The 144,179-nt window shown below is 35.0% G+C and overlaps 1 protein-coding gene across 2 annotated transcripts; it reads right to left on the bottom strand.

The window, feature by feature from the left end:
- Window positions 1–53,151: 53,151 nt before the first annotated feature.
- Window positions 53,152–133,201, bottom strand: LOC100868445 (uncharacterized). Of its 2 annotated transcripts, XM_003691484.4 has the most exons (4): window positions 131,065–133,201; window positions 60,322–60,585; window positions 57,373–57,602; window positions 53,152–55,085 (listed from the first exon to the last, which is right to left on the bottom strand). In XM_003691484.4, exons 1-4 carry the CDS (start codon window positions 131,195–131,197, stop codon window positions 54,747–54,749), a joined length of 966 nt encoding a protein of 321 aa, XP_003691532.1. In that variant the 5' UTR covers window positions 131,198–133,201; the 3' UTR covers window positions 53,152–54,746. The 2 variants fall into 2 exon arrangements, with proteins under 2 accessions (XP_003691532.1, XP_086773581.1); XM_086917455.1 differs by lacking the exon at window positions 57,373–57,602.
- Window positions 133,202–144,179: the final 10,978 nt, after the last annotated feature.

The raw sequence follows: 144,179 nt of genomic DNA, 5'->3' as shown, positions 1-144,179 counted from the left end.
TGAATCATTTCTGGATTATAACTTAAGTTTGAACGTATAGTATGGATGAGTTATTGATCGAAAATTTATTAGTATATGCGAGTTCTTTTAATCGAGAATAATCTTTCTACTTCTTACAATTTTCCCTTGCAAATTTTTTTGTTTTACAAGACAATTATTAATCTTGCATTAGCCTTGAATACTTATATCCTTACATCTTTGATCCTTAACAAAAATTTATCTGCTGTATTATTTTTCGATCGAACGAATATTAAATTATATTTTTTACATATATTGAATTTCTCGATTTATCGATACATCGATATAAATTTATCAAATTTATCCCAAATAAACTTCGTCCTCCCGTGTCTCGTATATAAATTCAAAGGGAGGAAGGAAAATCGTTTTAATCTTAAAAAAAAATACAAGAGACAATCTCGATAATAAAACGCGAAACGAACGTCAAATTTCTCGCGAGACGATATTCGTTCGTTCTACCATGTCTCGTTTCTGTATATCATCGATCCTCGATCGTTCAGAATCTCATCCGAGATTATGAAATTTTGCCGTTGGAAATCGAATGCACCGGTTGCCTATTTTCCTGCGCGACGCCTCTCTCTGAATTTTTCTCCACCCCCAACCCTCCTCCTCCTCCCCCATTTCGCGCTTCCGCTCGCAATTTTCCGCTGACCTGTTTGCGCGACACGCGTATTCCAGCCTTAAGCTGTTCGCGTTAAGCACTTTTTCTCCTTGCACTCTTATTCACCGTTTTACCTTTCGAAATGGATTTGCCAGAGAAACTTCCTCCCGAAGTGAATGCGCGTACCTCCCCGGTTGCGTTAACCGACTCCTTTATCCTTGTTTACTTGTGCTGGGGATTTTTTTTTTCACGAGATTTAAGTTACGAGACGATTATTTTTTCTTTCAATTTCTAATACTTTTTTTAATCGTTTCGTTTGTTTGTTTATTTATTTATTTTTGAAGATGGAGCGAATCGAGTAATTTTCCGTTTTTAAAAAATCTTAATTTGAAGAATATTAGAGTGAAATAGGTTTTATTTATTTATTAGAAGAAAATAGGAGTGAAGATTTTTGCGTTCGGTTTAAAATTAAATTCATAAATCCTGTAAGGATTTGTTTGAACATTGTCAGAAGATGTAAGATAATTTAGTTTAATAGAGTGAGACTTTTTTAAAGTTTTATGATGATGGTTATTGTAATTAAATAAAGATTTAGCGATACAATAATACGACATTGTGTTGTGGTGGTTTAATCAAACTTTAACTTCTGACTCGAACGATTAATCGCTCCTCCAAACTCTTATTCAGAAGGCTTTTAATCTCGATTTACAAGATCTGTTGTTAAATTTCTCTAATCCCAACTTTTAATTGTCCACATTTTCTGCGACAATTTGTTCTCATAAAGTCTTTACTTTTTACTTTCATACTTTCACGAACATTCGTCAAAAACGGCCATGCAATCTTTGATCCTTTTATATTAAACTTTCACCCGAATATACTCACTTTCTCCATTTTCCAATAAATACCTAAATCGATTAAGATTTAATACAGTCTTTCGAACATTGGCCCAGTTCTTTCGTCGATCGATTTTTCTCCAAAGTTTCAAAGATTTCTTCTTTCTTCGACAATTTGATTCTTCATTATTTAAGATTTTAATTCAACTTTTCCAATTTTTCCCCCTTAATCTTCCTTATTAATTAAAAATACGGCTGAAAAAAGATACGAAAGACAGAGTTAGAACGAACATTTATTATTTATGATTCGATATCAATCGATATGCTATATATATATATATATATATATTGATCGAAACGTGATTTCTATCCATACAAACACCAGTTACCTGTATCTATTTCGATGAAAAGGCGAAACCATCCGAATATCCGGCTCGATGCGTAAATGTTTGGATAATCTCGCCTTCTGTTACACGTGACTGATATTTGCCCAGGGTTTCAATTATCGTTCGGCGTTCCATCGCGTAAGTTCGAGATTTCGCATGGGAGAGGGGAGGAGCGTCGTTGGAAACGGCACGTCGTAGCTTGATTGCGATATCGAGAAACAATACGTGGATTAACATCGTGGAGAGGGAAGACTTCGAGTAACGTGATCGACTTTCGTCCTTCGTGGAAACGAACGAACGAACGAAGCTGCTTTAGGACGCTTTGAATTCAGTCGGGCGCCATGCTTGTGAGAATGAGTTTCTCCTCGTGCGATTGGCTTGGTTGGAACGAAACGAGGTTTCCACGTACATCGCGAGGAGTAAATTCGATTCGAGGAGTGGTATATATCTTCAATTAGCGAGTTCAATTGTGAAGATCGATCTGCAATATCATCCACGAATAATCATCCGTTCGATCGTCCATTAATCATCGTCGAGAATCAAGTCTGCTCCAAAGTTAAACGAGATAGATACGTCAACACGAGCAAAGAAAGAATCCAATCGACGCGGTATAAATTTTCGAAACAAATAATTTTCGCAATTAATAGCGGAATTAAGTGGAAAGTTGGGATAAATAGGTTGAACGTGGCTGGCCCTTTTTCTTTAATTAGAAAAATCTCTTGGACGTCACGTATAAGCCCCGTGACACAGGCAACGGCACACCGTGCTGAGAATATTACGTCTATATCACCGTGTATACGAAGCTCACGGTTATTGCGCGACTGGCAATAACTTTGGAACGGCGTCGATGTGGCGTAATAATTTATCCTTAATAATTTTTCCTTTCCATGGACTGTTGCTATTCTTCGCCATTCCTCGCCATTCCGGCGCACTTTCCTTTTCCTCGTGGACGTGATTCATGATCGGTGTTGCTTAGATACGAAACTGGAGAACATCTGGTGATCGAGATGGTGCGAGAAGAAGTGGAGGATAAGAGGAAGAAACTTTTCTCGCGCGCCATTGTTCGATGTATGTATAGAGGATATTCTTTTTACAATAATAATAATTTTATAGGGATATTTTTCGAATCAGAGAAATACCGCTGTTTGGAAAAAAATCTCTTTAAATCGTTGCAAGCAATATCTTTATAGAGATAAACGTATCGAATCGTTATAATTTCGAAGATAGTGATTTTCGATCGATTGAAAGCTCATTAGAAGCGTTGAACCTTGCCTCTTTAAAACGTTTTTAAAGATTCATCTCGATACGATTTCTCGAGATATTGTCGTGTAAATTATAATACCTTCTCGTACCTCATCTCATTAACTAATCTCGAAGTCTAGATAAACGTCAGCTGCAATTCTTGGAAGATAGATAGAAGATAGATAGTATGTGTTTCCAACGAAAAATGTAAGTCATTGCGAATTTTTAATTTTGTTAATTTCTACATTAAATGCTGTGCTTGAGTTCTTGTCTTGATAATCGATTGAGATATCAAAATAAAAGAAAAAGAAAAAACTTCAATGGCATAGTTTTCGCCATTTTCTGAATAATGCTTTCGATGACAATATTTTTAATTTCTTTTCGCAATTTTTACAATGAAAAATCAAAGTTTATTTTACAATGATCTATTCGATAGATAAAATATTTAGAGAGTTAAATTTATTCAATTTCTTTGCTTGCTTTTCTTCTATTTTTATTCCCTTTTTTAATTTAGTTAGAAATTTGAAATTATATTCGTATCGATATTTACTTATAGATTTTGCAATGTTACGCGAATGTTTACAGTGAATCGTATACACGAGAATACGTTTTATGCGTCGATTAGATAAACGTGATAGAAATTTCGTGACGATACATGCGATTGCTCTTCCATACGTTTAACAATGTAAATCGAGAGTGATGCATTGTTCCATAACTAAATCTCTGGAAAACGAATTGGGAATAGTTTAGAGGAATCTAATAATAATAAAATAGATATAGTAATAACGGTAATAACAAACAATGTTATGACGATAACATTGTTTTCGTGCTAACGATAAACGATAGGATTATCAACTAATTAGCACACGCAGCTGCGCGGATGAAATCAATTTTCTTATTAGAAGACAGAAATTGTAGAACAACCAGAGGAGACGATTGCAGGGACGAAGATGTGGTGTAAGATGAAACTGGAATTAATAAGGAAGGATTATTTCCAAAATCATTACGCGAAATTTGTGTTTCATTTCCAATTTTTCCAATACTTGTATAAAACTATTAATTGCGAAATTTGCAAAAGAGTGAAGATTAAAATGTTACGTTAATTGTGAAAAGATCAATATTAGGATTGTTGATATTCTTTTGCAAATTTGAAGAGTGAATAGCTGCTTCGATCAACAATTATTTATCAAAAATTATAAAATTGAATTTAAAAACTTGTCTTTCACGCGTTCGTTAGAAAAACATCAATAATCTGCGCGCAATGCGAACTTTTCTACCGTCCACATTTTTCTAGAGAATATCACGAATTTATTCTCCATCTTGTTACCATACAAGTTTAAGTAACAATTTCTTTATTAAATCCCGGCAACGAAGAAACATCCCTTTTAGGAAACTTGAATTTCGCCTCAAAGGTATGAGAAATTCCATCATCCGTGTCTAATGCCTCAAAGTGTGACTAACTTTTTAAACTTGGAGTTTCCATTTTAAGCTCGTTCTTTTCTTTCTTTCTTTTCCTTTTTTTTTTTTTTTTTTTCATTTTATTTTTATACCGCGTTGGGACGGCATTAAAGTCTGGAATACAAAAATATTCCTTTCGAGTGCTCTGACCCGGCTTGACGCCATTACGGTTTCTTCCTTTCCCCGCTTTGTTAAGGAACGCGTGATGAAGACAGGCTCAACGACGCGTGAGGATATGAAAAATAGAAGCGTGCCTGCCGAGGGAGGCAAGGTTGAAATTACATTTCTCCCATTTGTGCGATGTTTAACGCGTTGTGTAAGGATTTCCACGTTACGTCCCCGTGTTATTTCGTTACGGCCATTGAAGTTCAATTAACTTGTGAACACCAACCGTAAAAGTAGCGGCAAACTTCTGGGATTACCTATCCTTTGAAATAATTTCGTGCCCCACTTGTTGTCGTTCATTTAATTAAACAGATGAAAAGAAAAAAAAAACGAATCGTTGCAAATTGGATAAGAAGAATTTGAGAATTTAAATAGAAAATGTCACGAAGAATGTAATGATTGGTATGGAAGACTATGAAGATTGCAAGAATTAAAACGAACGAAGTAGTAGCATAGATATTTACATCGATATTGATTATCAGTCACGAAAATAATTCTTTTCTTAATTTTAGTTAAATTTAGAATTTTCGCTACGAAATTCAACAATCGAACAGAGAGTGGAGAGAATTTTAAAAATTGTTTCGTCTTGACGATCGAAAATTTTATCCCCTCTTCTTTCGTTTTTTAAAAATCGCTTCCGTCTCGTTGCAAAGTTAAACGCTGCGAATAATTAAAAAAGTAGTAGATGAAAGGCTTTTTGATCGGGTGCTTAGAGACTTATCTAGTAGATCGTCGAGTCGTTTATCGGGATGTTTCGAAGTGAACTATTTCCGCGTAACGTTTCGTGTAATTTCGTAGGGGCGTTGAGGCAAGTTTGGAAAAGTGCAGGGGCCGTTAAGAAAATGAGAGGATAACTACGTCGAATGAAAAAGCGGAGGGGAAACTCGTCGAAAATCCTGTGTGAACGTGCTCGCCACCGTTAACATAATTTTAAATTTTAGCCTCGTAGCTTCGTAATAATAAGATGATAATAAAAGCGAAAGTGAGTATTATCTGCTGATAACATCGATGATAAAAAAAAATTTGTTGGATATAAGCGTAATTTCTTTATTAAAACGATTTATTCGCCGGGTGAAGCTTATTCAAGCATACGACTTTATTCCACTCCTCTCCACTTCTCTCCACTTACTTCCATTTCATTTTACGTAACGCTTTAAGTGTATTAAATTTTTACTTCATTCCGATTTACATTTTACATTTCAGGAAATTCTGAATTACGCGTCTTTGTCTTCCTTTTTTATTCGAAGCAATAATTGTTAATCGGATTTGGAAGGATTGTTATATCTTTTTAAATGTTGATTGTATAGATGTAAATATGTAGGAGGAAGCAATACGTAAAATTTAAGTATATAAAAATCTGGATAGAGTACATCTTGTGTGCAAAAGAGTACAAAATTTAAGAGTTTCGGTTGTTTAAAGTCTTTATATTTAAAATTTCATTTTGCATATAAATATTCATTGGAATGTATCAACACAACATTCCTCGATTTGCAATCCTTCGAAGATCGTTCCCCATTTTTATTAATCGAAATTCCACATTTTATTCATCTCGTCACTTTTACTTCAAATGTAAAATTCTTGTTTCCTATATTTACGAAATATATTCGTATATAATTTCACTTTCGAGAATAATTCGTGCAATGTAATTCGTTATATTTCGTTATAGAAAAAAATCTCGAAACCATACGGTTTCGGATTGTCATTGAAAATATTCCAACTCGATAACATTACGCGTGATTTCGATAAATCGAACGTGATTCATGGTCTTCATAAGTATAGATTTTGCGGTGAGCGCACAATAAATCGAACGAAGCGGTCCCTGTGTGTGCAGGTTTAATTGGTGATCGAATGCGAGTCGATTGGGGGATTCGATTGAAAATTCCGGGGGAGGATCCAATGAAAAGGCACTTCACCCTCTCACCGCCCCGTTTTTAAACCAACACCATCGTTTCGAGGAAATGGGCAACGTTAGGGCATCGTGTTTGCGCACGAATCAATGCGCTTCATTGCGGATCTTGTACGTTAATTAGCATCAATAATCGTGAAACTGTTCAACGTTGCGAAATAAATGGAAACCCAAAATTTTCATTGATTTTCCCGGCTAATTGGAGAATCTGACCGAATTCCCGAAATTCGGTTTATTAATAGTCAACACGTCCTCTGTATATAGAATAACAAATTGTCTTGTGCTAATTGTATCGATTGTTACAATTGGTCAATTAACAAACAAAATACATTTCATGATATTATTCCTCTCGAGTAAAATTGACGGTATAAATTTTAATTGGTTTATTCCCCGGTAATACATACATACATACATACATATATATCTTTTTTCATTCATCGAGTATAAATGTAACGTATGTATTTAAATTGTTATTTAAAAATATTTATCGCGGTGAGAGGAGTATTCACTTTCTCTATTAACGATCTATCGATAATTTGTATTAAAATTCAAAATTATTCAGCAATGAAATCTGTCTGGCAATAGGGATGTTTCAACGAGCTAATAACAGAAATTCAATTTTTCATTTTCAAAGGATAAAAATTAAATAAAATTGACGAATGAAAAATCCAAATTGTTTGTTCTTCCATCATCGCTGGAAAATTTATAAACATTTACAAACGTAACACCGCGCACATTCGCCGCGGATAAAATATTTTCGTCTGTGTTTGATACCATTTTTTATGCAACGATTTCGAAACGAAGTGGGCATTTGGATCGCGGGAATGCGATTATACGCACGGAAATGATGACGCTTATTTTAAATATTTCCCGCGTTTCCGGATTATTCGATGCACGCAAAAATCCGACAAAACTTGCCGCGACAATATTTTTCGTTACGAAAAAATCTTCCCGATGATTTTTCTACGTTTTTATGATTTCGTTCTTTTTAAGAAAATTTAGGAATTTAACTGGTAATATTTATTTATTAAAAAATGTGAAAATATAAAGTAGCTTGTGTTCTGGAATAAAATGTAGAATGGATGTTTTGGAGGAATAGTAATAATGTCGAATTATGCGAGAAATTAATGATAATTAATTAGGAAAAAAGTAGCAATTAGACAATTTATAATAATTTTATGTTCAATAATTTTTAATATTTCAATAATCTGCGTTCTCTTTTGTCTTCCATTCAGATCGTTTTTTTCCAAAGATATCGAAAACGAATTTCCACGACAATTTATTCTTGTTACAACACAAGCATAAATCGCGTGCTTATTTACAGACTAACCCGAGGAATATGTAACACAAAGTTACTTTAACTTTTGATTGCACCATTCACCCTTGTAACTTTCGACCAAATATCCTGGATTAATTTTCTATAATTTATGAGAAATTAACAGCACTAACATTAGAAACTTAATTTAAGAATTAATAATAATTAATCAATCGTTAAGTGGTGAATAAAATTAGATTGGAGCATAGAATCCAATGTGTATTCACTCTATTATTCTAATTAATTTTAACTCGAATTACATTGTGTACAAATTCTCGTATACAAATCGCATATACACGTGAATAACAAACTATTCCAAACATCTTCTTTTCAACATCATCTTTCATCTTCCAGAATTCTCGTCTCTTGTCTTCAGAAATCCATAAAACTTGTTCCTTCGTCACATCTTCTATTCTCCTTTTTGTCAGGACATATCCACTTTCATAAAACTTCCCTCTCTACGCTTCCCTCCCTTATCCGTTGCTTTTCATTTCCAGTTTTGACGACTGACAAAACTTTCCACCCGTATTATAATATTTAAACTATCGAACTTTTTTTCTCTGATAAAAAAAAAAAAATACAACCTTTGAAAAATCACGTTATAAAAATCCAATTATTTCTTTCGTAATTCGCTTCCCTCTCACATTCCCTTGCTTTCCTTAACTCGCAACTTTCACAAGATGCAAAAATAACGCTTAAAAGAATTATCTCTCGATAAATGAATAAATAAATATAGAATATAGAAATCGATAACAATTTACTTTAATTTGTAGTCGTTCCTTCTAATTCACAATCGTCTCTAAGGTTACGAAACCCAGAAGCAGGATTAAAAGGATCTCTACTTCCGCTCCAAATCCTCTTTCCCACACTTTCTCACAAACAGGTTTCCTGTTCCGATGCACTTCCTCGCATAGCGCTTATTCCTTTCTCCCCCCGCCTCTTCATCCTTCAAGCTTAACTTTCCACATGCCACAAAGGATCCTCGTCTACGTGACGCTTTCCCACCTGCACACCTGATCGCGGCAACAATCTTTCACCTCCGTGAAACATTCTCGCCCATTGTCTCCCCCATTTTTTCATTCCGTTCGCCGTTCCTTATTCATTTCTCTTCGACCGCCACCACCCTTTCGCTGTTCCTTTTCTTGTCGCGTTGCACCTTTGCTCGAATTACCGTTTGTAATCTTAATGGCGAAAATCCATTAACTCCTCGGGCGTATTCTCCTTTTATTTCTACGTTTCTTGAAATATTTTTCTCTCTCTCTCTCTCTCTCTCTTATTTCTCTCTCGTAACAATTTCTCGACGACGATTCAAGCCTCGTATTTTCGAGTATTATTCATTTTACAGACTCGTGGAGTGTAAATAAATGGTTTCTCGAATTGTTTTAAATATTTTCGTTAATTATTTGTCAGAATCGTTGATTTGACTTTTATTTTATCTTTTAGAGAATAATTATCGAGTTCATAATTAGCTAATTACAAAGCCTCGAATATCGTATCAAATTTTCGTCTCAAGTAGCATATCTTGATATTATGAGATTGACGTGTATTTAATGAAATTAAAGAAGGGAAACATTTCACATTAAACGAAAACAATAGAACGAGTAGAGTAGAAGTACATTCTTAAAGCGAACGATTAAAATCGATCACGCTTCTTCATATCGTATCGTTTCAATTAACCTGAATTACCCGCCCTCTTTCACAATATATAACCGGGATCTCTGTATTCGATTAGCGTTTAATCAACGGGGATCGCATATATTTTAACTCGAATCGACGTTAACACGTCAATGGCTGTCATTGGGGCGCGTTTGAAGCTTCTCGAAATTATAGGGATCGGTGTTGGAGAGTCAAGAATCGGTCGGTCAAACAACACGGCCGGTGCATGTGTAAATAAAGGGGAAGCGACGAGTGCGAGTGACAAAGATGGGAATTGCATAAAACACGTTGGAAAAATACGTGGACACCGCGATGCATAGGGTTTTAGCGTTTTTCTTTCTCTCTCTCTCTCTCTCTTTTCAACCTATGAGTTCATTGTACCGTTCCCTCGACAGCATGGAATATCCATCGGTTTCCATTATAATCCCTCGCAAATTCGCGATTGTTATTCGCGATTTCGGACTCCATATCGATTATCGTAGACAAATCTTCGAATATTGTAAGACGTGGACCACAAATTGATTCGAACGTAATTTTGCCAATTTTGTTTGTTGGTCAATGAACGATGAAGTATCTCTTACATCTTTGACGATACATTTCTTTTTATTTAGAAATTTTGTAGTAATTACACATGTGGCAAATTTGGTTGGTTATTTCTGTGAGCAAAATGAATGAAGTATAAAATAAATTGTTTTACAGATTACAGAAGTTGGAAATGGAATATTTGGAAAGGAGATATATTTTAAATAAAGCACAGTGTATGTAATGTCTCCAAGAAATTCAATAAACTTAATAAATTAAAGGTAAATTTGTTTCGTTTATTTGATGTATTAATTACGTATGTATCGTATGATGTTTATAGATCAGAAATGTGATAATGTGATATCGCATAATCTTTAGCACATCGATGAAATATTAGGTTGAAATATTATTATTAAGGATTTTAACAAGTGTCAAAATTAAGAGCTATTAACTTCTATTAAACGCGTACACTGTATTTATCTAATCGATATTGCGTTCATATTGCTGGTGCATTTTGTATGATCGAAAATGTTTACCAACGCACAAACCTTGCTGAATAATGGAACGGTTTATTGAAACAAATGCTGCTCCATCGTGAATCGATCAGATCCAATGATTAAACAGAAACCATATGAAATTTATCAATAAACGAATGGGTCTTTTTAAACACGAAAATATGAGATTTTATATTTTACCGAATGATTTGTTGAAAAATTGAGAAGTGGCAGAAACTTTACAATCCCATTCAAGATGAGAAAAGAATATTTGATTTCGAATTTTTCGTCTCGCAATGACATATACATATATTCCAGAAATCATAAAGTTTCAAGAATCGAAACGAATCGTTCGATATATCATACCAAAAGTAATCGAATTCCCATTAATCCTTCTAAATCATCTAATAAACCTCTTTAATCTCTATCTTCCAAACTTCTCAAATCTACAAATCATCTTTAAATTCTTCTCGAACAAAACTTATCGAAACTTATATACTTTTCCTTCAAATTTAATAATCGATATAATGTAAATTTTAATCAATATCCTTCGACAACCTCCTCATTATACCTGATATCGTTCGTACGACAATAGATGGCACAAGCTTTCTTCTTCTTCTTCTTCCCTCCTCCCCCCAAAAAAATTCCCAACCCCAATTTTCCATTATCAATCCTTCCACTCTTTACGATGACAGGGATGATTCATAAAAATAACGGATTACCAGGTGGAACCCCGCGAATCGCGGACGACGTCGAAACGTGTTTCAGATCGAACGGCTCCCTTGGAAATTGATAGATCGCCCCTCCCCCTTTGGGTGGTTAGGGAACGTGGTCCAAGTGGCGCGTTGAAAAGAGAGAAGTGGTCTCACTAGGAGGTGGTGGTGGAGGGGGTGTAAGATGGTTCACGAAGCCACGGAGAGAAGTTCAGTGGAGCGTGCACGCGATAAGGGCCATCCATGACCCGTCCCTCGCCACTCCTTTTAATCCTAGAAGTCCTGGCTGGAAGATTTCGAATCCTATCGGAATTTATTTCCGATATTTAGGGCGTAGACTGGCTGAATTAGCTGTAATTAGCATAAAAGATACATCGGTCTTATTTCCATTTCCACACGTTTCTCTCTCATTGTTGTTGAGATCAGACTGAAGACAAATTTTCTTCGAGAATAATTTTGAATCTTGCGATCAGATAATTGCGATCGATGATCAAAAAGGAAGAAGGATCGTTAAAAGTAGAATACTCTTTCTCGATCTTCGAGACAAAAAATAATCCGACAAAGGGAAAAGCTTTTCTAAAAGATGGGCAATTTTAACATTTTCACAATGCCGTTTTTCCTGATCTCATTCATTTTATTTGATCCGATTTGATTTAGACTTGATTTTATCTGGAGGACAGGTGGATCTTCATTAACGTATACATTTATTTCGACATCGTATTCAAACATCGTTGCCAACAAGAAAGCCAGCTCGAGCTTAGTTTATCCAATACTTTCCTCCTTCTGTACTGTTCATACTCCCCATCCTGCTCGGTCTCCTCCTCCTCCTCCTTTCTATTTCCCCCGATCGAATTCGAAACACGAAATCCGGCGAGAAAAGGTATCCGAGAATAGGATCCTGCGATAAAATACGCTTAAATCCGGCCCGATAGGGGCTGGAAAGTCAATGGAAGCCACCCTCTACGGGCGCTTGACCATGATTACCGACCAGCTCTCCGTTTGCCCCAGAAAACGGGCCGAGAAATGGATACTATAGTGGTCACTGGAACTTCTGCGAATATCGGTAAATCTGTATCGATTAAAAAGTTCTCTTCGAGACGTAGGATAAATTGTAATGTCAATTTATCCAGCTTCTTGGTGGAATCTTTTTAATCGAGGACGTTGTGAACGTTTGTTGACGATGAAACGATATTTAATAGAAATTTGGAGGATAATAATAGTTTTTTCAGTGTGTTATAATATTTTAATGGGGGATGATATGATTGTTCGTCTTTTGTTGACGATGGAATAACGTTTATTCTTTGGAATAATTTTTAGACGCGAGAATATCTTTCAGTCGTTTCTTTTAACGTTATAATTATTTTAATGGTCTTTTTCTTTTCGTGTAGAGTAGATAATTCTTTTGGTAAAAATAAATTTTTTAATACTTTCCAACTTTGAATTTTTAGTACGATTATGTTAATGTTAATGTCTGTGTTTTCTTTTGTGATATCATTTTTTTTTTAAAAGGATTGATAAAACTCGATTTAATCTTTCATCTCTTTATCTGTTTCCTCAATATCGGTATAAGATGTTTGTAATAGAACGGCTATATAAAGATACGTTTTCACATTGTGCAAAAATGTTATATCCCTTTTAGAAACGTTTCTAAAAGCAAATGGGATTGTATTCCCTCCTTTCTCTCGTTAATATGCTTCTTTTTCGCGTGGCTGTGCCTGAAAATAGAGCTTTTGTTGTTTGATTTCGATTGGCAGAGAACGTATTGTATTGTGCAAAAAGGATTTTTTCAAGTTTCCATATATTTTTTTTTTAAGGAAAACTGAATGCAGCTTTTCGCTCTTTTCCTTTTATCTTACTTCATAGAATCGTGAATCACATTCACATGCTTGTACACGCATTCGCGTGTTCGTACATCCCGTGTGTGTAAAACATGTTCTACTATTTTTTTTTTTTTTAATAATAAAGGAAATTTAATACCATTCACGTAAATTAAATATCTTTTACTTTGCACAATTTCAAACGTAACTTATCGACAATATTATTAAAAATTTGCTTAGATAATTAAGTTTCAATTGGAAAACCATCGTTACAATTTGTTTATAACGAATGATTAAACAAAATTATGATTAAAAAGTTCTAGAAAGATAATTTTCCTCTTGTTAAAATGTTATTTATTCATGGCTCGAATTTGTATAAATCCTATTTTTAATTAACGTAGAAAAGAATTTTAACAAATTAAAGATATAATATCGTACAAATTTCAATCATGAAAATGGACACAGTATCGATCTCCTAACTCCATCATTTAGATCAAATTTGTACCGCGTTATCAATCTTAATCAATTTTTCGCTACTCTCGCAACAATACCTTTCCAAAATTGCAATCACTAAATTCACTTCGGTCGAGGACAATCTTTTCTCGACCATTAAAAGTCAACATCGAAATACCCATGCATGCATTAAATTCCGTGTTCTTTCCATCTCTATATTCATTTTGTTAAAAACATTTACGACAACACGTTCAATTAACATTTACGTTGTTGAAATGAGAAGTATCAAAAGAATTTTTGATGCTTCTTGACCCATTCTATTCATTTAATCTACCAGAATGTTGATTTTAATTACAATTTAATTAATCGATCGCGAGTAAAAATTGATAAAAATTTGTAAAAAACAAAAAAAATGGAAAACAGGTGAGAATGTAATAAGTTCAAGTGGGCAGAAAACGGAAAACGGTTGTATATGGAACAATAATATTTGCTTTGATCGACACAAAAACATTTGCACCAAGTGAAATATCGTTGACGGTATGCTGATTAACCATTCCATGGATCAGCAGTTTGTGTCACGTTTCTGAAAATATAATTTTCCACGTCCATTCCAATTCTTTGTTTTTAAAATGCTGAAATTATCCAGTTTTATTCGTGATCGACTGTTATTGCGTCCATTTTCATCAAGATTAGGATGAAGTTTAGAAGATTAGAATTGAATTTCTTGGAACTCGATTACGTCACTTTATATCCAATCAGGAAAATATTGTTCTAAGATTTTTGATCGAGTCAAAGATCAGCGAATGAATTTATGTAACCAAGCTTCAGATAATCAGAATTTTATACACTCGAGAATAAGAATATTTTGAATAAACTTTTAATCGAATCTAATATTCCTCGTTCCACGATGAATTTCATGCGAATATTTTACATGGAATAAAGATTCTTACGTTTTCCTTTCCTTTAAATAATAATTTCCTTCTTTTTTCTCAAACTGTCGTAGAATTGCCAACTATCTGTTTATCCACCGGAATGATAATTCCGCTATTAGATCTTGGACTATTTCACAAGAAAGTTTCCGTATCCCCTAGAATTATTGCGACTTTCTTCGCGGTTCACATACACAGAAGAGGAAGAGGAAACTTTTCATCGAGGAAACTTTTTTTTTTTCCAGTTGGAAACTCTTTCAAAGGATAACCGTGAAGACGAAACCTTTCGGCCTAACACAACGATCTAGTTATGAAACAATTATCCAAGCGAGAAAAAAGCGAGGGAACTACCTTCCCCTCCCTTTTATATCGCTATAGCGGAGAGGTCCAATAATTTTTTAATTAATCGTATTCTCTTACCCACCCTTTCCATCCGTCATTGAATTCGATCAAACAATGACGGAATTTTATAACAGTTTGCTCCTTTTTAATGAAAAAGAAAAAACGAAAAAAATCTCGTCTCGTTTATACGTGTTATTAACACTTATTTCTCGTTATTCCATCTCTCCTCTATCATTGAAAAATAATATATCTTTAATTAGGGGAAAATATTTTTTAAAAGAACAAAAGAAAAGGAAGGAAGGTTTGCTCGATTATTTATGTCGCCACTTCGATTTATCGATTCGATCGATTTGATCACCCTTCCCCCCTTTCTTCGAGAAAAATCCACGCTCGCTGCTCGTCAAATCTTCCTCGACAAGGGCTTCAACCCTTGCCGAGATTTCGGCCTTATCTCGCTGTATCTTTTTTCCAAGATCGTGACAGTCCAATATCTGAAAGATTTCTCATCCTTCTATCCGTGAATCATCCTGTCATCCCCGATTCGATCGACATATGCTATTAGCATTCCTCTCCAAATTTTTCTCCCCATTGAAAGGAAAGCGTTGGTCTTCTTCCTCTTCGCTTTCTAACGCAGGATTACTCGATGACTTTTAAAAATTTTGCAAAGAATTGTAACGTCTTCGCAACTAATAGAATTGCAAAAATGCAATAAACTATCAATATGATTGCGATTACTATTTTCAATGCTTCCGCGTGACAAATGGAATGGTTTCTACGCGGTTTCTTCCATTTCTTAATGTTTCCACCATCTTTGGATGATATGTGATACAGAATTTATATATCGAGTTTAGTAATATTCGCATTTTCATGATCGAGTTTCCACTTAAGTTCACTTCCCTCGTAAACCTCGAAGTTTTCGAGAATCGTGCAACAGTTTCGTAAAGATGGATTCTGTGTATAAGGAGCTTGCACGATCTCTTGACGCAATAAGTTTACAATCGTCAAATCTGCAGCATTAACGTAACGAAGCAAGAAATAAATAGAAAATATATATTGATAAATATTAGTACAACTTCTAATATCACGTTCTTTCTACTTTCTCTAAAACCATAAGAGAGAAAAAAGAAGGAGGAAAACATTATTTTCTCTCTCCACTCTCGAATTCTCGTCTCTTGTCAATCAGTCAAAAATTTAACCTCTTCTCCCTAAAAGCACGTGCTTAAAGTCAAAAGCCACGATCCTTTCAACTTTCCTCCCATTCTCGTCCTTTGAAGAGCACTTTCCTGTCCCTTCACCTGGAGTAACGATTCTTTCTCAACGTCCACGTCCATGATTCACTTCCTCCTTCACTGTTCTGAGATTCGTCGATTCAACAACAAATCTTGGTCGCGATTTCGCGATTATGCTCGTCCAAAAAAAAAAAGAAAGAAAGAAAGAAACGTCGACCTATTTAAACTTATGCAACTGAGGCTAAATCGTCCGCGAGAATGCAATTATTCCTCGTCTATTTACGCCTGGAAATTTAATGCCACGCAAAATACCTTTCTCTCTCTTTGCAACGTTTAATTACGAGGACGAAAGTGGACACTGGGATTCGACCATTAAAATTCTTTGCTCTCAGAGATCGTTCGAGGATCTTTCGAGCGATAATTTATTCTTCCGCCGGCCAGATATTCCTTCTGTTCAACCTGTAGGAACGGCTATTTCTCTTCCAATCCTGTCGAGGGAAGAGAGGATTATAGATTGGACGAGAAGATGAGTGGGACGTGATGCTGAGGGATAAAGAAGGGAGGGTATTGTTTGTGAAATGGATATAGGTGGAGGGATATAGATCTGGACGATGAAGATGAAACTTGTGAAAGGAGTTAAGATAAGTCGAAAGAGAGGCTTCTCGAGATATCTTTGACTGTCGATCGGTCAATTCCGGAATCAAATTTTTTCAAACGTGTTATCGGAGTATTGGAACGATATTTGAAAGATGTTAAGAAATAGAATGAACAAATAATGCTTGCGTTTGGAAGAATTTCCGTATGATCGAATGAATCTGAAGGAAATTATCGAAACGTTCGTGTTGATTTTAACTAAACTTTTGTGTGCCACAATTTAAGTAACTGTTACGTATAAAAATAGAATACTTTTATAACGGAGGGAAAAAAGGGAAAGATTATGTTTGTTTAGGCTTAGAGGACCAAAACGCGGACTAGGGTTGCTGTATAGTTTAGCTTTGGGTTAGGTTTGGATTAGGTTTGTGTCATGTTTACACTCAAGTAATGGGAAACTAGTTCCTGTGTAGGCTCTGTGTTAGGACACAGAAGCTTGTTTTAGTTGGTACCTGCTTAGACAGTAGTGAGGTCCACAGGTTTACTCTTTTATTTTATTGCTGATGTTAATGATTTTTCAAGATTAATCTCCTTGTCCTACTAATGATAAAAATTTAGACAAACTGCATTTGGATAACTTTGAGTCACAATTAGTAATTATAAACGTGATAATTAATATTTGAACGGGTATACATTTATTTTCAATTGTAAGAGGATCGATTTTAAAATTTTTCAAAAATAATCAGATTATCGTCGCGTTTTTTTCTTTTTTAATTCTACGATTGTTTTCGCCAATTCCTTAACTCCTTTCTTGATTAAAATTTCATTCGTTCAATTAATGGAAAATTAATGGAAAATACGTGTACTGTAACTCTATTTTTTCCCCCTCCTCGTGAACAATTTTAAATTCCATCGAAATTTATCGGGCCGTTCCTTGAAATGGACCAGAAATTCAGTTGGATGGTGCAAGTTTGGGCTCGATGCGCCATTTATTGGCGCTACTCCAGCATCATCGCCATAACCACCGGCACAACCAACCGAATGACCCTCGAGCGGGTTTGCTTAAGCGTGATGCGACCCTAATCAATTTCCTTCGCGCTCGAAACTGGTCCCTTTGCTCCCTGGCAAGTTAAACCTTCGAGGTGTCTGCTCTATTCGACGGGTAACTTCCTCTAATCAGTCGTCCAGATGATCCTGTCTGTTAGCTTAATAGAGGAATTGCATCGAAAGATTTCGATGATCTCTTTGCTTTGAAAATTGAAATCGATGGACATTGAAGAACACTGGAAAAAGATCTCTTTGTTAAGAATTTAGAAGATGGAAGAGAATCGATAAGATTCCTTTTTTTCTTTTTTCAAAAATTTAGAAAAAAAATGTTTAATTCTTAGTCATAAGTTTATTCGAATATTTTCATTGCGAAACTATTTTCGTTTAACTTCGTTATATAATTTTGTTATAATTTTATTATGTAATTGTATATAGTAATTCTATCAATGTAAAAATGGAAAAAAGAGAGAAAGGAAAAGGATAATATTGATTCGATCTTTGATTTTTGATTAAACTGAATTCTGATTGATTAATTTGCTGATTAGACGAGATTGAATAGAACCATTCTACTGCATGCCGAGTTTCCAATCGAAAGCAAACAGGCCATTTACAAGATAATACTTAATCTAATTCATCGATCGTTAGAGAATTTCGGGGATCCGTTTGAGATGTATAGTTCAATCAACGTGATTCTATCGAATCAATAGATCACGTGTTATTCCGGAAATATTAAATCAACAATCGCTTTGGTTTCTAATTTCTGAGTTATAATTTTAACTCTCACTCTAAACTGTTAGAGAGTTAATTATTTCTTTCAGAAATTTCTTTTTGAATAATTATTGGAGTTTTTAATTTAATTTTATTTAAAAAAAATCATTTATGAAACTTTTATGAAAATATTGATAAATAATAGGAAATTCGATATAATTAATCAGCATGCAAGTATTATAATAGATATAATGGTTTGCAAATATGTATCTATATATGTATATATGATTTATTTACTGACACACCCGTATTTAATTTTTATACCCTGTATATCCACAGTCTTGAAATTTCTCCAAAATTTATTCTTCCATTGTAAACAATTTCATAACCGCTTCACAACACTTCGCACGTAACCCTTTACATGTATATTCCTCTTGTCAAAGTCAAATGAATATTCATATTTGAATCCTCGAATCCACGCCACTACCTGTTCTACTTACCATCGAACATGAGCAGCCAGAGGTGTACGAGGTGAATGCAAACCTTCTATCATCGGTTTTACGCTAATGTCTTCATTTGTTTTTCATGAATGTCTACACGTTCCATATTCCTCGATTAATCAATAATCCTTTTAGAGAGAGAATCTTTGCAATAAATCGAATTGAAATATTTTTTCTCAGACAATTATTTGAACGAGACGCCCGTCCACGTATTATCATAATTAAGTAGCACGTAGTAATAATTAAGTAGTACATCACGCTTTAATTAATAATACGAAATGAGAAGAAAGAAAACTTAAGGTCCATCCATTTGAACCGGAAGTTCTCACCGTACCCCGTTGACCGTTGCCTGCCCATTTCGCTTCTCCTCCCTCTTTTAATTAACGAGCAAGAAGAAAGCTGCTGCAGACGGTTTATTGTGTCTCGAGTGAGGTTGATTCCTGTTAATACAGGAATGTGAGTGTGGATGTTAATACAGAGAAAAAGAGAGGGAGAGGAATCGTGACGAGAGGCAAAAGGGGATCGGTGTTCCGGAAACTCGATTCCAACTGACTCGAGACGCCTCTTCCCTCCACTATCTACTTCTTCCAGCTTTGCTTGCTCGCCTCCCCGTCCGCGTTGGCACATGAATACTGCCATGAGAAAAGAGATGAAAGTCGAGATCCTAGACTTATTTATTTATATCGGTCCAGGAAATCTCGCTGCCATTTAGGCGAGAACCTTCCACTTTTATCTGTGAGCATACCTCTCGGTTTAAAAGTTTCACGACACGATATTTTATCTTGCTTTGGGTCTAGGAAATAAGCGGAGTTGGAGGAGTGGCTAAGTTAAAAAATTTTCGAATAACATTTACCTCGTAGCTGTTGTGGTATTATTATAGTTCCGCTTTTCATATAACTTAGGATTACAATTATTAGAACCAGTGTTATTTGTAACTTCAATTATTAAATTATTTTCTCCATCACTGGTGGGAAGTGTGTGGTCGATGTTAGCTTGGAAGAAAGTATCGTTGGATTGAAATTATTAAAATGATATTTTTCTTTAAATTTTAGTTAATCTTTGGCTTGTTATAAAAACGTCTTGCGTCTTTCCACGCCGTGTTCTAAGAAGACAGCGCTCGAACAAAGGGGTGAGAATCTCCTGTTCTTCTCTTCCTTTTGTGATCTGCGAGCATATCATTCATTGGTTTACAAGTACTCGGGACAGATACTTTGTCTTGCTTTGGATCTAGGAAATAGATGGAAGATATGCAACGATATTACATTTAGAAAAATGTATCGTTGAAATTATGGTAGAAACGAAATTTTATGTATCCAATCTTTGATATAACAAATCCTCTTACGTATCCTGTTTATTCTCCGTCGATTTCTCGATTTTCTCAAACGCGAACAGATAAAAAAGAACAGCCATTTTCTTCGTCTTCATTCGAATCGTGTACTCATTGAACGATGTCATCCGATTATCTTCTAAAGGGAATATGGCATACGTGGATGCTTTATAGGAACAGATATTAAACGAAAGGATATTGATTTTGATTTTTTTCAATTTCGTATCTCTTATTGTTCTACAAATCGCTTTTAAATTATTACAAAGATCCTGGTAAAAGGTTATTCACGAAATTTCAGTTTACATTTTATCTTTATGTATTAATTGTATATTTTAATTATTAAATCACAATGTTGTTTCATTAACAAATGTTAAACAGAATTCATTTATAGCAATGTTATATAAATAATCAATCGCGTTTCGCACTTTCCGCTTCTCGAATTTAGCAAGCTTGCAATTTTCACATATACGATTCTCGAACATTGGTTTATATCGGTTTAATGAGACAAGCCTCGTTTAATCGATATATCAAACGATGCTGGTGCGAATTTTCAGCAGCAGTGAGCATTATTACACGGATTATCGAATGATATATAATATTGTTAATGAAACTCCCGTTTTATTTGCGAGGTTGCTTTACGCAGCACAACAGAAAAATTTTCCACGTGTTAAACCATCACGATCACTCACAACTTCGAGAACATTTGAACTCTGAGTTGAACGATTAAAATTCCCAGCCAATCAAGTATCAGACTTGAAGAAAGTGTCCATCGGTGAACACTTGATGAACACTTCTTCCCTCTTCTTGCGGAGAGAGGGTTTTTTTCACACTCGATTGAGACCTAATTTCGACATTAAGATCGCGCGAGGTCAATAGTTACTTTCACGATCCAAGATCGGCGCGATCGTGGAATTGAAATGGAGATCGGAATCGACGACAAATCGAGCGTGACTAAATGGATTCCCTTAACGACGAGGAAGGGAAGACTGGCAGGGAAAAAAAAAGAAGGGAGGAAGTTATCGAATTTAAACGAGCTTCGACTTTTAATTTTCCTCGAGAGAATGGATATTTATACATTTTGTGAAATTTGTGTAATTTGGTAAACGAAGGGGTAAACGATTCTGATATGATTTATGATAAAAGAAAATACTTTATTGAAGTGTATTATCGATTCAATAAATTTGAAACCTTAGGGAATCTTGATTAAAATTGTGATAATAAATGATACAATAATACATCTGATAGGATTAATTAAGATTTTATTAATTAAAATCGTATAAATTGTATAAAATTAGTCAAAAATACATAATTGAGGATACATAATAGAATCATCGTTTCGATCTTATTTATTATTAAAAATAAATCTTCTTAATTTGTAACTTCACAAATCGCAAAATTTTTGAACAAGAATCATTGGACAGAAAGTGTAACTATAAAGTAGACGAGGATTTTTCACTAGTGTTTCACAAGTCCATCATTTTTATTTCTGTTTCATTTTGACGAAGAGAAACGAGACGTCTTCGACGCGTTCTCGAGGAAGAGAGAGAGACAAAGATCGATCCAAAGGCATAATTACGATTAAGAGGTCGAAGTGGATGAGCAAGGGGTTGGAAAGGTGCTCCCGCGAAACGTTTTAGTCAACTACGAGATATCTCGTCGACTTGTCTATTTGCGCGCGTGCATTCTAGACGTCAGTCGCCCGGAGCTCATACTATGTTAATTAAGCAGGCTCGTTTACCCCTCAGACGGCCGCGCGTTTTCCAACCCCCTTGACACCAGCCTTCTACCTTCCTGTTTACGTGCCCACCAAATTACGCGCGCCGCGCTAATTTCTAAAATTTGTCCCACGGAATTGTGACACGGAGTGGGACCATACCTTTGGTCATTTTGTCAAACGAGAATGTTTTCGGATTCCTCAACGAGGATGGGGTTGATTAAATATCGAGGATCAGACGAAGGAAGATGCTTTTGATATCGGATACGATAGTAATTCGAAGTGGAGAGATTTTCGAGGCGATCTTGTGTGAAAGTAGATAATAAAAAAAGAAAAGAAGTTTGTTTTTAGTTTGTTTTAGTTTGTTTAATAAATCTCGAAAGTTCTTTTTGAGGATTGTTCCTTTTTTATTTCAAGAGGATGCTACACACGGATGTGTTTTGTAATTCAGAATTCATTTGTTCGAGATTGAAACTCAAAAAAAAAAAAAAAAAAAAAAACAAGGATTCGAATTCATAAAGATTTCCCCTGTGTCGCACGTGTTTAATACACAATATAGAATAGGTAAGAATGATATCACGAATGAATTTTTAATGATTTCCCATGTGTAGTGTGCACTTACTGTACACGCCATTGTGTCCTGAACTAAAAACTGTGTCCTTTCGTGTTATTTATTTGTTACACTTAAAAAAAAAAATCATGAAGAATTTCGAGCGAAGATTATATTCTCTTAAAAGAATTTCGAATAAATAGGCTAATTTTATTATCGAAATTCATTTACATTACTTGAAACTAATACCAAATCTAAATTAACACACAATATATGTATACCTAAGGTATCCTACCTGTTCAGAGGGATGCATTTTCAATTAACTTTTTTTACAAAAAGAGAAACGAACGAATCCATCCCCGGGAACATTATACACGAGTAAAATTCCAAATTGAAATCACGAAGTCAGAATTCCATTAAAACGCGTTACAAATCCAATGGAAATGGAGCCGTCGGGATCGTTAGAAACAATGGCCGAGGAGTGTTTCTGCGACGAGCACTTCCTTCGCGCGCGCTCTATTTACCCGCGCCAATCCCATCGCCGAGGGCGTTCAAGTGGCTCGAAGAATTATATAAGACGCTTGGTTCGAATAATTCCGGCAAGACCACCACGTTTCCACGTGTCATCTCCATAACGCCGGCCAAGTTTAAGAGATCCAAAACCCTTTGAGAAACCAATAATGTATAAAGCGATCCAACGATCCTTTCTTCTTTCTCTACCTTGAAATCGCATCGTTCTCCTCGTCTTCCAATCACTCACGATGTAACAGTGCCAGCCACGAGATCTAACGATCCGGACCTTGGCGAACTTTCGAAAAACTTGGATATGGTCTGCGCGCGAGAGGATGTACAGGAGAGTTTTCGGGAGAAGTTTAAATTTGATTAGGATTGAAAGGGGGTTGGCTGTGAATGGTCGAAGTGAAACAGGATGATTTTTTTTTCCCCTTTGAGAATGTCGTTTTCTTGAATATAGACAATTTTGGTATATTCCCAAAAAAGGAGAGTGGAGGGATAAAAATAAAAATGGACGTTCGTACGAATCGAAGGAATATGGAAAAAAGAAAAAAAGGGAAAAATCGATTAATCCGTGAAAATTTCCTCTTTGAATTCCCCTTTTTAACGAACATTGTTTGGGATAGTTGAAAAGCGATTGGAGTAATTGCGGCTATTATCATAAGTTGCCCTCTTCCTGAAGTTCGTTGAGTAAATAATGAGCGGATTAGAATTATTGTCGAAGGGAGGGTAATAAAAGCGATTGAGTTTCGGAGCAAGTGCTCGAGCTTCTTAAATTTTAATGATACGTTCGTTCTTCTTTATGGCGGTGTAATTAATCCGATTCGCTCCCGAATATCTCGGCTCGATCGGGATCGACTTAATTCGACCAATGAATTACACAAATGTGCTTTTCAACGTGTTATACACGAATCTCCAATTTTAACCAAATATAAGTGAAGTCAATCTATAAAGCAAACATTATCTACTACTAGAAAAACCACCCCGATATATAGAAATAGAAACAGAATATTCCAATCATAAATTAAATGGAAAAATTCAAATGTAATTAATACAGCAACTTAAGCGTCAATAAATATTTGTTAACGTATCAGCCACGGATACGGTACAAGTAGTATAACTCGAACGTGATCAGACACCGTAACATTCAGAAATCGAATACGTGATCCGAATGGAATTAATCTCGTACGTGTTTTCCCTTACACGAGATCCTCGAAAAATATATCAACACGCCGCTATTTAGGCAACTTTCACTTTAAACGGTGTCTCCGAACTGGCGTGCAGAAAACTCGCAACCCCAAGAACTTTCCGTTTGCCCTTAAGAGAACTTACCTCGGGCGGATGTGGGCGCGCGCACAATCACAGCCCCCATTCACCGTTTCCTTCGCTCTCCCCTTCCCTATGTTCTTATTCTCGAAACGACGTCGCTCTTTCGACGTTTCGCTCTCCCCTCCCAGGAATCCCCCTCTCGTGAACAGATTCACGTCGTCGATCTGAATACAAGATAAATTTAAAGTCGTCAAAGGGGATGTAAATACGCAGGATCGAAACTTGCTCTTGCTTCGAATCGAAAAGACCAACTCTTTACTTACCCCCCTGCCTTTTTCACTTTTCGAAAAAAATTTTATTTCTCGATAAATAACGATTAATAAGATCCTTGTTTTCGTTCGCGTTTGACGCGAGAATTTATAACGGGTTGCGAGAGAATGATTGTGTAATATCGTCAGAGGGTGTTGAAACATGCAAAGCCATTTCGAGGGTCATTTACCGTTTTCTTTTTTTTCGAGAGAGAGGGAGAGAGAGAGAGAGAAAGCGCTATACGCGAACAAATGATTCGTCCATATTTACTGGAAACTGTTTTCCAAGTTTCGAGCGAGTGTCGAGTACCCTTTTATATTTTGCAACATGTCTTCAGATTCCAGAGAATTCAGAGCGAGGGAAGAAAGAATGGTATAACCGTTATAATAGGTATTTATGGCCGTGATATTTCTTATACGGTCTCTTCATCCTTTGTAGGTAAAAGTTTTCCATGTAAAATAACGTTTTTTCCTTTTTTCTTTTTTGTACACGCTCTCTCTCGAGAATTTTCGTGAATTTTGAAGAAGAAGAAGAAATGAACGAACGGTGCAATAACAATTTCGTGTAGATAGAATGAAATATTTTGTTAGGTTTTTGAAATGTTTTTTCGACAGTTAAAATTCCAAGAGAGATAGAATGAATATTGTTATAGTAGCCATTTATCGAGGTTGAATTTCTTACTCTTCCCATTCTTCAGTATATAACTTTAGATACCGTTTTCCGAGTGTCAAGCAAAATAAATTTCCAAGTTTTGCGTGTATTCTTTGAGGGACGAATGAGAGTGGTGTTGTAATAGCTTCATGTTTATAGAGTGAATTTGTAGAATCGTTCTATTTCCCATACACATTATTTGTACACGGTTTTCTGAATTGCGAGAATATGAAGTATCTCCTTAAATTTTATTACAACCGTGTATTATATCAGAAATACTGTATTTTACTTAAAAATAGACGATACTTCTCTTATAATAAATTTATTACTTTCGTTTCATTAAATCGTGCTCTTAAACTGTCTTATATTCAACGTATTCAAACGAATACATCTCAATTTCGAGATTCCATTTTCGATCCCTCAAGCCCACCAAAGATCCATCAAAGAAAGAAAGAGTACACCTCTTTTCCTGAGCAAAGGTCGAACCTCGAGCTGGGTAATCACGCGATATCGAAGGATGGTTCGTATCCCCGGCAAAAGAGAATCTCTTCTAATTTTCGAAAATTGCGCTACCGTGGAACGTGAGAAATCTCTCCCTCGAAAAAAGAGGGATGTTTCTCCTTGCGGAAAAAGAAAGAAAAAAAAAAATAAATAAAGCGATTCTTCGTTCTCGTCATGGACGTTCCATGGACGAGAGAACGAAGAGAAAATAGATAGCCTCTGGTCATCGCCTTTGAAATATTTCGCGAGAACGAACGACTCATATATGTCTCGCGCAATGTGAATCGAGGGTAAGAATAAAAGGATAGCGAATCTACGATGGTCGAAAACGCCCAGCCAATAAGGCTTAGGCCAATCTCCTCGTAATTTCGTTCTTATTTTATCATTGGCCCCGCCATCGACCTGGCCAAATTTTCCACGGATCTTTGACCCTTGGTCGTTAAGGATCAAGATAAGATCTCGTAAAAAAAGAAAAAAAGTGGATGAAAGTGATTTCTTATTTCTTTTCGTTAACCGAGAAAAGGGTTTATCGTAGAATGATTTTTTGGCTAAGGGATTTATTTGTGCTTTCTTTGATATTACAGTTGCGTGGTATTATTGGGTGGATTTCGTATTATATGATACGAACGATAAATTTAGTGGTTTGCTTGGATTTATTAATTAGATGAGATCGAACAGTGATGTTACATTTAGTAGATATTTTTTTTAACGATTCATATAATCCGTTAAATCCTCTATTGATTTTAAATAAACTGTTAATTGTTCCCAGCGGTAAAATTTAATAATTTAATAAAGTTGCTTCAATAATTTATTGTGTCGCAAATAATTGCGGTGGCAAAAACGGGTTACATGGAAAGCGGATCGAGTTATATAATTATATAACGCAACGAGCAAATGTTTACTTTAACAAGTGATCACTTGAAGCAACATTATTCGAAATTTAATTACTTTTTCAATTAACGCCCAAAATTATATGATTGGAAATTCAATTTTTGCATTGTCAGAAATTTATATCCACGTGAAAATAAAAGCGAAACGAAACGAAACGACGGAATCGTCGATCGACTCTTTGTCAACGCGTTTCTCTCCACATCCATCTTACCCGACAAATTTCCACGTTTTCCAAGATCGTATTTAAACCCCCCGTCGCGCGCATTGCGGAAGATTGCTAGTTCATTTTCGAGTGAATAACTTTTTACGAGCGATCCGATAAGTTCGTGGTGGACGACTGTTGGGGAGATCTAACGAACGCGATAGCCTCGTCGATGAAAGCGGCACAGGACGGAGGTCGTTCTTTATCGCGAGGGTGGAGCAACTACCCTTGCTGGAACGGAACAGATACCGCGTCGTTTTCATTCTCGTGGAAAAGTTTCTACACAGGAGTCTCGATACGCAAATATTCCCTCCTTATCGATGTAACGAAAAGTTTTGTCGAGGATGTTGAACGACTTGGGGCGGAATTGAGCCGAGGGAGGGGCTGTTAGGGGAGATTGGGCGGAGGATAAAGTTTCGGTAATTTTGTCGATTATTTTTAAACGATTCCTCTTTGGTTGGATGGAGAATACTTTGCGAAATCTTTATTCCTTGGTAAAAAAAAAAAAAAAAAAAAAAAAATATATGTATTCGCCATTTAGAGACGAAACTCAGAACTTACTTATATTCTTATATTTCCAATTCCAAATAAAACTTGGCCCACCTCGAAGAATATATTTTCAACCAAGAAGGAGACAAAGATCACCTCGTGAAAATCGATCTAAACGTTAAAGCGTTAAACCGAACGGAATCCCGTCGTCGAAATCTGACGACGTAGAATCGCAGAGCACCCTCAACTACCCCGTATTTTTCCTTCTCCCAACCTACCAGTGTCGCGTGGATTCAACCTATCCGTGGCACAATTTCGTGGGAGAATAATAGAGTGGAGCCGTTCAAAAGTCCCATAAATTCTAGGCAAACGCGTTTTCCCTGGGTCGAGGATGGCGCGCAGGATGGCACGAGTTGACGTTACCCAGTTAAATATATATATATATATCAAGGATAGGCTGGTGCTGGTAATGGCGATGGTAATGGTGGTTGTATCCACAGAATTCTATAGAGGGGCGAGCGAGTTAAACAGCCAGAGGCTAGCAATCCTCTGGCTGTTAACTGCCTTCAACGTGCAGGCCTCGGAGCTCTTTTCGGCGCTCCCGTTCAAGGATAATTCACCAGCCTGTGTACACTGTGCTAGACTAATGATTCTGACTGTGTACCGGCTAATTGGCTACGATCGAACTCGAGCTAAGATTCGATTGATCTGTCGTCGGAGATGGGCAAAATTTTAATAGTTGAAGTTAAGGATAAAGTTGTTTCGAACGTTTCAACAATTAATTGGTAACTTTTTGCGAAATTTTTAACTAGTTGTTTATTTTCAATGGGTTTAGTTTAGTCTAACTCTTCTATCGTCTGTCGTTCATCGATGATATTTTGTTGGTCGTTTATAATTTGTTTATAAAGATACGTATAATTATGGTATGATGTACTGCAAGTAATAAGACAGGAATTGTGGAAGACTAATGGAATAGTGGCAATTAAATAGACGAATATAGTATTAGACAAGTAGAATAATGCAGGCAGATCCGAACAAATAGCGTACGCCAATCATTGTTAGGCAAATAGATTGAAACAATCAGTCAGACAGTCAAAACAATGGACTAATGGATGGATGAATAAATAAATATAGGTCAGTAATTTCGATCAATCTTCTTTCTTTCTTCTCTCTAAAAAATTAAGATTTTCAAACAAAAAGTTTTTGATTCTCGATTCTTTAAGGATTATTTGCGATTCGAAGATCTCGAAGAAATTGTTTATTAAGTTTAAATGGTTTGAGAAGAAATTGATAATTAAAAGGATTAAAAAATTACTACTACTTTTTGCACTATTTCTCCCTAAATTATTTTTTCAAAATGCATCACACTAAATGCGGAGAAACCACTTTAAATTTCAATGTGAGATAACTCGTCTTGTGCCACGATGGGGAAAATATACACATTATATTCTTGATGGCTTTCAAAAATAAATGACACGATATTGCGCACTTATCTTATCGCAATAAAGTGTGTTGTCATAAAATTTTCGTGGCAATTACCAAAAATGTATGATAATTTATTTCTGAGAACAAAGAAATGGTAAAGGAAGAAATGTTTCACGTAGTTGGTATATATACATATAACACCATATACCAAGAAATAAAAATTTCCCCTCTTATCCTTTTTTAAAATATCTCCACAATATTCCATTTATCTTTAACATTCCAAATATCTTTAACATTCTTTTACAAATAAAAAAATAAAGATCAGATATAATAATAATAGTAATAGTAATTTGTCGTCTCGAAATTTCTCAAAACGACGATGAAAATTTTTTTTTTTTTCTTCAACTCCAACCAAAATTTAATCTAATAATCACGCTTCGCTGAATTCACCGTCGAACCACACATTCAGCTTCCGTCCTTCGCCAGCCAGATTTATTCGCGCAATGCACTTCCTCCGCGCCAGGCACAGGAATTTCGGACGTTGGTCTGGTCGAAAATAATGCATCTCGCGTCTTCACTTTGATATACGTGTTTCCACGTTGTACACTCTGTCCACGCTTTCGCGCATAGGCGTTACGCGCGCACACTGGATTCCCCCAGTCCAGTCTCTCTTCCCGCCTCCTAAACTGTTGATCTACAACTACAAGTTCAACAGGGTTGAACACGAGCGTACTTTACAGTTGGACTTCGTGGAACGTTAGAATGAATCACTTTTCGATTGATATGGAAACTCGAAGATGAATGTGTCCGCCGAAAATTGTTAAAGTTTTAATAGAATTGGTATCGCTCCTTTTCGATAGACGACGAGCTCAAGAAAGTTGAGTATGCATACGAAAATTGATTAAAACGAAGGATCGGATTGTTTGAAATTATTGCAAGAGGGATTGTTTAATTTTTATGCGGAAATTATCTCGATAATCGAAGAATTAATTGGGAAAATTAAATGAAAAGTTTAATTATTAATTTGGGGATGAATCTTTCCTTAAACTTCTTTTTAAACGAATCAACGTTTTGCGAAGCTTTTTAATAAATAAATATGGAAAATTTGCACGAGAAGCAAAGAGATCGAACGAAAAGTATTTCTTCATTGTCGTACGAGATATAAACTCGACCTAAGTCGAGCATAGCGAAGCGTACCGATTTCAACGGCGCATAAACCGCGAGCTATGAAACACGCTTGCGACGACGACACGAAACGTAACCAGAACCAGATGAAAACATCCATTGAGAAAACGGCCCCTTAAGACGACTCCTCGCCGAAGACGAATATCCTCGATGCAAACAAAATCCACCGCATTCAAGCGGAACATTTTACCCGGGGTTGCAAGTTCGACTCGTTCAATATTTGCGCAGAATTGTAAGAGATCCGGTTGAAAACACAGGCCGGCCGTTTCGCCGTCGTGCGAGTTGTACACAATACCTCTCTCGTTGAATGGCCGAGGGAACCGGAAATAATGGAAGAAAGAGTAAAAAGGAAAAGGAGAAGAAAGAGGAGAAGGAAGAAGAAGAAGAAGAAGAAGAAGAAGAAGAAAGAAACCGCGTAATACATCGAACTATATGCAACCCCCGCAAACAATCGAGGTTTTCTACGGGACGTTAATTGCGAGGGTTCGAAGGTCTACAGAGGGCTCTTCTCTTATTGCATTGCAAACTAAAGAGGAAGAGTTCAACGACCGATCATCCTTTAGCCAGACATCGACTGCCTTCTTCCCCTTCCATGTGACGAACTTTCAAAATGGAGGTTCGGTCTGAAAAGGAATTAAGAAAAAGGAAAAAAAGATTTTGAAGTTGGTATTCTAATTGCAAATTGTCGAAAAGAATTTATTAAACTTAAGGCTAATTTAATTCTGATTAAACTTAAGCTTACCTATCTTCTGAATCAAAACCAGAATTAATTAAAACTCTTTTGCTTCTCGTATACTTTAAGCTAAGAAGAGAGAGAGAGAGAGAGAGAGAGAGAGAGAGAGAGAGAGAGAGAGATCCTTCGAATCTGAAAATATCGCGAGAACGAGAAGCCAAAAGGAGAGTGTAAAAACGATAAATCCTGCTGTTTACTCACTTCGAGGGGAAAAAGAGGAGAGTGAAAATGAACCTCCATGAATACATCGATATCCCATTAAAGAAGGTTTCTATTCCGAAGAATTTCGTTCCGGCTATTGGTCGATGCTTCCTGTTAGATTGTTTAAAGAGTGGGCTTGTTTAAAGCTAGCGTGAAACGACGAAGAGGAGAAGATCCTTCGGGCGAGGATGGAGGAGATCGGATGGTTTCCAGGGTATATACGGAGGTTGGTGAAATAGAGGCGCAATTTCGACGGCATGGAAGGACTAACGGCCTCGACTTAATCCCGACATTAATGCTAAGGCAGGCGACCATCCATTTTGCACCTACAAACCGCCTCGATCCTGTACCTGTCCATTCTCTATCTGTCTATCTATCTATCTATCTATCTGTCTATCTATATCCATCTCTGTTAAGGATTGGGACACACGATGAAGTTTGCCTCGACACGTATAACGAGACACGTGTTTGCTGACATGCAGCTCTTACACGATCGAAATCGAATATTCCAGGATATCGTATAGTCTCTAAACAGTATCGACTGTCGAAAAGAAAACGTGAAAGGCTGTCGATGCTTTATCGGATGTAGTCGACGTGGGAGCGGTAAGATTTTCTCGATTAAACCAGATTATACAGATATATCAACGTTAAAACGCGTTGTTTAATTTATGCGTCCACTTTTTCGCGAATTTCGAGAAGCAAATCAACCAACGCAAGATAGCTCTGGTTGAATAGCAGAAGATAACAGGTTTGATTACAGCAGGCATTCCACTTTATCCATGTTAATATACATACTGACGTGGCGGCAAGTAATAGAGCAGGAGCATCAGTTTGCTGTATCAGTTTACGATCTGAAATCGAGCAGAAAATCCAGCTCGGCTTAGCTGGCCAATATAACCAGCATGCGAATGCGTCGGCCTGTTTACATCGAACAAACTTATCGTCGGAAACATATCACTTCCCTCCTTACGTTTTCGATCGCACCCAGCTTTCTGCGGAGAGGAGGTGGACGCATCCACCGATTAAAAGGCCTGTTCTTCGTTTGTCGGACAGCGAACCCGGGGAAACTTTTTTCATTTCGGCCTCTTGAACGTCTGGCGGGCGGGAGTGGAGTGGCGACACGTGTGCTCGAAATCTCGAGCACGTCTCGAGGATATGGTTCGACCATGATTTTTCTCCCGTGTAATTATTCGGCGTATTATCCGTTAATGAGTGGACTTGGCTGGAAAAATATTATAACGAGTAAACAAGAATTTGATTTCTTCTGAAAGGTTCGACGCGAGAAAGAATTTTTCTTGTTCAGTTGTAATCTCTAGAACCAGGGATTATATCCCGAAATTACAAAATTTTTTAATTACAATTACAGTTTAGAAGAGCTTCAAAAAAAATCTAACTTTCAAAGTTTCCACTTTCGAAACTTCAACGTGAAATCACTTAAAAAATTTCTAAGGAGTTTAAGCTTCTAATTTACAATTTTAATATCCTTCCTGAAATTCGTGAAAATTCGGAAACAGTCAACCTACCTCTCCTCCCCCCTCCCCCCTAAGTTTTTTCACTAAATTAAAAAACTAAAAGATCCAATTTTCTTCCTTCCAAATTCATATTCTCTCGTCACAAGAATTTTCCAACGATAGTCACGAGGTTCTAAACCAATTCTCTCTCTCTCTCTCTCTCTCTCTCTCTCCTTCTTTCAAATTCTCAGCTACCACGTAGTGATTCCAAACTTCTGGCCAATATAGCGTGTACAGGTGCTAGAAGAAAGAGAGAGAGAGAGAGAGAGATCGTGGTCCTGATCTGTATTCCGTGAAAGTTCAGCAACCCCCTTCCACTCTATTACACGTGGCCGGTGGTAAGAAGGCTCGCTTTATTTTTGACCACGTGCCGAGATAGTCGGAATTTCATTTCTCGCTGTTCACCCCGCGGGCGATTGTTACGTTTCTCGAGATCGAGAGATTATTTCTCGTACGCGGCGGCGAGAAATATTACGCCATGCTGGAGATTCGTCCCCCCTCGTGTTTGCGGCTTCTACAACTACAGGCCTTTATCGTTACAATTTCTTCGCGACGTTTATGGAGATGTTCCAGTAGGAATTGTTTGGTCTGGAAAAAAGAGATGGAGATTTTGGAGTTTAGACCAAGGGAGGGAATGCAAAGAAAAATTAATCGTGTAGGGGTGTAATTTCGAAGTAGAATGTATGAGCAAAGTTTTATAAAGTTAGGATGTTTAGAACGAAAAGAATAATCCGCACGCATGTTAGGGAGAATTTAATTTAGTTCAATTACGTTATCGTTATCGTTTGTATTATTTTTTCGTTGTCTCTCTTTTTCTCTAATCTTCTCTGTTCATCCTCGTGTATTGTAATTGCTAATCAGAATACACAGTCCACTCCTGTCGAATTTCCCAAGCAAAATTTTATGAAAGAATTATCAAGATTGTGTGTGAAATTAGCGGAAGAATGTTTTTAAAAGAAACGAATAATTCATGATGATTTTTAAAGCGCACACGCATGGAGGAAATTTATAGCTCAATTAGTGTTCGAACCATTCGTATTATTTTTCGTTCGTGTAATTTATTATTCGTTTCTCTTTTCCTTCCTTAATTCATCCTCGTGTACTGTAATCACTGGAAATGGTTCAACCCATTCCTGTCGAATTTCCCAATCCATTGATCGACTAAGCTCTCACAACAAATTTCACCCTCCTCCTGCATCCGAGCATTTATAAATTCTTGCTGGATTCTAACGACCGTTCCCCTCGGCTGTTTGATTACCAAAAAGGGGAGAGGGGGGATTATTACGCCATAAATCCGTTTTGCGCAATTTTATAGAGGCGGTTGAACATACAAAGAGGCAAAAGAGGGAGGGATGACTCTCGTGAAAGAAGAGAGAGAGAGAGAAAGTGAGAAACGAGGGTAAAGAGCTAATTAACTTGTGACTCTATCGGTGCGCCACAACGATACGAAACGTTTATTACTGGAGGAAATAAAGGGTGTCGAAAGGTGTGTGGATGGTTGGGCTCTTAATTAGTCGCCCGGTTGCCACTTTCTCGTGCCAATTTTATTGTCCCTTGCGTATTGCTGCTACTCGATCATTTCTTTTTTTTTTTCTTCCGTGTGGTTTCGCGTGATTATTGGTGGTAAGTATTCAAATGTGCAAAAATTTATTAATTATACGAACGGGTTACTAATGAAATTGTAATACAATCTGAGGGTAGACGAGTCTTGATTTTAAAAATATAGAATAACGTTTTCTATATCGGATTTGAAAATTTGTTAAATTTGAAGAAGTTTTATTTTTTGATTCTTTTTTTATTACTAAATAATTATTAAATATAATTGGCGGAAAATAGAAATGAGGGTTAACTGTTTTTATTCCATGGCGAGAATACTTCAGCGGAATTTCCATTACTTGTATATTAGTGAGATATTAAAGTATTAAGTTTCTATAACGAAAGTAACATGGCGTAAAATTCTAGCAATAAGAGGAAATAAATTGTACAAAGGCTTGGAAAAACGAATTGTAGCAATAACAGAGGTATAAAAAGAAGGGAGAATTCCAATAATAAAGAGAAAGCGTGAGAACACCAAAAAATAGTAATTGCAAGAGCGAGTGAAAACAAATGAGAAACGAACGAATGGAAATAAAATGAAATCAGGATAAATGAATTGTAACAATTCAGTAGAAGCAGTATGAGTGCACCAAGAGAGAAACTTCAGGAAACAGGAAAAAATCAAGTTTCTGCGAGTGCAAAGGAACAAGGAGATGGGAATTATCCCAAAGGATGAGAAAAGTAAGAACGATAACCGGTGCAATAAAAAAGAAGAGATTAATATGAGAAACAATTTACCTTCTTAATTCTTTTTAGGATATTTAAAAATTTTTAACTCTTATTTAAATATCCATTTCTAAAATTATATAATTTTAAATACAGATATCCTTTCGTTAAACACAATATTTTCACATTTTGTTTGCATTTGTATCGTAATTGAAATTATTGAAATGGGAAAGAAATTAATAATCTCGAAAATTTTTTATATTTATGCAAAGATGCACTGTAATTGAAATTTGAAAATTTCAATTGTTGATGGAATCAATATTTAATTGAACACAAAAGGGTAAAATTTTTTTAATATCTAAATAATCAAAAGTGTATATCATACTCGATGGTGTATTGAATGAAACGCATAGAAATACGATAAGTTGTCTCGTTTTTTGCTCCAACCACCCGACGAATGTCAGCGCGTTCGAAATCAATTTGAAGGAGATTCGAGAAAAGCTTCTGTTTCAGAATGTCGTCGTTTCACGTTAACTTAACAACGAAACCCTTGTAATGGAATAAAAATTGTCAAGCTTGATCGAATCTTTAAAATAACTGTTCATCAACCGATCGAAATTGTTGAAACACTTATTTGTTCCTTAATTCAATTACATACGATACAAACATAATTTCAATTCGCGTGGCGATCTCATCTATCAATATATATATTCGCGTGTGTAATTGTTCGCAGTAAAATAAAAAATATAAGATCATCTTCAATATTTAGTAGATTCCTTGCAACATATTTATATTTACTTTTAGAATTTTTATTGTTAATCCTCAAGTACATACATAATTTAATTTTGCATTAGAGGAATACACTTGCATACCTCTCGAAATTCAACAGAGCGAAACCAAACTCTTGTGTTCTAAAATCATCTCGACCAAGAACACAAACAGAATCGGCCCTGATACAAACAAAACGAGGTCGAAATATTCGGAAGGAAACGAAGAATTCGAACGACGAAAACGGGATATCTATTCCATGGGAACGGAACTTTTAAAAGATCACCCGTAGAACTTGGAAGATTAGCAGCTCGAGCTCGAAGCGATTATTAAGAAGGAAGAAAGAGAGAGGAAGGGTGGGTTAATTACAGCGGGTAGGGCAAACAGAATCGAAGAAAACTCGAAGCCAGAAGTCCTCTCTCTGACTTCCTCCAGGAATTCTGAGGCTTACCGAATTGCACCAAGAAGGTATCGCGAGTAATTCTCTGTAATCGGTGTTCTCTGAATCTGACGAATTAAATCCGTGCTGGCCGTCGTTGGTTACGTCGAATATCCTTGAAAGTTTGCACCGTTTCTCCTCTCCTGTTTGCCTGAACCGCCTCCTTTTATACCCATTTTTGCGGAATGTAATGGGGGATGAACACAGGTTAAAAAAATAGAAGGATATTGGGGTAAGTGGCGTGGAGAATGGCAGGATCTTCTTGAGAGGCGGAGAATGAATGAAACTTTTTAATGGCACAAATGGTTTCCGTTTGATCTTTTTTTTTTTTTTTTTTTTTTTTAGCAAAGTATTATAGCCATTTTCTTTCGTATCTTGTCGTGATCGTTAGCTCTTTTGAAACTTCCTTTTTTTCTCGTGTTTCCTCTTCCTTTCTGTTTTGATAAGTTGTTTTTTTTCGCTCGGACTCGAGAAGGATTTATACGAGAGAACGTTATTTCTCGTTATTTCTCTTCTTCGTTATTTATTATGCTAACGATCGAATTTGGAGTAAAAAAATATTTTGTACACGATCATTAGTCGTTTTGAAAGTTTCTTTTCTTTTTCGCAGTTATTTTGAAAAGAGTTTTTAAACAGTTTTATTCGATCATGGTTGATTCGTACTGGTGGTCTGATTGAATGATTGGAAATTCTATAAAAATTCAAGGAGATTTTATTTCACGAAAGAAATCATTTTCAACACAAATATTTAAACAGAAAGATTACTTTGGAATATGAAATACTCTTACGTCGAATTTCGAGCGGGCAGAACTTCGGTGTCGCTTAGGTAATGACACAGTCACTTCTAGTTGTGAATTGCCATATCAGCAGACCATCCAACAGGAGGGACGTCGATGCTCGAATATTTCACCAAGTGTCACGCATCGATTTCGACGAGAAGTAGTCTCTTGTATCGAGCTACCACACACGAACCATCGTACTTTGAATCTAAATTACGAGCCACCTTAAATTCCTCTATTCTTCCACTCACACCTACGAATTTTCATTTTTCCATAACACAAGCTTTACCTTGATTTTTCAGTCGATAAAAAAAATAACATCTTGCGAAAGTACGAATAGAATAATGAAACGACGGACAATATTAATTGACCTCAGAGTCTCGAACCCCCTTCAACCCTTCTCACCGTGTTCGATTCTCGTGTCCCCCAGAATTCCAAAGTATCAATTCACGCTCCCTCCCCCCGGCTTAAAACTTTCGACAACCCTCTCGAACCACCCAATAGTATCCCCAAACCCTTGACCCAAGTCCAATTTCTCGCGATTCAGTCCGCGAAGAGTTTCCAACCCACGGCTGAAAACACACAGAAACTGTCTGGTACTGTGTCCAACAGCGGTATGCCTCGTTTAAACACGTCCCTCTATCGAGTCGTTATCGATATGTGAAGCGCATACATCGAGATTTCGATCAAACACTCGCGGCTTAACTTTTCGAGCGAACGGATTAACGTGTTAATCTCACCTTTGTCTCCACGCAACGCGACGTGGATGGCTTCCCCGTATCTACACTTGCAGGTGCCGCTTCCGGCTGAGCCCGACCGCGAGCAGCCTTAACGCTCCCCGTCCCAGACGATGCCTCCAATTGCAATTCCAGGGGATCTCCACTTACCTCGAGGAGAGGAGGTGTCTGTGTACGTGGCGCCTCGATACGCGGAGATCGTGAATGGGATTTAAACGTGACTTCGCGAAGAAGGAATTAGCGGTCGTTGGAATTGCTGGAGGATTTGGGGAAGGATGATCTGAGATATTTTTTTTTTTTTGAGAATGGAAAAATTGAAAATTTGATAAGGAGCTTTTCTGAGATTTTCTTTCCCCAGTGTTTGGGATAATTTATTAAAGAGAGTAAACAAGGAAATGCGAAGTTTTGGTGCATTGAAAAAGAAGAGCGAAAGGAGAAGTGAGAAAGTCTTCGTTCGTGTTTAAGTATAATTTTTCGAGCAGTTTGTGCGAAGAGAAGAGAAGGAAAAGAGATACATATGAAGAGAATGTGAAAATGAAACTCAATGTGAGATATTTTGCGAACGATAAACTCGTGATAGATCGTGTAGTTCATTATCATATAAATTCGGTCATGAGCACCTCTTATCTGGTTACGCTCTTTGCTTAGAAAATTTGCTGATAAAATGAAGTTAAAATTATAAGCAATTTTTCCTCCTTTCTTTTTTTTTTTTTTTTTGAAGCTATCAATCTTTCAAAGCGGAATTCTTTAAAAAATTAATCAAGTCTTAACTTTCACCTAAGAAAACTCAACTGCGTCGAAAAGAGTATGAAATTTAATCGAATAAAGGTGCGTTTCCTTAGACACAAAGATCGAATTAAATTTACCAACTATTTATCAACTACGGTGTCCAGCTTCGCACTCTCTCTTTGTTGAAGAACGGTTATTAGCTCGGGGGTTAAAGCCAAACTTTGGTCAAACGTTTCTCACAGACTTGGATCCTCTCGCTCAATAGAGATTGACGTATCGTAACCTCATCTTGCAGACCTCAGTTTCATCGCCGCAACATCTCCCACCGAACCTTGTGAAATTTTCAGCACCTACCGTTTCGATATTATTTCTACGCTTAACTTTACGTTAACTTTACGCCAACTTGACATACTAAACGCGACGCACGAAGCGAATGAAATTGTTGAAATTAATCAATTAATCGATGAGATTGAAATTGAATTTAAAAAAAAGTAGCCAAGAAAATACGTACAACGTGTTTATTAAATCTTACAACTTTCCTCCCCCCGAAATAATTATAATTATTAATATCAGCAGAGACAATGTTCAACGACGTCCAATAAAAAGAGAATAAAAATCTGTCTGTTTCACTGTGAGAAACGCGAACATTTACATTAACGCGAGCTCACAAGTTTCGACGAAGGTGACATCGCCGGTTTAATCGTATTAACGTGTCGATTGGCGCGCAATTCGGACGAATTAGTATCGATGCGTGGTAACCAGACCGGAATTTCGGCCGCTGACGGAAATTGGCCTTCCTATCAGTGTCAATCACGTAATTGGAAGTCAGCGCGGCGGTTCTGTTACAAACGACGGCCGCCGTTTTAACGGGCCGTCGTAAAATTTTACGACGTTGTAATTCAATAATTACGATCGCCCGATGGAGCTCTCGTACGATCGTGGGACCACGGAAGAAAATGGAGGAAATTATTATTTCGCGCGCAACCGGCCGTTCTCTATCGGTTTATGATAAGCGCTGTGCGAAACCATCCTACATCCGCTTCGAATTCGCGTATCCTCGTTCGATCGATGAAACAAAATGTTGTAATTTTTATTTCAAGCTTCAGAGGATTTCGTGGCGTTTTATTTAATAAATCACTTTGGAGAGGATGTATAATTATACGATTACTTATACGAAATTTTTTGAACAATATGAATAACTTCGCACGATGAGTGAACATCGCGCAATTATTTTTCTTTTCGGGTAATTGTAATTTGTGAAATTTATAGATATTTCGAATTTTACACTGAAACTATCCCATCTCTAATTTAATTCTTTGATTCCTTCAAGAAATGCGTTTTTATATAAACACACGATTATAAAAGAAGATAAGTTCGAAATAAGTTTTTAAAAATGTTTCGAAAGAATTACTATAATATTAAACCTATAATGAGAGCAAAGGATATTAGAACGCTAATATTGCAATATATCAAAGCGCTGTAAAAACCTTGAACGAAAAAAGATTCACTCGGTAAGTCCGTCCGCAGACTCGCGGCCAGAAAAAGAAGACAACCGGAACAACCTAACCTCCACCCAATTATCCACCGTCTGGACCCCAAACCCGAAACTCCTTCCTTCCAATCCTGCTCGAACACGAGATTTCGAGGCTCGAATTTCCACCTGAAATTGTTGTAACGACGCATTTCCGATTCCGGCCCAAAGCGAATTGTCGCGTAATCGATCGTTCGCCACTCGACACACAGAATACGGTACGATGGCCGGCACTGTTATATTACCGAAATCTGGTGTGAGATGACCGTGGTCCATTTGTAAACGAGAACCGAAGCGAAGAGAGAGAAAATGGAACAGTGTGTTATCGAATCGAGGGGGAGAGGCGTGTGAAGGGGAGAAAAATTGGATTTAAGGAGATTGGAGGAGGAGTGGAGGTGGAGGAAATATCGTCGACCCTGTTCATCGACAGTGACGAAGCGTGTATTAAGTCAGACTTCTCCATTTTCCATCCACTCGTCTCTCTTACCGTGGATCTCGTTTGTTATGAAGAGGTTACGTAAGTGGAGGTTGTGCAAGCCCTCGAATCTTTTGGACCCCGTTCGAAGGATGGTTCGTTGGACGAGTTCTTTCCTATCGGGGAGAGGAGAAGTGTTACTTCGAGAATATTCATTAGCGCCGTCTTCTCTACGCGATTGCAGCCCTCGTCTTCTCGGATACTTCCACTTTTATTTTCTTTGTTTTTACATTTTTTTAATTTTGGTGTTTCGAAAAAGGTGGTTCGTAGAAATTGGTAACGTTTCGATATTTTTCGGTAGAAAAAGAATCATCATTTGAAAAATCTATCCTTGATAAAAGAAAAAAAGTTGGAAAGGAAATTAAGCCGCACTCGCCACACCTCGTCACTTTCTAAATTTATCACGGCGATAAAATTTAGCGATGCGTGCGACACGAGCTTTCCCGAGCATTGTTTATTTTAATTAAGATTCCCCTCTGCAACGAAATATTTAAGAAAAAATTTATTTACAACCTGAAGGCCGAGAGGAGTTTTCAACCGTGGAATAAATTAAATCCCAAAAGGGGAGGAAGAAAAACGTCAGAACGAAACAAATAGGGCGGGGCTTTGTTTCACATCGGTTTATTCGAACGACAAATGCATTTTGCATATTTAGACACGAAGCTCGTGTTACCTGTCCCCTAGAATGCGGCGCGCCGGTGAAATTTTTAATTAACGCGGCATAAATAAAAGTCGTTAAAGCCTGCATTCTGGTATGCGGTTCATGCTGTCCGCGCGACAAAATGCATTACTTGGTTAAAAAAGGAAGATAAAAACTGGGTATTTAGCGTCTTGCGGCCGCCATACTTTTTACATGCTTTCCTACTTCTTTCCCCCCTTCCTTCGATCATTTTCAAATGAATATCTTATATAACTCGTGAAAGTTTGTTGCATCGAGGGATGCATTAATTAATTAAAGTTTTCTCCCCGCTAATGAAATTCCACAAATTTTTTTTTTTTTTATTACTACAAACTTCTATAATAATCCGTTGTATCGTACAATTTGACAGATGTGGGGAAACATTTTCATAAATGTTTAAATGTAGAGAGAGGAAGGGGATTTGAAAGCGTTTTCATCAGATTCGATATTCTTTCACGATATTAAATCATCAAATGTGAAATTTTATGTTATCTATCGAATACTGAGTATCAAATTTTATGCGAAATAGATGACTCTTTACATTTTTTGCTAAGCTTTGCTTAGCTAATGGGTAGTGAAATTATTATCAGTTTTACGGAGCCAATAAAACTTAACCGCGTTTGAATAATTACCGCACTTCGAATATTTCATGGAAAGAAAAAAAAAAAAAAGGGAGAGATTCGCCAGAAGGTAATTCCGTTCAACACGTAACGACCATCGAGAATATCTCTCGTACGTTTCGGTAATTAATCAAATTTGAAAATTTTGCAAAACTTCATTGTGGAAAAAGCGAGCGATGAAACCTGTTTCCATGGAATTCGTGCTTCCATGAGCATTGAAATTTATTTAACCATATCCCCTTAAAATCGGCATCCTGTACACATTTTCGATTTTATTAATCGACGCGAATAATATATTTATTTTTTTTTGATTTTCCCGCTCGAACGAACCACTTGAAAGCATTGGTTGAAAACTCGAAGCCATAATTATCAAACATTCCTGAATCTTGATTTCAATACGTAATTACAACTGTTTAAACAATAATTCATCAGATGAAAAGCGATTCGATACCCAATTATATTTACGGTAATTAAAATATTTCCAGATGATTGTAACGCGACTAATTATAATTAATGATTTCATTCTGGTCGCACGTATCTTATTTCTTTCACTTTAGAAAATTTTCGAGAAATTATTATCTATTTATGTAAAACGACTCGATAAAAGTATCGAGTTATAAAAAATTCAAAATTCCAATCTTAAATTTTGAAGATCGAATCAACGATCCATATCGATTAGCAATTTTGTTTGTTAAAAATTAAGAAGGAAATGCTCATTTTCAGTTATTCGAATACCTTTGTGATCGTTTATTTATAATAACTGATTTAATTACCATTGTAATTTTAATACATTTACATACCTAATTTATTCGTTTATTTATTAACAAAGTAAACACAGTGTCGTTGCTCTTAAAACTCTACGAATAAAAAAATATACCAAAAATCAGATGTACGCGGTATCAGAGCCAAACCGAATGAATCGATGTATCGAAACGTTGTTTTTCCTTTTTTTCTCGGCAACGTACATTAGCCACGCGAACAAATCCATTACGAATAATGCGTCTTTCGTTTCGCTGGGGAAAACAGATAGCACGAGACAATCGTGTCACGCCATTCTATAGAATGTTTCGATATTAACTGTTCCATTAGTGTGAAGTTTAATTAATATTACTGAAAGCAGTAACGAATAAATTTGACAATTAGGATATCATAATCTTTGACAAATGATTGTTTTAAAAAATAAAATATTACTTACTGCACCAGAAATCGATAATTTGAAAGTGGTTGTGTAAAAATTTTTTTATAAAAGATATTTATAAATTATTCATTATTTCTTTCAAACGATTAGATTATTTTCAAAGATTCAATACTTAATAATCGTTTTAAAAAATTATCTACGTTTCTAAAGAAATCTATTTTTTTTTTTTCCACTTAAACATATTGCACGAATGGTACATTATCAACTCGAGAACGATCAGCCAAGTCAGCAATCAAGAGACAATCATCGATTGGCTGCGTTTTAAGCAAAATTTAAAGCGCCATTGATAGTTGTAAACAACGTTATCTTTGCGATTGGGCAACGGGATCCACTATCAATCAGGGTTGGAAAGAAGTTAAAGCATCGAGCTGCCCTCGTAGTAATTTGTAACGGGGTTTAAACCCGTGCAAGGACAAGGAAATCGATGATAACTTAGTGACTACGTAACGCTAGAAGGCGTGTCTGGTTTCCCACTTTTTTTCAGCTTTTTTTTCCTTTTTTTCATCCCCTTCTTGCGTGATACTTTATGAAATTTATTTATACACACACAACAACAAGCAAGAAACCGGAACCGTTCCGCTGCTAAAAACGAGCTGCTTGTCAGGATATTAAAATAGAAGGTCTGTTGGCCGACAACATGCACAAATTGAAATTGATTTAACGTTAGAAATTGAACAGTCTTATGAAAAGAAATTAGTAGACGATGGAATCATTGGAAATCGTTAATTTTCTTAGAATTTCATTTATACGCGGTGATTTGTTAAAAAAATGTCGAAGACGAATGAAAATGAAAATTTTAAAGAAAAGTAATATATGATTTGATCGACGTAGTAATCGTTTATTAATAATTAGAAATTTGAAAAAATATTTGCTTTCACAGAAAAAAATTATTTCATTCCAATTATAAGTATTCGAAATAAGTATAAAAATATTCTTTTTACTTTCATCTTTACAATGGGTTTATCACTCTTTATTTAAAATTTATCATCCCTTTTATTTTCTCCAAAATAAACGGATTCGTTAATATTTCGTACAGATCGACTCGAGCAAGTTTTTGAAATCCCTTTCGCCAACTTGGATTCTTCGTTGTCGCTGTTTGCTCGATAAAGTCATTTTTTCTCGGCCGGTGTGAAATAATCCCGGTGGATTACGTTGCGCGTAGTTATGACAGGCGATTAAGAGTTCGAAGGGGAAAGTTTTTACCACCACGTCGAACGAGTTTCATCCCGTTAGTTAGTTTCATCGCGAAACAGTGATACCTTTCTTCATTAGGATCCCGCTCGAGCCCGTTTCTTGCCAGTGTGCTCGGCATCTGGCCGGGAGGGGTTGGCAATATCGGGGGTTGCGGTGATTAGGCGGATTATATCTCTGTTTTGGCACGTTGCTTAATACTGTGGAAAATCATAAGGCATAACCGTAAGTATTCTTAAATGTTTAATCTGCGTATACCGAGTGTGGTGTATTTCGTAAAGTGAAACATCTCGAGGCTACGTTTTTTTTTTTTTTAAAATTGAGAGGTTGAACGGGGTTTCCTCGACTTTATTATTTTTGTTCAGAAAATTCATTTGTTTCTCTTCCGTTCTTATTCTGATATTTGAATAAAACAATCACGTTTTAGTTTTTTTTTTTTTTTTTTTTACTTTTAAGTCGAATTTGCCATAATAAATCTATATATGTATAGTATTAAAAGAGATATCGTAGAAAGAGTCAGGTATATTTATAAAAATTAAAGGATTCAAAGGTACTAAAATTTATATTTTTGAAAATTGTGTACTAATTAAGGAAAGAAAAATAGAAAATGCATCGGATAAGATTTTAATAACAGCAAGAAATTGGAGGAATCAAGGAAGAAAACATGTTTGAACCTTTTTTTTTCTCCCCAATGTAAAAGAATCAAAAGATTCGTTTCTTTTTATCGGCAAATAATCGATCGAATTTTACATCAATACGTTTCTTCTTCTTTGAATCGCGAGGAAATATTTGAAAGAATCGTATCGATCGAGTTATTTTTCAGTTTTTTTTTATAAATAGATTAAGAAAAGAACATCTGATCCATGCTCTTTCAATGTCGTTCGATATTTCCGAGAATTTCTCTTGGAATAAATATCAAAAGGGAAAATTAGATGATAAAAATTTAATCAAGAAGGACCGTTTTATCACCGTTTATCCCGAATTCTATCGAGTATTCTCATTTAATATCGATTCATCAATCGACAATTTTAAAGTTTCAAAGGCGTGTATGCATCGAGAGATAAAAGGTCAAAATCGTTGGGTATTCTTTCATAAATTTAATTTTCTTCTTTAAACTTTTTCAGATTTTTTTTTCTTTTAAAGAATTGAAAAGAATTTTAATGGTTTATGGATATGTTAAATAACGAAATTTCATATCTAATATCGAAGAAATTAATCGATATTTATAATTTTGAAAAATGATACATTAAAAACATAGAAAAATTTATTCACTTTGTAAACATTTTTTTTAATAATTGATTAAAAATATATTGTACGATAAAGTTAATCAAATTACTGAATTAATAAGAAATGAAACGATATTATAAATTTTACAAAGAATCGAGATCATATTTATTTTTTTAAATAGCACAATATTTATTTCTTTTTCAATTAAAAATCATATTTTTACGATATTGAAACAATATTTTTGAGGGGTTCTCTTCTTTGAAATTAATTTTTCCAAAGAATTCCAAAAAAATTGTATATATATACAACGTGTAACATAACCTATAAAACATCCATACGAAAGTGGCGCGAAATTTGAAAACTACGAAATCCCAACATATCCGCGATACGAGTAAAAAATTAATCAACTTCATTTCGAAGTAGTCCCAGATGAAATCGGTAAATGCAACGTGCTGTGAAAAGGAATATGTAATAAATGACGGATCTCCATGAATTATGAATTTCAATTGAGCAAATTTAAATTCGGTGTCGAATGCATTAACGTTTCGTATTATTACATTACGTTCCTCTTTGACGTTTCTGGGTAAAGTACCTTAAAAAAAAAAAAAAAAAAAAACAGATAGAAAAAAAAAAAGAAAAGATCGTTCGAGTATGCAACAAATATTTCTCGAGCAACTTACAGCTTAACAATTCGCTCGTTTAGGAAGAGGATTGGTCTTAGTGCTGATTAAATACAGACGATGTCGATACAAGATAGTAATTACCGTCGATCCTCGATTTACATGGGAAACAAATCTTAGGGGATTACAACGTGATTAGCGTTTGGAGTAAAATGTGATTTAATCAAGCGGAAATATGCACGAAATCTCAAAGGAAAGAATAAAAAAGAATATAAATTATTAGAAACATGAAGAAACATTGTTTATTGTTGTAAATAAATTATAACGATAAAATTGTCAAGAATTAATTTATCTTGAATTCTTTTTAAAGATAGAAATATAGATCGTTAGACATTCTGAAAATTGAATTCTATAAATATATTTCAGTTGATACGAAAATGTTTCAACGTATATTTTTCGATTTTATTTTAAAATTCTTTTTAAATTTTGAATTTTTATTCGGAATAATTTTCTTCTGTGCAATTCTGTTTTCTGTTCTGTTTCATTTATTATCGCAATTTTTACTTACTTTTATTTATTTAAAAAATTATTCGTATATAAACGTTGAAAGAATTTTACCCGTGAATCATCGGTTTAAAAGTTAATTAAACATCATAAAATTCGAGCACTTTTATATGTTTAAAAAATATTTCAATTTGTTTTAAAATTTTATATAAATTTTTAGTTTCCATCCATTAAAAACTTATCGATCTAATTTATATTTTCTTCTGTTATTCCTCTCAGAAATGTTTTAAAAATTCTTCTAAAAAAAAAGAAAAAACAGATCCTTTTCAAGATTATGTAATGTCAGATGGATTGAGAATATTTGGTTCAAATTCTACTTTACCGGTTGCCATTTCCAGTAAATCATCGATGAACGAAATAAAGAAATCAAGGATTGAGTTACAGTTTCTTTGGCTCCACTGACCTCTGATCCCGTTCACTTTGTACAGAGACAGGGGATCTGCAGAGAGATCCACGACTTCAATTTCTCAAGTCAATTTTACCAAATGTATCCGTTGAAATAACGGGTCGATTCTTTGAAGCTCGTTCAAATCATCGAAATTAAAAATCTTTAAAAAAATTAAAGAAATAGTAAAATTTAGATTGACTTCTATCCAAAATCAAACTTAAAAAATGGTAATTATACTTAAAACGAAGAAGAATCGCCATATTCAAAAATTCAAAAATCTGGATAAATTTTTGATCGATTCGGATAATTTGATCCGAAAATAAAATTAACAATCGAATCGACATCATCCTTCATAAAAAATTCTTATCAACGTCAATATCAATATCCCATCAAATTTCACTTGCAATAAAGAAAAAAGAATATTCGAAACTTTCATCTCGTAATGCCTCAGCATTTTCCTCCTGATCTCATTTTCCTTTTCAACCGGTACCCTCAACCGTACCTGGCAATTTTTCCAGCGTGACGTTAATAAATTACAGTGTCGCCCCCTCATCCCCCCCCTCCTCCCGCGTTATCTGCCACTTATTTACTTTCGCTGTACACCCTCAACTTAATGGGAATCAAGATGTCCCCGTTATCTCGCGTGTATCCATTCAACCAGGCCAGATCTCTCTCTTTCTCTCTCTCTCTCTCTCTCTTCCCTGGCAACGTGGCGCAAAGTCTTTTATGCAGTTCCAAGAGGGTGAGAAGGTGGCCGTGGGCGAATAAATCAAACGGCCCCCGGGACAAAACGTTTCCGTTTTGCAAGTTGAAATTAGTGGCCGTGCAAATTACGCACGCCCTCCGAAAATAATCGTATCCTGGAGACTTTATCAAAATTTATTCAAAATCGAGATTTCGATTTTCTTCGTCCATCTACGAAAACGGGGATGATAATTTGCTCTTGAAGTATTTATTGGCTTTGTGCCGATAACAAAGAAACGGGACTGAGGATCTCAGTCTTGTTTTATTCGAAGCGAGGATCAAAGACGAGATAAAAAAGTGAGATCACGAATTATTCTACGAATTAATACGATTTATCGATTTTTATCTTATCGCGGGGATACAAGAAAGAATAATATTTAATATTTCGCGAGTTTATTTAAAACGGGAAGGAACAGGTAATTTTTGTTATATTGGAACGAAGAATAATAATTTGAGGAATCATGAGATTGCATGTTTCCAAGACGAACAACACTTTGAAAATTTCCAATTCTCCTCCATCCTTAATGTAATCATTTTTCCACCCCTTCGATTTCTCCTTTCTCCAAATTACGTACTTGTAAAAAGTCCATTTACAAAGCCAAGAATTTCCTAAGAACCCCGCCACCGCCATTATTCAGATTATTCATCGAATCCAGATTGAATTCAGAGATTGCTCCACCTAAAACTACTTTTTTTTTTTTTTTTTCATCGATGAAAACGTTTCTTCGCATATCATTAAGCACACGATGCTCCCTTTCTTCACCGTATGGGAATAACGGGGCCACGTCACGAAGGAAGAAAGAAAACGTGACGTTTCGCAGGTAATTACCATCCGACGTCGGTGTAAATATTATACACACGCACATTGCGTATAAACGGCGGCGGCGTTAATTCCAAACGATTGCCCCTTCTGTTTCGTGACCAATGGAAATCCGGTCCCGATTGTTTTCCAAGTAAGTGCGTATTACTCGTGCATCATGCACGGGCGGGTTGCTCGCTCGAGCCTGCATCGAGTCTTCTTTCTTTTCTCTCGTGATACAAAAGAACACTCGACGAGGCTGTCTACCCGGAAACTAAAGGAAATCGCGGCGGGTTGAATGGACGTGTACACGATTTTTCTTTTTTCTTTTAATTATACACGCGTTCGATGCTCGATTAAAGTCTTTCTGGCTTCGAACTTGGTCGATTCCAGTTTTTCTTGACTTTTAAACTTTACGAATCTGGTCATTGCATTGCAAAGTGTTTTTCCTTATCGTGCTGTTATATTATTTTTTTTTTTTTTTAAGTTTTATTATCAGGAGACTGGAATAAAGTAAAAGGGTAGAATGTGTAGTAAAATTGAATAGGATTATTATAGAAATGAAATGGTTATCAAGTTTTGATTAATTTTTTTAGGAAGTAAATGATTTATTATTTTGTATTTCTAATACATGGCTGATGGTATATATTTATAAGATATAGGAAGGAAGAGAAAGATTTAATTTGAGGAAGAGGAAGAATTTTAAAATTTTGGAGGAAATGTGCATGTGGGAGAAAAAAAACTATTAATTTAAAGATTCAATCCGGTTCAGCCTGTGAAAAGAGCAATCTATAACGTCGGGTATAAAAATTTCCACGGAGAATTTTTATTAGAGCGTTTCAATATTGAAAACAAAAATAAAATGCTTGAAATTGACGTAGTACGAATGAAACAATCAGAAATTGTATTTTGTATTTTATATAAAGCGTGGAGGAAGAGAAGAAATTGCGTTGCGAAAAGGATTAACTTTGCAAGAAGAACAAAATGCAATATTGAATTTGAAATTCTCCCTCCCCCCCCCCAGAATTGTTACCAGAGGTGTTTCAATATTGGGAGAGGGGGAGGGAATAAAAGTAGGACAAAAAAAAAAAAGAATAAAATATTTAAAATTGATGGCCTGAATGCAATAGTTAGGAACAGCAGTTGAATTTTCCACGCCACGGGAATTCCGGTTTCCTCTGTTCAAACAAGTAATCCTTTGCATTTCGGGTGTATATATATATATATATATATGTACGTATGTTTTTGCACGTCCCCCTTTCTAATCTTGCTCGGCCTGAAATTTATTTTCGAAGGATTTATCTGTCTTCGACTAAGTAAACCCATTTGCATTTCAAATATCACCCTTGATTTGCTCCCTGTGGTTCCGCGTCTCTTCCCTTTTTTTGCTCCAAATTTATTTCAGCAAAAGTCCACGTACGTTGTTTCACTTAACTCTTTTTTTCATCGTTTTCATTCATTTGATGAAAGAAGAGCATTCTCAATTTCAATTAAAATTATTTTTAAATCGCAATCTTCTTGATCATGAATCGTGATGATCTGACGTACTTCATCAATCGCATATAACTGATTCTGTGATTATATCTATTATGCACAAGTAGCCATGCTTATGTTAATACAGCACTCGTAACATTTCCTGTCACGTGTATCTATTTAAATTTCCCGCCATATGTATAAAATAAAATATATTTCTATTGTAATTGTCACGCTTGTCAGATTACTAATTATTCAAGAATTCAAATGTATAACGCTCGTATATAAAGAGTTGTACGATCTTATTCGTTCAATACCTCAAAAATATGACAATTTTCTTATAATGTAAGAAAGCAACATGTTAAACCGTCGACAATCTCATCGAAAATTGTACGAAATATTTAATGCTCGAAAGAGTTTACGATCCGGTCATCTTCATCCAGTACTGAAAAAAAAAAGAAAAGAAAAGAAAAGAAAAGAAGAGTGTTCTGCTCTGCTCTGACATGAACAATTACGAACATTGTCTCTCGTACAGAAACGAAAACGGATGCGCGGGCGTAAGAGGAATCGGCACGGTTGCAAACGAGCACGAGCACACATCCTACCTTTACACGGAGAATAGTGGCGTTCTCTAGCTTTTGGCTTTCCAGCGTTGTCACAGTCATAAAACAATGCCGAGATAATAGCGGGTTTACCCGTGTGCCTTCGAGCGTCTTGAAGCTAACAACCTCGCGGCCATTTTTGAATCCAAGTTGATCTCATTTCTTTCTTTTTTTTTTTTCTCCCTCTCTCCCCTTACTTCTCTTTTTTGCCTCTCTCTCTCTCTCTCTCTCTCTCTCTTTCACAACCAACCTTGCTGCACATCATCTCGAAAGGGTTATCTGGAAAGGGTGGAAGGAGTATATAGGTCATTCCAGGTGAAACGAGCGAACTCATCGAACTCATTGGCGCACTGAAGAAACCGATCATTGAAACTGATATTCGAACGCTACTATTTCTAGAGCTGTTTCTTTTTTTTTTTTTTTTTTTCCTTTCTTTCTTTCTTTGTGGAACGAGATACGTAATATGAAGAGCGAGGTTTATTTGCAAGCTGATTGAAGAGTGTGATCGATATTTCGTGGCTAATTTTGTTGGATGGTTTATCGAAAAATGATTTAAACGGTTAGACGTTCGACATTGTTCAATTGAAGGTGGACTGGTTTCGTTCGGATAGATTTTACTGAAAATAACCGATACGAAGAGGATTTTGAAACGAAAGTTTTGCTGGAAATGAAAGATATTAAATTTGGGGTGAAACTTTAGAAAATCTATCTTGAGTTCGATGCGTCACTTGTCGATTCGAAGTGTTATTGTATTCCAAAAATTCCAATTGGATTAAATATTAGAGATTATTTATATATGCAGTACAATAATAATTCTTCGTAAGCTATATAAATTATGTAGCATAAAATAATCTTTCCATAGAAATTTAAATTGCTTCCTCATTCATCGCGACTGATATAATAGCGACGGAAATACCAATATAGGATACAAGATGAACAATGTTAGAATAACTGAAGCACCTTTTCAATCACAAAAGACCTTATTATCAACGTTTCAATATCTGCCAATCATATATAAGAGCTTCTTTCTATGCAATACGATACTTCAAAAAGGCCCTCCATAATTTTCAAACAGAATCGCAACTCTCACAAGAAAACTAAGAAGATAGTTACAAAATTTAAATTTATCTTCTCATCGAGATTTTATTACCAACATCTCAATATCTCTCGTCAATCAAAAATAAAATCACGTGTAAACTTTCGTTCTATTATCCAATTCTCAACGATTCCAAAGTTATAATTAACGACGAAACATCTTGTTAACCGATACATTTCACAATCAAAAATACCTATATACGATCCTAAATCGATCTTCAAACACATGCAACCCCCTACATGCGACAACCCTCGGGACATTATCAACGGTGAACCCAATCGATCAATCGAAACCATTGCTCCGTGTATCGTAAACGAACCACCCTAACAGAGGAGCCCAATTCTCTCTGTTAAGTGGCCAAGACGCGAATTCGAAATTGCAGTTTTCTCGTTAAAGGCGTTTTCAAATCATTGGAGAAAAAAAAAAAAAGAAAAGAAAAGAAAAGATGCCATTATCGATTTCGATGTCTCACGAAACGGAAGGGAACTCCTCGTCACGCGTTTCCCTATAGTGGAGGGTCTCTCTGGGTGTGTTCTTTCAGGCCAGCGATCCTTAATTAATCTGGAAATCGAATCTGAAAGGGGGAAGAGGAAGAGGCGAGTGAATTCTCGAGCCGATAAGTCGAAATACTGGAGGATGGATTAACCTGGTTGGGGAGGGAGGGGGTGCAGGAAATCCTTTGGCTGGGATTTAGATTTCCCGTTTTCCACTGTTTACCGGCCGCTAAATTGTTCTCCTTTCCTTTCACCGATCCCTAATCGCTTTTATTCCGGCCAACCTGTTATCACAATTCTTCCCCTATCTTCGCGTGAATCACTTTCGACTCGGTGGTAACGGAAATGAGGATGGACGGTGGAGGATGTGGAAGGAAGGAAGGAAGCACGGAATTGAGAATAGGAATTTAGAAGGAATTTAAGGGGTATTTGGAAAGTGGTGGGGAGAAGAAGGTTGCAGGGGCAATATCTTTAACGTGTTTTGAAGGAAGAAAGAAAGAAAGAAAGAAAGAAAGAAAGAATGGAGAGAATCGTGGAAGTGGAAATTAATTTTTTAAGGAAATTGATAGGGTAGTTTTTGCTGTGGTTGTGTATTTGAGATCTTGAAAAATAATGGAGAAAGAAATAGGGGGGGGAGAAGAATTTTATTGCTGAAACAGAAGAATAATCCTTTTCAAGGATTCAGACGAGAATTAGTTGATAGAGGAACGAATAAAAGAGAAGTTTTAAGACTAAAAATTATTTAAATATTAATTAAAATATTAAGAGAGTAATAAGAAAAGATTATATAATACTGTTTATTAATTTTAACGAAGCATAAATAGTTATCGTATTCTATTAAGTTAAATATAATTTTAAATATTAACAGCAAAGTCTAGCGTGACTTTATGCTTATGGGAAACGATAAGATTACGAAGCTTGCTAAGAACTCTATTTTATGTTTCCACAATCCGTGGTATAAGATGCAGATAACCATATTCCCCGTGTAAGTGTATTTAAACAGTTAAGTTAAACATTGAATGAATTAATGTTATGTAAAGGGTCCAAAGTCTGTGATGGTTATGATTGGAGGAATAGATAAGGGATTTACAGAAATAGCTGAAGCTGATAACCGATTATTTACACTGTGCATTACACGTTTCTCAATTTCACTTAGCTCAGTTAACAAACATGATAATAATGTAATATAATATGTATACATGTATATCAAATTTTATATTTTCAATTATTCATTAGTTTTGAAAGAAAAAGAAGAAGAAGAAAGTTATCGTTTTAGATATTAAAATCTTACCTGCATCGAGTAAAAAAAAAGAGGGATTGTGAGATGAAAAAAGACAGAATCATTATGCCTGACGTTTCTCTTTATTGTTTGAAATGTGTCGTAACGGTCAGATATGGATCATGTAAAATTACAATAAAACGTAAATATGACGAATCATTCGTGTATACATATACGTGTATGTATATATATATATATATTTATATATGTATATATTTATAAATTCTTGTACGCCACCAAAAAAGATCTCGTGAGACCACGAGGGGAAAAAAAAAACAAAAAAAAAAACAAAAAAAAAAAAAAAAAACTTAAATTATCCCGAACGAATTCATAAATATGAATCGCTTCCTCGCCCCATCGATTCAAATTTATGCCTTTCGTCTCTTCAAAATTCCAATCAATCCTCCCGACCATTCTTTTTTTCGTTTTTTAATACACACGTATATTCGAAAAACTATCGAGCCATCGCATAATCATCGTGATTGCGATCTCACCACCAATCCCCAAACAACTTTCCAACAACGAATTTCCTCCCCACCCCCTACTTTCACCGTGTTTATCCCCTACCCACCCCCTTTATTTTAATCTCTCCTCCCTTTAATTACACACCGTAAATCTAAATTCACATCATACACTATGTACAAGTGTCGCGTCTCGTCTCAACGACTCGCTTTTTTTTTTTTTCCTCGATTTTTAAATTATATTGCTATTAGCGTCTCTCTTCTCTTTATCCTCGAGGGATCATCGATACACCTTATAATTTATATTTCATATAAATTACGCACTTTTATTTTTCCGTATATACACACGTCCACGCGTGTATCGTCGGCGTATTCAACGAACGTGTCTTCTTCTGCGTGAGCAACGGAATTTTCACAATGGCAGTGAAGAAAAAAATTTCTTTTTCTTTTCTTTTTTTTTTTTTTTTTTTTTTTTGCGACTGATCACATTGCAGCCAGCATATTCGCAATACTCAGTTTAAAATAGCTACGAAATACGAATTGACGAAAGTTTTCCTCGATGAATATATAAAATGGAATGTTAAAGTAGCAGTAAAGTAGTAAAAATGAAACGCTTCGCAGTTTTTTTTTTTTCAGACTGATTATATATAGAAAACGATGCAAATCATGTATGAACTGTTAATACGAGAATATTTGATACGAGCAAAATTTACAGCGGTAGTGGAAAATTAAATGGACAAATTTAATCTGGACTTGAGATTAAATCGAACGATTCGCTGTGATCGAAGGGCTTGGTGGAAATTGGAATATCAATTACATTCGATCGTTTATTATTTAAGAACATGAATATCACATTCTTGCCTCTCCATACTCTCAGAAGAATAATATCGTAACGAATCTTATTTGTTCTCATGCAAAACGAGTACTTCTAGATTTCCAAATTTATATTAATTGTACGCAACCTATATGTACATTCAATTTCATCACTTAAATGGAGAGGCAAGAACCATAAATGTGCAATAAATATCACAAATATCATTCTTCAAATAATTAATACAATTCATACACGAAAAAAATTCATCCTTATCCCTTTCCACCAAGTCCCCTCTTCATCGTTCGACCAAGCAACGATACGGCGAAATGATCCCAACGCGAGCGAGCCTCGTCTGCGATTCTCGACGATTCTCCTGACCGGTTAAACGTGCAAAAGTGGCAAGATACCGTGATTGAACGATGATAAGATCGCTAAGCAGATCGAGATCGAGACGACGGGTTGGGGATCGATCGTGGAACCGGATCTGGGCGGTTCCTGGGCCAGTCGTTGATTGCTCGCGGCCAACGTCGCGGTTTCCACCCTCTCGAGCGGCCTGTCGCCCCTGATCCTCGGCAAGGTGGACTGACAGGCGAGAGTTAAAGTCCCTCCGGGGAAATGGTGTCGTTCCAATCGAAGAGTAAGGCCGAGACGCGTCGAGGACACGAGGCTGTCCTCCGTCGGGCTCGTGCTTGCCAATTCTCTGATCAACCCTTTGTTCACCTGTTGACGATAGAGAAGGCGAGAGTTAGCCGATCCCCCGAATTTCACGAGTGAAATTTCATGCTGGATTAGGGGGATGAATTGGGGGATCGAGATCGTGGATAATGGTTCTATAGTGTTCGAGTGTTGGCGATAATGTCTTGGGTGAATGAAGGAATAATTGGGGGATGGATTCGTTTTGGATATCGTTTTGGAAAGTGATGAAAGTGTTCTCGACGATCGACTTCTTTCTTGGAGAGAAAGATATTCTTCGATATAGATAGATAGTTGTATTGTGGTTAATTGTATTTCATCAAATTATATGGATCTCGTGAATAAGGATTGTTCGAAATAGAAGAATGAAGTGAATTTTAGGTATTAATGGGATTAAATTTAAACGTGAAGCGATGAACGTGCGATTAAGTAAGGAGTGTTCTATCTTTTCCTTTCATTACTCTTATTTATTATAAAGAAACATCGATGAGACAACAATATCTTATTTATCTATAATTTCTACGAATTTTTATCTTTATCTTTCCCGAACAAGAATTCAAAAAATTCATTCCAATTGTAACTCAAACTCAATCTTTCTATTTATGATTTACAAATAAAAAAAAAAAAAAAAACGTATGAAAACGAAAAATCGTTTCATAGTTACTCCAAGTAATGTTACTGCACCGAAGAGAAGAGAAAAAAGTTATTATACTGCTTGAAACGCCATCAAGATACCCAAGATCCTATCCAAGCATCTAAAATAACTTTCTCGGCTCGAGTGGTTGAGGTGAATTTAATAGGGTGGCATATTCGTCTGTTATTTTTAGGACGAAAACAGGAGCTGAGTGCACAGTAAGCAACTTTGAAAAAGTATTTTCGAGTATAAACTGACGGTTTTAATTTCTCCTACCTTTCACCACCTACCTATGAATAAGTTCTTCTGAAGAGTCTGAATAAAGCGAGCGAGTAGTGGCGAGAACACTAAACGAGCACCTTTTAAACGATTCCTATAATTTTATATCTTTAGCCGGCGTTGAATTTGCAATTCAAAATCTCTCGTCATTTTCCAAGAACTTCCACTTTCCGATTCTCTTTCCAAACTTTCGTTGTTTCGATTCGCCTCCGCTCGGCCAATTTTCAAAATCATGAAACGATGAAATTTTCAAGAGTCTTGATTGAAATTTAAATTTTTTTCTTTTTTTTTTTTTTTTTTTTTTCAAGATTTCGATCAAGTTTCTTTATAATTTGATGTATATCTATCGTCGAATTGGATACGTTTTAAAGAAAATGTATTCTTCCAATTATCTTCTCAAGAATTGAAGATTATTTTTCTATTATCTTTGCAAAATAATTTAATAATAATAAAACTGTAAGATAATATTTAAAGCAATCCAATATTCGATTATTTTCCCACGAAAAACAATTTCAGAAGAACGAATAACTTTTCATCTTCATGAAAAAAAAATTAATGTATTATTTTTTGTCGAAACAAGGCAACATTCAATTCAGAAATAACATACACACACACACATTCTCCATTGTTTTTCACTCGATACAATTTAATATTCATTATCGTTTTCGATTTAAAATAATTCCATCTGAATAAACACCGTTTTTATTACAACGATAAAAATTCTACAATTTCATGAAACAATAAATCTTTAATCCAAATATATAGAAGACTTAACACATATATTATGGAAATTATCTTCGGACAAAAAAATAATATTTTAATGAAAAGAGAAGATAGAAAATAATGGAATAAATTTAATCATTCCATTTTTTCATTTTTAAACGAATTCACGCAATAAAAAGACGTATGAGCAAAACAAAAATTCATACTACATCACAAGAAATAAATGAACTATCTTCAATTGGTTTTTCAAAGAGTATGAGGAACGATTTAAATAATTTTATTACAATTATGATCGTTAAAAAATATTCAATTCCTAACTTATGACTCGATTCGACTTCGATTTACAATGAAAACACATACGAGATAACAATTCACATCACAAATCATTAGATTCATAACTTGGAAATTACGTTTAAACGCGACAACAAACTGACTTTTCGAAAAGATCCACTAGCTTTCTCGAGACATTGGATCCAAACGGCGGATGGATGAAAAGGCACGCGAGGGAACGGGTATCACGAGACTCTAAAAAAAAAAAAAACCAAGTCTCGCCCTGAGCATGGGTCGCGTTTTTTGCGACGGCGGCTACAATCAGGAATTCTAAAGTTGGCGAAATGTCTCTCCAGGCTCTAATAGCCGTACGCCCTCTCTCATAAAACTGTTTCATTCCTCCCTCACCTCTTTCCCGTTGAGGATGAAGACGAGCCGGGCTGGAGGGTAGCTGGCCGCCGAGCTGCATTCCACTTCGAGCGTCTCGCCCGCCTCGTAAGAGGGTCGAAGGCCACGGAGGGTGGGTCGCTCCTTGGGGGGGATGGCCACGCTCATGTTCGCCTCGCCGAAGATCGTGAGGAAATTCGGCCCCTCCGAGGACACCTCGCACCCGTACAACCCCACAAGGTTCACCTTCACTGTCGCGTGGAAATTGTTTCGAATTATTTTTCCAAGAAATCGATCCGCTTCGATTTTTATTTTATTTTATTTTTTCGATTTAATCCTTGGATCCAGTAATTATAAATACTTTTCTATGAGAAATAGTAATATTATTATAGGTTGTGGATTAGTGAATTGGATAGTAATGAATTCGAATAATTGTATATTTAGGTATTCTTTGTTTTAATTTAAATTAATGTATTCATAGGCACAGTTGTTATTAGATATATTTAAAGAAACAAAGAAAAGAATAGAATATAACGTGTACAGTATGACGACATGGTTTATTATTTAATAAGTAGAAGAAGAATTGAAATAAATTTTTATCAGTGATTAAAGTCGACTTGATTAACGTGTACGTTTAATGAAACGTTTAAATTGGAAAAAGAATATATTCCCATTTTTTTTTATCCCTGTTAATAAGATCTTAATCCACTGAATAATAGTTGGAGAAGGTATTTAAATAAGTAAATTGAATGAAATTTACTGTTATTACATCCGGTTATATAATAATAACTTCGTTATCATCAAAATTAAATTCTTTCTCGATGTTATAATATTTCCAGTTTAAATTTTTATTATACCTTTAAGTATAATATTTCCTTTAGAATTTCTACTAAAACTTAATAACTCATTAAGCAATTATGATTATAAATTAATTTCAATCTATTTCAACCCCCTTTAGAACTTATTCCAAAACATTTTCGATATTTTATAATAACACTTTAAAAATATTTTTTTAATACCTTGAAAAAAGAATCGTGCAATAATATTGATCCTTTAAAAAATTAACGCATTTCACTCTTCATATTTTCTCTTTTACACCCTCATCCAATTTTTCCCCGTTCGAACAAAAATTTACTCGCTCTTACCAATCCTCAAATTCGCACACACAATATCTGGGCGAAATGAATCGCTCTTCAACCATTCTTCATTCAGCATGAATCTCCAAAAAAAACCTTCTATTCAAATAAAGTTGCCGCAAGACAAAGTCTGCTCTTTCACCAATATACTCTAATTCCTTCTGAAAAAAATTTTCAGAATCGTCGCAACGGTTCTAACGAAGAGTTTAAACACGAATTCGCGATTCTTCTCGCGAGATTTCGATTTAAAAAGCGTATAAATGGTTTCTCGATCTCTAGATTTAGCAAAAGAGGTGAAAAAAATTAATTATTTCTAATTACTATTATTAATTTAATGATTCTTGATAAATGAAAAAAATATCATTCGAAATAATTTATTACTTAAAAATTGAAGTTCTATATATTAAGCACGTATTTATTCTAATTACGTTATCTGCAGTTATTGTGATTCTCAACTATCTTTCTTTTAAATTCTTAGAATAAATTGATTTTCGAGAATCGATGAATATTCACCAACAATGCAATCATCTCACAGGATACAATAATCCTTAAAACGTTATAATTAATTAAAAATCCTTTTCTTTTAACCAAACAAAAAAACTTTCATTTATAGAAACTTCTTCGATTCAAAATTGCCCCTCAAAAAATTGATTAAATGCCATTCCTACATTATATAAAGAATCACAATCGAATTGAAATGAAAACGATAGAGACTTATTCTCTCCTTTGAAATCTTATTTCAAAGATCATCGTTAATGAATTAACGAAGTCAGATCGGTTATTTTTAGAAGCCTCGAAGATTAGAAACTTTACGAAAGATGTGAAAGAGGAAAATAACCCTGGATCCCTGTGGAACAGTGAAAAATGGGTGAGAATAGAAATTTAATAGGGGCCCCGTTCACAAGAAGGAAAGTTCGTTGGTTATTTAAACGAAATTTCTGCCAGCCCGTTAACTTTCATCGTTCTCTCGGTTCAAGTTGGGAAAATCTCGCGGAGTTGCTGTTTTGATTTTAATTTGAAATTGGGAAAAAATCTGTAAGGAATTCTCTCTCTTTTGTTTTTTTTTTTTTTTTTACAAATTCTTTATATTTTTTATCTTTGTTGCGGTATTCTTCTTGGGAGAAAGTTGAAATTAGATAGATTAAGGTGAAGAAAGAACGAAGAAGATAAAATTCAATCATTGTCAAACGCGTAGAATTTAAGTTAATAAATTTATTATATAATTAATGCATAAATTTATGTAGTGTAGTTGGATGCAGAGACTTCTTTAGAAACCGTGATATTTAAGGAAATGGCATTTTGAAAGAAAAGATGTATCATGAGGGTATTACTAAAGAAATATAATTCTGAAACTTCAAAAACGTGTCAATAATGAAAAAATAATTACAAAATCCTGCATATGTTACTTCAGAACTAATATTAAACACATCTCAAAAAACACACAGTCTCCAGACACCTGATCCCCTTAATTCTCATTAATAATTTATCAAGCATATTGAACCGCAAATTGCACACCTCTCACCTTTCTCGCAGCATTTGAAAATAAAATTCTCCCTCTCTATGGACAGTTTGCTATCGTTCTCAACGTGATGTCCATTTGCAAAGAAAAAAAGGAAAGAAACAAACTCGTGAAAGCTTCACTCTGAGAAAGCACGATCCACACGATTTACGATTCGATCCTCGCGCACGATTCACCCTCCCCCGATCTCGAAGCGGCGCGAAACCTTCTCCAAGACGTCGCGATATCGCAGGCAAAACACCATCCACGTCGTGCACGCACGACCAGCTATCGCTTAAATTGTGTAAAGAGAGGGAATCGAGGATCTGTACAAACCTCTCCGATTGTTCGCCTGTCCCAACAGCGTCACTTGTTTGCTATCGCTCCTGTTCACGTCCACGTACACCCCTTCCAGCTGGAAATCACGACCGGGCGGCCTCGAGCCGGGCATAAACCTGAAGAACTCCGCGCCATCCTTGTACCACTTCACCGAGTACAATTCCTCCCCGTCCAGATCGTACTCGCATCTGAGCGCCACCTTTTCCCATCTCGGGTCAGCTATACTCGGCACGTCTATCCTCACCAGATGGATGGACGAGCCTGGAAAAGAAGATTTGTACAGTTTTTTTGGAATTGGAAAGTAGAGGCGAAATTTTTGAAATTTGGGAAAATTTGTTGTACAGAGCCAGTATTTTTTTTGGAATCGGAAGAATTAGAGAAGTAGAGAGAGAGAGAGAGAGAGAAGAAGAATTTGGAAATAAGAGTAAATTTAGATTTAGAAGTAAAAGGGGAGATATTAGTGATGGAAGATAAATCTTAGAATCCAGAATTTTATGACTCCAGTCTCATTTCATTTTTTTTTTTTTTTTTTTGACACCGATGTCAGGAATATTATTCGAACAAAAATTTAGTCCACGCAAAGTTACGACAAGTTTAAATCACGCTTTTAAACCTGACATCAATTTTCTCAAAACTTATTATTACTGATGCACTCAATTAACCCTTTGTTTAAATCACGTTCTTCCTCCACACTTCAAACGATTCAAAATTCCTCCAATTCATGAATTTCTGCAAAAACGTTACCTTGAATACACACTGTTTCCAGATATATATACAAAAAGAAGAAGAAGGAAAAAAAAAAAAGATCATCGCACGACAAAGAATATTCAAAACAAGCGAAAAGTCTTCTCGTTTAACGAACGACAGCGTGAAAAATACGACAGAATTTGTCCAGTTGGCCTGTCGCGTAAACAAGCGTCGAAAAAATTTACAGAGAAAGCTAGTCGAACTCCATTTGCCGGTCGACTGGATGTGGGAAAAAAAAAAAAATAGCAATTATTGGTGTAATGGGTAGGTGTTGAAAAAAAAAGAGAGAGAGAGAGAAACCTCGAATCCCTACAAGGGAGTAATTTCCTCTCCCTCCCACCCCTTTTCATTCTCTCACTGCCAAACGAGTGTTTTTTAACACAGTCGCATTAATTTGTTTATCGCCGCTTCGCCGAGCAAGCGTGGCAAATAGCCGGGCTAATTAAAAATATCCGATCCGGCCGGGTATAATTATCGTCCTCGAAAATGCGATCGAACATTTTTCGAGTGGTTGTACGCCGTAAAACGGCAACATTTTCGCATGTGAATCGATTGTGAAATTTGTATTCCTTTGTCGCGCCGTTTGATAAGTTTTCGCCGTATTCGAGAGAATATTTGATTGCTTAATTAGAGGGCGTTGATTTTGCGTTAATTTTTCAAGTACCGTTGAAAAATTGCCGAAATTGGGGTGAGGTTCTAATTATTATTACCGTATTCGATTTTTACAGAGATTGCAGAAAAGGAAACGTTAATTTGCTGAAAAATGTTTCTTATCGTTTCCTCCACCTAGAAAATTCAATTTCTTCTTTTTCTTTTCAATTTTAAAAATTAATTGGATTAATTTATAACGATCCTGATTGAATTCAATCTCTCTTTTCGTTCCATTCGTTCCTTTAAAAACATACCCGTCGTGTGCATAAATTCTTGATTTCGAAACAAACGAAATAACCATCTTGTTGAAAGGTACCAATTTAATAAAAAGAAAAAAAAATGGGCAATTAAAGGCTAAAATTCCAAGCTAACCGAATAGCCCTCATCAATCTCAACTCGGATCGTTCCCATCACCGTCGAAGAAGAAAGAATTCAGTGGCCAAAAAGCGATATTCCTCGAGATCGTAATACTCGTTCCACGTCAAATCGCGAGTCAACTACGTGCCACTTAAAACAATAACCAGATACGTCGTTCGCGTCGACACAATCGAAACGAGAGAGAGAGAGAGAGAGAGAGAGAGAGAGAGAGAGAGAGAGAGAGAGAGAGAGAGAGCGGCGCGTGAAAAGGAAGGGAGTGGAAGAGATGGCGATGGGGAATTGGGAATGGAGATGGCATCCGGTATTCAAGACACGAGCGAAAGCGGCGAAGTAGTAGAATTCGTGAATGATTTCGAGATCGTGCGAATTTGTCATGCGCTTGGCACACGAGTCGAACCGCGAACGGACACGATAAAACCGGAATGAACAAGCGGAATTATCCCGTTTCCAGGGGAGGAGGGTTGTGGAATCGCGACAAAACGATTGCGTGAAAGGCGTCGAAGATAGGCGGTGTTCGAGCCATTAAACGGGAGAATGGCCGAGTTATTGTTTCTGCTCGAGAATATTCATTTTTGAAATTGTGCGAAAGTTGAAAATGAGAATGGTCGTTCGGGATCGGTGGGACGAAGAGTTGGGCGAAGTTTGAATGATTAATGATTATAACGCGAAATTTTAATCAATTTGAAGGATATTGATTCAAAGGGAGGGAAAAGGAAGGTTTAAAGAGAATGGTTTTTCGTTCTTTTTCGTATATTTAAATTTTTCCTCTTTTCTTTAAACGAAATTAATTGTGAAACAAGTCTTCGAACGATCGAAGAATCTTTAGATGTTTTACAAAAATTTTTTTTATCACTTCAAACGTAGCACATTTCGACAGATTTTTTTTTTTTTTTTCCTTTCACTACGAGTTTCGTTCGTCCCGTTTGGCAAATCTTTCAACAATCCGTCAAGAAGGAGGAAATAAAATAGTTATTTGGAGGGAATAAAACGACCGTAAATCCGTGATTGTTCCACACGGCTGCCATCGTTCGAACATTTCCGCGGACTGTTGAATCTCTTATAGCTTGAATCGCTACAGATTTTTGCTCCCTGTTTACGACTCGACGCGAATAGGTTTTATTTATTTGAAACGGGAATTTTTCAACGATTAAAAAATCAATATTGATTTTAAGAAGAAAACGTTAATAGGATGGAAAATAGAAAAGTTCGATATCGAAAGAAGAAACGCTAAAAGATAATTAATATATTCATGATGAGACATCTTTGAAAGATCAAAACAAATATAAATATAAAAGAATGTTGGTTTACTTGTTATAAAGTTGTAATTTAAGTTTGCATTAGATTTGCAGAAATTCTAGATTTCATAGAATATTTCAATTAATCAAAGTTTCTTATTTTTCAAAATCGAGGTGAACAACGTTGAAGGGACTTCGAGGGAAGAAATTTAATTCGCGGTATATATTATGCATCTAAAAAGTTGGCCGAGATCAAATCAGTCTGACACGTGGATTATTGCAAGATTCAGAAGAAAAGTTAAACACAAAGATGTATTTCCTACGGGTTGCGGTAACTTTCGACTTCGAAAACTTTTCACGTCCACGGCAAAGCTTTACGAAACGTTTTCAGTCAAGTGCGCCAATCTAGAACCGCGGCCACTCAACGTTGATTTTTCTTGAAAATCGAGGCTCGTCCAACGGTATCGTACTTTGCATTCCTTGTTCTTTTTATTATATCTCTCGTCTTAAATATTGATAACGTTCGTTTAGTGAATATCTTTTTAATTATTCATCGCCTCGATGAAAGTAAAATAACATTTGTTATGAATAATTTAATGAAATTTTTCCGCAATATGATCAACTCGAGTCGAATACTATTAAAAGATTTAAATTATCTATATCGTGGATTGAGGAAATTGTACATTAAAGTTATTATTCCAAGTATCATAATTATTGTACAAAAATAATCAAGCATCCATTTATTTGCTAGTTAAAAATTTTATTTTTATTTGTACAATGATCCAAACTCTTACTCAAATGTAAAAGATAAAAATTGTAATCGATTAGAATTTTTTCTTCTCGTAATTACGATGAATTCTGTTGTATTTTTGCAATCAAATTGTCAAGATTTAGAAAAATATAGATATATTTCTTTTTTTGGCTTCGCTTCTCTCAATTGTTTTCACGGTATATTTTTTGAAGAAAATTTCGCTTACGAATTGTAAATTCGAGATAATTTTTTAATCCAACGTTATAAAAGTTTGAGAAGATACTTTGCATTCACAAACGAGCTTCCTCCTCTTACTGATTGGAAGCAGCGCGCACGAAATAAAGCCGAACGTATTAAATATTTATTGAGGAGGAAATCAGGCATTCTGTTGAAAAATAAATCGAATTGACCAACTATCCAGTTTCTCAAATATGAAATTAATTTCGTGGGGCTTGATAGAAGAAATAAATCTTTTTCGTGATTATAAATTAAAATATCTCCTTCTAGATGATAATTAAAATTTTTTTTATAAAAGTACGAATCAGATAAGAGATTTTGTCGATTTAAATTTTCTTAAAAAATCTCTTATTCCCTCTTATTTTAAATATTGTAAGCAAATGAATTGAATAATGTTCTAAGAATCACTCATTAATCAATTTTTTTATACGGAATTTTATTGAGAATGAAATTTTTTTAATTTTCTTAATTTTCTTATTAAAATAAGAAATACGATCAGTATTCGAAAAAATCACGACTCGATCTATAGTTTTTATTTCGTCATTCTCCCTTTCTTTTATTTTAAGAATGAATGTCAAAACATTTTTATTGCATTTTTATTTTCTTGCATAATTAAATATCACGAATGATTTCACGTGTCAATTCGTATTTTCGCTTTTGTATCTCGTAAAAATAATAAAACATTCAATACGCGCATTATGATTGACGTAATCCAAGAAAATCGCGTTCGCAAAATATCGGTTGATTCGAAGTGACAGGTGCATCCATTTTGTTTCGCCACAACGAATAATTGATCACAAGCTGTTGAATCAATAAACGTGTTGAACGTATATATACGGAAATATAGTGTAGAGGCTAGTGTTTAAAAATTAATAACGTGACAAGTTAGATTGCTTTCTGGGAAGCATCATGATCGAGAGGACCAGAGCGACCGATTGCTCATCGATATGTTCCATTTTGCAACGACAGTTCTATGTCGTATAAATTGATAAAATATCCACGCGTTTTTTGATTTTCATTGAAAGACGACTCGATATCGTGTCGTCTTTTTCTTCTCTTTGTACAACTTAAATTTTGTTAAACTCAATCATATCGATAAACTTAACAAGATTTCCTATTTAATTTATTAGTTTAAAGAAGTTGCAAAAATAAATAGATAATATCATATAGTCAAACAAGGATATGAACAAAAATAAATATAAATATAGAAGAATACAAATTTGCCACAACTAGTTATTAAATCAAGAATAATAAATCTAGAATAATGAATAAAGGAGAAAACAAAATATCCTTTATTTTCGATTCAGTCGCGCAAGTATCCCAAATAATTATGCAAAATCTTATTCAATCCGCATAAAAAGACCAATGCAAAAAAGCCCTTCACTTTCTCTTCTCAAATAAGAACAGAACTAAAACAAAACGAAAAGAAAGGAGAAGAAGGAAAAGCACACAAAAGGTTTCCAAAAAGTTCCCAACAACTTTTCAACGAGCTCGAACAACAATCCTCGATCCTCAAGCTTGCGACAATCTTTCTCCCACTTAATAAACGACAAACGATTCGGTTCGACGGCTTCGGGGAACAATTTAACGAGCCATTTTAAATAATTCGTTGTCTTTTGAATCGCTTTATGCCGTGGCAAGCAGCAGTTAACCACGATACAATAGGGCGTGTGCCCCCCCCTCCCCTTTGGTTAGGCCGTGATACGCACACAGGGGTGGACTCCCCCTTTTAGGGGTTTTTCGAGTGTTCTCCTCCTCCTCCACCACCTGTCCTCTCCCTCCCCGCTCATTTTCTCGTTTTTCTTTCTTTCTTTCTCTTTTTTTTTTCTTTTTTTTCCTTTTTTCGTCCGATGCAAACAGAAAAATACCAGCGACCGATTCTTTTGTTTCATTTGTGCGCCCGCCGCTCGTCGAGACAAGTTATTGCATTATGCAAGGTGAATCGTGAGCTTCCTCGGTGAATGCCAGGCACAATGCCGCCTCTCTTTTTCCTCTGTGAAGAGGTCCGGGATCTAGGGCGTATCTGAAATTTTGATACGTTTCGATCCTCTTTTGTTTCTTCCCTCTCCCCCCTTCTCTCTCTCTCTCTCACTCTTTTTTATACCTTTTTTTCCGCTTCCGTTTTGTGCTCGTGTTTTGACGATGTTTCGACCATGGCTCGAAGCTCGTCAACGACGCTTCTATGGGCGCTCGAATTGGCGACAGCGAGTACGTGGCGTTGGTGAAAATGCGCGTGAGCGAATTTCCCACGAATTTCGGACGAATTTGCCTGACTCGAGTTGCCGTTGAAAAATATCGTTCTTGTTCGCGACGAGTAATGAATTATCGAGCTTGATAAATATTGTCAAGGATTAAAATTTCGAGAAGATTGTATTATAACAAGTATTATAAATTGTATCTCGTCGATTTATCAATATTGCAAGATGGATTGTCTTTAATGAAACGAGTTATAAATTTGTCTTGCTCTTACTATACCACAACTATAGGAGAATTACTTTTATTTCTTTCGTAAACGAGGAGAGAAAAGTGAACACATTTTTTCCCCCCCACGCGAATTTATCAAGTTCGTTTAAACTTCGTCGAACAAAGTTTCGAATTTCGTCGGATATTATCGAAGTGCATCCATGCGCTTTTACGGGGCAATATTTGATACGGGATTGCGTGCGAGAGTTTATTGATGAAACTTGTTAATCCGTTGATTTTTTTTTCCATCGATCCTCCGCGTGCACGATGATTGCCGATTGAAACAATATCTCGATCACGCGTTGAACCGGTTCAAACTGGGCGATTCACGATAATCGCGTGACTCTGTTTAAAATTGGCTTCTTTATCTTTTCCATCGATAAAAAACTCAATATCAACAATTCTATCATATCGTGAAAATTGAATTGTTAAATGCTGCTGTATTGTTCTCGAATGGCTGTAGACGTGGCATAAGGCATTATCTCGCACGCGCCATTAATCGAAGTCATGGACAGTATCATATACAAAATTGTCGTCGTCGATTGAATTGAACAACGCTATAATAAAGCGTTAAATCGATCATTTATGATTCATATACCATTTGAGGATACGTAATAAAAAAGCAACGATATTTTATGATATAATTTTTCGAAATTCATCTTGGTATTAAGTGGATTATTTTTCAAGAGAGAATATTATATTATATACGAGACTCCATCGTTAGTCCAATCGCACAACTGTGAGAGTTCGTGAGAGTTAAGTCTGAGTACATTGTTAGGATGAAAACGATCGTTAACAATTGAGAACAGTCGTATATCAAATACCTCGATAGACTATTCATGTGGCTTATCGTAAGAAGGTATTGTTAATTTCAACGAGACCTCTTACTTACCCCTTAAGAAATCATCGTATCAAGTATCTATAATATATCCTTTTTCTAAGTATAACAAATATAATTTGAAGCTCTTTCTGCCCTTAAGAATCTTATAGCAAAAGAATCTATACAAAACCGGTCACAGAGGCTGAACAAAGGCAACGTTAACTCGTTCGCAAAGATCTTGAATCGGAACGTAAGTTGCTATCGAGATCGAGTACCCTAGAGGGCGCAACTGAAGCTCGTTACACAATGGCGACGCCTGGCACAACGAGTCCCGTGACCGATCTTAAAGAGCAGTTAGTTAGATACTTTGAAAATTGTGCTAGACGTAAAATTTCTATAAACTCTTTGACACTGTATACATTAAAAATGGGGGGTTATTCGATTTAACGATTATTGAAAAAAATCATGTCGCGTTCAAAATAGGTTAGGTTGAAAATAATTTATAACTTTATAGCATAATGATAGGAACAACGTGACTATAATTTAATGGTGTGGAATGAAATATAGAATGAACCTTATCTTACAAGGATGAGAAATTAGACGAGAGAATGTAGATAGTTTCCAAGTTATAACGAGTAATGCAATTAATCAAAGTAAATTCCAATTCCGCAATTATAAGACACGAATGGCACGAACTTAGTAGTTATCTTTTCAAGTTTTCATTTTTCAGCTTCCGCTTCTATTCTTGAATTCTCTTCTACCATTAAATACTGCACAATTATTCAGTGGGGACAGGTTCAGAGTTTTCTCGAAGGAGAAAAAAATACCAGAATCGAAATCTCAATCCTCTTAATCGTTGCAATTTGTGCTTGCAATTCCTAACTTGCAAGAGATTGGTCAGACAGAGTAAATTGTGTACACCACTGCCTATTAACCCCATACATGACCAGTCTGTTACTGCCCCAAGATATATAACAAGCACACACGACCAATCTCTAACAGTTGAGAATTACACAGCTCGATAATATCACGTTCATTTACAAATAAAACCATCTCTTTTTCTTTTATATTAAAAAATCGTCAACAACAATTTGACGATGATCTCAAATAAAACCGATTACATACAAATCCTCGATGAAAGATGAAAATATTTTATCTACACACGTTGCAAATAACATTGTGCAACAATCGTGTTTTACATGTTTTCATCAAATCGATAACGTTGTACCAACTACTGACTAATACTAGCTAATGGCTACTTTTTTCCCCTTTTCATCCCTCTTGTCTCTCCACTGTGGTCGACCCCCTTCTTCTTTCGCCTCCTTCGTAAGACCAAGATCAAGCTCAATGAGGAGTGGGTTTCTCGCGAGCCAATTAAGCCGGCAATTAGTTTAATAATTAGCGGATTAATTAACATGCCACACGACGAGGCGGAACGAGACGGGAGGACAATGGACGGAGCAGCTGAAAGCCGTGTTCCCCGCCAGTGTCTGTCACCGAACGACCACCGTTCGTTGCTTGCTTGATTAAGGACCCCCTAAGGCTTGCGTGCGTGTTTATGTGCGCAAGGGACGGATTTGGGAAATCTAGGCAAAGTATACCTTTCCAACGACACGTGAAATTTATATGTGAAATTCATTTGGATTGCTCTATCAACAGTTGGATCTCAAAGGATTTCTTTGGATTCAATTTTTGGACGAAGTTGTAACTTTTAATATTTTTTTTAAAAATTCCATTTGAGGTTATCGCTGTTTTTTTTTAAAAAGGTTTTCCTTTAAGAAATTTAGAAAAAATGTTCTTTAAAGTATTCTATAAAGTAAAAATTAAATTAAATCTAGAGAAGTATAGAACAAAAAATCGCGTCTCTTTCCCCAAAGATCTATAGCAACGAGTTCAAAAATATCGCGTTAAAAATCCACCGGGCAATTAGCCGTTTCCCATTTTCCTTTTTTTTTTTTTTCCTTCCTCCTTGGTGCCGCGACAAAAATACGGCGGCCATTTTTCCCGCGCAACAGTTTTCCAACGCCGAGGTTTTTCCACCCTGTCTCGACAAACTATCGCGCGCAGGCCGTTCCTCGTTAATCGTGTTATTTGTCCACTAATTAAACGTGTAATAAATTCGACAGGCAGCAGCTACGCTTTATTGAAAACGGACTCGCGCCCCGTTCATTTCGCATGTTTCGCGCTCGTCGATTCGCGCCATATTGCCACTAGATTCAACATTTTTTCCTCTTGTTTTTTTCAATTTACGCCTCTTTCGATTTTTTCTTTTTTTTTCTATGTAAGTATTTGAGTTTTTTCTTCTCCGCTCGGATCCGACCCTCTCTCGTTCCTTTTTACACGATCGTTTCAGGAAAGGGGAGGATAAATTCCTGGTTAAATCGAGCGATACGCGAACAACGATTTATGGACTACTACGGAAGGGATTTCCGTGAGAAGTAAAACCGTGGTACGCTGCTAAGGGGTTGCGGGTGAATTTCGGTTGGTTTTAGAAAGATTAGACGATTTACCGTGAATCCTGGTTTCGGTTAGATTACGATGGAAAAAATTATGGGATATATTTCGAATCTTCGAGTCGCTCTCAGTTTCATTCCTTGGAGAATTTTAAACGATCATTTTCGAATCAAAGATTGTAATGATTACGAGAATTAAAGCTTCCTAGTTTTTTAAAAAAGAATTTGAAAAATGAATCAAATATCGACATTTACCTGTAAAAGTCATAAATTATTCATTGAATAATAGAAGGATCTCTGGAATATTCCATCTATTTTCTTAAAGTATACCTCTTCAAACATTTTGAAATATTTATTCACATTTATCCAAACCTTCGAAAAATTGAAACGTAAAGCATTCACATTATTCCAAAGAAACATTCATTCGTCCGGTCATTAATTACCAAGTAGTCGCAAATTTCTGGACCGTTTATACAGCAGAGAGAGACGTGGGCGGGTCGGGATGTCAAGTGGCCGGCCGTGGTAAGTCGCGGTTTCGAAGACGAAGCCTCGTCATCTTCGTTTACGACGTCTACGTACGACGCCTCTGAGCCGACGCGCATTCCGCTTTTCCGGCGGCCAGCCTAACGAGCTCGCGAGCCTTTCTTAAGCGGTGCCACTCGCTCCAGCCAGCGTCAACGCCCTCGTTCGTGGCGACGCTAATTGAACGCGAACGTGGGCTTCTCATTTCTCAGACGACTTCGTCCCAGCATCGTTGCTCTTCCCTCCCCTTCGTAGCTTCTTCGTTTCCCCGTTTTTCGAGCGAATGAAAGAGATTCCTCGAGAGAAAGAGAGAGAGAGAGGGGGGAAATTATTTCGAGTCTGCTGCCGAGGCTGCTTCGTTTTGCTCCTGATGAAGTCGTGGAATCGCGCGGGCATGATTGAAGTAGAATTTTGTTCAATTCGAGCAAGAAGTTCGAAAAGTGAAAGGAAAACAACAAAGTGTTCGTATAAACACTATTCGTCGTAAAGTATTATACACGTTTCATCGATACGTGTGAATTAGTTGCACGTTTATGAAAATAAACGTGTCCTTTTAAAACACGTAAACATTATTTCATACACTCTCGTTGATATTTCATTTTTCAAGAAAGAAAGTTATCTCGGTGAGAACGTTCGTTTAATTCGTGCTGTCGAAATTAAATATTTACACGAATGGATTAACAACGTTATAACGAGGTAAAAATGTAAATATGAAGGGGAGATTCAGACGCTTTGTCGCGCGGCTATTACGGGTTGGCGAGGAGGAAGTTTCCTTGTAACCCCGAAGAATCCACAATTTCGCTAACTCGCTTAATGAGCAACAGCAACTCGCTGTCTATTCTGATTGCATTTGAAACTAGTTTTAACGGAGGCAAAGGAAGGCAGCTCGAAAGAGGAAATTGAGTCTTTCTCGGCCGCTTGCCACCGGAAAATCCGTCATGACGTATTATACATCGCGCCTTCGAATGGTTGCATCTTGCCCCCTTTCTGAAAACCGTCGAACGAAAATTCTTTGACTAACTGCCACGAGCCGGAAATAGAATAGGTCTTCGAGATATCGAGAACATTATAAATTATAGAGGAATGTTACAGAGGAACGCAATGGAGGATACTTTCCACTTTTTATGGTACCGATTTTATGATCTGTTAATAAAATTATAAGCTGATCGATAAAATTCTATAAAACTCACTTTGGAAACATGGAAATGTTTCTCTTATTTCTTCTATAAATTCGATAGATTAGAATTATTTAAATAATTGGAAAAAAAAAAAAGAATTCCAAGCATTTCGAGGAACAAAACAAGTGTTTAAAATTAAAATCGACAGATTAAGGGGACAATAACCTCGATAAACGAACGGGGTAAATAAATAATAATTCCTCGACAGGTCTTTACCCTTAGGAACCTTCAGTTGGCCCCGTTGATTAAGACCGATTAAAAACGATTAGTTTTCAAACGACGGTTGGCTCGAAGAGCGTAGAATATCAGTCGTAATCATGAGGGTAAACTGAGGCAACATTAATTTTAACCAATTGCGACCGCGTGCACGAGCATGTTGATTGGTCCGTCTTAAGCCAGGATGGGTTGTAACAAGATATACAGCTCGGACGGAAGTGCGTGGTCGTAAAGGCAAACGCGGCATTGTGCACGACGATTCCGTTGGAACGAGTTTGACATCGTTTCAGCTCGTTATTGGCGTCAATTGCGCGTATGACTCTTTCTTTCTTCGAAGAAAAAGCGTAACGGGAATAACGTATAAAACGAAATTATGAAATGAGGTTCAGTTTTGAAAGGAAATTAATTTTTATTAAATTAAGAGCAAGATTGGGAGATATTGAAATAATACTTGGTCGGTAAATAGGATTAAAATTTTAAAAGATTAATTGTTGTTATAATAAAGTTAATAATATTCGACAATTCTAGCTATTATGAATTTCGTTGGAGGAAAGTTTTAAATTGGAGAAGGAAATTAAATATTTCTGTTTTAATTAAATTGAAATTTTTCAATACAATGTATGAATTTATATATATTTAACAACGTGTTAATTTTCCTCGCACCATGCACACGATGAAATTTCAAAATTGATAATATTTCGTCGTATGTATGTTATAATAAATTTTATGAATTTAATAAGAAGAATTTCGTGTTGAAAAACAATTTCATCGCGCAGCGATTTTAATAATAGATGAGGATCTACTCGAAAGTCTCAATGAAATATACGTACAATCGATCGTGGATCTACATATGTAAATATGTATGATTATACATAGATGCCAATATATAAAGCAAGAGATCAGTAGAATCTCTGTCGAGGAGATTTGAATAATGATATATCAAGTCATAAATCCTCTCAAACGATCACGTTACAATTTGTTTGTTCGATTTAGTTTTACCATTCATTTCAATGCAATTTTTCATACTTATTTTCCATCGTATTATTATTCGATCGCTTCGTTTCGATTCTATTATACAAAATTTGAACGTATTAAATATTTCAAAGAAATATTTTTTTTAATTTTGTTAATATCGATTTGAATATAGAGAATATATTTCACGAATTGTTCAGAGAAATTCCTCTATGAAATAATTAGAATAATTTATTATCATTACCCTCGCTTAAATTTTTCAAGAAATCAATCCAAATTCTCTGATCTCCTCCAAATTCGAATCAATTAAAAATTTCAACATTCCTATTCAAAATTCAATCGCGCAAACGAGATCTCAAACTTTCTTTTCTATAATTTTATCCGAATGCATGTATCGTTATGTATTAATTAATTTTTCCAAAATTTAAATCTATACAATTTTCTTTCTAAATTACGATCTTCAAAATCCAATCCCTCTTTTAAAAACCTTCGAAAAGCCATTTTTCTTTTCCATAATCTTCCCATATCCAAATTCCGACAATTCAAATAAAAATTACATTAATTTTTTCCTCTCAAATTCTAACCATTAAAAATTTCATTCGAAATCCAACGAGAATCCTGCAAAAATCACCCTCCCCCCCCTTTTCGTATAATTCCACCGTCCAACTCGATACTCGAATTCCCCGTGAATAACAATTATTCAAATTGAAACGGATCGCGAGAAACAAAAACCTCTATCGTGCGCGTATCCGGGAACAAACCTCGTGACACTTTGTAACGGTGGAATTATCTGTGGCGCCGCCCGCCCACCCGCCAGGAATAAACGCGATATGAATATTCGATAGATATCAGCATGCGTTATCGATGTCCCAATATACTACTTTATACGATGTATATATGTATATATATACTTCTCCTGTTAATATACTTTGTACATTATATCGTGCTCCCCCGGGTGGCATGACTGTGTCACTATAAATGATAATAGGAGGCTCCGAGTAATAGTACGTATACCCTTAACGTAAGTTAATACATATTACATAGTATGTTATGTACATGACGTTATAACGGGCGGGCAAACCGTGATGTATGAAAATAATGCCCGGCACGGGAGGGGGGGGGGAGGGGGGGCGTTTGAATTTCATAAGTTGGGCGAGGGGTGGGATGGAACGCGCGCGAGGGGGTGGGCTCGAGGGCCAGATTTCGAAATCTCCGCTTCCTTCCAACGATTTATTAATCCTTCGTGGCTTTCAACCATCACGTGGTTTTCGCGCATCCGCTTTGTATAAACCATTATTTTATCGCCGAGAGAATAAAGTATCTTTCAACGACACGATTACGATTTTACGCGATATTATTGTTATTCACGATTATTAACGCGGTAATATCGATTTGTCGATTTGTGAATATCTTTCGTTTTTATTTATATTCTCTGCAATTCTGTTATGCTGCAGAAGAATATGTGTGTACAAGTGCGATCTACGCGAATCAAACGGAAATCATGGTGGTTATGATCAAAGGGGGTTTGAGTAAGGGGTTGTTTTGATACTTTGTGATAATAATTTTGATTGAAAATTTATGCATAAGCGACGATTTGTATCGAATAATTTCGTTTTATTAGAAATCGAATTATTAGTATCTTGGAGCAAGCAGCTTTCCAATCTTCGAATTTCGATCATGGTTTTACACATTTGATTGATAGTATAAATTAAAAATTCTTTCGGATATTTGGAATTTTCTTTTACAAATCGAATTAATTTTTGGATGAATTTACATTAAAAAAGAAAAAAAAAAAAAAACAAACAAAATATCGATGGAAAGATTTATCGATGCTCAAATTTTTCAATCTCGTTAGTAGACAGATTTTGATGTTTGAAAATGATCTTTCACCCATTCCAACGCAGATTGTCAACGTGACAGCTGTGAGTAGTGGTGAGAGAAAAAAAAGAAAGAATTGATTTACTGGGCCAGCTGTTATCACCTCGCTCGGGTTCATGGAAGAGCGCGAAACAGAGGATATGACGGAAAAAAGAACAATGGGACATAAACAGTCAGTGAAAAAAAAAAAAATTTATCCGGAACTAACCGTTTATAACTCGTTGTGTAAATCAGTGAAAGAGACGTACATACGTTGACCACAGAGGAAAAGCACGTTAAGTTCATTTTTATTGATTTTTTTCTTTTTTTTATTTTTTTATTTTTTTTGAATTTGACGTTTATAGTTGGACGAGAAATTATTTTTGTTAGTGGGTTGTGTAGTGGGTTGCAAATAAATCGGTTCCATTGAAATAATAGAAATTATATTTGACAGTAGAACAATAAAAGTAACGATTCAATTACAATTTAACTATTATGTTATAAATTTTACTTTATACACGCATTGTTATCTATTGCCATTTTTACAATAAAGTTGAATATTTGGAAGAAATTACGAAATACAGAATTAACGTGGTGAAAATTCATATTTCTGAAATGTTCAAGAAAATGATTTAATATTATTAGTAGACAAAATAGTATTACGTGTCGCTTAATGTCCTTAAGAAACCAAGTTCTTCTTGTCTACAGGAAAATGATGTAGTCTTGAAACAAATTATGCTCGATAAATATTTTAAATAATAAATAAATTAATTCTATGACAAAGAAACAATGCAAAACAATCAGATTGAATTTTAATTGAATAAAATAAATAAATTACAAATATGTAATTTCACGTATGACTTCAAAGCAATATAAGTAATTAAAATAAATTTAGGACGCAGATTGAACGTATATTTCACATAATTAAATGGAAATTGAAATCTTCTCAAAGAGACAATAAAATCATTTCTACACTCTCGCGAAATGAAAATAAATCGTTTGATTTTTCGCGCCCTTTCGCAAAAGGAATATCTCGCAACAAAGGTGCCATTTATGCAAAAATTCCGGTCTCGTTTCAACCCTCCCCTCCCCGATGCATTCTCGATCGTTACATCGTAAATATATTCCAATGCATTATCGATCGTATACACCAAAGAAGATGTCGATATAAACGGAGGGATGGAAAGAGATAAAACGAAAATAGGAAAACGATTGAAATGCGTGTTCTTCTCTCCTACCAACGTGGATCGTACGAACCACGTCGTTTTTCATCCCCCGTGAAATTATACGAGCAAAAAGGAAGTAGTTATATCTTGTTTGGAGGTGATAAATCAAGCTCTCCATCCGAATGACGAAATGTTCGATTATTTAATATCGATACTTTTGAGGATTAGTTGAATTTTAAGTTTGATACTGATTTAAAAATACTTTCTAGTTTAATAGGAGAATCTGAGGTAAATCTAATTAAAAATGACAAGATAATTTTAAATCTTTAAATTTTAGAGAAATCCTAATTCTTTAATATTAAAGAAGGTTGTAGATATTATTTCGTTTCAAATCGATCAATTTTTAAGCTAAAATCTTCAAAAGCATTTTAAATCCATTCTATCAAAATAAAATGTATCTCGATCGATTAAAATTTTGTGAATTAAAAATTAACAAAAAGGGATAAAAATGGAAAGGTGAAAGACAAAAGGTTTGACAAATCTTATATAAAATCAATCGTGGATGATTTTTGCCGGGGGTGGTTGGTTTCCGTTTGTTCTTTCCACGATAATATAATTTTAGGTAGAAATTTGGCCACGAATCTGGTCGTTGTACACGGTTCACCAGAACACGCCATCCCATCGGATATTCACCACTTACTGGCATATTTACGCGAGTTCGCGTTTACTCCCACCCAGATAAAGTTTGATAGAATGCCAGTACCATACGCATGGCCGATCGGAGATAACTATTTCATTTCGTTCCGTCAGTTTATATTCTCCGTGTCGTTTTGTTTCGTTGAAAATCGACACGCGAGAGTATTCGATTAATATACGTCTCAACTTAATCAAAGAAAAGAAAAGAAAAAGGAAATAAATAAGCGAATGAAAATAGGAAGAGATAAAACGAAAGAAATGTTGTTGAAATTACGAATTTTTATTGGAAAACTAAATTTGAAATAAAAAATTATTCAAAAAATTCACGATTAATATGTGTGATGAACGTGTAATGGAACGGAAAGGAAAAGAATTCGTGGATGATTACTGATGTTAAATAATAAAAAGAGGAGAAAATAATGTTAAAAGAAGTCAATTGTTTAAATAATTTACACTTAAAATAAAGAAAAAAAATAAAATCTAAAATGCCACAATATAATAGTTAATACGTGTAATAGTACTAAAAGATTTAACGATCACTATCAAAATCACATATAATATCGAATCGATTCACTTTATGGAAACTAACAGCTCGGGCAAGACATAAACGGTTTAACGTCGTTACCCTCGTTCGATATGTCTCGCGTAAAGAATAAGTCCGTAAAGGAACGCCGATAATCTGGATTCTTAAAAAAAAAAAAAGAAAAAAAAAGAAAAAATTTATCTGGAAAATAAATTTTTCCAATACGTCGTAAATCTCGTAACATTTATTGTGGAACATCAATATTGTATCAAGTCTCCGTTTAACGAGCCATCCGCAATAACAAGTAGACGTTATGCAAGAAGAATTTTCTCGAGAAACCTGTGGAAGCCCCTAAACGAGGATATTCTCGTTCGAGTTATTTTGCAAGCTTGCGACTGTTTGCAAACGACGAGCCCGGGGAAAGCGACTCCCTAATCCTTCTAATTTCTTCGTTGTTTTTATCCTCGATGAAATAACAGATTCGTGAAGCGTTTTCTCTCGGAACAACCGGCCAGCCTCGCTCAAAGCGAACAACTTTTTTTTCCCTGCCTCGTTCTTCCATCCATGTTGCGAAGGGATAAAAAAGTGGGGATGCGAAAATATTTTCCATCGGTGAATCGACAGAGCCGATTTACAAGCGTATGTTTTCACGTGTCCCTCACGTGTATAGAGATAGCAAAGTGCAAAAGAAAGACAATAGTCGAACGAAAAAAAGAGTTCTCTCGATACTCTCAGGCTTCAAATTCAAAACTTTAGATTTGAAGATTTTTCCATTTCAAGAGCGATTTGATTATGAGCGATTGAAAAATTAAAGGAATGAATTGTAATAAAATTTCGAAGAAAATTGGAAATGTAAGAGTAAATGCGACGAAAATTAAAATTGTTAATTTTTTGATTGTTAATAATTAAAAACGAGGATATTCGTTTGAGTAAAATTCTTTATGCGAACAAATGGAGTAGAGCAACTCAAACAATGATAAATTTTCCATTATAATACGAATTTACTTCAACACTTCAACAATAAATAATATTATTTGATAAATAACAACAATATTATTATCGTTATTCACTTGTTGTTGTTCGTTGATTAAATAATAAACATTATTAGCTAATATTATATTTATTATTCAATTATTTATCAATTATTAATTGTCAAGTTTACATCAAATTGTGTCACAAAAATATCGAAATTATTCGAATCTTCGAATAATTCTTTTATGCGTACTAAAATCAAGGAAAAACGATCGATTCGTCGATTATTTAATAAATAATATATTTTTCATAATATTCACATTATATTTCAAATTATAACAACAATATTCTCGTATTTAAAAAATAATTGCAAAATGCTTCGTTGTTCGATTCCATGAACAATTCGATAATGCTCCACTTGCAATTTCTTTTTAAAGAAATCACGAGAAAAAAGAAATGATATCACACCACCATTATTTCATACCTAATCCCTTCTCCCCTTCTCCTCTCGTGGAAATACGATAAAATCAAAGGTGGTGCACAGAGTGGAAAATCGTAGGTTCCTCCTTAATTCGAATTTAATGAAAGAGGTGGAGAGATAGGATTCGATAATTGGTTCTGAAAAGTCGAGCGTCCTCTGGCTGCCCGCCACCCCCACGCAACCCCCACTTTTCCAAGTAATTCATTCTCGCGGACTGGACCGAGCAAACCGTGGCTACTATTCCAGCCACGAGCTGTGCATTAATTCGGAAACGATCTCGCGGGAGGAATAAGGAATGCCTTTCTGTGCTAACTATCTCTTGGCTGCTGCATCAACCTTCGCCCGGATAATTATTTACGAGGAGAGAGCGGAAGCAATACGAGCAACCCTTTGCTTCGTGATCGTTCCACGAGTCGAACGATGGATTCTCGCAAATACGGTTGATTGGGGAAAAATATCCCAGAGATATTTTTCAGAGACGAGAATAATAGAATTAATCCTCGTTTCATCCTTCGAAAGGGATGAATTTTCATCTGATTGTAGATTCGATCCTATTTTGTTTGAACGGATAATTAATTTTGTATTTAAGTTCGATTATTTTAGATAAATGAATTTAATCGAGAATTGAATTTTTGAGATCTCTTACTAATTGCATCTTAAATATTTCGTATCGTAAACATAAAATTCAAGCATCGTGTCTTAATCAGAAAAGAGACGAATATTAAAAACGAATAGTAAAGAGTGTAATATACGAATAGCTTAAAATTATTCGATCTCCCCGAAAATATTAAATATTCGTATCAACAAGCGCCTGTACACGTAAACATAAAACGATGGAACAAGCCCTCGTCCCTCCACAAACGTGTAATTAACAAGTTTCATAAACGGTACGTGTTCACCGTGTAACCCGGGTATAATTTGATCGGATCGACCAAGCCGGGTTAACGGGTAATTAATTTCGCGTTATTACTCGACTCGACGCAATTAACGTGTACACGATCCGCGCGCGTCCCCGTAATTTTAATTGTGAAATTTATTTTACCGCCAACCCTGTTCTCGCGCCCATTGTCCCCTCCCTCCGACCAATTATAGAATTAGTTAATCGGCCCTGATATCGATTCGATCCCTCCGCTAAAACTGGATTACCAGCCGCCCCTTCCTCTGCTGTGTGGAGCTCGATTACCGGCTGCGGCCGTCTCGAATTCGCAACGGAAGTCGATGGCCTCCTCGTTCGAGCGAGGCGTTGACCTTTGCGATAAATCGAAATTCGATAATGCGTGGCTTTTTAAAAATGTTGTTAAGATAATATAAAGATTTGGGAGGGAAAATTGATTTAGTTTTCAGGATTCTAGGAATCTGATAATCGAGGGAGCAGAATGGAAAAGGTTCCTCCAATTATGTGAAAATAAGAAATGTTTTAAATACAGTAAAGTGGAGGATAGTTTTGAGAGTGGAATATACAGTTGAGATGAGTGATACAGATTTTGAGAGTGAAATTCTCGAGGAGTTCCTCTCTCAGTGCAAATCTTTGCTCACTTTCGCTTGATTTAAATTTAAAATTAATTACATTTTTTTTTTACATTTAATATTATAACAGTTTGAAATTCTAATTTTGGAAGGATTGGCAGCAAACTCTATCATGCTAAGATAATAACTCTATCATAATAAAGTTTGTAGAGAGATTTATCGAAGAGTTACGACGAGGGCAAGAAATTTGAAGGAAATTTGAAGTCTTGTTACACGTACAACAATTTTTGATCCCGTATTTGGCAAGATCATTTCTACTAACAAGTGAAGTTCCCACTTGTAGTTTCGAAAATACGCTGTATTTTGTAAGCTGCAAGAAACGATCCCCGCAGAGGGGATGTAGCGAATAACAAACAAACGAGATTAAACAGTCGTATAACGCGAAGAGAAATACAAAGTGGAACTGGAGAAAAGGGAACTTTATATGTATACAGAAGATAGAATTCCACGAAGAAAATAGCACGATATAGTACAGATATAATTTCTTCGAAACAGCAAATAGCTTTCGCGAGTGATTGTCAAATCTGTATTTTTAAAATAATTTTTCAACATTCGTATTGCTATATTTTCACGATAAATTAAAAACTTTTATCTTCCAAATAAAAAAAAAAAGAAAATACAATTTTCCAAATCCAAATCCTTGAAAAAAGTTGAAGCCAACCGATAACAAGAAACTTTTATTCAACGTGATGCACAAACAAACAGAACAAAGTTATATTCCCCCAATTCATCAATTACCAAATAAATACAATTCCCGATTATTCAAAATTGTAAGATGCGAGAATAATCACTTCGAAGCCGGCCAACTGTTTCTTCCATCGTTTCTTCCTTTGTTGAAAAGCTCGCGAAGAAATCCAATTCCTTCGTCCATTCCCTATTTCGTTTCCTTCCGGCCAACAACGGTGCAGCATTCTTTCCGGTTCTGCTCCATTTATTAGCATAATTCGATGGAAATCGAATTTCAAGCAACGAGGGCGAAGGAATGCCGGAGATGCGAGCGATTCCAGGAACGAGCATGGTGGTCACCATTAAACCATCGAGGGCCTTGATTCCATTTTGTTTTGGAACCTGTACCCTAATTCCACGCGGATAATACAATGGAGACGCGTGATTAAGTTTTGGTAGCCAGAGCCAGTCGCTGCTATCGTGAAACCGACCAAGTTGAGAGATGTATATGTGTTGCAATGTGTGGACGCACAATAGGGAAGGAAGAGTAATTTTGTTAAGGAGCGTGTCCTTCGAAATTGAAATTAAATCGCTGTTTTCAAACGATGTTGAATTTGCTTGTTTAATTTCGTTTTCAATATTGTTAGTCGATAGAGGTAAAATAATACATTTGCAATGTATTGCACTTCGAAATTGGAAATTGGTTTAACGATTAATTTTGTTAATAAAAACAGTTGTTTTGTACAGAGGATCGAAATTAGAAATTTCTGATTGTTAATATCTGATTTCTTTTTAAGAGTGGAATCCAGTTTGTTCCATGAAAAAATTATTGTTATAGTTTCAAAAATTCGTTTCTTTCTAGCTTTACCATTTTTACTATATAAGAGTAACGTGTTAATAATTTAAAAAGGAAGAACGTATGATTATATAGTTAAGAGGTCATTTTTAATAAAAATGATTACTTTTTTTTAGTTGGATCGGAAAAAGGAAAAGCGTTGATTTATATTCGAATCAACAATTCATGAAACAGTTTGCAAATTTATAAAACACGAACGAACGAAAATGGAAATGTGAAAAAATTCATTATTTGGATTCCAACAGCAAAATTTCCCCAAAAAATTGCTCGATAAGCTCTCAAATTCTTTCAAATAATTCAACATCGAGATTGAATTATTCCACTTAATCTCTCACGAGTTTAATCTATATTCAAATTAACAATTGCGTTATTTAAAATATGATCCAGATAAATTTAACACGGTGCAGTTTTAAATCAGTATATTGAATATTAATGTTCAATATACATATGAAATTTTTCCTGATCCTAACAACAATTCCAAATACGATTATTTAAAGAGTTGTATTAAACTTTCTAACAGAAGTCTTTAACGAATCTTTAAAAAAACAGGGAAAGAAAAATATAATGATTATTAATGCGTATAAATATAGAAAACGTATAAAATTATTCGATTAATATCATAAAATATTATAATAGAAAAAATTATTCCAAACTTTCAAACAATGATCTGATATGATATCAAAAATAAAAAACCCTTTAAAAAAAAGAATTCTACCTTCTTATCTCTTTTCGCATTAAATAATCGTGCATATTATGTATATCATTTCACGGAATATTTTCGTTTGTATCGCAATTAGAAAAATACACAGACACAGGTAGAATTTTTTCGTTTTATCCGGTGGAGAAAAAAAAAAAAGAAAGAAAAAGAAAATGCTTGAACATCCATGGTCGCGTTTAACGCACATTCTGCTAGAGAAATGTTTAAATTTACTAATTCATGGAGACGCGTGTTACATGTGACCGTGCGGTTTCACGGTGCTTTAACCGCATGAATTTTCATTATTATTAATTTTTCTACGTTAAATATTACATCCATATACTCGTGGATACTCGTGGAATAATCAAAATTATGCAAAAAAAAGAGAAAAAAAATTTTTTTTCCCAAAGATTCATCACGCGTGATGAACGAAACGATTCGTTTGATAAAATTTATTATTCTTCCGTTTCGTTTTCATTGTTTTATAAGCTATTCGAATATTGTCGTGCAATGGGATAAAATGAAATGCCGAAATGAAAAAGAAAATCGGTAAAGGAAGTGATCATTTTAGCTCTTTACAATAATAAAGTATAATTTCAATAATTTAAATTAGGTACAATAAATGAAATGTGATTGGATACATTATTAAAGTAAAAATTTATTACGAGCGTTTAATGAAACTATTTTGTTATTTAAAATAATATTTTTTTTAACATATATATTATATTTATAGAAATTTTCTGTTTAAAATAATTGATTTCATTAATTGATCGATTGTTGAATGAAGGGGGAAAAAAAAAACAGGAAATGATTATATTCTGTAGCCCGTATCCCGTATTATAGTTGATATTATTAGAGAGCTTCTTTATTTTGATCGTTTCTCTGTACTTTCTGGACAACTATCCCTTCCTTGTAGTTATTACGTCAATTTAGATAAATAGAAATACCTCGTGTCTCGTAATCTCTCTTAATTGATTATATACCGGGTGATGTAAAAAGAACGAAAGACTTTAGAAATAGTAACTGTAACAATATAAAGAATAGAGAGAAACGGTAACATGATACGGTATAAAGCTCGTAAAAGAAAATAAGAAGAAAAATCTATTAAAGAAATATTATAAAATTTTATATTGCACAAATCTTTAACCATATCTTTATCGAAACGAATTTTGGAATTTTGGAAAAAAAATAAAGTAATTTTTGTCACAAAAGACTTTTCAATAAAAATAAATTAAGTAACGTAATGGAATAAAAATGAACAATGATTCTCGAAAGAGAAAAATCTTATCCTCTGATAAAAAAATCAATCGCCTATGCGATAAGCACGGCTCATTAATCACACCAAACCACTTAATCCTCAAGCCTTTTAAAGTATAACAAACTGCACATATAAATATATATATATACCAAAGATAAAAAAAATTCATAATTTTTTTGTTAAATTCATAAAACAAATAAAATTAACCAATGATTTATTACATTCAAAAACTAACACAATTAATCTTCTTTATAAAATTAATATTCAACAACCCTTTTTTAACAACAATCTCATTAACGATATCAAGAGATAAAAACAACGCGTCAAATTTCTATACACAGTCCATAATTTCACAGCCGAGTTACAAATTTAAATCCGTACGAAAGGCAAGAAAAACACAAGCGATCCTCCCTAACGACTCGAGCGCCATCCATCATCGTGGCATGCGTTTACTCGACGCAGAGAGAGGGAGTACGAGTGACCGTGTCCCACGTCGATTAAAAAATTAAAGCTAATTACGGTCAAGGTGCAGCCATCCGTCCTCTCTCGTGGCGCGGAGACGAGGCATGTCGTCGTCTGGTCCTCCGCAGGGAGGACGAACGGTTGAGAGTAAAGAGGGGAGGGGGAGGGGGGAGGGGACGGTTCTGAAAGGATATCCATTATATCCGTTCGCCTCTGCTTAAAATTACCACTCTCGTGCTACCACGGAGGGGAGTGCATGATTGTAACGCCACTGCGGAATGACAATGTGGGAGGACCAGTAATCACGACAATGAAGGAATAAGCGCGCTCGTGTAACGAGATTGCTGATCACAATGATCACCACTCTTTGGAGCACCACCCTACCTGCCTATTAATTAACGAACGAAGAAACGAGGGGCTGTATAATAAGTCTGAATAATAAGTGAGTTTGGTGCGTTCGAATTGTTTCAGTTTTTTTTTTTTTTTTTCTTTCCTTTTTTAACTATGTTCTTTTGGATTACAAGTGGTACAATGGTCTGAAAAATTTTAATATCGATCGATCTTGTCCGTGTTTGAATAATCGAATTTGAATTACAAGTGTGAAAATTTTGGAAATTTTAACTGTTGATTAACTGTCCTCGAAAGAGTGAGTTTGATGTTGGATTATCTCGGTTTATTTATTTATTTATTTATTTTTGGAGCAAAATAATACAGACAGTTTGTAGATGCTTATTAAGCAATTGGAAAGGGAGGTGGATACGAGGAATCAAAATTATAATTCGTAATATTATCAGAAATTTCTCCCTGGCAATTTAAAAACTTCTTTTTCGATATTTCTCGTTACACTTAAAATACATGAACGCTCACGTCATGCGAGAAATAAACTTCTCGTTGAAGCGAAGTTGGAGTATGCGCATGGTTACGTCTGTTGGTTGGCAACGATGGTAAAACATTCTACACGGTTTCGAAATGAGAAAAAATATCATAATTACACGGGACACTCTCGAGACATGACTCGATTTTCTGGCGTCGCGATCTTCCGTTTGAAAAATTGCAATTTTCGGACGATGTCGGTTCCCCCTTTCATCTCGAAACATCACAGATGCGATTTCAAAGTAATGAGATTTTTCCATGAACGTATCATACGGATTTTTATATTTTTTCCACCATATTTTGTCGAGGAATATATAATAACTGTGAATTTCGACGAGAATCTCCAAACAGGATATCCGATTTTCGTGTCTTTATTCAAAGATACGAATACGAAATTTATATAATTACTCGTCACGCAACAACGTAAATTATTATTAACTTTTATTCTATTTGTAATAATATTTATAATTGCACATTCGAAATTTTCTATTTCTATTTCGTAACATTTTATAAAGTTTAAAAGAAAAAAGATAAACCAATGTATTGAAAAATATATATAAAATTGTTGAAAAATTTCATATCTTTTTTCTTATTTTTATTCTAAAAAAAAAAAAAAATTCCATGTTTTTCAACGATCATTTCTCCATTCATCAATCAAAGCGAACAAGATAAACACGAGCCTACTTCAGATAGGATCGTGTCGTTCGATATTGTACGCGATTTATTTCTCATGCCAGATATTGATGCGCGTCAATTCAATTTTTGCGAAATACAATGTTTACGTGGATGAGGGTGCAAATAAAAGAGAATGAAGAAAATTGAAATTTATTTTATTTCGTTTATTTCATTATTTGAACTCGCGATCAAATCGTGTGTTTTTCTATCGAATTATTACGAGCAATTTAAATCAAATTTTGAAGTGATAATTAATACAATTTTTATAATTTCTCTTAATATTTGGATTCATGAAAGTGAAAATTAAATTTTTATCCTTATTATCTTGACTGTTATTGAAGAAAATTTTTGAGAATAGATTTGAAAATTATTATTAGAGTGAAGCAGAGCATGTCAATAAAACATTTTTAATTTTCTCTACATTTTTGAGACAAATTTAAAGTGAACGGAATGGATTTACAGATGTTATCTTTATCTTTAATAAAAAAAAATATGGTATTATCGAGAGTTAATGTGAAGAACAGTGTAAAAAAATTATAAAATACGATAAAATAAAAAACAGACAAATTAAGAACAAAATAAAGTATAAAGTAACTTAAAACAAAACGTACAATATTAAAAAGTTCATGTACAAATTTGAAATATTAGTATAATATATCAATTCTTATACAGAAGCAGTTGCAAATTCACAATTCTCAATCTCTTTCTCTAAAATAACATTAATAAGATAATTGAGTCTAGTACGCTCAATTGATTTTTCATTACGTCGTAAGAAGAGAAAAGAAAAAAAGAAAAAAGAAGAAGGAAAATCCAGATTCTTTTTCACAGGAGAAAAGAATCTAGGGCTTCACGTTATAGGAACACTGCTCGTTTACCTCGACAATGCGTTTTTTTTTTTAAAGCGTAATAAGAAATAAAAAGAGAAAAAGAAAGAAAAGAGAGTATGATAAAACCAGGAAAAAAATAATAAGACTTTCAGGTAAAGTTGAAAATGGATATATCCTCGTTAATTTCAATGATTTTAACTGAAAACAGCTATGAAATTTTCATAGTGCAAGTGAAAATTAGTGTCGTATATCCAATATTATATATTCTTCTCTTTTGAATTTTCGACAATTTTCAATTTTCTCGAAGAATCTTAAGCAACAGAAATTGAACATCGAAAAATTCGACGTTCTCGATTGGCTAGCTCTACGCTAACAACAACAGCCTATCGGCTATTCGAGAATTTGCAATGTATGCGTTCGTACGTTGTCACATCCATTCACAAGGGACTATAATTCACAAAGCATCTCGATTCCTGGCACGACTGCTTCGCAATATCGGTGATTGATTAATTTTGTCCCGTTACGCATCGGATAAATTTCGCATTTCCACGAACAAAGACGTGCCATCACTTTTGGCCGAGTTCTGCGAATTGTTTCGCAGAATTGTGATCCAATTGTGACGATGCACCTTTGTGTTTCCCGAAAATTGGAAGATTTAAGACTGGAGAGGGTTCTTCTTTATATATGTTCGTCTTCGTTTCTTTAATTGTGGGAACAGAGGGACAGAGATATATACGATCGCAGCGCCGTCGAACGGCAAAAAATTGCATCGTTTTTGCACCAAAAAGAGGTTGAGATTTTGTCGAGCAAATAACGAACGATTCGAAGGTTTCGTTTGTTATGTTCGAACATGATTTATGGAATATTGGTTGTGCATCATGTATTATGTATTGCTTATTGTGTGAGAGTTTGTAGTATAGGTGATGGTACGATGTTATGTTTCGTATGCTGTTCAAATAAACGGATTTATTTCAGATTTCATTATTTGAAAGATGTTACTGTTTTCGAATGATTTTATTACATATTATTTTTTTTCTTGTTAATTTTATAAAAAAAATATTGTTTAAAAAATGTAAGATAGTAATTATTTATAAACTAATTTATATTGATGATGATTTTTATCTGAATATATACTGTGTTAAAAAATTAACATTATAATAATTATACGAATCTTTTATACAAAAATAATGAATAATTTACGTATTATTTTTCTAGTCTGATATATATATAAAATATATATATATATATATATATAGATCATGCTTGACCTGAGCACATTTCTAATTTTAAGGCTCTTTAAAAAGCTCCTTTTGCTTTAGAACACATCTCTAGTAGGTAAGTAAACAAGCTACTGTTTGTACATCAAGCTCCCGGTCCCCAATTTACTTTCAGAGCAGAAATGTTTTCTCCTGTTCCAAACTAAACTGTGTTTCTAGTCTTGCAATTCCAATGTGTCAAAGAATAACCAGCGATATATAAACATTTCTTAGTATTGCAATAATTAACAAATAATAAAACGTACGGACAAAACATCGAAATTCACCTAATTACTAATTTACATAGGTATTAAATTCCATAAATAAAATTCATTACACATTTCAGACAAACTCCTAGACAGAATTAAATTACACTTTAACCAACTTTATCACCTTCTCGTTATCATTCTCAAAAAACTATTTAACTGGGAAAAAGAAGAAACTATTCACAATCCACAGAATAGTATAAAATTTGACTCGACTTCCTCCTACCGAAAAATCCATTCTCCAAAATTTAACGATTCCTTCCCCCCTCCCCAAAATCTCTCTCAAAAGATCGCGAATAAAAGCGCATGGCAGCCATTCCGTTTAACTTTTACAACACCTTCCGCCATTCGCCCCAAAAGAATTCTTTCTTCTTACGAGTCCTCCTCGACCACCGCCCCTTCCAATGGATTAGCAAAACGTCACTCGAGGGGGCAGGGGACAGTTAACTCTTATCCCACGTCTCGCGACGATTTTACGAGCCCTGGGTGTGTACACACGCCATCGCTCCAGGCATCGTTCCCTTATCTTCAATTCCCTCGCATCCCTTAACCGGGCGGCGATGATTTTCACGCGCCTCGTAATTTTTAATTACGCCACCCCCTTCGCGGCCTTTTTATATCCGGCGGATATAACGAAATCACCTCTGCCGAATACGTAATTGAAGCAACGGGTTCCGGTTAAAAGCGGGCGTCGTCGTCGATGGAAGTCGCCCTCGAATTCTAAACCGGTGTCGGGTAGCGATATCTGCAACGCGAGTTTTGAATTTTTTCCCCCGTCGCTTCCAATCCTTCTTTATGTCCGTCGAGAAAGGTTTTTTGGTATTTTCACGCAGTTTTGGTTTGGTTTTTATTAAGTTATTTGATGCAGCGCGCTCGTTCGTGAAACACGATATTCTTGAATTTGTCAGATCTTTGTAACGTGTATAATAATTATATGGAGTTTTTTTTTTCTTTTTGTAAGATATTTAGACCATAATTTTAAGTTTATTTATTTATTCCTTTTTTCTTGCCTACTTTCTATATTTTGTATTTTTATTGTAGTGTTTGACGTATTGAAGTCTAGAGTATGAATTTTTATTGGGACGCTTAGTATTTTTCAAATAATATTCTTCTCAATTAATACGATATTTACAATCTATATTAATATTTTTATCAATTCAAATTATCCAAGTTATTATTAATCGATTATTTCGGTTGAAATAGTTTCCTATTAATTTCTCAAATCAACGTGAACTCGTGACCATTTCCAAATCTGAACAATTTGCGGTGCCTTTGCTCATTAATAACCACGCCCTACTTAAATAATCAACTGCTCTTCATTAATTTGACGTGCAGCGTACCGAGAAATCGCAGAATCATGAATCTCGTATGTATTCTACTCTGGTGTTGTGATTGTAACTTGTATTTTGAAAATTCAACCCGTATCTCGTTAGAGGCGAACATGCCTTTTAGAATTGGAAAAAAATATTAAATAATTAAATTGAAAAAAATATTATATATAATTAAAGCTAAAATGGAATACCTCGGTAATCTTTATTCACAGCATGGATAAACTAAATGAACGTTAATGCAGAAATGAACAACATACGATTATCTAAGATTATTTTTTTTCAAAGAATAAAAACTTAATTAAAAATTCAAAAAAAAAAAAAAAAACAATTTCTCTCCCATCAAAAATTCCACTACTTTCAACTCTATTTGTAACGCTATACAACTAAAATCACGAATACTCTCGATTCGAAACAATAACAATCCAATAATTCCAAAATAGAAAGGAAAGTAAAAAATAATCACTTCCTTACTTTCTCAACCACGAACAACATTTCCTATCACGCGAATATAATTTTCGAATTCATTCGAAACGGTTATCGCGCAAAAACGAGCAGAGACTAGAACAAGCTCGAACAAAGCAGGGATAAAAAAAGAAGAAAGACACGCGCGGAGTCTATATCCTTGCCACCATCATCCATCCGCGCGCCCCCATTGTACTTCCGGCGAATAATGCTTCTTGTTAGGAACCGCGCCGCGCTCGTAATTATGAACGATTGTAAGTACACGTCGTTCAGGTAACCGTCACAATGCCGCGTTTCACCGCCTACTCCCCCCTCTTTTTTCTCTCCATCCTCGTGCGCTCGCTTTTTTCGGCGACCCAGGGAGGGGGGAGGGACGGTTTCGTATTCGGTCTGTCGTTTCCCGCATCTGTTGTTATTCGCGACGCGAATTTTCACCGTTCGTATCGGCACCGTTTCTTTTCCACCGCCGACGAAAAATCGGCCCCAGCTTTATTCCCGCCCTCGATCCATGGTCGACATCGAAATTTCTGTTCGGTTTGCACGTTTCCCAGATCGTTGCCCGCACACGCGAGTGGCACGAGTCGAGGGGCGGGAGGGAATTAATATTTGCGAGGGAGGTTTTTCTTCTGAGAGGAAGGGTTGAATTTTCGCCGATTATTCGCACCGAGGCCTCGATTAATTTCATCGGACGGGGTTGGATGAATTGGAAGGCGAGGGGAGTTAATTGCGTACAGGGGGAGGGGTAATTGTTTCTCGCGAAAGGAAGGAATTTCTACGGGGTTCAGATCGGATATTACGATGATTGTGGATGTGAGGGGATGTAAATGTAAGGTATTTTTTGCGATTCTGAGAAGGCGGAATTTACATTGCAAATTTCGTTTAATAAATGGAAGGCGTGAGTTAACATTTTTGTATTTTCGTTCGCGGTTTTATGATTAATGTTATTCTTTGGTTGATATAAATATAAATTATTCTTCTTGATTAATATCCGTTCAGGATACGGAATAGTGTTCAAAACGAAATTGAATAAATTAGAATGATTTTTTTCTTGATCACATTTTTCAAAAATAATAATTAGTAGCTTTCATCAAACGTGTTTTAAATTATAGGAAAAAATTGAATTGTTTTAATACCAATTTACATCAACTCGTAAAACTAATCTGAATTGTATGCTGAAAATTAAATTTTTCTCTACAAAATTTTCTTTACTTTTAATTCTTACATGGAAGAAACGAACAAATTCCATTCCCCCCGTTGATTTTTCTATTTCCAACTAATCAGGAATGCATGTTCGTTCCCTCCTCGTCGTCTCCTCGAGTCGAAGAGGAAGAAGAAAGCACGTAAGGCAAATAGCAATCAAACCCAATCTCCTCCTCTTAGAGAAATTCTTATCTCTTCTCGATTAGAAAGAAGATGTAGCCTCCACCGGAAGTTCTCTGCGCGAGAACTCGAGGATCCGAAGAAGTTTGAATGACAAGCTGACGGTGAAGGCTTATCAAGTCAGCATGAAAGTTAAAACGATAATCGAATAATCGTCGACTTGTTGTCTCCTATCGACCGCGAAATTCGCAGTCGTATCGTTCTTATCGGTCGACTGAACTTTCGACGAACTTTTTCCACCTGGTCAATCTCGTTGTCGACATTTTCGTCCGTCCCTCGAAGGCAACATTAAATAGAGCTTCTCCTATTCGAAAACTTTGCAAAGATTTTTGGATGGCGTGTTTCTTTTTTTTTTTTCTAGATCCGATTGAAAGATATCGAAACTCGAAACGAAATTCTCGAAAATTAAAAGAATCTCTGAAAGTTTCTGTATTTTTTTTTTTTTTTTTTTTTTGTAATTGAAATCATGGAAAGAGGATTATTTCAGAAATCATTTTTATTTGTAATTTTAATCTTGGCACGTTTCTATAATTATAGACACGTGTATATTAATTTTTGTAGCTTTATTTCATGACGAATTTTGATGCTTATTTATCTAATTTCTTTAGAAAATAGTTTCTTTTGTTCTATAAAAATATTTTTTACTGGCTTCTTCAAAGAGATAGCGAAATGTTGATGAAACGATGTTAAAATTAATAATTTATAGAATTCTTGAAATATTCCCATCTTCTGACAATGTTCTCGGAATAATTAAGAAAAATAATTTTTAAAAAAATTCGATTTTCTTTCGAAATTATAAACTTTGTTCATTTATTGCGAGTTTAAGTCAGTATTTTTAGGGGGATGTTGAAATTGATAGGCAATTTGAGTAATATGATAATAAGGATCTCGTGACACACAATTTTTGAAGATCTGTCTCGTTTCTTTTGGAATCGTGCAATGAAATTTTTGAAAATTCGTTTTAATTTATGAGAATTTTTAATGATCGTAAGAGGATGATGGAACGGATTTCGAAGTTAACAGATGATTTCTAAAAATCTAGAACACTTTCTTTGAGAAAAGAGAAAATGATATTAACGAGAGATGATATTCAAGCAGAAGACCTGAGCACGCTGTTAATAGGTAATTAACATTTATGTTGAAAGAAGCTTTTGTAATGCTCAGAAGTTGTTAGAGTGGCCATTAAACCTGGAAACATCCTTAGGAATGTCTGTGTTGTATTTACGAGTGATAATTATTACCCGAAAACTCGTGGAAAGTTAAGAAAATCATAAAAATCGAAAGGAAATTACATTCTTTATGATTTTATAAAAATCCTGTGATAGAAAACGATTAGTGTGATAAGAATGTGAAAAGTTGTTAATTTCCTTTTAATTCTGTGCAAAACTCACTTTCTTAAATTTTCACTTTTATAATACAAAATCAATACTCATAAATTTTCTCTTGGAAAGTAAAAATTCTCTACTTTTCTCACGTTGCTCTTCTTTGCTACAAAATGGAACCTTTTCAAATAATATATCCTATAAATATTTTCCTAAAAAAAAGAAAACCTTAAAAGATCACACTTATAAAAAAAAATCCCAAATTTATTTTTAATTACACGATAAAATGTTCAAACCTCGTAAATAAGAAATATTTCTCCTTTTAAAGCATAGCTTGAAAGCGTTAAAAATGATTTAAACGATAAAACATAAAAAAGGAAGAAAAAAAAATATCTTCTAAAACATTCGAACCTTCGAAAAGCAAATATTTCCCTACGCTTTAAAAATCGCTTAAGGGCGAGGCAAACTTTATATATATCTGACAAAAGAGGTGGCAATTCCAGTTCACGGGATACGCGTATATAATATCTGAAGTGGAATACAATAAACATTGATACGATTTCACTCGGTGCAAGTGTGTTTTTCACTTCGTCCCCATTTTCAACGAACTAAAGTGCACCCGTTCTGAACATCCGTTTTGTGGACGTTAATTTTTTTCTCCTGCTTCTCACCCCTTTCTTTTTTCTCCATAATTTTCTGTCTCTCTCCTTCTCACGCATACACGTACGTATATTTTCTCTTCTTCACGCGATCGTATCTAATTACAACGTGTGACCGCCTCCAAAGGATAGTTATAATTAGGCGATGCACATAAAACGAGCGCCCTGATTTATTTATCGCCCTTAATTTGCATGACAGCCACGACTGTCCACGGCTTTTAATTCATCACCGATGCGGCAACCGAGCCATCCGTTCTCATCGTTAAATTAATTCGCCGACTTTATCGGTACAAAGTGTGGAGGACGTTGGAAAGAAGAGAGTGGTTTATAAAGTGTGGTTGGATTAAATCAGGTGATCATCCTTTAAATCTCGAGTTATAGTGTTCATTCATTGTTTTTGATGAGATACAAATAATTCAGATACAGTGCACTTAATAGTATTATTGGATTTGTTTGGATAGAAAAATGGAAATTTTGATTTTGATTGTGTTTTTTTTTTTTTTTTTTTTTTTTTGGTTGTTCTTAGAAATTCGCATTTCTTGATCCTTTTTTAATATCAGATAAATTTTCTTTGTGACAATTGTTTTCGTGTTAAACGTTAGTTTCAATATTGTTTTAACATTGAAAAGTGTTTAATAAAATTGTATTACACGTTTTAGATACATTTTGGAAAAAATTTATGATAACTTCGTCCATCTGTTTTTACTTGGAGATAGTTGAATTCGTATATTGGAAATTTTTCCTACTTGTTTGACTTTGTTCTGTAGCAATTGCATTCTGAATTTGAAATTTTTCAAAATTTTTTCAAGATTTTTTTAAAATCTTATTTTTACGTATAATCGATAATTGGAAATGTCATGAAAATTAACAATCCTTCTGAAATATCTTTAACAATTGATTATTTTCAAGGTACACATATAAAGAATCGACAATGAACATATATTCAAAGAGCAACGAACTTTTAGAATCTTTTGATCTTTCTCGCGGAAGAATTTTGTTTTTGCGTTTCGCTGATTCTCGATTAATTAAAAAAGGATCGATTTGAGCTGGAATCGAACAGCCTTTAATCGAAATAAAGATTTTTGCTTGAATTTTGGCCGACGTTCGTATAATAGAAGTGGATCAGAAAGTTTTAATTTGTGAGTGAATTCTGCAAAGCTTTTGAAACTTGTTTTTTGTTCGCTTCAAGTAAGAATTCCAAACTTTTAATCCAAACTTCCCCTTTTGCTTCATATTAATCTGAATTTTCGCAAAATTCTGATTTTTTAAACTTTATTGTTTAATTAAGCGTAAGTTTTTTTAATTGAAAAATTACACATGTTTATAGAAAAATTTTTTAATCGAATTTAAGTCACAGTTTTTATATCATTATAATACATATATATATAAAAGGTGTATAAAAGTTATCATCTTCTTAATTCAATTCTTGATCGAAAATAAAAAGATAAAGACAAAAGATCAAAGCTGATATCGTTCAGAAACTGAACGATAATATTCCTTGACACAATTTCTCGAATAACGTTGGTGAAATTCGAAGCATCAATATTTTTTTACAATTATCCACTCCACTTTTTCAATTTTATTCTGAAATTCTGCTAAAACCATCCATTAACTCGAAGGCAGAGAGCATACATATTAATTGATTCATTTCATTGGGGGAGAAAAAGGAAAAAAACTATTTGAACAAAGAGGACAAAAAGTAATACAGAGATAAATTGAGAAGAGAGGGAAGTTGTCATCGGTGTATTTTTCTTATTAAAATTCTCGAGTGCTAGAATTTGTGTTTATCGTTTAAAAAAGAATGGTATAAAAGAAGAAGTTTAAAGGAGAAACGAAACTTTTCTCAATTAACATTTTAAGGTGCATGAAAAATTCATCGTAATGTTTTTTTCATTGTTGGAAAAGGTTTGGAACTTTTATCAGAAGAAATTCATTGTTTTCGATCGTCATAGTTATAAAAAAAGAAAAAAAAAATCATTGAAACAGGGAAATCCTTTTACGACAAAATATTCTGAAACGTCAAAATTCACTTTAGGATTCTTTCCACATTTGAAAAAGTGGGAAGAAATAAAAATTGAAGGTGAAACTTTTATCAGAGAGAATAGAATATTTTTCAATTTTTCGATGCTGAAAGTATGATGAAAAGTATATCGAAATATCAAAATTTATTCTCAAGTTCTGAAATTCATTCGACTATTATTTCATGGAAAAGGGAAAATATTACATAAAAGAAAGAATGTAAAAAATACACGATAAAATGTTATTCGAAGTAAACAGTATAAAACTTTCGTATCACGGAATGAAACTAACTTTTAAATTCATCACTGGTCGAACAATGTAGCCAGAAAAAAAAAAAACAAAATTCAAAGTTTTTAAAGACAAAAATTCCTTTGACTCGCATTATTTTTCGATTAAAAAGTTTCATAATAAAATATTAAAAATTTCACATGGTTTTATTATTCTTTTACAAGTATAAAAATATAAATTTGTAACATATCTATAACTTATAATTAATAACATTTTCAATTTATATAATTTTAAATAATTAACTACTGGAAAAAAAAATTGGAAAAAAAGAAAGAAGAAAAGGAAAATTTTACGAAAAAAATTTTTCGAAAATCATTATACATTTCTGTAAAGAATAAACCATCCATTTAAATCGTGCATATAAAAATATAACTCTTCAATTCTTACTTCATACCCAATATCATCATCGAATTAAAAAATCACGTTGCAAGGTGCACGATAAATTCAAGAAGAAGAAGAAAAAAGCGAAAAACAAAAGGTAACGAAAATGAATGCGAGAACATAATTCGGATAGATGTTTTTTCCGATCCATCCCCATAACGTTTATATTCGAACAGAGGGTGTTGTACGAAACAACGCTGCAACCGAAACACAATCCCTGTGGATCGTCTACATGCACACGTATACGTAAAACCCGGTCGTCGATTATTGCGCGCGCTGACATCGCCGTGAAACTCGTTTAATCATTAATTTAACAACGAGCGCGCGTCCAACGATCGACCATCGTTGTAAAAATGCGCGATAAACAAACGCCGAGGGCCTCGATATTCCATGTTTTGATTTGGCTCGAGTCGCGATCGATGGCTTTGATGTGTTTATTTACATCATCGTAAGATTCGTCGTTCGTATTACGCAGATATGAGTCATTCGCGTTCGAGAATTCGACACGTACACGGAGGATTTTGAAAGGTAGAAATTTCGTCGCAGATTTTATTCTTCGATACTTCTGGTTGGAGAGGGGTATTTTTCAGAGGGGTAAGTTGAGATATAATTATAATATAATTATTCGAAGTGTTCGTGGGTTTTTTCATCGTGTTTGGGAGAATTATTCGATTATTGATTCTCTATAATTTTTTGGATTTATATAAAGTGATAAGTGATAAGATTTTTTTTAAAAATTACCGAATTAGGATTTTAAAATCAATGCAATTGTAGAAAGTCTCTTCGTCAATATAATGTAAATGAGTATATGAAAGATCAGTAATTTGGATTCCTTTAATTTTTGTCACGCGTTACAAGAATCGTATATCGTGTTGAATTTCATGAAAAGTTTAGTCACACTTTAAAATTTGAAACACGTTTGTTAGAAGAAATTGTAATTACATATTTTTCATTGAAGTTTATTAAATCTTTCTTACAAATTGAACGAAAGAAATATGAAACATTCAAAACATTAATTTTAAAATAAAATGGTCACTGCCCACGTCGCACTACTATGTCGCTCAAATACTCTTACTTCCTCTAAAAAAAAAAAAAGTAAAAACTAATCCGAAACTGGTCCAGTCTACGCACAGTACTCGAACAAAACGAACAATAGAGAGACAATTACACGGTTCTATCATTTTCAGCCTCAAAAATGGGAAGACACGCGATAACGTTAACTACGTGCTCGACGAAGAAATTCGGAAAATTCACGATACAGCGCCATTTGGCTCCAAGCTTTTGGTCATATCCGTTTCACATTTCGACGAATCGTTCTTGTCCGAACGAATCGAATCGAGAAAAAAAATTCCCCCCTAAAAAGAAAAAAGTAGAGAGAAGGAGGGGAATCAGAAATAAAGGAAGAATGGAAATGGCAAAATCGAACTGAGAATCGTTCGTGAAAGTAATTCGACATAACCTCACGTTTCGCGAAACGACCGCAACGCCACCTACAACCGACTCGTCCGCCATTTATATTTGGCTCGCCATTCTCCGCGGTAAAAGGTTGTGAAAATAAACGGATATCGATGTCCAAGTGGACATCGAAACCGGTCCGATTGGTCGAAATGCAGCCGGCGCACGATCCACGGGTGCCCAGGTGATTCCAAGTTCTGGTTCGTTCCGCTAGGATTATCGGTCTTGTCGGATGAGAACTGATGTTACGCGTTGTAATGAAGGGGGGATCGGTGTGGAAGTTGGAATTGGCCGATCGTTCCTTCGTCGAACGAGGAGGAGTTTCGGTGATCGGTTGGAAGAATTGCGGGGGCGTTTGAGGATTTTAGATGGGAGATTGTGGCCTGTGACTGGAATAACGAATGAAACGAATGGGTTAGGGTATTTAAGCGAGTTCCAAAGGATTTAAACTTAATAGATAGTTGGGATTTCGCGGATCCGAACTAACGAATTAAGAGTGTCGAAGAGTGTTAAAAGTGGATGAATAATGAAGCCGATGATGGTCAAATGTCGAGCACGATACAAAATATCAAAAATTGTCTGAGAAATTGTCAAGAATACAAGATAATTGAAACTACTCGAAACTATGAAATATCTAAAATATTTCTAATATCCAAAATCTAAAAACTATTAAATTCCAGATCTCTTTTAATTTTATATTTATATTACAAAATTTCATCGGTAAATGAAAGTAGTGTACCACATCCCAAGCAATTATATCTCACCGTGGAAGATAAAAAAATAGAAAAGATGCGTTACGAACACTTTCCAGTTCGATACTCTGTATTATCTCTCGCTTCCTCGATACACAAACACTTACCATAAAATGCTCGATCCGTCGTTAAAATAAAATAAAGATAAAAGCAGGAGGTCGCAAAGGAGGCGTGGATCTCGATTATCCAAGCGATAACCGCCCTCGCTTCGTCGATCTCGTTACTCGCGTATCGTCGATCACAACTTTTTACCGTCGAAGTAAAAAAAAAAAAAAAAGAAAGAAAGAAAGAAAGAAAGAAAAAAGGAAGAGGAAAAAAGAAAGCAAGAAGGAGTTCCGTGAAAGAGACGTGAAATTCCAACCACCCGCGTTCTTCGAGATCGTCGAAGCTGACATCGATGTCGCACGCGCAAAACGGACGCAGATCTCGTTCGTTTCTACACTTTTTCTGCATATATTCGAGATGCTCGTGTAGAACGCTCGCGTAAAAAGCTTTGAGAAGTTGTTGGGAGGGAAAAAATTTCGTGTAAACGGGGAGGGGGAAAAAATGTCGTAGTAAATGTAGATGGTGGTTTCGAGTACTCGGGTAATTACGTGGTTACCGAGGGCGTGTTTTTAGGATATCTGCCAAATGAGGGTTTCTCGGTAGAATCTGAAAAAATTATTTAATCCAGGGAATGGTAATTATGTTGAGAGCCGTAGATTGAGTTCGAGTAATCAGTTTTTTCCATTCCACTTTTTTTTTTTTTTTTTTTTGGTTGTTTAAAAAGCGGCACTTTTTTCCAGGGACGCGTTTTAATAAATTCTTCGTTTGTCCCTCTACGTATTTCCAACTATCTCTTGCTTCGGATTTCGATCGAATCGCGCAACGAATTCACCAAAGATATTCCAGTTTCGCATTGTGATAATATTTCGATCGATTGTCCATCCTCTTTTCCCATCCTCTTTTCTACCAAACGTATTCCAGATTTATACGCACGCATCGATTAACCATAAAGTTCGAAACGATCGTCTGCAACGCCTCCATCATACAACGAAGCCATCGAAGATATTTCAGATCCACCAGATGCATCATACAAGGCTCGAATCGATTGTCCAATCGTGCGGAAATCTCTCCTTCCAGAAAGAATTCCAGATTCACGTTACACGCATCGATTACTCGTAAGAGATGATCGATCGTCCAACAGAATCTCATCTCCTCTTCTTCGCTAAAAAAATTCCACGGATTCACGTATCTCGATTACTATACCTCGCTATACGGCCTTTTTCAATTATGGCACTTTTTCGATTTACTGCCCGCAATGTTTCGTTGTTATACGATCAAAGAAAAAAAAAAACAAAAAAAACAAAAATGCTTTATGAACTAAAAACTATATTATTTTATAAAAAATTGAAACACATCCAATTTCGGCATTGTATCAAAATAATTGATTCGTTATACGGTTTTTCGGCCAATTTTTCCGGAACGTGAACGAACTGGATCCACCGCGTCTTTTCCATCGAATCGAAGCTCTACCAAATATTCACGCGCAGCAACGATTCTCTACCCTTCCTTTCAAAACACATCCCAAAAATCGATCGAATTGCGCAACAATCTTCCTTCTCCTTCTCGAAAAGCGTCAAAAAGTTACCAATCCATTGCCACGAATATCGATCGCGTGCATCGACGCATCCTCAAGCTTCGTGGAGGGGAGAGAGGGAAGATCGACAAGCAGGAGTGGTCCTCGAACGTTCGCGGACCGGCCGGTTTCCACCCTCGCTTTTCCCATTGTTTCTGCGCCCGACGTGAAGCACGCGGCCGAATAATAAATTCGAGTCCCCACTCGGGGAGGGGGGAGGGCACTCGCGAGTCCAGTACAGATCCGGGGGACAATGACGATCACCGTGCAGATCGAGCGAGGCGAACGACAACCTGGGACGTTCCTCCATTACCTTTTTCCCCTCCCCACACCATTGTCAATTACTCGGCCCGCTGCCATTGTTACTCGCCACCCCCAATAAACGGATCTTCCCTTCCGTTTCTTCTTTTTCCTTTCCTTTTTTTTTTCTCCTTTTGTTTTCGCTCTCTTCTGTTCCCACGCACGTCGTCATCCATTCGGTTTCCATCCGGTTATTCTCTCTCTCTCTTTTTTTTTTCGTTTTCTTTTCTGGTTCGCAGATCGATCTCTAGAACAACGTCGTCGCGTGCCTGGTTTCATATCGATCGATCGATTCGAGAGCGCGCGATAAACGATCAACGACGTGTTTTATTGCGCTCACGCCAATTCCGTGCCAAGGTGTCGGGGATTTCCTCGGAAACGGGAGGATGGAAACTCGAGATTTGTCGAGGTTTGAGAATGATTTGAGGCGAACACAACACTTTCGTGCTGTTTAGTATTTAGAGAAGAATTTTCCGCCTCACGATTTCGAATGAGTGTAAATGCAGATGATTATTTCTTAAAATGTTAGAATAAAGTGAATAGAATATTGTTGAAGTTATACTCTGTGAATATTAATTTTTAATATTGTGTGTTGGAATTCTTTTAATAATATATGCTGTACGTATTTGATCAATTTATTTAAATGGATTATTTAATTCAAATTTAAATAATGATTTAAAGTCATTTTCATATAATAAATGTTTGTCTTTATTTCTAAGGTGCTTTCAATAAACAGTGTTTCCGGAAAACGCGAAAGCTTCTTCTGCGGAAATATTCTAAAAATTATTCAAGAAGATGCGATCCTGCTTCTCGACTTCTAAGAAGATTCCTCTTCGAATCCGTTCTATTCGAATAATAACATTACCTCGGCTGCAATCCTTCCCATCTTGAACTATCGCTCACATCCGCTTACCTTTCCGCAATCCCACAAATCAGAATAGATCGTACGTTTTGTCGTACGACAATAAATTAGAGAAAAAAATCCCTCAAGACAATATCTCGATAGTTTCCGCGGAATCGCGATATTAAAATGAAATTGCGCGAAATAAAACTCGAGAGGAGGAAGTGAAATATCCGATATGCATTTTATTATCGTCCCGTGCTAATGGTTCGCTCACGTGATTTCCGGAAATTGATACGTGGACATAAATGACAGGCCAGAGATTTCGAGGGAGCGAAGAACAGAGGAAACGAGAAACGTAGAATATTTATTATCTCTGACATTGTACGCTTTTCTTCATACTTCTTTTTTTTTTTTTTTAATGATATGAAATAGAACGTGATGTTTTAATTGAGTGATTAAATTGATTAAATTTTTAATTCCTTTAAATAATAAAGTGTCAAAATCAGGAAAGTTGTTCACTGAATATTTAAGAAGTATTAAATATCAGCTATGAATTAAAAATTAATAATCAAAATGAATAATATCAAGATTAGCAGAGTAGTAATTATAAGAGCGCACAATATGTTAAAGGAAATTTAATTATTCCTTATTATTAATTATATTTATATGAACCGTTTATGAAATTCATATTCATAATATTAACTTCTCGCATTAATGTGAATGATAGAAAACACGATATACGATATTTTGTATTTAATTAATTATATTGTAACAAATACAAGCGGGTTTATAAACAAAGTGTGATAAACATTCCTTTCTAATCGAGCGTAATTTGCACAAAACGAAGTTCAATTTCGACAATTTCATGACTCATTTTTACATGGATTACAATTAAAAATATGTCCACGCATTTATGAAGAATAGTGTACATTGCCAGTTGACGCGCGGTTGACCGACCACGAATGCTAATCGGATCTCTGATTTCCCGGTTTATCACCATTGTTTCGAGCCTCGTACAGACATAAACACGCGGCGAGAGTTCATCGATTCTCGCATTGGATCGCGTCTGAATACCTTGGTGGCGTTTTATAACCGTGAACTTTGTACAGTTAACAAACTGTCGCGTTTTTGGCAGTTGGAAGAATCGAGTTTATTCCGCGGTATAAATCATTTTTATAACTGGAAGAACAAAGGATTTATTATAGGGGTGTATCGCGTCATTGAAAGTGTGACGAAGTGAATTTTTCTCTTCTTTGACTGAAGGCATTGTTTAATGTCCTCTCTCTCCTTTTTTTTTAAATACATGATGTCGTTTGAAAATTGTCTCGAATCGATCGTTTTATTTCTTGTTTAATTTCAATAAAGAAATGGAATCGAAAGAAAGAAGAGGAATGGACGATACGATGACAGGTTAAATCTGGATAAAATTCAAGATATAATTTAAGAAGCAATGAAAAAAGAATAATACAATAGAGATATAGTAAAGAAGAATTTTAAAAATTATGGATCCTTGGATTCTTTACGATAATTAAAAATTTTCAATCTGTAAAAAATGGATCACTTATTATCATCGTATAATTACATCAGAAAGAATGGATAAAAGAGACATTCCACGCTCGACAATTAAATCCACAATTAAATAACTTTCCATATTTATAAATCCATTCGCAACACCTTTTCCCTTTTTCAATATTTAATCCTTCTTCATAACCCGTTACCATTCCGAGCAATTTAACAAACACGTGAAACTTTCTCCTTTCTCCCCAAACTTGTTGAAATTCATTAAACATAAAAAAGCATCTCGTTCAAATTTATTACACGAGTGCGATACATTTTCCCCGCTCTGTTTATCCACAAAACGAATCGAGTCAATCGCGAAAGGAATATCGATCGGCGAAACATTAAACCGGATTGTAAATTATAAATTATAAGCGGCAATCGACGGATAATCGGGTGGACGGGCACAACTCGATCACGTCTCGTGGCGAAACCCCGATTATTCGACAATCGCGGGGCATTTCAAGCCGATTGGCGAGCACAACAAGCACGATAAATTGGCGTCACGGTGGATCGAGGATCGGCGACAAGGGTTTCGTCGAAATCGTTCGAGCAGGTGGAATGCCACCCCGGATTTAACCGTCATTTTCACGCGCCACTGAACCTCGTCGAATCATCGAGGCTGTTGTATAAATATCGCAGGATCGAAATTGGGTTTCGATATTTTTGATGACGAGACGATGACGATCGAACGACGCCTTCCATTCGGAATCTGTATCGATTGTTCATACGTTTGTTGTTGTTGGAATTTTAGAAGTTCGAAAGATCGAGCGGAAAATCGGAATGATGGAGGGAAACATGATTCGTGAAAGATATATTGTTTAATAAATCGAATTTCACAGATTGAATTGAACGAATAAGTTTATTCTTCTATCGAGAGAAAAGTATTTTAAACTTTACGAATAAATCAAGTCGTATAACATTTTCGTAACTGCGCAATCTTCAATTTTATTGAGATTAAAAACGAGGAGAATTCTCGTTCAATGATAATTCAATTCGTAATTTTCGTCGATGAAACGATCGTAACAGAAATAATCGTAGAATATTTCGATAATTTAAAAAACAATCGCACGAATCCATATCGAATAGCGTTATGAAACCGCTTACTCCTCATCCTCCTCCTCCAAACAAGCAAGCGCAGGAAGTTGAAATCGTTGGGCGGAAGTCGTGCATACGCGTGCACTGCGCGTAAGCGTCAATAATTTGCTCGCGTTTCAATCCGTGCGTGCGAAGAAATCGCGCTTGAAAAATAATGTTCGCTCGGCTGTCAACGGGGAAACGACAGCGACCATCGTTGGGAAGAAGTTTATAACGGAAGTTTCGATCGATTCATCAAAATCACCGTGGCCGATCGACGGAAGCGAGGATAAAGCAAAAAATTTTGGGGAGAGGAGGAGGCAAAAATCGGGAGGGAAAAAGTGAGAAATGAGAAATCGAAGTGGAGCACCACCCCTTCGAAATCGACTCGAAATCGAAACGTACGTCGACCTGTCTGACGTGCTGAATTATTAAATGATCGAAGAGTTGAGAAATAATCGTGAAAAATTTCGCTCGTTTCTCATCAATGTTTGAACGAGAGTGGGATTAAAAAAAATATTCTTCCTAAAAACTGGAAGAATATTTTAAAAGATATCGATCGTGTTTGAAATGATTTAATTAATGAGGAATTTATAAAAGTGTGATTCGATAATTAGGAAAATTTTTGTGTACAAATTTTACGTATTTTTGTAGATCAGTGGATTTTATAGATCGAATGAAATATTTTTTATCGAAGACTATTGCGCAAATCGCGAGTTTCTTGAAGCATTGGATATTTAACACAATTTGATTTCGTATTTTCCAACACAAAGCTTTGAATTTTCGAATTTTTACACACGAATATAATGTAACAAGAGTTCCTATGTAAATTTATAACGTGATAATTCTTTCGCGTTATAAATTCCGCAAAAATGGACAGAGAAAGAAGAAAAAGTTAATTCCCAGTTTAATTAGCTTGTGCATATTGTACACATATATGTTAAAAGCGAAGCGAAATTCTCGCACTTTCGATTCTTTTTCACATTGCCCTCTTTATTCAAAGTAAATTGCACGATTCACGGAGATGAGAAAAATAAATAAAAAAGAAAGAAGAAAGGATAAAGTCAGCCGTATTGAAAGTAGAACGACAAGAAAAGTTTCCCTCTCGATTCTTTCAACTTCTTTCCCTTAGGTATCGAGTTGTTAATTAATAATCGTCGAGTTTCAGTGATTCAAAGTCGACGTGGCAACTCGAACAGCTTCGAACTAATTTCATTCTTGCGAAAGGATGTCTATCGACTTTTATTCCTTCGTCGTTTCCTTTCTTCTTTTTTCTTTTTTTTACAGCTAATCGATATTTTTCTGAATTGATATATTATATCATTTGTTGAAAATAAATATCATAGAAGAAGTAAGTTCGACAACTTGAAAGAAAAAAGTATCGTACAGCAAATTTTTTGTAAATGGAAGGCTTCAATCTTCGAGTCTGGATTGATTCACGAAAAAAATTTTCCACTGTCTCCCGATTTTTCAAATTTTTTAAAAAGAAATTATCTCCACTATTGAAAAATCAACATTGCCTCTTTTACGAGGTTATAACAATTTAAAATGTTGGATCATTGCGTTTCAAAGTGTAAATGTATTTACTTAATTTTTTGGATTACTCTTTCCACTCTATAAAAAATTAATTCGAATTTAAGATTCGAGAGATGACAGTGATAATCATTATAACGCGCGTGAACACGAATAAATTAAGAAAGCTCGATTTTTCACGCCAATTTCCCACGGTTTGCGCTTTGGATATCCCAAATATTTACCAAAAATAAACCAATTTTTTTTAAACAAACAACGAGGAAGCTCTCTGGTCAACTTTGATTATCAACGTTCCAACTTCCGCTTCCTACAGTTCGAAGAATTAACGCGTCTCGACATTTCCGTTCACTTGATCCAGATAAACATTTACAACTTTGAATTTTGAGGCATCGCTTTTGCAAGGATGAAAATTGGAATTCTTGCCGATAGATTTGCCCGAGGAATTATGTATAAAGAAACTCTCAAAAAGATGAGATTGAACGTTGGCATGTTGCGTTGGTAATTTGAGAAGAAGAAATTCAATAACTGTGCGGGTCTACTTGTTCTTTGATCCGAGATTGTCAAAGAGAGATATTCTAAGATGTGGAATGTGGTTTGAAATTTTGAGGGAACGTTTCCTTGTAATTTTACTATTTTATTTTATTTTTTTTGATTTGGATTCGCAAGAGAATTATTTAATATTATTTTTATCTTCGACGCCAATTTTTTTATTAACTCTTCAATTAAATTGTTAATTAATTTCTTAGAGATATCATCATATTTATTGACTAGAGAGATTCAATCTGCTCGAAATCCCATTGATAAACCGTTGAGTTTTTAAAAGAGATCAACTTTCTGAATGAGTTTTTTTAAAATTTAAAAAAATAGAAAAGATGATTTCTTAAAATAAAAAATATAATAAAATAAAATAATATAATAAAAACTTAGATTACTCACCACCAATTACATAAGGTTGAAACGTGCCGATCATCGATATTTCCTCACAGTTTCGAATCATCGAGAGAATTGGAATATCGATAGCAGGGACGAGAATTAGTTACAATAACCATCGAAGTATATAATTTCTGCAATACCTTGCAAATTCAATATCCACCTCTCTCTGGCTGGAGCTCAACCAGCCCGTCTCATCGAACCAATTAGAAGTCAGAAACTTCGACAAATGAAACTCTCGTTGAAGATAATTATCGATTTCCGGTTTAATTCCTAAAGAAGAAGCCTCTCTAGATAATTTTAATTTAATGCTCGAGTCTAGAGTCGAGCAAAGACGAAGAAAAAGAAGAAGAAAAGGTAAAAATCCTTCGAATTCTCACTTCGTGGCTTTGAAATTCGAGGAAAAGGAGGAAAAGAGTGTGGGTTGATGCAAAAATTACGGAAATTCGTGTACCGTTTGATCCAAGGCCGTTGAAATATTCAAGCGGATCCGAAAAGGACAAGGCTGGGCAAGTCCTCCTTTTTGCGGACGACTGGAACGAGGAGATATCAGAGGCAATTCGCTGTTTCGTTTTTGTGACAGTAGGAATATTTCATCCCTGTGTTTCTTATGGGTCAGACGTTGACCTTTGATGAATAATGATGTACTGTCGCGATTTCATATCTTGGACGTTGGCTTTTGGTATTATAAGAATATCCATTGTTTTGATTCAATATATTTTGATATGGAAATTGTTATTCAGATTAGGTAAATTGAATATGAATTTTAAGGAAAAATCCTTCTGTGGATTCTGTGGATAGAAGTGTATAGTAATTCTAAGAAATCATGAAGTGGAAAATATAAGTAATTTTGGAAAGTGTTAAATATTTCAAATATTACAATTTTTAGATTATTCATTTTCAATTTTATTATCACATTTATATCATTGTACAAACTTGGGAATATAAATGAGAAAGAAAAGAAATTCATTGAGCGTGATAAAATTTCTTGAATAATTTATCTTTTAAAGTTGATTTTAAATTACATATTAAAAACATATCAAATTCATTAATATTAGCATAATATTCCGCTTCTTGAACATGAAAAGATCCAGCTTTTCTTCATGAAAAGACGCTTTAAATACACTTTCCATTTAACCATTAAGTCACAACATAGTCACAAAATAGATCTTTTTACGACGACCAAGATAATAGGAAAGAGATAAACCCCACGAAAGCTGTTGCCTCACCATCCTTTAATCATCATCTCAAATTTTTTTTCCTAAACACCTCTATTTCTAGATCCACTAACATCGAAATCCCCAGAAAACAAATTCAGAAAAAAAAAAAAGAAAAACAAAATTTAAAAAAAACAAAAAATCAAAATCGTCTCCAAAATACAAACTCAAATCGAACAACTAAAACCACTTCCTAAAAAAAAAAAAAAAAAAACAAAAAATGAAACACAAGAAGTATATGACATAGTGGATATAAAAAAATCACGAGTGTAGATAAACCGAAAACTTTGTTGGATTCACCATGATTCTACTTCGACGATGAATCATTGCAAACGTATGAAACAAACAAAAAAAAAAAAAAAAAAAAAAAACAAGAATATTAACGACGACAGAGAAAGACCAGTGTGACACGAGACTGACATAAATCTCGTTGTCGAATAATACCTAGTTATGGGTATTATTTATTCTGACATCTCTGCAAAGTAAACAGTTATTTAGGAACGTAACAACCGACAGAAAGCGGTTGAATGGCAATCCTCAAAAGCCAACCCCTCCTCACCCCCTTCTACGGACAACAATTGCAAATGTTGCACGCGAATATCGTGTCTAACCATAATTACATATTTCCTCGTGCCTGACTACGAGCAAAACCACCTCGAATCCCCTTGAAACTGCTCCTATGTTTCCTTCTTGTCCTTAAGTCGCTCGGAGGAACGCTTTATAGCTGATCAAAGAGAGTGGCAGGTCGATTCTATCCGAATCAAATCTCGATTCGAGGAATTGAATATTATTGGAATAGACGGATTTTCAAAGTCTGAGGCATTAAGGTATGGCTTAATTCGAAGATGTTTGGAGATGTTTGAAATAGAAAGTTACTATAATCAATATTATATTTTGATTCGATAATAGATCTTGATTCGATTAGAACTTGGATTAAGAGCGATGAGATAATTTGAAAATGTTTGAAGTGGAAAGATTTTAAAATAAATTATCGGAATAGATGTTTGGTAAATTTTGAAATTTATGATTACATTCAGATATATCTGGATAAAAATTTTGTAATTTGAAGATGTTTGAACAGTTTTAGTGTAATAAACGCACGTTATTTCCAATGTTATGACTTCCATGAAAGTTTTAAAAATAACGAAAAAGAAATATTGCACAACGTAGAATCCGATTGAAATCAGAGATTAACAATTCTTTCAATCTATTGTCGGCCAACCGTTCCCCCATATTCACACAGAATCGTGCGCGATTAGTCGCGCGTGGAACGAGCGCGACACGGTGAGCGATTTCTACGCGCGTGCGACAGCGCGACGATAATTTTGCAATCGGCTTATGCGCCTCTATTATGCGAGTTTCATTGTTAATTGTCCAAGGGGTCATTCTACCGTCCGACCAAGTTAATGCCCCATATTTTGTGCTGGTTGTGCGCGAAAGAGACCGACGACAGGATGGAAACACGCATTGTGCGCGCGTATCCAATCGAATCACGAAGGATCGTGACGAGTGTGGACCTGTGATCGTGTTCATTAAATCATCGGGGATTTTCTGATCTTGAAATGATCGTGAAATATTTATCATCGGATACGTAATAACATCTTGAAAATATGTAAATTACGTGGACCAAATTTGAATATTAATTAACTCCTGTTCAATTTGGTGATATACAGAGGTGATTATGATACCCGTATAAATTCGTTTAATCCGTAAACATCACGGATAATGATGTTTTATTTATTTATTCAGCAATCGGTAATGAAATCGGGTAATAATATATATATATAAAAATGAATTGCTTATTATAGATTATCAATCACATAAATGTTAACGACTCTTTGGATGAAAGAAATTAATTGTCAAACGAACGAATTTCATACGTGCTCCAAATATTAACTTTCTAAATCGAAGAATCGAAGTCTTTTTTGTTTACTGAAGTAATATTTCACTATAAGAGAATTAAGATATTAAAAATCGTAGAAAATAATTATATACATTCAATAAATGAGAAATAGTAAATAATAATTTTTCGAGTTCCCATAAATTCGATCTCTAAAAAAGTCCTCAAGGATGCAAATGTTAGGTGCCTGATTACAAACAACTCGCGCCAAATTTAAACGATCACAATTAATTTATGCAATTTTTTTCTTTCCACGTGGAACAAAAATAAATTCTTCCTGCCTTATCTTCTCTTTATCTCCTCCTAATTGTCATTACGTAACTTCTTATCACATCGATTTCCGCTCGACATTATTATCTCGAACAAAGAAAAGCGAGCCATTTCCAATAGTTTCCCGACAATCGAGTACAAAGTTCGGGTTCCGAAATTGCAACTCTGATTAACTTTAACACGTGTAAGGTGTCCAAAAGTGTTTCCATACGTATATACGATCGGATACGAAAATTTGCTGGACGTGGAGACTGGTTCATCGAGATTTGCCATTGAGTACCATTGGCTAATCCACTTGACAATTTGGTAATTGTGGATAATCAACTTACGAAGTTGGAAGTATAATAGATAATCGACTTACCTCGAACTAACGAGTCGGATCGAGATAAAAGGAATCGAGTTCGGGGAACTAATTCTCGTTCTGAATCGCGTTCGATCCGTGAAATAATTAGATGGTGATTCAATTAGATGGGGAATTATGACGTTGTTGAATAAGTTTCAAACGATGCCCCCTTCGACACTCGGAGTTGTATGATACGATGATTTTTGGAATAAAACGCGTTTCGAAAATTTGATTAGAATGTTGGATTTGTCGAAAACAAGAATAATTTAATTTTTTTTTTTTTATGTAACTCGTTTATGAGATCCATACAATTGCATCGAAATAATTAAGAACAGAAGTTCTATATTATTATAATGAGATTTAATATCGATAGTGATGTAATTTCTTTCATAATATGGTTTTAACAAGAATCATTAAATTCTTCATTAAACTTTAACCGTATTTATGGTAAAGAGTTTATATCACGAGTACACATGTATACAGTTCATATATTCATTTTTGAAATAATGAAGAATGTATTGATTTATTTTCGCGAAACACGCTGTACGAATTCGAAGCCCTCATAATTGAAGTATAATTAATATTCAAAAATATTAATGTTGAGATGTGTTCCATTAAAGGTGAAAAGTCATTAAAATTTATGATTAAAACTCACTTTATGAAATAAAATAATAATCTCGATAATGCTTAATAAATTTTAATTATCATTAAAAATTAAGACGTTAATAATTTTGCATTTAAATTATATCCTAATTCCACTCAAGGAAATTTGAACACAAAAAAAAAAAGAAATCGTAAAAATATCTTATTATATATAATAAAAATTCGTAATTAAAGTAATAAAATATGAACAATCTTGATATTAAACGATTTCAAATGCCTAATAATTCTTAATTTAATCTTTGAACATTATTTTTTTTTTTTTAATCAAAATAACGAAACAAAATAATCCTTTCATCCCGCTTTCGAAAATCGTTCGAAAATTGAACAAGATTAAAACAACAAGATAAAATATTTATCTTCTTTTTCTTTAATAATCCTATAATTGAATTCAAAGGAAAAATGACTTCAATCCCTCTCCTTTATCTTCCCTTAAAAATTCACAAAAAAGATAACGAAGCTAGAGCCAGTTTCTACAATGAATTTACCACCCTAAGGAATTTACGTTTCCATCTTATCAGATCCTCCAGAGAACCGCATTAGGAGGAGGAGGGTTACTAATTAAAAACACCGGCGTTCATCGATTTGCCGAAGTATCTGGTTCAACACTGGATCCCCAAGCAACCGAATAATTATCATAAAAGTTCCATTTATCCTGCGAAACGCTCCCGTTTCCTCGAACAAGTCAAGAGAACTCCTTTGATCTTCTGGAGAATTTCGCAAGAAGACGCTTCGAGGTAGAGAAGAAACAGCATTTCGAGTTTACGGATAAGTGAAATTGCAGGACTGTTTCCGGTACGTTGGCCGCGTTTTAATCGCGCTGACTTCAATGAGAATCGTAATGGCGGCTCCTCGAGAAGTTTCTCGTACGCCAACGCTTCCGGTTATTAAAACTAGAAAGGATTTCGTGCAATTATTGTTGAAATTTCGAAGAGTTTATTATCGTGACGAGAAAGCGAATAGGAATGATATAATTAAAATAATTTCAAAAGATCGAAGGATACAGGAATCGTGATGACCGATGTAATTTGGAAGAATAGTTTTTTGAGAATGGGATGATTAGCGATTGAATTAATCAATAATGTGATTATATAAATTGACAAATACGAAAGTGAGAAATTCAACAGAGAATCGCGGAATTAACACGAACATCCTTTGATAAATTTGCACTACGCACAATTAGTTTCCTCTGAACGATGAAAAATCTCTACGCACATATCTCTAACAATTCTACGAATAATCCACAAAACTCGTGAACCAATAAAATTACCAAAAAAAAAAAACCGTTACTCAAACATTTTCAAACCTTATAATCCAATCCCTTGAATTGAACTCGTTCGCCGGATAATTTCAAAACGATCGAAAAAATTTTAACAACGCGTGCGCCACCTTTCGATTCGTTCAAATTAATAATCCGCGCGAAATTGAATTTTCGACAAGCCGGCGGGATTATCTTTGCGGTAATCCAAACAGAGTAGAAATCCTGAAGGTTGGCGAAACCGCCCTCGGGATAACAGCGGCAGCCATTCGTCTTATTGCCCTATCCCAGCCCCGCCCCTTCCCTCTTTATTCCAACATGTTTACGTATGAAAATGATGCGCCCCAGGTAGACGCACTACGCTCTCCACCACCGTGTTCCTCCGGTTTACTCGTGTTTCCGGTCCGGGGAATTTCCATCTCTCTCCCTCCCTCTTTTTCGATCTCTCTATCTCCTTCGCCTCGTTCCCCTCTGTATCCTCTATTTTTGGCCGCGACAACGGTATTCCACGCGCGCATACGTTCGTTACCACGGTATTATTACATCCGGAAATCATTCGGACCGTGAGCCTTTGCGAAATAACAGGGAGAGCAAATTGCTTCCCGCTAATCAGATTTCATGGGACTCGCGTAATTAAGCCCTCGTTCCTCGTGGCCCAGTTTCTCCCCCGGTCAACCCGTTTCGATGTTGCGTTTATTTTTAGGGGGGAGGGGGGGGGTAGGAGGTTGGAGAATGGATTGACAACGATTAGGGGTTTGATAACGATCCTTGAGCGAGGGAAGAAAATGGAGGGAGGGGAGGAGAGTGGACGGTGGAGGAGAGATGGGCGAGATTGAAATTTCGGGGTAGGTTCGTTTGTTCGAGGGATGAGTAATGCGGACAGCGGAAGTTTTCGTTTAATTCAGCTCGGTACGGGGTTTAATGGAATTGCGCTGGCTCGATTGTCACACGTTACGAGGGAGCCTGGTTATTATGATTGTTCTTATGTTTCGCGACACGACAATGTTATTTCGTGTTGATCTAGGTGGGCGAGGAAATGAATATTTCGTTACTCTCATCGTTGCCGGTTTATGCTCGAATCTGGTGAAAGGTGAATGGCGAAATTCGTCGATATTTTTATAGTACGCTGTTATTTATTATATAAAGATCGTGAAAATGAATATTTGAAAGGTTTGATATCATTTGAAATTTGTGATATTGGGAATATTATCAAATTCTAGATTTTTATACAATTTTTGTATACGCATGGAAATATTAATTAAATGATTAATTATAATGATTGTATATCTAGGTTCATGTTGGGACCTAAAAAAATCAAAAAAGAATTTTTACGTAAGAAATATTCAAAAAAATATATATAACGACAAGGCAGATCTATCTTCGAGATTAGTAGAAAATTATACTAATATCCTAAACGGAAGCATTTCACACCGAAACAAGATCGAATCTCGAGCGGAAGGAACGATTCGTAGCGAGGCACGTATCGTTCGGCCCCTGAAAAAAGGAGGAAAAGAGCGGATTTGGCGAAACTTCTTTCGTCGGATTAGAGTTTGACGACTCGAGGATTACCAGACCGACTACGTGTACCCTACACTGATTGCTTTTGGCCGCTTTCTTCCCTTTTTCTTGGTTGCAAACACCTGGACCTGAGGTGAGATTTATCGAGGTAACGAGATTAGACGGTGGGATATCAATGAAGCTGGTGGTTATTTGAAGTTTTCGTGATACCGTTGAGAATACAGTCAGATATATACCCGTTCTCATTGTCGATGTGTGTTCCAACGTGGAAGAAAATTGGGAATAGAAATTTCGAAATTTCATTACCGAGGATGAGTTTTCATCATCGAAACGAAATTGAATTATTTGTTATTAATATTTCGTACATCGTGACGTTTGTGAGAAATTTTATTAAAAATCGTTTTAAAAGCCCTTTCCAATTTCTACCAACCGTGGCCTCTCCCTCTTCGATCATCCTACGTTATTATTCTAATGCGTCAAAATCACTCTTCCAAACCTGTCCTACGCACTTCTTATTTCATTCCACTTTTGCCCAATTTGTTACGAATTGCTCGCTCAAATTCCAATTTTTCCTTCTACATCATCTCATATAATTTTCCATAATTTCCAATAAAAGTTACTACAACTAGCTATATATTAAAGATTCCAATACGAAGAAAATTTTCTTCTCTCTCTCTCTCTCTCTCTCTCTCTCTAAACCCATCCGCCTTTACAAGAGCACAGAATGAAACGCAATATATAATAAACAAGAAAATCATCTTGTGCCCGCAAGATGTATAAAATTAAATTTAAGATTAGACCCGACAACGTATATCCTTAAGGGAGGAAAAATTCAAAACCCTCTCGAAAATTTCAACAACATCTCTTCCAACCCCCTGGTTAACGTAACGCATTAACATCTCGAGAAAATCCAACGCGCGCATCTCTTGTCCTCCCCCTCCCCCCCCCTCTCCCCCGTCCTCGTTCCGTGTAATTAAGACCAGACCCAAGCCACCCTCCCCCTCCAAGCACCCATTCAAATTCGCCCGGCAATTTTTCACCGGTCGTAAACCATGACTCTTCGCGCCCCACCCTCCCCTCCACGCCTTTCCCCAAACTAGATTACGAGCACACTAGTAGCTCTGGAAACGAGCAGAAAGAATAACCTCCAAGTTAATCCATTAACCCAGCAACGAAGGGATTCGTTTTTCCTCGCGGCTGGTGGATATCGTCGCTGGGTGGATAAACCTCACCCTCCCCCTTTATTTTTGCCCACGCGTACCAGCCAAGGCGTACGGGTTGAAAACGGTTGAAAACGGCTAATCGCGCTCTCGAAAACTTTTGGGCGCAGCGCTGGACGAGACCGGTTTCCTAACCGATTTATAAAGTCCGTTAACACCCACTTGCGGACCGTTTAATGTTGTCGATACAATTCGCGAACGTCCTCGAACAAATAAGGGGAGGAGAGGGGTGGAGTAGAGGGTTTGCGTGTACATATATATATATGGGAAGGTTAATCGGATTTGGAGGGGAATTTGGAGGGGAGGGATGGCGATGTCGAGAGAGGCATTTGCACAAGTTAGAAGGAATAGAGGGTTATCGATGAAGAATTATATATATTATTTTTTTGAGGAAAGAAAGAAGGGGGAAAGGATGGTGGAAAGGAAAAATTCATACATGTGATAAAATTTCGGAAAATTCTTGGAAAGAGTTCGAAGCGGGATCGTCAAGCGCAACGTTGAACGTGAATGCAATGGATCTAATTAAGTGGTGGTCGCATTGGATAATTATTACGTTAATATTATTTTAATACATTCGATTTATTATACGGTACGTTTCATCTCAAAGAATTAAGCAGCGAAGTAATTAATATTAATATTATCATAATCTCATAATTACGTTAAATGACAATAATAATTATTATCGTAACACGATGAAACTCGAATGCGAAGAGGGACGATCTTCGTGAACGTGAAATATTTATTACGTCGTCCAAGAAAGAAGAAGAAAGATAGAAGAGAGAGAGAGAGAGAGAGAGAGAGGAGGGGAAAAAAAGGAAACGACGCGACATCATAATTAATTCCGGGCAAAAATACTCTTGGCTCGTTTCATGGACTGCATTCGCAGATACGTCTTGGACTATCCAAGAATGAAAAAAAAAAAAAAAAAAAAAAAAAAGATGTCGTAAGGAAGATTTAATATTTCAAAGGGGAAAAACAAATGAGCATGACCTTAAAAACCTCGTGGAGCCTCGTCTTCAAAGAATTGCCACGATCCTCTCTTGGATTAAAACAAGCATCGCTCCGAGCTCCAAGAATGTCACTATTTCTCGAATTGGACAATTCACGAGAATTCTTCTTTATTTTCGCAACGCCGCGAGCGAAAAAATTCACTTTTATTCGCCTCTGAACCTTATACACGTGTACGCGCGCGTGTATTTTTACAAGCTTTTCATGGAAGACCAGCAATTCTACATAATGCGGGAGACGGGGAAGTTTCATCGCCCGTTTTTCAAATTTCATGGCTTGAAACCTGGAGTTTTGATGGTCGGTATCTCTCATCTTGCCTTCACCGTTTCGTTAACAAAATTCGAAGCGAGCGATCAAAAAAATTGAAAGGAATTGATATTAATTTTTTTAAACGTAAAAATAGTTGTGAAGCGAACACAACGGAAATATGAAACAGGTGATAAGAATATTCGTATTTTAAGAAATATCTGAAAACTCTGATTATTCTACTATTCGATTATTCTTACATTTCTTGAAAAAGGCCACGTACACACCATTATTGAAATTCGTAAATCACTGCAATATTCGAGGATCGTTGCATGATTATTACGAGTAAAAGATTGGCAAAAGATTCTGATTTTTTAGAATATATTCCATAATGTTTGAAATATAAAACTTTTCATCATCACTCTTTGCAATCGATGTAGAAAAATGAATAAATCGCGACGATCTCTTTTATCAAGACATTCAAGATCCTCGTTATCTTTCTCTCGTTTCTTTGACACTTTGAAACATTCATTCGACATTCATTGATTGCACAGTTGAATTTCTGTTATTCATGATGTGCGTTGGATTTCGCCGCGGCGAAAGAGTTAAAGAATCGTTTCCCTTTAATATCCCAACGATGGAGCCTATTATAACGCATCGGTGAATTTTCACCAATTCTCGTTCCAATTTCGATGATCAAATTCGTCAAACTCTCCGATCAAATTAATTAAATATATTAAAGGTTATATTACATAGATATATATGTTATAATAACAAACTCTATTTATATTCTTTGGAAACTCGAAACATTTGGAATTACACCACGAATTTTCCACTGAAATTTTCTTTGTCTGAAATTCGAAAAAAAAAAAAGAAAAAATGTGGAATCAAACTTTTTCAGTCATTCCTTTAAATGGCATCAAACATTCTGATGAACGTGATTAATGTATTTCATGAGGGATTTCATTTCGAGAAAAATCACGTTGAAAAAGTGATTCGCGTTGAAAACCATTTTCGACGTGGAATGGATTTTTTTTTTATCCCATTTAATGGAACGAAAGGACTTCATGGAAATGTAATGGATCGAAAATTACACAATTTGTGGGAAATTGTCTGGTGTCGTTGACAACAGACTGGTCTATTATAAAGAGAAAGCAAAAAATTTTTCAGTTGGATGAGAGTTTATTCGTTTCTCTTTCTGCTCCTTTTTTTTTTTTTAACAAGGAGTTATTTAACGAAGAGAATTCACATTATTTAACTCTTTGTAGTTAAACAAGCAAAATTTTTCCCCTGAAATTTTTCCTCCAAATTTCCATTTTTCATCGAGAAAAATTTCAAACTTAACGAAAGATCGTATAATATAATAGAGAAATTTTTAAGTATCGTGGAATATTTTTAGAGTTTTCTGGCAATGAAAAAAAAAAAAGATTCGATTCAAATTAATTAAATGGATGTTTATATAAATATCATATAAATATCGTTGTTATTCTTGAATTCGAAATATTTCCAAATTTCGAAAATTCTTCGAACAATACCTTGTATAAAATATTATTACAAACAATTATGCATTTGGTTGATTTTCTGTTAGTTAATTTAATCTTTATCAAAATCCAACACACATAGTGAAAAAAACTTTTTCTCAAAAAATAAATTCGAACCTTCTAATAATACAGAAATAATTACAATTTAACAGATTTTAACGAATTTATAAACAGATATTCTCTTTCCTTTCCTACTTCACTAAATCCACTTCTTCCTTTATCGAAACAAATTTCTATATTTATAAATTATTAGATATTTTAAATTTATGAATAAAACATTCTCAGAATTCTCAAACTCTTCAACTCCCTCTATCTTTCTCTCTCCGACTTCATCCACCCAAATCCACCTGTCCTTTATCGAAACATATTTCTATATTTATAGATTATCAGATATTTTAAATTTATAAGTACAATATTTCCAGAATTCTCAAAGCTTTCTCCTCCCCTTCCCTTCTTTCCTTTTATCGAAATTTCCAAACGTCAATAACTGAGCTTCTCTCGTAAATCTCTCTCCCTCCATATCTCCAAATCCATCTCTCCAGCATATTTTTTAACGTATTACATACGTACGTTCTAAATCTCCACGCGAGCACATCCTCTCCAATCCGCGATCTTTCATACGCTTTCGACTCTCGATACTCGTCCATTCGAACGGGGAGAGACAGAGAGAGAGAGAGAGAATTCGTCGTAACGTGTGCGCCCCTTTACACGCGTGCAAAGCGATGGCACACACGGCCAATAAGATGGTCGAGTGGCGTTTTCGTTCACGTCGGTCGCGTTACCCGCCTCGGCTGTAATCCGCGCATCGAATCGAGATTCCTCCGGCTCCGTTTAATGGCCAGGACAGGTTCTTCTTCCCCGTACCGAAAATCCTCCCTGTTACGAGCGTTGAGCTCGACGTTTCTCGACAAAAGATCAATCGAATCGCGCGATTAATTCCCCGCTCGTAATCCCCCGATATATCGATACTCTTTGTTTCATGACAAAAGATAAAATTTTACAGGGGGACGAGAGGCAACCGATTGTTTCCGAGCTTTTGCACGCTCGATCGATTCGATATTTCGTCGATCGTGTCGCGGTTTTAATTTCCACGTGTTTATTTATTGCAATTGAATCGTATCGATATTGTTGAAGCGTTGCGGTTAGTGGGGGCGAAAATTTTATATTTTTTTAATCCATGTAATTGGGCGATGGATTAAGGAACAAGAGCGAATAATATTCGGGCGAATTTGCGTTGGAAGGATTAATTAATAGCAATTCTTTTAAACTGTGCTTTCTTCAGTTTTAAATAATTCAACGTATTAAAAACTTTTTCTTTTTGCTGTTGGATTTAAAGGAATTTCTCATTTTTGTTTATGTGTTATTGTTATTGTTAGGATCTTAATCGTATCTGTTGCAATTTTAGAAATGTTTTATGTAATATTCTTCGTGTTGAAGTCATTCAATTGACGATTAGAGGAAAATGTAGGAACACTTAAAATTTATAGATTTGCAATAATAATTTTGATATTGGAACGAAGTGACATTTTTTCTTTCCATTTTACTTTTCTACTTCCCCCCCCCCCTCCCTCCGTTTATTTTCCGTTAGACGCGATTAAAATGCACAGGATTTTGAATCGTGACCTGGACGAGAGGATTTCCGCTAGGCAGAACTTAATCCTGCGCGAACAGGAACTGCAGAATACTATGACTCATGGATCGAGCAAAAACAAGATGAGATTGTGATTCGAGCAAGGAATTTGGATAATAGAAAGAAAAATAAGAAATTTTTCGATTAAACTACATTCCTTGTTCAACACATTGATAGCATACAGCGAGCGAGGAATTATTGGGGAAAGAAGAGAGAAAATGATCGAAATTTTTTTTTTATATCGATTTTTTGATATTGACATACAAAAAACAATTGCGTAGAAACGCGACGAAATTCAAAACGGCAGCGTATATTAAAAGCAAAACTCATATTGAACTGGTATGGAAAAGAAAATAGGGATAAAATTCTTTTAAATTTCTTTTGAAAGAAATTCTCACGACGCGTATACGAATGAATTGTCGAAACAAGAACAAACAAAAGATAATTTATATCCTTTTTTTTTTAATCATAATTATTTTGAGCAAATTGCTGTCCCTTTATGAAGAAAAAGTTTAAAATAATAATTTTTCCAAAGCAGTGAGCGATGTAAAAAAATAATTACTGATTCATCGGATAATGGACTTCGATACTACCCGATAATAAAGAGAAAGATGAAGTACTTTAGAGAAAAAGTTCATTAGCAATCTTTCATAAGAAGCGGAAGAAGCTTTTATGACCGTTTAATCGTAGTAATATTACTTTGACACTTGATGAGAAAGATGATACGGGGAGAAGAATAAATTTATTTAAATTTATCTTCCTTTCTTTTTTTAAGATGGTTAAAGTATTTCGAAACATTCAAAAAAAAAAAAAATATTCTTAAACATGGATAGAATTATTATTTTCTCAAAAAGATTCTCAAACTATTCTATTCCAGTCTTTAACATTAAACTATTACAGGGTTAATCTACAAGACCATCTACCAAGAATAGATATTAATTTAATGCTCTGTTTTTGAATAAGCTTGAATTATTCTCATCGTTTGAATAATTTCATAATATTCAGGATGATTTCGCGTAATGTTGTAAAAATACTTACTCTGTGCAATGTTACAGAGTCATATTTGTACTTGGACAAATGTGACGGAAGAGATGTACATTTTTGAGATGCTAAGAATTCTGGCTTGCGCGCGTATCTTGTTGCGAGATGGCAGAATTGAAATGATCGTTATTTACGTAAATAAAACCTAGGATTAATCTTATCATAATAGGAACGAACATCGACCTAATTCCTCTTCAAAGTTTCTCCTTTTTTCTTAATAATTTTGTTGAATCGAAAATCGCAGACAGAAGAAAGGAAAATTTTGCTTAATTCCTCTCTTGAGATTTTTCCCAACATGAGATCAAAGATTTTCGTGTCTCGTGAAATAATTTCTCCCAAAATGTGTGGAAAATCTGAGAAATTCGAGAAAGAAATCTTCAATTTCTACAGTGACAAAGGATTATTCAGCGTGACGGTTCCTAGTAAATCTATGATCCTCAAAGCCTTGCCTGTCGTATCCAGACATCAGAAGGGAATTTCGAGCAAGCGGAGACGGAACTGTTCGTCCCGAAACGTCTTTGAACGACAGTGCACTTTGAACTTCTTTCGAGGCAAGCTGAGAAATTCATAAGAACGCGGATTATTCGACGACAACTTGGCACTCGCCCTATATGTTTTTATTAAAGTCTAGGAACGAGGAACTTTTCACCCGAACTGACACCCTTTAATAAAACATTGTACACCGACTCGATGTACAGCTAACAGTTTTCTTCTTGAAAAGAAACAGGATACGTTTTTTAAATCTACTGGCTAACTGGATCCAAATGAAATAAGGAAATAAGGAATGATCATAATTATTAAAACTAATTTTTACAATATCCCTTTGTTTATTTGTTGATTTTCAAAAGCTTTTTCAGAATCTAAAAGATTTTCAAATTGGAATATCACAAGATGATCATCATCTTGAAGTATAAAAACTCTCTACTTACTACATTTTATATATTTTCACTATTGTGCGAAGATTAGAAACAAAATTCTGTTTGTCAAACAGGATAAAGGATTCAACAATATTAAATACGTTTATTTATTTTATATACATCGTTACATTTTCGTGTAACATTTGCAAAGAACAAAAATCGCAAAATGAAATAAAAATATAATATTTGTTTAAACTTTTCTTAGATTGAGATCTTAATAAAAAGGAAATAAAACATTATCCTAATATAACATTAACAAAATTGGAATTTGACTAAAAATAAGAAAAAAAAAAAATACTATTCGAAGAAAAAAATTCGAGAATGGCAATTCATAAAATATATGTATGTATTTTAAGAAGAAAGAAACATTAATCTTTCGAAAAAAATAATCACTCTAAAGGACAGGATAAAAGCAGGATGTAGAAAGAGGCTTATCGTTCACCTGTGAAGAATCTTTCGAAAGCGTCAGTGAATGGGAGGAAATGAGAGAAAGAGACGAGATTAGGGGTGGTTGAACCTGAACCACGTTTATGAAAACGATAAAAGCCTGAGAATTATCCGCGGCATAAGGTCGAAATATTGCGGTCTTTATTAATACCCGGTCTCTTTCACCGACTTTTTCGTGATTGTCGCGTCGATGCGCGACCGCATCTGAAAACGTAATTTCGATGCGGCAAGCATAGTCGTTCCAACGATTTTTTTCCTTTTTTTTTTTTCTTTTTTTGAACCACCCTCTATTGTGCGAAAACGAGTACCACTTCTTCTTCGTGAAACGTTTTTCTGGATCAAACGTTGCGAACAAATGTCGTGAAAAATATATTAAGAGTGAATGGAGACAATGGAGAGAGTGATGCGTTTGACGCTTCGAGGCTCGAGTGGAAAATTGATTTAACGATAAATAGGATGTGTTTTATTCTCCGAACGGGTGCGTAGTTGTATTCATAAGGGGGGGGAGAGAAAAAAACAAGAAAGGAGTGAATTGATGTATAGACAAAAGCTTGTTATTTTTTTTCCTCTCATACTTCAAAAAATTTCACGCAAGAATTAATTAAAAATATATCATTTTTTAAATATCGAGAAAAGACACAAGTAAAAGATCTATCTACACATCTGAAAATAATATACACGTTACAAATAATTCTCCACAAATAAAATGAAAAATAAGGAAAGGAATGAAATCAAATCAAAATGGATGACGATAAAGTTACGCGCAAGCTTCGAATGAATTTAAACGATCGTGTGCTTATCATTCGGCCTTTATTTTCTTGCATGATCATCGAGAAGAGAAAAAAAGGCTCATTTAGCTCGTGGCGGATTCGCTACGAGGTGATTGATCGCGTTCTGTCGCGAATCCGCCGGTCAGCTTACTCTGATCGATTTCCGAGAGGATCCGCGGTAATTTTTCTTGCGGTACATTCGGACGTGAAAAATTATCCCGTACTCGTTACCGACCGCGATTACTCATGATCGAGAATCCATGCTATCCAGATGGATAAAATTAGATTTCGTTTGCTTCTCGTATTATTCCATTCTTCAAGTTTCGCGTCTTGATATATTCGTTCGTTGCACTACTATCCGAATATCCCACTCAACATTTCTCATACTCTCTAACTTAGTTTATTATAATACGTAACTACTTTCCATCGCTCAGCTAATTACTTAACACTTCCAACACTCGATCCTCGCTCAAACGTTTCGTTAATCAATACCAACAACAATACACCGTCCCAAAACCAACAAAGAGAAACGACTTAAAAGCTTATCAAACACTCGTCAGACTCGATTCAGGGTATACACGAGAGATTACGCGCGAATTAAAACGAGCGCCGGTGACGATGCTCAAAGAAGGTAATCCATGAATCACAGGTTGGAGCCGATAATGCAAACTTAATGAAAGACCCTTTCCTCCCCCCGCGCGGACTACGCCCACGCTGCTGGATATATTCTAATGGGTGGCAACCCTACGGCCGCGTTTAGCCGAATGGGTTAAAACTGCGGTTGTTTGCGGTGCACTTCAATCGAATTGGCTGCCGTTTGCATAATCTGCGGCCTTACTTCACGTGTGCACAACCACCCATTCGTCCTTATTCGCCGCGGCTTCTTTCGCGTTTCTCGCCGTCGTCTTCTGGCGAGTACACCGCTCCTCCCACCCCCGATGAAAACGCGTTTCGCGGTTCCACGAGAAATGTTTACGAGCAGATGCACTCCCTGATTTATTCCGACCCGGTTCTCGACTTATCCCAACGAGCCCATCGACTTGCCTCGTCGTGGCAAGATCGTTTCCTTGCCGATCGTTCGCCCGTTATCCGCCATTTGCGCGGATAATTATGGAAGTGGTGGGGTTGTTTTTCACCCCGAATTAGAATCTTTCGAAATGTGTATGTATATGGGATTTCTTTCGGCTCGAAGATGAAAGAGTTTAAATTTTTATGAATTCCGTGCTTCTTTATCGAAATTATCGTTAATGTAAATCGCGTTTTTATTTTTGGAATCTTCATTCCTTTTGGGAATGATGAAACCTCGAGATTTTGAAATTAAGTCGAGATTCACGCGAGGCGAAAATCGGTTAAATCGGAAAGTTTGACGATATAGTCAAATTTGTATGTATATTCGAAGGGAGGGTATAAGAGAAATTGCGACGTCTTGTCTAAGAAGACGTCATTACTTCCTCTCCTTAGGGAGCTCAATAACAGTAGACCGATAAATCAATCTGGTCACCTATCTACTTGATATATTGCCTGATTTATATTCACCAGATTTGCATTGAAGGTGACTAACGACGGGTACCTCAAACGTTCGCGGGGCAAAACTAACCGTGATTCGTTTCACAAACTTTAAGAGAGCAAAGATCAAAACTTTGAAGGAAACGAGGTATCATCGTCGTACTTATGAATTTTAATTTTCCAAGTTGATGTCAAGTCCGGTGAATCATCTCTCCCCCTCTTCTTAGATTTTGATCACGTGGCTTTATTTACTTTCGAGAAATCGAACTATCGAATTTCGATTAGAATCAAACGTGTTTATAACGTGCTCGAGCCTGTTTCTATCGAGAGTGTCTGACACAAACAATCGTTGACACCATTTTTATAATAATAGAACGAAGAATTTAAGATTTTTATAATTAAACGTGTCGCTATATCTATTCATTATGCCTTATTTAATTGCATGCCTTTAGTCAAGTTACATTGAGCTTAAGATATTAATATCGGATGATGAATAAGTATCTTAATTTATACGATGCGATTCTGTTGGGATTTAAGGATATTACGTATTTGATTTATTTTTCTCAAAATCAAGAGGTAATAACACAGGTATTAGCATATTCATTATTCGGTTAAGTTTAAACATTTTTCATTTATTCAATAAAAACGTTCTACCCTGTTTTTTCATGATATAAAATTTATAATATTTTCATAAATATACGAGATACACTTGGAAGAGGAATATGAAAAAATACCAGTATATTCGTAGACAATATAAGCTTGTTAATAAATACACAAAGTATTTGATGATTTTATTCCTTGTCACAATCGACACATTGAGAATTTCTGATCACTTGGCGTTTAAATGCTACAATAAATAGAATGATGTGCAAACATCACGCACGAGATTACATATGTTTCGAATAGATGTGGAAATAGATCCGGGCGACGAATTTCGATAGGAAATCAGAATCCTCATGCTTCCGATCCAGCATCGCTTAATCTCTTCCTTTTCCTGGGGGTGGAACGCCAGCTAAGCAGTTCACATTTCAACCGATAGAAAAGAGAAATGGTGGAAACGGCTATGAATTCTAGCTCCGCTCCAGAAGAATTCTACATTTTCAAACAAAAATTTCTCGCGATTTCTTCTTCGAGAGTATCGCAGAATCGCGTGCCTACGAGCGAACAAAAGTTTTCCGGAAAGCGATTCTTGTTTTCGATACCTTGCGGATAAAAGATATCTTTGTAATACGCAAAATGAGGCACGAAAATATGTGACAAACTAAATTAAATTTATATTAGCTTTTATGTATACGATTGTATGCGTTGATTTTTGCTTATCTTTAAATTAAATATCGATTTTTTTTTTTTAATTTTTATGTAATTTTTATCGTTAAGTGTAGAGATTATTGAGATATAAATTCTACAACGAAGCAATTTGATAAAGGAAATTAAACGAATTAAGTAAAACAAGGGAATTAATAACATTGAAAAGATGAAATTCGTTTTCATTTCTATTTTTTAAATTGCATTATTTCAATCGCATTATGATTATTCATCAATGTTAGAAAAACTTTAGGATAGATATTTTTCTTTTAGATATTATTTTTTATACACTATTAGTCGTATTAAAAATAAATTTAAAAAAAAAACCAAACATCATACGAAAAATACAATATAACGGAGTTGAGTTTTGCAAATATTTGCGAAGACTGGACAATTGATCGTCATTATTAAAATCAAATAAATTGTAGCGATTTTAATTGTCTATACATACTTGAAAGAGCTTGGTAGACGTTTATTTTATTTTATCTGAAATATTTGTCTTCCATATATTAATATCAAATATGAAAGTATCAATATTTTTATATCTCCAATCCCCAAAGATTACAATATTAAACTCCACGATTTCCCTATAAAATAAATCATGGGATATCGTTTTCTTTCCTTATCTCTCCTGTTTTTAATTATAAATGGGGGAAGGGGAGTGGGAGGGAAAAAACCACGATGGATTTTCTTCCTTAATTAAGCTACTAATGAGTTCAATAACGAGTTTTGAAACTTGTTTGTCAACTTCACAGCCCTCCCCTCCTCCCCCGCATTAAGCCCTCTGTAAATTGATTTCGCTCTTTCGTTTCGACGTTCGTGTACACGTTATCTTCATTTCCATCGTTCTGTTGTTTCCCCATTTTTCCCTTTTCCTCCCTTTTTTCCATCCTCCCCTCCTCCTTCCCTTTTTTTCTACCTTTATCCGTTTTTTTCGATTTTCACATCGCGACACGTTTTCCAAATTTATACGCGACACGCCCTTTGTTCCTCCACGCGACTCGATATTGCAACGTTTCTGATATTCGGTCGCAACACGATCTCCAATTTGCCGCCGATTCGCGTATAATTGCGAAACGTTCGAGCATCGAAGTGCATTTTACTTTGATATCCGTAACGATATCGAGAAGAGGGTGGGCTGCTTTGCATTTCTAGGTCATTAATCCTTGTTTTCGAATTCGCTTTGTCGAAAACGAATGCTTCGAGTTGCGTTTAATTTGAATTTGGTTCGAAATTTTACCGTGTATTATTAACTCTTGTTTTCTCCTCCTCTTCGCGAAGATTGAAAGTGATGATTACCGTGATATTGAACGAAATGAATATATGTGTGTATAATTTATTGCGTTAAAATTAATATTTCATGGGAATTATAGGAATTTTTGGAACTTCGAATATGAACGTACGAAGATAATTACGTATGAAATAATATTCGATATAAAGTAAATAATAATAATAATAAACGAAGGGATATAAATCTGAAACGTGTAAATATTAATGAAAACAATTGATGAAAAAGATTGTACATGAGTGTTGTACACGTGTCACGTTGATTCGAGCAATTTGTAGCAATTTGTCTGGTGGAACGATAGTTAAGGTTAAACGGATATTCCTGGAAATGATAGGAAACAAAGTGTAAACAATTACGACAGATGATGAAACGTGTTTGTGTTTCGAAACACGTGACGACTGGAAATATGGATATATGCTATTATTATACATTACATGAGTCGTCGTAATAAGACAAAGAAATAAAAGGGAAAGATTTATATTTAACCAAATATAATGTGAATATTAAACGTCGCAAATTTGAATGAAAGATGAAGGAACAGAAGAAGATGAAAGATGAAAATGTTTGACCTTGGATAATTCAAGGTGAAAGCTATATTTTTTCACGGTTCTTAAATAAATATTTGATCTCGAGAAATTAGAGTGAAACCGAAGTCCTCATTTTTTTTTACGTGTAGCTCGAATAAACAACCTTGGAAGTTTAGAATCAAAATAAAAGCTCTTAAATAAATATTTGACTCTTTCACAGAGAGGTCAGACAAAATATTCGACCTTGAAAACATAAGATAAGGAAGAAGGGAAGAGAAAAGCTCGAAGAGAAAAGCTCGAAGCTTAAATGTATTTTATTTTCTCGACTTTCTTGTATGAATCGAACTCAAGGCAAAAGTTATAAATACTTATTTAACGCTTGATAAATCTCGTTACATTCGAATTATTTACTTTAGATCTCTCGATCTTTGGATCAAATAAATATCTACTTTTTTCTCACTCTCGTCAAATTCACTCTCATCAATTCTACACTTTGCATTCCTCGTTTGGAATAAATAAATATTTAATCCTAAAAACGATAAACCACTTTATATTTCTCGTCATAAATCTCGTAGCCTCTCAAATTCACGCAAATTCCTCGAATTTCTACTTCAACTTTCAGTTATAATTTCAATAAAAATCCCATCGTTCCCCTTTTTTTTCCTCCCCCCTTTTTTTCTTTTTTTCTCCTTTCCTTTTTTTTTTTTTTTACAGCGCGTGTAATAAACGTTGTTTCGAATATTGAACTTTCCCCCCCCCGTTTACACCACGTTTCCTCAAAACACTGGGAGTAACCGAGTTGAAATATATTAAAAAATTCGGCCCGCTGAAATATTCATTACACGCGATTTCAATCATCCGTTCATCCCTCATCCTCCCTCGATTCGCTTGCGCATTTGCATTCGTATTTACCGTGAACCGTGAATGAAAATTACAGAAGCCTCGTCCAACCGAGCGAAACGGTTTAAAAAACGTCGATTACCGGGCTCGATGCGTGTATGTATAAGTATCGCGACGAATATCGCCGCGACCGGTCTGCGCTTTTTTTTTCTTTCTTTCTTTCTTTTTTTTTTTTTTTAAAGCCTCGCTCGCAATTTTCAACTCGCGCTTTCAACACGCGTCGAGAGGAGACAACAAGTGCGTCTGGGAGCCTCGTTGGGTCGAATTAGAAAAGTTCTTCGCTTTAATCGCACCGCTTCCCCGTGATTATTTCAGATACGCGGGATGGAATCGTGATGGAATCTTCTGAGAGTTGTGCATTTTTTACGATTACGGAACGTTAAAATTATCACGATCACGGAAACATCATGGAAATGCGAACAGTTTTTTTTTTTTTTTTTTACGAAATATTTCCGTAAAATTTATATAACTTTTATGTAGCTATTTATATGTAACTTTATATAATTGTAGGATGAAAAAATTGAGGAGGACTAATCATTTCAGGCGACTAATTTCAATAAGATTAAATATCTTGTTTCAGATTTTTTTTTTTCTTTTTCTCCTTTAAATTAGACGCGAAAATTCTAAATGGTACGCCATCTTCAAGTGATTTCAAGTGTTTCGAGGGAACGCAAACGATTGAGAAACGCTGTGTTATAAGTTTTGTAGAAGTTAGGCAAGAATTTGGATACATTATCTGTATTTCGTAAAAGTTACGAAATTTGAAGAGATTTCGGGAACAGAAACACTATGAAAATTGAAACGTGAACTGACAAGTTGTGACAATGCTCAAAAAATATTCGTTAATTTTACTGGATTGATATTTTACACCACTTTTTTATCTCATTCAATATACACGAACTATATATAGATAATTTTTCGAACATTTTGCAACAATCGTTGACAGGTTCGATAAACGTCATTTCAAGTGATACTTTTTTATATCGAAAAAATTCATGAAAACGTGTAAAATGTTAAATAAAAAAAAAAAAAAAAAGGAAAAAAAGAAAATACGGTTGGGATCAAATGGGGTGTATGAATATGTAGAGTATACGAAAAGCCAAGTGTCGTTCATCAAAATAACGCGATACGCGATAAAATATTGCTCTGATACTCGAATACCCTTAATGTCGATGTTATCCCAATGGATCCTCCAAGTGTCGGAATCCATGTCAAAATTTTCATGTCAAAATTTCGCTTTAGCGCATTATTTAATTAAATTCGAGGGATGCGTGTCGACAAACGTTAATGAACTCGATGTGAGGAACATATGGTTGATAACGCGTTGACAATTGTCAATTTCTTTCAGACTTTGTCTCTGAAATCCGTTAAAAAGTGGACGTCTTTGACGAATTGTAATTGAAAAATATTTCAATGAGATTCACATTGAGCGACCCGATATGAATTTCGTACACGTTCACTGAATTATTATTATGTTATTTTCCTGTTTTTTCGATCGAACGGTTTAACAATTCGTTCAAAAATCGTGGAATAATTAAAATATTATTACGTATTTTATATTTTGTATCGATTTCTCGATCTTTTCGTTTCGTTCGATTGTTTCACTTTAGAGTTCCATGAATATTTATATTATTTGTAACATAATTTTACATTTCTTGCAGGAGAAATTATTTTATTAATTTTTCTATTAATCGCGAGAGGATTAAACGACAGTGTATTAATAATTATCTGATTAACAGATAACTAAATCCTAATATTTTTTTTTTATTTTCCTTCCAAAATGTTCATCTATCATCTTATTAAGCTATCATCATCAAACGTAACTAAACAGACTAAAACTTCAATATATCTTTATAAAAGTATCTACATGTTATACGAATGGATCCAGGAACGTTCACCAATTTTACATATTTCCAAACTTAACACCTTTACTTCCAATATTCCAATGAATGGTTCAAAACCATCCCCTACAGAATCTAACAGATGGCTCGCCAAATGGAAGAATCTTGTTCATCCCCGAATCATCCCTGTGCCTATATTCATTAATAACTTTCATCCCTTACTTACTATTCACCCTATATAATAAAACGAATACCCTAACAGAAGAAGAGCCAGGGGACCAAAGAAAAAATTTTACCATTTTTCCAGTTGTAATTATTAATTGAATTATTAATTAAACGTTATAGTACAGACGTGAATAGTAATTTTATTTAATTTTTTTTTTTTTTTGAGGAAAATTTTAATCTAACTTTTGATTAATTCTTCCACGCTCAATGCACAACAGTTATTCGTTAAATAATCAAATCGAATTTCTATAAATTCGATATATTTTTTGTAAAAATTAACAAAAGAAGTACGTTTTTTTTTATTATTACAATTGATAAAAAGAAATTATTTCGCTCCCTCTAAAAATATTTAATTTATTATATTTAATATTGAAAAAAAATTAAAAAGTCATACGAATAAACGAGCACGAAATGTATATTCTTATTAAATTAAATTAGTCGATTTGTAACAATTAAACGATCTCGAAATTGAAAATCTGAAGGAAAAACGCAATTCAATTTACAGAGCTGTTCGACTAGCCAGTCAGATGCGTAAACAGGAGGTGAAAATCCGTGAAAAAGTTTCAATTATCCCGGGCGAAGATTAAATTCCTGGCCGGGAATCAGAGATTAAAGCGTTAAGGAGAAACGGAAATTTACGTTCCTTGATGAATTTGTCCTTTAATTTTTCTTAACTGACTTTTATATATTTAACAGAAAGAAAGAAACGCGAAGCGTTGAAATAATGTGTCTCTCAAACATCAAGGAATTTCCTAATTTACTTGAAAATATAGAGAATTTTTTGTTACGTAATTTTTTTTTTCACATTTCTAATTAAAAAATTTTGCGCTGTGAAGAAATTGAAACTAATTCAACCAAAATTTGAAATAAAAGAACACACGAGAGAAAAGTAAATCTTGAAATTTTGCTTTAATTTTCTTTTCAAATATCCTCCTTTACTTACTGAAAAATTTTTTCTTTGATTTGAGAGATTTTATTATAACCTTTGAATTTGCAATTTAATAAATGTAATACTTTGTGGAGTTGATAGAATTTGGAAGATTTGGCAGTAATATATTTCGTGATAAAAGATATTTGCAATTCATGAGTTGCATCAATTTTAAGTATTACTACTTGAATTAATAATTCTAGTCTCTTATTAGTTTAGAAGAACGATTCTTATCTGATTTTTAGCTTAACAAATTATATTGAAATGAAAAATTGTTCCAGCATTAAATTCTCTAATCATATCATAGAAATATTTTGTAAAAAGAAGAAAAAAAATAATTTTATAAAATTTCATATACTTGTATTACTCTCAGATATAAAGTATATGAATGAATAGAATATACAAATTTTTTTTATAAAAATTGTCATATTTTATCACAAAATTTAATGATAACTTTCCTTTAACGAAAATATAAAACATTGTTCTATTCCTTAACATCGGATTTCGATCTAAGTAGTACAAACCTATTAAATTTCATCCAGAGATATAATCCAAGAAACTGGACTAAGTCCAAAAGTCAAAAGATATATCTAATATCGAGTGGAGCGAACGCGAAAAAGGCGGAAAGGTAGAATGTTCTCTCACCTGTCCCGAACAAAGAGAAGAGCAGCAGTAGTGCGAGCCGCATTTTCGTCGGACACTTTCCCTCGCACCTGGAACACGAATCGTTCGCGATCGAAGTGGCACTCGAGCCACTCGCTCGCCTCGAGTGCTTCATCGTTCGCTCGACATCTGAGAAATGTCTCTCCGGCGTAGACCGATCGTCCCTCGTGGAAATCGCTCACTCTCCGTGTAATTTGCACCCTTGCGACTGTTAATCCAAAGAATTGGGGAGACACCTGGATAGCCTCGATCGAGGACGTTTCTTTAACTCAACTTGGCGAGTTTCCACCTTGGTAGATTACGGTTCGTTCCTTTTATTTCCCCGCCTACTGGTTTTCGTGGTTAGAGAAATACGAAAGAATTTTGTCCGGGATTCCTCGACCAATTCCTCCGTGCGGTTGAAAACGTTCGATGGGCGGGGACCGCCGAGATCGTTTGGATCAAGGTGACGAAATGCCGGAGATCGTTTCCTTTCCCGAACGAAATCTTTCTTTCGTTCTTTATTCCGGATAGTTTGATTTTAGTCCAAAGAACGAGGAATAAGATATTCGAAATTTTCTCGATGATGAAGTTTTGCGGAACATTAAATCGAATGATTCTTTCATTAAACAGTTGGGAAAGTAGATCCGAGATTGATATTTTATTCATATATCGTTCCGATCTCGTACGAACTTTTCGATCATCTTATTACATCTTTACGCGATGGAATTTATTAATCTTCTTAAAATTTAAAAAAATTGGACAATAGTTCTTTTCCAATATCATCTCTTGAATCACAGTATAAGAGATTAATATTTTCAATTCAACGAAGGAAGGTATACTTAAAACTTTTATCACCTCATAACGTCACAATTTTCGAAAAATAAAGAAAACAGGTTGTCTATTAAAAACTAAAATATCTTTAAATTTTATTATTTCGATTATAACACACAAATAATCTTGATCAAAACGAAACTCATGAAAATCATCGAATCACGAATATTCTTCTCAACCGAATGCACTCGTGGATCACTCGACAGAAGCTAGATAAAAAAAAAAAAAAAGCTTGTTATATTTAAGTGACCCACATCCTTTTTCTTATCTTCTCTCGATGGAAATTGCCAATTTTCTCTGCACTTTCGGCCCGCGGAGCCCGTTTCTCCAGTATCGTGTTCTTACGAGAAGCTTTCGAGGCGTCTCCCCGGTCTCATTAACCTGCCCTTTCATCCGGATACTAGTCGCTCGTCCGATGGCGAGTTTAATCAGCAAATTCGTTGAACCAGTAAGCCGTCCGCATTTGTCTCTTTGGCTTACGACTAATTAGTATCCAGATTAATTATCCACAGTGGTAGTATCTTTCCTCAAAGACACGTAGCATCAATGCAATCCTATCGCATCTTCGTGCACCTTGTTTGCTTTTCTAAAATAGTAATTAGAGGTTAAGATATCTGAATGGGAGGATAGGTGAATCAGCGATATTTTATAATATCCGTATACATTGGTACACTACGTACATGCGATACACTGTATTACATGTTATTTTCTTGAACTTTCTGTTGCACTACTTGACGATATTATAAGCACAAACTTCCAATAACATTCAGAAAATCTTCGGAACGCATTCGAACGCGACACAGTCACGTGCCACTTAGCCCGCACACCACGTGACACTGTCTACGAAGTTAATTGTCGCTGCTGCCCCCTTTCTCCAAATCTCGATCGATATTATCGATCGACATCACTGTATCGCACTATCCCCTTACTTCACTATGCACACATCCAATCACTTTTGATCCGTAAACCAGTGTAATTATCCTATTCCTCGATGACCAAATCGATATCCCTCAATCACCACGTAATTACACACGACAAATTAACGCTCCAACTGCTATCGAACTGGTAATAAACAGAGAGAGAGAGAAAGAGAGACACACTCGTCACTGAAGAATCATTATCCAATGTGTACACAAAGGGAAATGAAGCGTGAAAAACAAGGTACGAATAATCTCGTGTCACATTGTTAACGCGAAAATGATTTCACCGCGGAACGATCACAATGTCAATCGTGCGCATCGCGATACGCGTTGACAGGCCACCGGTGGTGGTGTATCTTTTCCGTACGAGAGTTCGTAGTTGACAGAAAGCCTTGGCGGGAGCTGCACGACGAATAAGGTGCCACTCCCACCCGCGCATGCTCCTCCACTCCGTAGCCTCGTGCCCTCTACGTCGCGCTTATATTTTCACTAGGCCTCTCTCTCTCTCCGCTCCTTACCTCGCCCTTCGCTCGACCCATTCTCGTATACGCGTCTCACTTCTCGTTCCTTGTCGGCCGCACGTTTCTTGTTTTGCTTAAACGCGTTTTCTTTCCGTTTTCAACCCTCTCTCTCGCTCTTGTTCATTGCCTTCGTCGATCACGGGCTCTCCCCACTACTGTTTCGGTTCGAAGGCACGTGCTTCGCCGCGCCCGGCTATTCCATAAACCAATTAACGCGAGAAATAAGTTAGAGATCGGATCCGTATTGCGTTGGAACGTCAATGCTCGAGAGGATGATCGCGTGATACCCTGGGGATGTCGATTGGATGGAAGATTTTTTTGGTGAGTAGTTTGTTTGATATTAATTGAATTTTCTATGTAATATTAATGTTTAAATGTTTTGAGATTTTTTTGAGAAGTTGTAAATATTTCAAACATTATTTTTGATTAAAATCTTAAGTGTCGTATCAAATTCTTTTTCTATGATTCTGTAATCATAGAACGCGTGGAATAGACTATTTTTATTCGAAATTGAACGCAATCTAAGGAATTTTTGAAATCAAATCCAAATCTAATCCTAGTAAAAGTTGAAGAATTCGAACATAAGCGTTCCGGAAGCTCGTTTTCAATTTCAAGCTCACGAAGCTCATTTGGGCTCTCTCACGTTTCGCTGGAACTCCGATAACAACGATCTCCTTGGGACAGATCGAACTATTCTATTCAAATCGGCCGTCAACTCGGCAATTCATAGCACGTACGCTCGAGTATTGCTTCACGGATAATTGTTCCGGTCCTGACTACGCGAATCACTATCGATTGCGCTCCAAGGAATTAAATATACAGGCTGGACGATTAATCAAGTCACGTAGGGGGTACGAAGTCGATAATCTGTAATAGAATGTGTATCAGATACCCGTGTAACAGCGCCCTCTATTCCAATAGCCAACATAGTCGAATCGTCGATTATTCATATATTCACTGGCATCGGAAAACTGCCATTATGTAAATTAAATTTTTAATGGTGTCACGATTATTCGTTTCACGACAAATTCCTTTTAATTTATCTTTTCCTTCTGTCGTGTGCACTTTGCAGTCTTTTAATCGAAATTGTTCCAAACTCCAATTATTCCAAGACTCTGTTTTCACTCCAAACTATGTACGTACTATTTATATCGTATATCATGGAGAAGCAATGGACGTTTTAAATTTTTTTTTTCACGACCATTTGAAAATAGTCGCACGATTGTGACAACAATTTCATAATTTTATTAATTTTTTTTTTGTTTTATATTTTATTTTATCATTGAAAGATCGTGGCGACATCGTATGTTATCGAGATTCTTATTATCATGAAGATAATAGTACAGTATTTTTTTATTAATTTTAAATCTGTATCAAAATAATATCTATATCTTCTTCACTTTCATCTTCAACACATGGATAGTACAGTAAACTAGAATTACATAACATTGATCAACATTGTGGAAATACCTGTTTCCAATTATGTATGTTCACATTTGGATTGAAGGAAATAGAATTGACAAATAATATTTAGACGAGCAAATAAATGGATGAACAATCTCAAACTCGATAAGATTCGATAATTTAAATCGCACAGGCTAGATAAAAGTCCTTTACTCACACTTTGATGACATGTACTATCCTGCACCACTTTGTCCAGTTATCCAACGGCCACTGTATAAAGCTAATTGAAAAAAATTCGCTCACGCTGCAGTCTTTTGAAGGAAACAGCATTAACCAACCTTTTCCCTGGCAAAATTTTAAATAATAAAAAAAGACGAGAGAGAAAGAACCAGAGATAAAAGATGAGATGGAACAAGAAGGATAAATCTTGGTCAGTTTTGAATAAGTAGGTTCAAATCGAGGTGTGCGTAAGCTATTCGTGGATCTGCGCGATGATTAGACTCGTTTTCAGGATTTTTAAGGATTTTCAATATTTTTGAAACGTTCCAAGTATAAAATTGCTGCAAATTGCGAAGAATATTGAAAAGATTAAAACGAAAGTTTGGTTATTGGATGAGAGATTTTACCTGAGGTAAATTTTAAGAAGATTTACTTGTAGATCTTTACTTGTAGTAAGAGCGTTTTCATTCTTGTAATAAAATTCTGAAAATTTCGTACAAATATTACAAATTTTAAATTCCATTCAATTTGTTATCTATGATATATAAAAAATTTTTGAAAATGAAATTTTCATTTCGTAAAATATATTTGGTATTTTTTCAGTCAAACGAAAAAATATTTTTTCACTTTTGAAACGAACAGAAAAATCATGATAAATTGTTATGTATATTAAAATATTTATTATCCATTTCATATTCATATCGTAGAAATTATTTCTTTAATTTTGAGATTAAATATGTATTTTTTCATTTTAAAATATTTCAGGAATATTAATTTCCTTGTGTGGTGTCTCATTTCATAATACTTTGTGAATTTGTATTTCAAAAAAATTTTATCTTTTATCCTGAATAATTATTCATTCACGTCAAAGTGCTTCCGTTTGAATCAGTAGGAAATCAATAGGAATAGGTATTTATTTTTGTCAGGATACGTGGATATCGCATTAATTCTAATTGGATTAAATAATTTAGATTAATTAAATTGCATACTGATATGTAATTTTTTGCTCAGAAAATTTAAATAACGTGTTATTGTCATGCAAACAATCGCAAAAAAAAATATAGCTCTAGCAAAAAGATTTGCATTGATAATCATCCTTTTTTCAAGAGAATACATTTTCACGATAAAATGAACGTGATAAAGATGCATGGATGACAATATAATATCATATTAACCGTATGCATCATTTTTCAACTAGGACGCTTGTACAATGTAAAGACACAAATTGCTCTTCAAAATACATGTATATAATTAATACTTATAAAGTCCGGAAAAAAAACAACGACATAACAATATGGTAATAAAATTGCTTTTAACGTAACAATCATATTACAATTAACAAAATATTTATTTGTTTTTCGACAATCGAATAATACTTTATTTACAATATTATATTATGAGAATATTATCATCATATCATCCCTTCCCAAATTAAACAACAATTTTATACAAATAGCTTCGTTCACGATTCAATTAACATTTATTTAATTCATTTCGATTATAAATAAAATTCCTTTCCTTTCTTCATCTAAAAAAAAAAAAAAAAAAAAAGAGTAACTCTTTCGAACGTATGCTCTCAAACGAAAAGAGAGGGAGAAAGAGAGAAAGAAAAAAAACTAAAATATTAAAAAAGAAAAAGGGATAAAAGAAAGAAGAACAAACCACGCAAAACTCGACAGAAAACGAGTGGTGAAGCACTCTTGAACGTACTCCGAGAAGAACCGACCACAGTATCCAACTTTTATTCGCTTCCTATTTCGCCACCCTCCTTTATTCATTATCCACACGCAAAACGGCTGAACCAAGGTGCGAAACGTGTAAAATAGAAAAACAATATTCCACGGGCGAGAGAGAAGGCGAATAGAATAAGCTGGCTCTACGAAAGCAGCCAACCTTCCCTTGGAATATCGATTAAACGTCGATTAATATTCATCAGCGTGGCGAATTGCGCGTGGTGGCGGTGGTGGGGAGGGAGACGAGGGAGGGGTTTGGGCCCGCGTTGAATTTAAAATCAACGATTATAAATTAAGTCGTTCTCCCTGTGCGAAGACTCTTGTAGGGCAATGCCTCGCGCATTTCACCATCGATTCGGGTATCTGGTGTATCGTGTCGTATCGCTCTGGGGAGGGGAAGAGGGGAGAAAAAAAAGGAAAGGGGAGAAAAAAGAGAGAGAAAGAAGAAAAAACAACAAATCGATACGATTCCGGCCGTGGAAAGCCTTTTATTTGAAGGCGTATCGGTATCGCGCGCAAACGAAATACAGGAAATTTAATAAAATCGAGTCGAGCAAATAGAACTTATTGCTGGAATTCGATTTCACGGTTTTAATTTTTCTTTTTCTTTTTTTTTTTTTTTTTTTTTTTGGAAGAGGAGGAGAGATCGATCTGTGGATCTCGTCGATGTTGATTTTACTCCTGGTGTTTGAAATATGAGCTGTTCACGTGGCAAATTAATGGTAATATTCCAAGTTTATTTCGAATGCAATTATGATGTATTTAAATTAGTCACGGAGGGTTGGAATGTAATCTTCGGTCGGGAATTATTCCCAGCATCACGTTTTTGCAATTATGGGTGGTATGATATAAAAAAGTAAATGTATTAAAAAATACCGAGAAAAATGTAAAATACCGGGGGAAAAATATAGAGAAACCGTGAATAAAATCATGCAGTTACTGCCAGATGCTTCCGGCAGCCAAACTGTAATTTTATTATAGCGTTGAGATGATAAAGTTGTTCTGGGGGAAAAAAAGGATATTATATATGATACGTACGTGGATTTTAATTATACATTCGATGGTAATGAATTTTTATAGGAATTTTGTTTGGGTATAATTTGAACTGTAATTTTATACTAGAATGTTAAGAGAGATTTATTACACCTTTCTTCTAAAAATGATTTTCTTCAAAAAAAAAAAAAATATATACATTTTACAATATAGTAAAAATATTCTTACGATTTTTGAATAAGAAATATATCTTTATTATTACAAATAGAAAATGTTCAAAAGATCGATTCTTTTTTTCTTCTTATATCATTAAAGAGGGAATAATATTTTTCGTAAAATTTCAATTTGTATTTGTATTGAAATCTGTTTAACAAAATAATGAGTATATATGTATTTGAAGGCTCTAAACGTTTCTAACAGAAATTCACACCTCGTTCATCGTACGCTCTAATTATAATTGAATACAAAATCACAGCACTTCTATATCTCGACTGTGGTATGTCTCATTTAGTATTTATGGTCTCAATTCCGTTGCCTAAGAGTCTCGTCAAATATCAACATGTACGAACCGAAAACTTCCTTGGACGCACCTGTGGAAAGGACCATTAATTATTTCGCATAATTAAGCTTCTAGCGTACAGCAGTTTCTCTGAATGTCAACAGACAACCCGAAAGCGCTTCAAACGATACTACATTAAAAATCGCTACCATAATTATCACGAACGCGATTCTTGAGGTTTACCACGCGCTATCGTTATTCGATATTTTTAACAAAGATAATTAAAAGGGATAAATTAAATACGGAGATTAAATCTCGCTAATATTTATAATTAAATAGTGTTAATATTTGGGTAAACTTTTATTTAAGCATAAAATTAAAATTTTCGAATCGATCTGATTGTTCAATATATTTTCCATCAATTTCTTCAAGTTCTTCGAAACTTTATCACTTGAGAAAATTATTGAAATCATAAATTGAATAATTTCTATCTGATTTGTGTAAGAACTCTATTTTTCACATACCTTTTTATCAACCTTTTTATGAATTTCATAGTTCGTGAAAACCATTGAAACCATCTTAATCGTCCATCATCCTAAAGGACAAAATAGCGATTGACCTTTCCACTCGTTCAAAGGTTAACGCGAACATAGCAAGTCCAATAAACATCGTTCTTGATCATCGATCCCAAACCTTGCGAAATCTTCTTACACCATTTGCATAACAATTCACGTTTTAATAATTATTGAAACAACCATCTTTTATCAATACGAAGCAGAATTAAGGTCGAAAATATTTCACGCTTATCGAATTTGCACAATAAGCAAAGTTATCGCGTTGAAAACGTTATAGAATATGAGCCTTCTGAGGGAAGGAACAATGAACGCGGGCAAACACAACGAACGAATATTTAAATACGAACGTTTTACGAGCTCGTGCTGGTATCGAGCAACGGTCGCTCATTTATTATCATATTGTTCTTTGAATTACCACGATGGCTTACATGGGAAAGGGAGTTAATAAACTATATATTCGTAATGTTGCATTATAACGGAACGAGACTCGAAAGTAAATTACGTCCCCTTTCGAGGGACAATATCGGTTGAAATTAATAATTAATTAATATGATGACGATGATAATTAGAGTAATAAAATTGTTCCCGTCCGTTCGCGGGATTAGATCGGTTCGAATCGTGAAACCGGAATGATTGATCAAATGCGATTTAATTTTTTATTGGTTCGAATCTGTGATATTTTTGGAAAAGCAATTTTACCGCGAATAATATGGGACAATTTATGAGAATTGTGTGATTTATTTACAGGGGAAAAATTTGGCTAGATGAAAATTCAGAGTAATGTACAATTTTACAGAAATATAGTTTCTTGTATCGAAATATTATTTATAAAAGCGTGAATATCTTTGAAGGAAACTGTCCTCGAAGAAAAAAATACTCGTTATTCGAAGACATATTAAAAAGAAAAAGATTATAAATTAGCATTTTGTATCTCAATAAATATATTGTTCTATATAATTAATTTATTTTTACTAAATTATTATGCGACGTTAATTTATTTTCATTTTATTCATTTACACACATTTAATTTATAATATTATCATAATTTATTAATTGATTGTAATTTATAGTTACAAAGTTTATTTTACGTATAAACATTTTTGTGAATAGCAAATATGTATAAAAGGAAATCAATTTGAGCGTAAGTAGTATAGCCGCTCTTTGATCAGACATTAGTAGGATTGAATTTTTTAAAAAAAAAAAAAAAAAGGATTGAAAGAAAAAAATAGGAAAAAACATTTGGAACTAAAGGGTTGTTTTTAATATTTTATAAATATAAATTATATTTATGTAATTATATTGTATTAATTAATGGATAAATTTTATTTTTTTTATTTAAGCTATCTTGTAAATTACTTTGTACCGTTGCCATTTAAGTTGTCTGTTGATCGCTCATTGCGAAAGTTCAGAGTTCAAATTTGCAATTCAGTAAATGAGGCGAAAGAAATACTTACAAATGCAAATAGAACTGCAGCAGACGTTGAACGAGTTTCCCCAATGTTTCGCATGCATAAAGTGGAACGATTAATTCTATACCCCTTATCAAATCGAAACTATGCTATCTGGGGTAACAATTTCGCAAACTTTTCCAAACTTGCCTTAAAATTTTATCTTTCTATTTTTATAATTAATACTAATTACATTGCTTTACAATTATTTTCGTAAATCAAAAAATCAACTTATTACTTTTAATTTCAAACGCTTCGAAGTTTAAATGAAATGATATTCAGTCAAAATATCGAATTTTAAAAAATTCGATCGTAAAAAAAAAAAATCTGAAATACGTATATATTTCCAAATTTTGAATATTGATCTTGAAAAATTTATAAAATTAGGATCGATTTAAGAGGCATTTGGCGAGAAAAATTTAATTATATATAATTAATAAGAATTTTAATATAATTTTAAATATATAGATTTTTTACAATCTAATCTTGTAAAGTTTCTGTCATAAATTAACGTCATCTTCTAAAAAAAAAGAAACATCTCAATATACTTTATCATGACCTCTTCCTATCGTCATAACTTTCACGAATCATTTCCGTAAAACGTAATCCCTCTCTCCATCGTGCAAGAACAGAAACGTTTCTTCTATCGAAAACGATTTCTCTTCGAACGAGCAGTTTTTCACCGTCAGTCGATAGTTATCGCGATGAGAAAATGCGACTACGTTCGAGATAGTGATACGAAGTTGCTATCATTTTACAGATGGAATCGTCTTCGAGCACGAATCACCTATTCTCCTATTTCCAAGATGATCCTTGTGACCCACAGTTGTCCAATAAAAGCTCATTCCACGCAAGAGGAGCACAACGACCTTGTCTAATCCCGAGTAGCGTCGTAGTCGCGGTTAATGGACCACGCGGGACAGATCAATCTGTGTTATCCCACTGCGAATTATTTTTCCCGCCATTTCTCTGCGAGCTATTTCGTTGTTTCGAGGGGAAAAGAATGAAGTTGAGCTTGTTCGGTGGCCATTAAAAGGGAAAGAATTAGACGAGGAAAAAGTTGGATGATGATTAATTAAGAAAGTATTTATATACGATTTTCCTTTTTGTTAGACGAGGTGGTTGAATCGAGTTTGACCAAGGATTTGAGGAGTTAACGAAGATTGGTAGGATTGATAAAATACTTATAGGAAAATTATCAAAGTCGAGATTTAATAAAATATGAAACAGGTTTGGGAAAGATTGGGAAATTAAAATTCGGAAAAAATTGAATTAAATTTCAGACGAGAAGTTAAAGAAATTAAAGTGAATTTGAAGGGAAATGTGATAAAGTTGGATAAGAGATATATTACGTATTTAATTACGTGTTATTGCAGTAAAAATTTTTATCGTGTCAAAAAATGGAGGGAAATGAAACGTTTAAAAGAATTGTACTGAGAAAATTGCTTCGAATTGAACTCGTGATATATAGTAACCTTGCTGATGATGAGTCTTTGTTAAAATATTAAAAACATAATATTGATAAGAAAGGACCATAAGAAAGGACTGCTTGAATTATCGAAGATGAAAGACGATTGATGAAATGTAAAATTGGATTAATTTAAATTAAGTTAAATCGAGGAATATAAATTAAACGTGTTCTTTGTGTTCAATATTTTCATATTCATTTCAACAATTCTTGACGTCGATGCTTTGAGAGATATGTACCTATGATTTATTCGTATACGTTGTAGAGAATGAAATTTTGCGAAATATAGGACACGAATGTTTTGAAAAGAGCATCATTGTATAAAAGTTAATAAAGTTTCGTTTGTTTGGTATAATATACGTGCAGGATTCTTTTCAGAGGGAAACATTCATTGTGTCTTTTGCAAATATCAATGAAACCATACCATATTTCCCTTTTGCTGTTATTTCATAATCCCCTCACAATCTAGTTTAAATTTATATGTTTTTCCAATTGATACGAGTTTATTATTTATATATTATTGTCATAAAAACGATATTTTATAATTTATTTTAATATACATATATATATATCAATCCTTCCACATTTTTGGACGTAATGTCTTTATATAAAAAAAATTTAAAAGAATGAAATTGTAATAAAATTTGAATAAAAAATTATTATAAAAGAATTTTTAAACTTTTATATTTTGCTTGTAACGCGAACGAAATACATTTTCATTATATAAGTAGAAAAAAACAAATTCAATCATACGATTCTGTATCATAATTCAATCACAAATGAATATTACAATTTTCCAATTGAATTTACGTATTCTCGGGTTTCCACTTTCGTTTGCATAAAAATTTCAATTTCATTCCATATATATATACATATATTTATATCCTCCTTCTTATATTTCATCAATACAATCTTTTATTCGCTATTTTCGCTTTAAAGCTCGCAGATCATGTTGATTAATATAATATCAATATTTCTATTATCACATGTTCAAAAACAAAAGGAATATTTATTAACAATTATCAAATATTGAAAATTGTCTTCCTTCAAACCTTGACCAACGAATTACAATTCCTCGACTAAATGAATAACTCCAAATCCAATCGATAAAATTTAATAAAATACGCATCCTCTTCCGCTTCAAATTTCCCGCGAATAAGGATTAATGAAGGCGCGAATTTCGAAACGAATCGCGATGATTCAAAACCGATGAAAACCATCGATCATTCTTACTCGCCGCCGTTTGTCAATTCACATTCACGTTAATTCCTTTAATCAAATATCCATAAAGATTCGACACGATCCACCACGTTCTCAATACCAACGTTACCCTTCGAAAATTCGAAAGCTCAACCGCGTATATCTCGTATATTCTTTCCGCAGCGGATGTTGCGCCACGTAAATCTTTCCACCGTCAATCTTTCGCGCAAATTGTTATTTATCGAGGGCGCTAGGGGGCGCCAAAAGTTTGCCACGCTGGATGGATCTTTAAAGCCTGTGATAAGTATCCTTTCTCCTCGTTTGTCGAACTGTAATTCGAACGTATTGTTCCACCGGAGAACGGAGGCCGACATTGGTCGAACACCGTGGATACCGGAAGACGTATCCTTTGCGCCAAGGATCGAGAAGATACCGCGGAATCAATTGCCACTCCTGAGATCTTTTGTTCTCTGGAAAGTTTAAATCTTCAAGTTCGTCGGCTTGAAGTTCGGGCCTTGATAATAGGCGTTATAATTCGCGCTCTCTGATAAAATACGTCGGAAATTGTAACGTTAATTGTGCCATATTTGTTGTGTGGAATTCACTCCATGGAAATTCTTTCTTAATTTTTTTAATTGGAACTTTAAAAATTATTCGTAATAAATAGAAAAGTTGTCGATTATGCGATTATGCGTTCAGAAAAATTTCGAGCTTAATTTCTACGTGTTGTAAATATTGGTAAGGATAACTATAGGAGGAAAAATAAATTCAAATCAAAGATACAAAGATACTATTTCGTATATAATTTATTTTTCAAAAGTACATAATTTTAAAGTTTCAGAAGTTCGTTGAACGCGAATATATGTAAATTTTTTTTTAAAGAGGACAGTTATTTAAAAATTCATTCTTTGATGTGATAGCGTACAAAGAAAGCATGGAAGGAAAGCTATATATTTTTCGTTCACGTTTATATTACCGGAAAATTCCTATCTCTTTTTAAACACCGTCTTTAATAGAAAAAGAGAAAAAAAGAAAAAAAGGAGCCAGGTTCAAAATCTCGAGTTCGTTGCACGCGTACTCGTTAATGGACCAGCACGTTTCACGTTTCAATAAAGAGCTGTGATAATTCTTCAGGGGAAAAAATTGCATCAAAATTTTGCGAAATACACTTCCCTCGTGGTTGCAAAGGCTTTTCCGCTTCCCCGCGGAAAATCGACTTCAAAGATCCTTTGGTTACTCGCGTACCGGAAAAATGGTACCTCGGCGACGGTTCTCCACGCGCGGCCCTTTGTCACGAAACGCGA

This window comes from Apis florea, unplaced genomic scaffold (assembly GCF_048593485.1).
Source record: "Apis florea isolate Af1SG1 unplaced genomic scaffold, ASM4859348v1 contig_2201_pilon, whole genome shotgun sequence".
NCBI lineage: Eukaryota > Metazoa > Arthropoda > Insecta > Hymenoptera > Apidae > Apis > Apis florea.
The sequence above is the reverse complement of the archived record's forward strand: the minus strand, read 5'-3'. Positions and strand labels throughout refer to the sequence as shown.

Coding starts and splice junctions, on each gene's coding strand:
- LOC100868445 (XM_003691484.4), bottom strand. CDS start 131,197: ATGAAGCACTCGAGGCGAGCGAGTGGCTCGAGTGCCACTTCGATCGCG. Junction 60,586..131,064: donor CTTCTCTTTGTTCGGGACAG/GTGAGAGAACAT, acceptor CTTCTTTTCCAG/GCTCGTCCATCCATCTGGTG. Junction 55,086..57,372: donor TCATCCTCAACGGGAAAGAG/GTGAGGGAGGAA, acceptor TATCGTCAACAG/GTGAACAAAGGGTTGATCAG.